Raw genomic sequence first — 142346 nt, forward strand, 5'->3', positions numbered from 1 at the left:
TCACTAGAGATCAGGGGGATTGGGTGAATTTGTCAAAAGCAGTCCTTTTTGGGGAGGACTCTTGTGGGGACAGGACAAAGGGGAATGGCTTTAAGTTGAGAGAGGAGAGATTTAGGTTAGATGTTAGGAAGAAATTCTTCCCTGTGAGGGTGCTGAGGTGCTGGCACAGGTTGCCCAGAGAAGCTGTGGCTGCCCCATCCCTGGCAGTGTTCAAGGCCAGGTTGGACGGGGCTTGGAGCAACCTGCTCTAGTGGAAGGTGTCTCTGCCCGTGGCAGGGGGTTGGAACTGGATGAGCTTTAAGGTCCCTTCCGACCCAAACCATCCTATGATTCTTGGTCCCCTGTCATCCGTCAGCCTCCACATCTGCTTTTGAGCAGACTCAGAATGTGGATGGTGCAGAGGTCTGTTCGGGCAGAGCTCTGTTCACCCTTTGTTTAATTTCCTACCTTATTTGGTTCTTGTTGGTGTTACTCAGTGACGGGCTTACTGGTTGGGGAGTGAGGAGGAGGATGTTCTGATGGTCTTCAGCCGTGTATGCTGGATCTTAGCACGTGGGTGCAGCACTCATGTCTTTGCTCCCGTTCTGTAGTGCTGTGGCTCTTTGTAGCTCTAGTTAAAATCTGTCTGGAAAAGGAAGTTAACTAAATAAAGATCTAAATGTTCATTATTCAAAGCAAAACACATGAGATTTGTTGCCTGAATCTTAGTGACTGCTTCATGTAATGGTGTCTTTACCAGAGTAGCACTCACCTGTGCAAATGGGATTTGCTAGTGTTTTGCACCCCTAGGCAGAGCATCTGCTGGCCTTGGGTGCTTTGGTATGTGTGACTGTGTGATTTTTATGTTCCTTTTTTTGGGGGCAGGGGCAAGGGACAGCCTTTCTGTGAGGTAACGGCTCTTCAGCTCTGGCAGCAAAAGATTTTGGCATAAATATTCTTTTAAAGATTCCAAGTCCCGGCACACTCCTCATGCTGGAAAACGGTTTGGTGTTTTTTTGTTTTGTTTTTTAAATAATACTAAAAGCCTGGCAGAACTGATTGGACAGGGACACGAGTGCCACAGCAGCCCTGCGTGAAGGATCAGGAGCACGACATGCTCGGAAGAAGGAACCGCGTTCACTCTTGCGTGTCTCCATCTCTCTTGCTGCTCCGGCCGCAGACGCCGGGACTCCCGCGCCCTCAGCCCGCTTCCCTCCTCCCGTGCCAACGCTCCCTGTGGTCCCGGCGGCGGGAGGAGCCGCTCTGCGCCCGGGGCGGGGGGGGGCCGGGCCGGGCCTCCACCGGGGCCGAGGCCCCGCCCCGCCCGGTCAATGGGCGGGGCCGGTGCGTGCGGGGTGCGCGGGGACAGGGCTGCTGCGGCGGCGCGCGGTTGGACGGCGGCCGGCACCGCCCGGCGCGGCCGCTGGCGCTGAGGTGAGGCGCGGCGCTCCCCGCGGGACGGCCCCCAGCCATTCCTGACAGCGGGCTCCGCGGGCCGGGCGGGGGGAGCGGGCGGCGGGCCGGGAGCTGAGCGCGATCCGCAGCCCCTGGGCGGGCCGTGGAGCGGAGCTGCCGGCTCGGCTCGGCCTGTCCGCGTGTCGGACTCTTCCGCTGCCCGCGGCCGCTGTCGTGCGCTGCGGGCCTGGGTAGAACCTTTCGCGTAAGGGCCGGGCTCGGCTCTGCCCGCGTCGCCGGAGAGTCTGCGGTCCTGGCTCCTGCAGCCCTGAGGGCGGGGGGCTCTGGCTGGCGGGCTCTGGAGCGCCTTCGCCGACGTGCTGCCGGGGGCCTGGCCTGGGCGGCTTCGGCACTTCCTGCTCGGACCGGGAGTGCTGGAGCACCTGCGCCCCGGCCAATGCCCTGGTCTCTGCATCTGCCTCCCTGCGAGGGACCCCCTGGAGCTCGCCGGACGCAGTGCCACGGGGTCGTGCTGCGCCGCCCTGCTGATTCCCTGTGATCAAGTTAAAGAAGTGTTCCTGAAGCCCCATTCGTCTGGCAGGAACCAGCCGCAGACCTTCTCCACCCTACCTGTGTATCCAGCTCCTTCCATGCAAGCAGTGCTGCAGGATGCAGCAGTGCAGGAAAAAGCCATGACACCCGTTTTGTGGTCATGGTGAGGGATGGTGTTTGTTAGTGGAATTAGGGGACTGGGTTTCAAGGAGAGGTTTCTCTCCTGGTGTGGCTGGGCACTCAGTTTTCACCACTCCACTGCAGTTGTTGGATTCCTGATGCATCAGTTGGCGCCAGCTTGGTGTAGTGACATTAATAGTTTGCTGTTGCCTGGTAAGAAAGGTAAAAGATGAAACTTTGGTTCTGGAGGACCAAAGGGACCTGATTTGAGAGCTTCTTTCAAATTTTCAGGAAGCACTTCTCTCTGAGAGTGCTCCCTTGCTGCTCCATATGCACTCCCGCTGTGTGCAGGTGGAGGGGATCCCTTATGGGAGGCAGGAATTGCTCTGCTCAGACCAGGGAGCTGGGAAACTGATGTTACTTCAGTCCAGCCTTCTGCATAGGTGAGGGATGGAGCGTCATAGTGACCCTGTCACTGACCAAAAGGCACTGTACTTGGAGGAGTTTCTTTGAAAGCACTTGGTATCTTGCATGAGCATATGCGCAGGTGTAAGCTGCCTTTCCAGATTTGCTGCTGGCTCAAAAACACTGTCTTGCTTCTGACAAATAAGGTTATTCCATCCAAGTAGAAGATAAAATTCATTGTGACTTCAAAGCTATTTCAAAAAGGCAACAAAAAAGCTACCTAAATGTTCTAAGCTTTGTTCCATCTGTTCCTTCACTGGAGGCTGAAAGTGGCAGTCATTCTGTCACTGTGCTTCAGGGGGCTGATTTAGCTTTGATGCCTGGCCCAGGTTTATAGGAAATTATCAGGATAAGCACATGGTGCAAAGAAGTTCAGGGTGGGTGAATGCAAGGAAGATTATTTTCTTTTTTTTCATAGAACTGCTAACTGCATTTTAGTTTTGCATTGGTGAGAAGGTAAATGAGACCTTGTTCTGGCTGGCCTGGGGTCGATAGGAGGCTCTCAATGCTCTTGGACACTTTCTGTGCTCTGCCCATTGTCCATAGAGCCTCTCGTTCTTCCCAGTGCTTGCAGCCTACCTCAGGCTTCGCTCTTTAATTTTCCTCTGCCTTTCATTTAGTCAGCTCCTTTAACTGAAACACTTCCTATATCATGGCATCATGGTTTTTGTTGAGAAATGTCCTATGCAGTCAGCTTGCAGAAAACATGGTATGTAACTAAAATTGATTATGAAACTGGAAATAGTGCTCGAGTTCATTAATATTCCTCCCAGTTTTGGTTTTTGAGGTAGCTGGAGCAGGCCAGGCTATTTGGGGATTTGTAATGATTATAACTGCATTGGTAGTGTGCACTGTGAGGGAACAGGATGTGTAGAGATCCTCTCAGCTGCCCCGCAGCAGGCAGGGCACTGCTTTTCAGGGGAAACGTGGCTTGCTTCTGCTGCATGTTGTGTTTTTTGCCTAGGTGCTTGTCAGACCTTTAAAATCTGGATATATGCTGGCTGGGGACTAGTCCAGTGGTAAATATTTTTAGAAATGTGTCATTAGCAAGATGTGAGGCCAAGCCCTGCTGAATTCACTTTTCCTGTGGGGAAGGACTTTTGACATCTGCAGTTTCCATTTGACATGACTTTGGTCCCTCCTGGCTGGTAACCAAAGCTAGTAAAAGTACCCAGGAGCTCCTCATTTAGTGTGGAGTTGGGGGTCTGCCTGCCTTGCCTTCAGGAGCCAGCCGCCTTCAGCTGGAGGGGAGGCTGCAGAAGCCTCTCTACAATGGAGCTGCTCTGTGCACTGCCTCTGTCTGTCACCACTCACATCTTTTTCCTTTTGAGTAACTGCAGTGTCCATCCCTTCTAGTAGATGTTTATTCAGAACGGGATGAATGTGGTCACAGAGTGCTAATTTTAAGAGTGGTTGTCCAATAACCTGCTGAGGAGCACAGCTGATTCTGGGCAACTTCAGTTGCTTGTAAGTTTCTGAATGGCAGTAGCAAAATCTTACTGTACAGTTAAGTTATAAGGGACGCAGTATCAAGGGGAAATAGATGACACTGATGGATGGGGCCCTGCGCAACCTGGTCTGATGGAAGGTGTCCCTGCCTGTGGCAGGGGATTGGAACTGGGTGATCTTTAAAGTCCCTTCCCGCCCAAACCATTCTACGATTCTATGGTTTCTCTACAGGTTAACAGTTAGAGGTGTAACCTGGCCAATTGTCTCTGCTGGTTCTTGTGGTGGTGGTTTTAAAATTTGTGACCGAAAAGTTGTTCCCCTTGGCTCTGTGGCCACACAGCCTGGGAAGTTCAGTGGAATGATATGTACAAGGTGGTCTGTGAAAGGTGACAAATGAGCAGAAATTGTCTACAACTGGTAGATTGAGCACTGAGCAGTGTACACACGCTTTTAAGGTTGAGATTGTCCTTTTCATTCTTTCTTGTTGTGTGTGTCATCAGCTGGGAGACTGGAGGCACCTCTCTAGTGGTCTTGGGCTGTGCTGCTTGGGAGGGCTCTGCAGCACTCACGCTAAGCCAATCAAGCCTGTGGTAGGCATAATTAAGTAGGAGGCATCTGTACCCTCTCCTGTGGGGGTCTGCAGGTGTAAAAAGAAACCTTGAAACCCACTGGTCTGCAAGCCAGGAAGATGTTTGACCAATCCCAATGTGTGCAAGGGTAAAAACCTAACACACAGCGCCCAGTTTTTAACGATACGTAATCCTGGCTCCATTTAAATCCCCACAGCGGGCTGCCTACCTACTCAAAGCCTAGAGGGACAAAGGAATGTTTTCATGATCTGCCTCTCTCCTTTTTAGACAAAACACATTTATTAGGAAACAATCTAACACTTCACTGAATTTTTTGTAGTGTGGTGGCCATGTGAAGGCTGTCCCAGTGTCAGTATCCACATATTTTTGATTGTTTAGACGTAGTGTGGTATTTGGGAAATGCACTGAAGAGCCGAGCTGTTCCTATGTGTGTTTCTGCTGAACGCCTTACACATGGTTGCCAAATCCTTCATGGCAGTGGCTGCTTTGGACACATTGCATCCTGAGCACATGTGCCTCTTGTTCATGTAGACCCCACTGCAATCCCAGTGCAAATACTGCCTCTGCTCCCGTGGTGCGGGAGAGCCAGGGAGAGACATGCAGGTTGTTTTTCCCCATGTCAAATTAAACATTTGCTCTGCAACAACTGCCACCAAACCATGGAAGTAAGGATGATGATGTAGGAGTTGGCCTGCTTGAACTAGCGTAGATTTCTGTAGTTGAGATTTTTGGCTACTGACTTAATCTGGGTACAGCAAAGGTTTGCTAAGAAGGAACAGAACTGTTATCTGCAGCAGAAATCTGCATGATGAAGGCTCTGAGCTGCCAGCATTGGTTGAAGTAGTTACAGTTTTGCATGACTCATCATTTGGGGGGATGAAGAAAGTTTATTGTTCCTGTTATCTTGGGGTGTGGCCCAACCTTGTTGTCACAAAGTCAATGGGACAGCCAGGTACCAGTGAAAAGCAGAGTCCTGCCTTACCCCTTACTGCCTGCAGCTTTCATTGTGCTCTCTACAGTGCTCGTGCTGCTTGTGGTGATCTGGGTTAGGGACCTAAATTGGCAGAAAAATGAATTGGAAATTCAAATGTTAATGCGTAAGGAGGGTAGAGGGCACAGGTTTGAGTGTCCTGTTTCCTAACCATGTTTTGTAATAGGTATTTTTTTGCCACTTGTTTTTCTTCCCTGCAGCTGGATTTCTGACCAGAGTTACATCAAGTTTAGTACTGGTTTTGATAGTGGGATAGTGTTAAATAAGGACTTCGTGTGCGATTGTGCTTTCAGTGAGTAGTATTTTCATATGGGATATTGGTGGATAACTGTCTTTCAGGCTATAATCCTCCATTTTCTTCCAGGTTTCTTTAGAACTCTGCTCAATGTTGAAAGATGGGAGAGATAGAAGGAACATATAGGGTTCTGCAGACTCCCGGCTCTCGTTTGGGTGTCCAGAAGACTATGGGAGTGAGTACCTTGGAGCCAGGACAGAACCTCTCCACTGCAATGGCATCGTTGCCTGCCAAAACACAGGAGCGGGACCTGCCGATCAAAATAAAAATGCTGGACAACACAGTGGAAGTACTTGACATTGAGGTAAGAGAGGTTTAAGCCTGATTTCAAGTACACTTAGCCTCTAATAATGTAAAGTTCATATATGTGCTGCTATACAGAGCTGGGATGTTTTGAGGTAATGTCTCAATGAAGATTCCTGTAGGGATTTTGCCTAATTACCAGTAGTTAAATGAGTAGCACATCTTGTTTGTTTTGTATTTTTTTAATCTAACAGGTGTTTTGTGTGTTTAACAGATTTTAAACATAAGCACATATTGTCATAAAAAGCTTTAACTGTTATTTGCTTTGGGGGAACACCACCTGTCTTCTGCTGAACTTCTTGCTTCCTGAGACATATGCAGCTTTGTCTATTTGGCAGCTGCAACAGCAGAAGAGGGGTTTTTATTAGTTACTACTTTTTATTAATTACATTACTTGAAGAGGTTTGTATCCTTTTCAAGTAAACTTGCTCCTATTTGAGAGTTTTTGTTGCCACACTTTGGGAGGGAGGCAGAGGGATGTTTCTGAAGACTTATGTTTAAAAATATGCTTGCTTAGCAGTTGGGGAAATCTGCCTTAAGAAATACAAACCGTGCTCAAATTGGGTGGTTCTGGTTTTAAACAATGAAAAATTTTTGTTCCACAAATTCTTGTTTCATTCTCAGCAGTAATTATAGCTTGAGTAAAGATGTATTGTTAGAAAACAGCTCTGTTCTAGTAAAGTTAATCAGTTATCGGATGCTCTACATTAGTATCAAATTGATTTTATAAATAGCACTCATATCCTTGGTTTGTGGCATAGACTTTAAGAGGTTTTTCTGTGAAGTCAGAGTGAAAAAGATGTCTGTGGAGCTCTGAAGAATGAGTGGCTTTTGGGGATGTCTTCTGCAGATTGCTGTCCAGCTGTTCAAATCTCAAACATGAAATCTGATTAGTTGCTGGTTAAGTGTGAGGCTGTGCCGGTATCCTCCCGCCTGAGGACACAGAGGGTGCAGCAGACTCTTCCATCCCTCATTTACTGCATAGAACACAAAAAGCCTTTTTTTGTGTGTGTTTTGTTACTGTTTTGCTTTAATTATGTTAGAATATTTAAAAAACCTGCTGACAGGTTCTTTTGGAGTGTGGGTTAGGGATTTTTTTTCCCCAAGTTGGTGTAGATGTTGGTGCTTTTGTGTTTTGATTTTAAAAAAGAAGAAAAAACTCAAGCAACTTGCCTCCCCAACCCTGTAATTTTGAAAATTGGTGCAAGTCCACTGGAAGCTGTTAAAATCAAGAAAGAATTTCTAACTCCTACTTCCTGCTTTTTTAGATGAAGTCGGTGACTGGAAATCTCCTGTATATTACCATAGATGCTTTCCTTCTCTTCCTTGCCACATTTATAGCAACTTTGCTCTTTTCATGCAAATCTTCCACTTTCCTTTCCATCACCATCTTTAACTCTCACCTGGCTCTTTCTGACAGTCAAAGCCTGCTTTACTGGCTTTGATCTACAGCTGAAGGGAATCCTTTGACTACCCTCACATCTCAAACAACCTCAAAATCCTTTTTCATGCTGATGATGATTGCTGGTGCTCAGGTGGCCCTGGGGTCCCATCCTGGAGCTCTGTGCTATCTTCTCTGCTGTTTTCTAACCTCTGAGCACCTCCTTGGTTCCCCTTAGTTCTTCTCTGTGCTTGGTGTGTTCACTACTTTCACAATACCGTGTTTTTTTCAAACTGTCTTGACCTGATTCTCCTTTGCCTGCTGGAACAGCCTTGACTGTGTATGCTTCCAGCTATTTTCATTGCTCTCTGGCTTCCATTGCAGGTCCAGTTTAGCTCCATCCTTAACTCCTTGTTTTATCCTACAGCACTTTGTTGTTAGTCTTGCCACCAAATGTAGATTCAGCTGTTGCTCAGCTGATTTTTTTAAGTCTTGACTGTCTTTTGGAATCGGCCTTTGCCTGATGAAACTTAGGTTTGATACTTATTATCAAATTATTATCAATTACTATATGTCAACGTTGATCTGCACTTGTAGAAAAGATAAATTCCTCACACTATTTTTTTTTATCTCTATGAGTCATACTCCAGTCTTACCTGTCTGACCAATAATGTAGTTTCTATTCACCTCCAATTCCTTCATTTCCTTTAGTGTGCATGCTGCAAAGTCTCCCAGGTGGTACTGTTTAACTAAACAGCTAAAATTCATACCGTCCAGGAACAACTCATTTCACGCCTTTGTTGCTGTGGTCACCCTGGTGGCTTAAATCCTCTCCAGTCTTAATCATCATCACAGAATCACAGAACGGTTTCGGTTGGAAGGGACCTTAAAGCTCATCTAGTTCCAACCCCCTGCCACGGGCAGGGACACCTTCCACTAGAGCAGGTTGCTCCAAGCCCCGTCCAACCTGGCCTTGAACACTGCCAGGGATGGGGCAGCCACAGCTTCTCTGGGCAACCTGTGCCAGTGTCTCACCACCCTCACAGGGAAGAACTTTGTAATATCTAATCTAAATCTCCCCTCTGTCAGCTCAAAGCCATTCCCCCTTGTCCTGTCACTACAGGCCCTTGTCAAAAAGTCCCTCTCCAGATTTCTTGTCACCCCCTTTAGGCACTGGAAGCTGCTCTAAGGTCTCCCCGGAGACTTTTCTTCTCCAGGCTGAACAAGCCCAGCTCTCTCAGCCTGTCTCCAGAGCAGAGCTGCTCCAGCCCTCGGAGCATCTTCGTGGCCTCCTCTGGACTCAGTTGAGCAGCTCCACGTCCCTCTTGTGTTGGGACCCCAGAGCTGGATGCAGGGCTGCAGTGGGGGAGTCTCCTCCAAGTCCTTCTCGTCAGGGCTGCTCTCAGTCCAATCTCTGCCCAGCCTGTATTTGTGCTTGGGGTTGCCCTGACCGTGTTGCAGGACCTTGCACCATCTTGCTGCATGTGTACCTGTTTTGCATGTTGCAGTATGAGTCAACCCGCCAGATTGTTCCCAGCAGTTCCTCCCACTGCCTGGTGAGTTTTTGCATTGCTTCCCTGACTCCCAATCTTTGTAGCTTCAAACATAGGTTGCTCATCTCAGCTTTCAATGTCCTCCAGGGCCCTACCTGTAGTCTCTTGCATGTACTTGGCTCCATCCCTAATGGGGCCACAATGCAGTACCTTTGTTGTTTTCTCCCATCATGACAAGAGGATTCCTGTAATTAGGAAGTATGTTAGTTTTCTCTGTTAGTTTTCTCTTTTAACCTGGAAGTCTCTCTCTGCATCTCTACAACATCCACAGAAACAACTGAATTTCGGCAACTAGTGTACTGAGGCCATAGTTAATATCATACTACTTTACGAGGAACTGAACAACTTAAAAACTTTTGCCTGATGTAAGCGGTGAGGGTAGAAGGGGTCATCCTTTGTTCATCTGTAGAGCATCGAGCATGAAAAGGTCTATAGTCAGCAACTGTAGCATTAGTCATAGTACTACGCTGCCTAGATTACCTTCCATTTTTGTCCAATTGAGGTAGCAAATGATGGCAAACAAGGATGAGGTATTAAATTGTAACCCTCTGCCTCCTAATTTGCCCGGTCGACTGGTGGGATAGCAGTAACTGCTGACTGCTGTTTGTGACAGATAGTTGATTTTTTTCACATGAGGATTGAGGGCAAGAATTAGGAAAAGTTGGCCACATTGCTGAATAGGTGGTGTGGGCTAGCAGAGAGATGTTTTTAAAAAAGCAAGGAGAGAAATTAATGATTAAGCATCTGTCCCAGCAGGATTGAAGCTCTGATTGCAGTGCTGCTTGCCCACTCCTCTTTGCTTTTGCAATTTTTTTCCCTGAGTGTGGAAACAAGAAGTGCTGTCGTCTTCATTACCTGCGTCATGGGGTTTCTGGTTATTGATTCAGGTCAGCAATGATTTTTCAGTGTAATGGGACACTGAGGCCTTTGTCATAGATGTTGTTGGCGCTGCTTTCTAATGGAGATGTAGCTTATGGCAAAAAGGCATTCCCTTCCCCCGCACTTCAAATCGTTTTCCATCTGTCTTAAAGAACCATGGCAAATAACTTTTTACTGAGAAAAGGGGTGTGTCCATGGAAAAGACGTGGCAAAGTGGTCAGCTTCTGGAGAGGGACCTTCTCTGTGCAATGCTGTAGGGAAGCTGACGCAGGAGCCCTGTTTACTGCCTTGCTTGTGAAGCTAAAATGAGCCACATCAGCAATTTTAACACTACAGGATAAAGAGTAGCCACAATAAGGATTTAATCCATGCAGCTTTTCCTTGTTATCCCCTCCTTTCTCCAAGATGCATTTAAAACGCTTGCTTATCTCCTGGCAGGTGTTGGTGCATACTCTCATTTGGTAGCTCTTCCCTATCACTTGAGTTTTTTAACTTGCCAAAGAGCAAGAAGACAGAGTAAGTGGCATAACGGATGGGACAAGAACAAAATAGGAAAGGACTGTCTTTCCTTCATGTTGTTCTTGTATCTAGAGCAGTGTTCAATCTAGCCTACATTTCATTACCTTTTGTCTAAAATCCACTGTCTGCTTTCACCATCTGTGTTTTAAAGGGTTTTGTCTAGCTATGGATTTTGTTAGTCAGTAAGAGGCAGCTATTCTGTAAAGTGTGCTGGGGCAGAGGTCTTCTGCAGAGAATCTGTTTTCAATGTTCACGGATGGAGAAATGCTCAAATATTTTCTAGAGCATAAAAAAACTGAAAAGTGAGTATGTATGTTTTCTCCTTTCAGTCCCAAAACAGAAAACTGAATGAAACATTAATCCAAAGCTAGGCTGGAATAGTGATTATTTTAATGAGTTGTGGGTTTTTTTCCCCTTTTTACAGCCAGATTGTTTAGTTGGTTCAAATCTTGCATGTGCCATATCATGGGGTACCCATCCTCCTCCCTCCAAGCGAAGTCTGTTCAAATGGGTGGTTTTGCAGACCATTAGATGAGTGATTGGAAAATTCAATTTAATTCAGACAGTGGCACACTTCAAAGTAATCAGGGGTTTACAATAGGAATTCCGCCAGCTTTCCTGATTTTCTTAAGAGATTACACTCGGAGGCCTTTGATCAGCACAGAAATATGACAGAGTCTTAAGTAGAAGGGCCTGGGCTGGGTTTAATTCACCAAAATGACCACTTGATGAAATTATACTTGTCAGGTGCTGGCTACAGAAGACAATAAAATGTGCTGTAACAAGGGACAACTTAGGCTATAGGAATTTAGGGTGTAGGAAGTTGTGACTTATACCTGCTGAAAGTTTTTGCGTTGATTTGTGGTAGAGTTGGAAGAGGAATGTATCACAGTGACATACGGGCTGTCAAAGGCATGGAGTACTGCTTGTGCCGCTGGGTTAGAGGAAACAAGGGGTCTTTTTGCACTGCATAGCTGGAATAAGAGTGGCGCTGATGGTAGGTGAGAGTCTCGTGCTGTATTAAAATCCTGGTAAGTGAAAGAGCAGGTTTAGTCAACAAGAAGGGGGTCAGACATGCTGCATCCTCCAGCTGCTTTCTCAGATGCAATACCTTTTTGGGGTCTGTAGCCAGGCAGACTCTAACATCTGCCTCTCTGACCTCTCTTTGCATTAGCTTATAAGACATTTAATGGAATTGGTGCTATAATGTGATGTTTAATATTTGGTCTATGTGTTGTTCCTTGTACAGGAAATGTGTGCTTACTTTCTTTCATGAATTGTGCTCTGTGCTATAAGGAAGTGCCCCAGAAAAAGAAGTTTAGATTATTATGCTTTAAGTTTACCAAACTATGGGGAGAACTCGGCACCTCTTCAGTTGCATGTGCTTCCCCTTCTCCTTCTGTTTGAACATAAAATAAAATTTGAGAGTGATAAATACTTATGAGTCATAATATATTATAGTTGAATTCCCCTCTCTTTTCACCTACTGGAGAATGAATTCTGTGGAACTGTAATAGCCATCATAAAATCATAGCATAGTTCTTAGCACACAGCAAGACGAGGAGGGTCTGCCTGCCTGCTGTACTCAGTGGGAAAACTTCAACTAGATTCTTTTTCCTTACATGCTATTCTTTGCCAGGTTGCTTTGAGCACGCAAGTACATTCGTTCTTTTTTATATATATAATGAAGTAACTTGCTTCTCAATAAAACATGAGGCTTGCTGTTATGCACATGTTAATAATACAAGTTAGCTTTATGTTGGTTTGAATTTGCCTTAGATTTCAACTCATGAGTGTTTCTTGTGCTGGGAATTTGGTTTTGTCCTGCAGCCTCACCATGCCCTGAAGTTAAGTATGTTGAAGGCTTTCTCTGTAGGTCAGGCTAGTGCAAGCCTTCTGGTGCCTCAGAGCGTGAAGCTTGGCCTTAGGAAAATGCTTTTGGTTTTGTTGGGATTTTTCCTATTTTCTGTATTTCTGCCAGGCCTGTTGTTTCCTTTTGCATGACTGTTTCTTGAAGGTGGTTGTATCTTTTCTCCTTTTCTTACCAAGTCCATGAAAGACAGAGCATGTTCTGTGTGCCTGCAGTGTTGTGCAATGTGTACCTCTCCATCTCACACTGGTGGGCTGCCTGGGAGGGAAACGCTCAGTTCCACTGCTGTTCATGAGAACAGGCTAGTCAAATAAGATCACACCCTTCCCCTCCCCAGTATTTTCTTATTAGGTATCGTCATTTCACTGCTCATGTTTATTTTGGAGTTTAGTGATCCACCCTGTTAAACTCACTGTTATATTGCTACAAAATTTAAAAGTGACCTGCTCGATACTAAGTTGGAAACAACTACTCTATGATTACTCTGATAGCAGTGCTGTCTTTGCTGGCCACCTATATGACTCTTCCTTGCTTTCTTTAAATTTACAATTGCATTATTGAAAGTGCAAAATTGCTTTCTATCCGTGTGTTTAGAATAGAATAACTGTGTTTAGTTATTCTGGTTTCTGTGCAGTTTGCAAGCATCCATAATTGAGAAAGTGGCATGACAGTGGCACCTCTTCAGATGCCTGTTGTTGTGACCAGCCACTGGAGCCTGTGCCCACGACCCACTGCAGTTGGGGGCCCTGAAATGAGTTGCTGGGCTGGGAGTGTGGGAGGTTTTTGGGACAGCAGAGAAAGCAGTCTAACAGCTTGTACGTGCCTTGTGACTTCCTGTGGTTTGGAGAGAGTGTTTTCAGCTCAAGGCATATTGGAAAATGCTGCTTATCAGTAGCTTCTTAGAGCAGCGTTAGTATCCCTAAGAACTCTTCTGGGGCTGAAGCAGAAATTCTGCAGCTTAAAATGCTGTTATTGAGCAGTTTTAAGTAAGAAAGATGCATCCGCTAAAAATGGAGAGCATGTCATGGGCACTGAAAAACGTTTACTCTGAAACGCTGTTTCAGAGAGGCCATGCTTCTGGCGGGCCATGGCAAGCCCTGAGCATGTCACCAGTGTTACGGCACTGCACCTCCCAGCAGGATGGGTCAGCCTGCTGCTGGCTCTCTGGCAGAGCCAGGCACGAGCTGCCCTCCTGCCTCTCCCTTCGCCTGCTTAGACCTTCCTTTCATAAAGGCTTTTTTTTCCCCCTCTGTGCTGTAAAAGTATTAACAGCTTAAATATGTGGGAAGTGAGGGGACAGGCTGCTTCTGAATCCTATTAAGCGCTATGCTGAAGGAATCGAGATGCCGTGTTAGTCAGCTCAGTGTTTTTTCTTCCCTGGCCAGGGAGAAATAGTCAAAATTCCAGAAAGAATCATAGCCAGATGTTTGTCATTGCTCCGGTTTGACTCTCCTAAATATGGCAAATAAGCTGCCTTAGGACTTATTTTTGTCTGACCTCAGAGGAGAAAGTAAGTAATTCACTATGTAAAATTTGAAGTTATTATAGGCTTTTAAAATAAAGTAACCGAAGCTTTGCAATTTGTGTACTGTTTGATTCTACTATATCTTTTTTTAAGACCTGTTATTTTGTGATTGGGGGCTTGACTTTTTTGATGCTATGCAGAATGTGGTATTGGGTGGGGAAAGGTGAAACTGAGCCATTTTACTGACAGACATTTGGGTTTGGGTTTTTTTTATTGTTTTAAGGGAAGATGTGAACTTAAATTGCAATAAAAAAACAATTTACTACTTCACAGTTCTCTTTACATTAGATGTCCCATTATGTGAAAAGAAAATTGAATTGTACTGCAGCAAAGGAGTAACACTCTGAATGTTCCTGTACGAAAAGTCTATTATGTGCACATACTGTAACTGAAAACACAGAAACCATTTAGTAAGATGGTGATCAAGTTTTATCACAGCCCTTGAAATACGAATGAATGGATTGAGTTCATAACTGTTTCTATGGCTGTTCTATGCTATAGCAAGTCTGCTTCACCGCATGAAGTTCATAGATGAAAAGCTGCGCTTGTACAGGCTCCTGAGGAACAGTATGAGAGCCACATTTAGTTAGCTTAGCACTGAGCTCGTGTAGAGCTGAACTCTTTTTAAGCTCACTTGAATTTATTATATGCATACTGAGAAGTTTCTGGCTGCAATTGTTCTGTCTGGATGAGATCTGATGAAGTAAACCAATGCATAACATAATGCTGTTGGCATATGTGCAGTAGTACAATTCTTGTACTTAATTCCTTTGAGATGCTTCTGAAGTAACTGATACACAACCCTGTAAAGAAAAAAGATGTCACCTTCCTTACCAATTCCAATAATATGTCATTGTCACTAATAAAGAAAGGAAATTGTGCTTATTTCTTAAGCACTTCTGCAGAGTGCAGGTGTTCATTGATCTTTTCTTAACTAAAGGGCAGTGAAAATCAGCCATTTGTCCCTGGAGACATTCAGGGCCAGGCTGGATGTGATTCCGAGCAACGCGACAGAGTTGAAGATGTCCCTGCTCATTGCAGGGGCATTGGACTGGATGACCTTTGAAGGTGCCTTCCAACCCAAACTATTCTGTGATTCTGTGATTTTAGCAAAATAACTGTAAGAAATGCCATATCCAGGGGAAAAAAAAAAAAGGAGAAGTTCTCTGGGAGCCTCCTCTGGGTGTGGGTGACATTCAAAATTGGGTATGCAGATGGATAATTCTGTAGAATATATAGAGCCTGAAAGGGAAAAAAAAGAACCCAACCCAAACACATGAAACCCACAGTCAGCTAAAGACAGCCACAGAAATGCAGTGTGCTGAGGGCAGTTCAGAGAAATTTTAAGTTAGTGCCTGCAGAAAAAAAGGACTTGTTGAGAAGCAGAGCCTTGTGAACGTGCATTTAAATAGATAGGGTTGCAAAAGCATACCCATGTGTCATCTGTTTCTCCTTGCCACAAAATACATTTCTGGCAAGGGCAGTGTTGCCTACTTGTGTAAGAGACAGACCATATAAATTGAATATTTAAAAACCCCTGTGCTGTGGTGATGATACCTAGTGTAAAAGATGTACTTTTCAAGACTGTGATGTTGGTATGGAGGGGGAAGACCCATTTATCTGACAGAGCAGTAATTCATTAATAAAGTTAAGAAATTTAAAAAAAAACGACAAGGAAAAAAAATAGTATTGAGCTGCCAAGTGGTCTGTATTGTGAGTCCATAGGAGCTCCTGGAAGTCTTTGAACAGCTTCTGCATACGCTGCTGCCCTCACCTGAGCTGCATGGTCAAAACCCACATGTACAAAATGTGGAGGGGAAACAGAAATCAGGCTCCCTAAATTGGAGTATATCGCTCCTTAGTAATCTCTTTTCAGGTGTAGTAGAACTTGTGATGCCTTTTTGCCTTCTTAATACGTTTGTAGCACTGTGCTTGGGTTTTGCAGGCATGCTTCTGTATTTTGCAATGCTCTCATGATGGTGAAAACTGGTTTGAAAACATCACTTAAGAAGTTGTTTCTTCCCAGCCTCAGGCAGAGGAAGGAGAAATGAAGTATTTTAACTGTTAATGCCTCCTCACTGCTCAGGCCAGCCTCCAGAGGTGATGTTTCCGCAAGTGGTAGAACCAATGCAAACTCAGTTGCCACTCCACTTTCCCAGCACTGATATGTGGACTGACGTGTTTGACGTATCTGCTACCCAAGCTGCTGCTTTTTCCTCTGGCCGCCCTTGGCAGAAGGCTTGGCCGCAGCACTTGTTGGAGCCTGAGCACAAAAGGGCAGTGGTAAAATGCCCGTATTAGTTTAAAAAAGAGGAAAGCGGGCTTTGGAGAAACTCCGGGTTGCAGCTGTGTGATAATGCCTTCACCATGAAGGGGTGAGCATCGCTGCACCTCTTGGCCTGCTTCTCGGCTGGCTAGCCCGAAGCCAGAGATATAGGAAGGACCCTTTCTGGTAAGGGGGCAGTTAACAAAGCTTTGGCCTTATCTAATCTGGCCTGTAGGTATTTATTAACCCATCGCCATGGTATTGAACTTCTGCTCAAAGTACAGTGGGGAGTGATGTTAGGACGGTGGGTACAGTTTTGATTTTGCACAAACACCTAACTTGTGTAAAGAATTTTTCATTACTGTCTGATTTCCTTGATTTTTATAAACTATTTCCTTCAGGAAAGCTTCCTCAAAGTGGTGTGCCATCCTGGAGTACCGTAACACCTCACAGGGAAAGCCCAGATCAAATCCGGTTGATGTTGGCATGGATGATGGTTTTGAGGCACAAGCATAAATCATGGAGAAAGACTTGCAGTTTTAGTGATCTTTTTTTATGAACAAAGGGAAGCAAAGTATTGTCTGTGTTTAAAATTACTTAAAACTCAGTGGTTTTATTTATATACATATAGATATATATGAAATTATGCAATGTAAGTTTCTAGACTACTTACAGTCTAAATATGTGAAGTGGCCAGGCATGTTAGAGGGAATGAGTGTAGGAAGGTGCAGTGGTTTGCACAAGTATGTAGCAAAGTTCAGGGAATGGTGGGGGAAGTGAATTCATAGTCTTCTAACTTCTAGTTTCTTAGCTTTATTATACTGATTTACAGCTTGCATGAACAAAGGAGGTGCTTAGACATTCTGTTATGAGCCTTAAACTCTTGAAGTGGAGAAAGGCTTCGTTTTGAGAATGGCTAATAATGGCAGACTGCCCGTTTTGACAGCAGGCAAATTTTGTAACTAGGCACTTGTATCTGTCCTTGGTTATTTCAGCCACCAAGTTGCTTAGAGGCTTGAAATAGTGCAGGTATTTAATGTAGCATGCTGATGAGGCTGAGCCCTTTCAAGTGTGCGCGCGATGTTTGGGGGAGGACTCTGAGTGTTGCAATGCTCTGGCCCTTTGCAGATTTTTTTGATCATACAATCATAGCATCATAGAATAGTTTGGGTTGGAAGGGACCTTCAAAGGTCACCTGGTCCAACCCCCTACAATGAGCAGGGACATCTTGAACTAGATCAGGCTGCCCAGAAATAGTACATGTTGTAAAAAAAGACCCAGCATCAGGGCTAGTGCAGTTTTCTGGCATTGCCACTGCTGTGATCCTCGCTGCAGCATGGGATCAGCCACTCCAAAGCAGCTGCTTTCCATGATACTGTTGCCACTGTCGTCTGAATGTTTAATTATTAGCAAGCATCAACTCTGGTGCCAAATTGTCAAGCAGTAGCATCCTATGCTTGACAATTGGAAATGCTTTCCAATGATGTGGTCTGGGGTTTTCATTTGGATGACTTACCTTTTCCCCAGGTGAAACAGTGTATGAACCAGAGGTATTGGGGGTTTATGTTTTTCTCTCCAAGTAATGAAAGTGACTGAGAATTTCTGCTTGACATGTGGCTCTTTTGTGTGCTGAGTATAGCCCACTTGGGGACCACATGTTGGTTGACTGCTGTGTTAACAGTGGTGCCATTTTGTTTGTCTCTGAGCGCAAGTGTTTTATTTCTAGTGCTCCAGTTATTTCGGCACAAGAGCACTTTTGAAACTTGAGAACGTTTTCTGTCTCTGCTTGCTGTCCACTTGAGTATACATTTCCTGATCTTGGTCACATAATTCGTTCTGTCTTGGAGATCTTTTCCCTTGTCAAGAAAATATTGTTTTCCTGTTTTCAGGCATCCACCAAGTCTGGCCACTCTGGAAAAGCATGTTTGTTGGGTAGAGCCAGTTCATTTGGCATTGAAGTGCTTTAACACTGCTTGAGCCTTTAAATGATCACTGGTTTTAAAGCTAACCATATTTAAATGAGACAGAGGTTTACATTTCTAGAATAATTTGTCTGGCAAATATGAGGGGAGAGTCTTGGAATTATTTTTCTTAAAACAAAAAATTATGCCCAATGTAATAATGTAACTTAAAATAGGTCAGAAATTTATATTTGGCTTTACAGCTTCCATAGTTGAGTAAACTGGATTTCAATGCCATGTAGAAATACTATGACACACAATAATTAAAAAAAAAAAAAAAAAAAGAAGTATATTTTCAAGATAAAAATCACGGAATCACAGACTGGTTTGGGTTGGAAGGGACTTTAAAGCTCATCCAGTTCCAACCCCCTGCCACAGGCAGGGACACCTTCCACTAGAGCAGGTTGCTCCAAGCCCCGTCCAACCTGGCCTTGAACACTGCCAGGGATGGGGCAGCCACAGCTTCTCTGGGCACCCTGTGCCAGTGCCTCACCACCCTCACAGGGAAGAACTTCTGCCTAATGTCTAATCTCAATCTCCCCTCTGTCAACTCAAAGCCATTCCCCCTTGTCCTGTCACTACAGGCCCTTGTCAAAAGTCCCTCTCCAGATTTCCTGTCGGCCCCCTTTATGCACTAGAAGCTGCTCTAAGGTTTCCCCTGAGTCATCTCTTTTCCAGGCTGAATAAGCCATCTGAATTTGTGAAGAAGTTACAAAATAATTTTCAAGATGGCAGTGTATTCCTAAAGTTCAGTCTTGTGACCATGAAGTAAGAAATGCCACGAGACTGTGGCTTGGGGTGGATGTGGATGTTCGTGTTGCTCCAACAGCAGTGCTTTCTGGTGGCTGCCCTGCTGGCACAGTGACGGTACAGACTGCGGGCGTGGGAAATGAGGTCTGGTGATGGGCTTGGGAGGAGCCAGGGCTCATAGAATCACAGACTGGTTTGGGTTGGAAGGGACCTTAAAGCTCATCTAATTCCAACCCCCTGCCATGCGCAGGGACGCCTTCTACTGGATCAGATTGCTCACAGCTCAGTCTGACCTGGCACAGTGTGGGAAGGCTGCTGCAGCAAATGGGAAAGCTCTGATGTGCTGGCAGCTGGACCATGCTCCCTCAGGTGCAGAAAAAAGTTTGTCCCTGTGACGAGGGTAGAAAACTGGAAGAAATTTCACAAACTTACATGTGTGCTGGATTGACTCCTGTAGCTCTTGACCCAATTCTGGAAGAAGTTAAGATTGTCATCTTCAGTAAGTGGCAGGTAGGGACTGTAGGGGTGCGAAGCAGTGTGGAGCGCCTTGAATGAGACTGTCAAATACTTCTACATCACAGGATGTACGTGCAATGCTCTCTGTTAAATGCACTGCAAACTCTTCTTGGTGGTGTGTACAGTAAAATGACCTGTAGTTGGGACCTGTCAGTATATGAGTGAATAAAACGAATACATGTATTTAAAATACAGTTTTCTTCACAAAGTATTAGAAGAAAATTTGAAATAATTGAAGCTGAAAGTTATTATTAAATGTTTCAGATAAACAAAATGAAATCATATTTAAGCAGTATTTGGCTGAGCACATGAAACCAGAGTTTGATACGCCTGTTGTTACCAGCACTCGTTTTTGTGAGGCGGTAGGAGCCATTTTCATCTGAGTTACTTGTTCCAATCAAAATTGAAGGAACAAAGAAAGTACTGAAAAAGAAGACAATTCTTACTTTTCCAGTCTGTGGATTAAAAACTAGATATGGAGCCCTAAGGTCATGAAAACAAAAAGTTAATGAATGGGCTTCCTTTCCCATCTTACATTATTTCCTTCTTTCTAATGTGGTTTAAACGTACACCCTGTATTCATAAATGCAGTTTTTGTTTATATGTGGCATTCATGATAGTTATTAATAGGGAGTTTTGAAGGCATTTTTTATGTATCACACTGCATTTGGACAGAGATCTAACAGATTACAAAAGGGCTCTAGATAAACAGAGCTATAAACTCACTGAGATGTTTGTATATTTTTGGTTAAGAAAGGAAATAACAAGTCTGGTGCAACACTGTGTTTAGTTGATGATTATATTTATTTTTTTTTTTAATTTGCCAAAAGATGAGAAATCACTTTTTCATTAGGAAGACCACTAAAGTGCACCAAAAGAAGGAAAAATGAAAATACCTGTGAATGGTGAAGGAGTCTTCGTTGAAATCAGTTCGGTTTCTTTCCTTGCTGGCGCTTCTCTTTGGCTGCTCATGGAGCACTCAGTGTTGGCCGCTTGTCAGTGCCGATGTCAAATATAAACTTCTAACTCTCATGTAGACACACTGTTTACTGGAGGATTTAGTCTCTTAACAACTGCAGTTTTCTGTAACACAAAATCCAAGGTCAGCTGGTGTTTGCTGAAGTGCCTCTTCTGGCTGCATAAGAGTTTTTCTGTTTTAATCCTCTGCTTTACAATTCTTTTGTTCCCAAACTATTGGTTTTGGATTGACATACATTTCCCACCTCCCCAGCTTAACTGCTGCCAAAAGTGGATTTTGGTTTTCAAAAGTCTAAGCAAGAGCAGTTTGTCCATTTTGGAATATGAGATTACTACTCGTTATGAAAATATTGGGGTTTTAGGTTTTTAAGTTAAAATATGTGGACATGTTTGGGAATTACAGAGGAAGAATTGGTTTTGATAATAGCGAACTATGGTCTACTGAAAATCATAGGCTATGCATTCCTGCTTTGTTTTTCTGTCTTCCTAAGATAAAATGTTATGGCAGATAGAGAATCTGCCATGTAGGTAGTGATATTTGGGAAAATAGGAAATAACTGGGATGATAAAACAAAAATAACTGTCATTCAACTGTTCTGTCCTACAGATTGTTAACAATGAATGTGTTTACTTTGCTGAGTAAAAACAGCAGATACCTCCTTCAGTCCAGAAACTTAAGCTTGAAATGTTTGTTCCTGTTAGTTTCCTCCTGATGCTGGCTTAGCACTGAGCGTGGTCTGAAGGCATTACTCCTCCTGTTTGCGGGTAGGGAATTGCCATTGAGCTGGGTCACTAGGGAAGGCTTTTGGTAGCTGCCTGTTAAATTTTTCCCCTGTTTCTTTCTTTTTTATCTGGAATAAATGAGTAATTCAGTAATATCAGCTGTTGCTGTCTTGGCAGAATATAAAGAGTAATTGAGAAGTTTGGAATGGAAAGTATGCAATGTTGGGAATTTGTATTGAAAACAGGACCTTTCTGAAACACATTCATGCAGCTTCTTGCCCTGACGTCAAAATTACAGTAATTAAGTACTTAGTTGAAAGATTTTGCTTTGTGCTGCTTTCATGCAGATTAAACAGTGACATGGAGCTGCCCACTATATAACTTTCATTTTTGTCCACTTCAAAACATGAAGCTTTTTGGAAAGGATGGTTGTAAATGTAAGAAGCAATTTGAGGAACTAAACAGCTCTAAGAAGAGTTTTTCCCACAGCATTTGAGACATGATAATGAAAGTTTGCGTTCTGTCTCAAGCTTTTGTAGCCCATTTTAATTTTAAAATAAATTATTGTTGATAGCCCATTCAAAATAATATTTCACTTTCAACATTTGGATGACACCTTTGTAATTTAATCAGTTGCAAAGTGCTCCCAGCTCAAACCGCCTTATTTCTTCATCTCCAGTGGAAGGAGAGAGGTGCCAGGGGTAGGTATGCCATGCAGCTTCCCTTCTTGGGAGAAATGAAGACAGCTGGATTGTCATCAGGCATGGAACTTGTTGGAGCCACTGAGATGTAACTCTGATTAAATGCTGCACATGGGAGAAACCCATGTAGTATTATCTGATACTAATGCCTGTGTATAACTAGCCATGGACATGACACAGTTTGCTTAATCAGCAGAGCCCACAGTTGACTGTAAAACTTGTCTGTTACCAGATGAATTTCACAAATTAACTGAAGTTTATTAGTGCTAACAGAAGATGGTTGGAACCAGAATTACTGCTTATTTCACAAATGAGAAGTCAGAGACTTGAGGTCACAGGCCGTCTGTTCAATAGCTTCTAGGGATTAATAGCTCCGTCTGTGAAAAGCCAGGCTGGCATGTCCCATCTTCTGCAGGTGAAAGTATGTGAGGTGGGTCACAGCATCACTGCATCACCACAAATATCGTTGGCTAAAAAGTATTCCTTTTGCAAATCTCGTGTGCCAGTGAACAGTAGGCATACAATAATAATAACTGTATAAGTGTCAGTACCTTTAAAAAAAAAAAGTCCTACTAAAGGATTTTTTTTTTTGTTAGTATTTTAAGATTTATTCACAAGTGCAAAGCAAGAAATGTATTTCATTTGAAAGTGAAGAATTTAATTTTCAAAGTGCCTTTCTCCAGGAGCATGTGTGTCCTGTCCAAGGAGTCTCTAACATGCTTGAGGAATATGCCTATAGACAGAAGAGCAAGAATGTTATTTACTGAAGATGCACCTCACCATTACCTGTATCATTCCTTATTTCATTGTTGTCATTTAAAAACCAAAGCCTATATCCACAGACTTTTCTGCAAGCACAGATTTTGGCTAAAAAAATTCAACTGTCTTCTTACAAAAAAAAAAAAAAAGCCATTTTAGACATCACAAAACTTGCCCAGAAAGAGGAGAGCGCTCCTCATCACATTGTGTCATCTCCCAACCAGACATCTTTGTATCCACTGAAGTGATGAACAACTGGATAATTTCTCCTGACTTGCAGTTTTGTTTGGGGTTTTCAGCATCAGTGGCCTGATACAGAATGATACCAAGAAGCTTTATGAACGAATGGTGTTTATGCCAGGTGAATTCGCCTGATCTATGCTTCACACCCATGGTTGCCTTTACGGATAATCATGACTTGCAAAAGCATGAATGAGAAGGAAGTGCCAATCTTGTATCGTTCTTTGTCCTGTTTCTGTGCTTTCCTCCTTGGTTATAGCATCGGATTCAGATAGCTCCATTCACATCAGTGTGACTACCAAAGCTATGTCAGATTTGCAGTGCTGCACAGCTGTCATGCTTTTTCCTCACTGAAGTTTTTAAGTGGTACAGAGGTATTTAGCTGAATTGCACAGTTCTAAAAACATCAACAGTTAATCTCTTTCCTGTAAGAAGCAATTACTCTTGAATTTTTATGCATCTCAGTAATGTGAAACAATTTCCCCGCTTTCACCATATTTTTTACTTTTTGAAACCCTCTTTGTTTTAACCTGAAGTGGCCCATTCTTTCTGTTAGATTGTTTCATTTGCATTTTATTAGTTTATTCTAATTCTATTGCTAATTTATTATACTGCCTAATACTTTTAAAAGACTGTTCTGAGTTTAAAGAGTCAACTACAGAGCTGTGCGCCGGCTTTGGTGGGAAAGTTGTAGAGTCTTCCGTCACTCTGACTTTTCAAGTAAACAAGACTTCAGTGGCATGAATGCCTGAGGCATGTTCTGCTGGATAACCCTGGCAGAGCTATGCTAGACCCTTTTGCCACAGTTGTAGGATTACTTGCATGGTCCAAGGTAGAATGCAGGTATCGGTGACCCTGCTACCTCCCACTGTACCCTGCTAGCTTTTGTGGCTTTGCCCATAACTTGACTGTGAAAAGGGCTAGTGAGTAGATTCATAGTTCTTCAGGGATTCATAGCAAATGACTGCATGGAAGTCACGGCGTGAGAGGGGGGTGTTTGGATTCCCACTGGTTTCTTTGCAGGGAACTGTAGCCTTCCTGTTTATTAACAGAATAAATACTATCACCTTGGCTTTTCTTGAACACTGTTGTAAGAAAAAAAGTTAGGGTTTTTCAAATATGTTCACAGAATCACAGACTGGTTTGGGTTGGAAGGGACCTTAAAGCCCATTTAGTTCCAACCCCCTGCCATGAGCAGGGACACCTTCCACTAGAGCAGGTTGCTCCAAGCCCCGTCCAACCTGGCCTTGAACACTGCCAGGGATGGGGCAGCCACAGCTTCTCTGGGCAACCTGTGCCAGTGTCTCACCACTTCATAGGGAAGAATTTCTTCCTAATATCTAATCTAAATTTCCCCTCTGTTATCTTAAAGCCATTCCCCCTTCTCCTGTCACTACATGCCCTTGTAAAAAGTCTCCTGAGAGTGGAGTATAGGGGGAGAATCCCCTTCCTCAACCTGCTGGTCACGCTCCATTTGATGCAAACCAGCTACACATGGTTGGTTTCTGGGCTGCAAGAGCACACGGCCACTTCCTTTTGCAGAAGCTGAGTTCTAGTTCTATCAGCAAGGGCCTTGAATGTGCTGTGATGAGCAGCCTCCACTCAGTCCTCATGATCCCTGGCAGTGGTCAGCCTGGTCCTATGAAGGCTGCTTGTGCAGCTCTTATTTTCCTCTGAAGTTGGCTGGGCCTTTCTAGGTCAGCAGTAAATTCTGGTTGGATGCGAACTGCCCTGTGCCAGCCTTCCTTGGCTGTCTTGGCCTCACTCAGAGCATCTGCACGGGTTTCAAGTCTTGCTGGTGTAAAAGTTGCAGGGGTCCATGTGGTCCCTGGTGTTGGTATGAATGAGGGCGTGCTGGCAGGGTTTTGGCAGCCCCTGCTTTAGCCCACTGCAACTGGGGGAGAGCCATGCTGTCCAGCTACACAAAAAAATGATGCTGGTTTATGGAAGGAGCTGCAAATAGTGTGCAGCTGGTCTAGTCTGGTCTCATAGCTGACCCAGCTTTGAGCAGGAGGTTGGATGTAGACTTCCAGTGACCCCTTCCAGATTGAGTCCTTCTGTGGAAGTGGTTAGCGTAGGGCCATGCCTGTGTATTGGATGTTTGCATGTACAGAGACAAGCATAATGTGAAAAACCTTTGAGATATTTTTCTGCAGTTTCTAAAGATGCTATGATTTTTTTGTATTATTATTTTGCTGTAAACTTACTCGTATTAATATAATTGTGTTGTTTGGTTTTTTTACTTTTTTAGTCAAAATGTTATGGCCAGGCTTTATTGACTGAAGTTTACAAGCATCTGAATTTGATTGAATCAGACTACTTTGGGATTGAGTTCCAGAACATCCAGTCGTATTGGGTATGTACAGTTCCCTGATGCACTTGGTATAATAAAAAGATTGGGTGAATGTGGTTGTTTGAGTGTCAAAAGTTTCAAAGTCTGCTGGCATGTCCTGTAGGATTATCTCTTTGATTCTTGTAAATCCGCTTCGCTCACCAGAACAATGACAACTAATGAAGCAGAGGGGAGGAATCAGATTCTACTGCTTGTTAAATCTCAAGAAAATGTATAAACCAGTTAAATAGTTGCTGGTGTTCCCACTTTCAGGGGCATGAATAAAATCCTCCTTCCCTCTGAAAGGGGAAACATCAACTCAAAGCGTAGTCACTTGTGGAGCACTTACAAAATGGCATTACAATGTGTGATTTTGGTAGTGTTCATATTTATCTTCAGTTAATTGAGTCTTCAGTTAATATCCCTAAAGGGACATTGTGAAACACTTTCTAATAAATACAAACCTCAGCAAACATTACCTGCAAGCTTTTAAAATCATTGATCCAGATAAATACTGACGCTCTGTAAGCCTCCTAGTTGCTTATCCTGTACCATGTAAAGAGGACAATGTGGCTTCTAAACTAGAGCATGTTCCCAAAACTGTCTTTATTATTTTTTTTCTGTTACTTTTTCTAGTTTTAGGACTTACACACAGAAAATATTATTGAGAACATAAAGAATGCTAATAGCATTAATACACGCTGGTCTTGAGCCAAGGCAATACAGTAAAGGTTGTTTAGTTTCCATTTCTTCTGCAGAGCATCCAAAGGGTTCTGCATTTAATAAGGTTCTTCAGATCCTCAGCTCTCTCTCAGACAGAGAAGTAACTAGTAAGGACCAAACATAATTGTCTTGTTACAGTTTATTGTTTAGAGGGATGGGGAAAAAGAAAAGTTGAGCGTCCGGAATACTTTAGTATTAGTTTTTTGGATGCATCTTTTACAAGAGCAGCAATAGACTTTCTTTAAAAATGTGCTTGTCAAAAGAGAAAAAAATATGGGAAATTAATATTGAATAAAAATATTTAAGTGGGTAGGTAAGAGAGATGGACAAAGCGTAGAAAGGAAAAAAAAAGTTGGACCTTGTCATGTTCTCCAGACCTTCTGTAATTCTGTAGCCTGGCTCCTGTGTACAGTGTGTGTTTTGGCATGATTTCTGTCTTCTTGGCAGGGCTGGTGTGCTTTTGCTGACTTGGCTCTTCTTCCGTCCAGATGAGCTTTAAGCACAGATCAGTGGTTTTTCTATTGATGCATGATAAATGTCAAATCAAATAGATAAGTACACTTTTTTAAAAGCAAAGGAATTGCTGCCATACTGCAGTGAGGAAGAAATGCCTACTCATAAATTACTGCCTGATTTGAATTTCCTTTTGATGTTTTCATATTGTATTCAAATACCAATGTCAGTTTGTAATTTTTTCTCTTTAATTTCAGATTTGGCTGGAGCCTATGAAACCTGTTATTAAACAAGTACGACGTAAGTACTTTTTAAAAAGGAAGTTTTCCTTAATTTGCATCTGCTTTACGTGGGTTGCTTTCACAATTACTACTTGATTTACTGGTTATGCTTCCCTGAAAATTGTTCTTGGTAGGGGTGATAGTGGTTCCTGTTCGGGCATGCAAACCTGATGTTTTTAATATGTAGTATGTGGTGGGTGGAATGGAAACTTACAGGATGCTTTCTGTGTGATAAATATCTAGACAGATTGGGTCAGCTGGTGCTACGTTAAAGTGAAACTTAACACTTGCTGTTTGTGAGCTTTTGTAAGTTGTGTTGTCTTACCGTGGAAAGAAAAAGGAATATTCTGGCTTACTGCACCCGTTGCATAGGAGGAGGCAGCATCTGCAGTAGTGAAATCCTGTCTGAGAGCTGATACACCTTTCAGAAGGGCTGCAACAAAACTGTACTCAGAGCTTGCTGACACGCAGGGAATTTCAGTGGAGTGGATATTCCCATGTCATTCTCAAACATTCTCTCAGCATAATTGGGAGTAGTTTTGCTAAGAGATCAGAGGTAGGGATCTGCAGCTTCAGAGTCCTCTTTGCTTTGGTTGTGAAATTTGTTTCTGCTCTTTGGCCAGGAAGATATTGCAATAGCAATGCTATCTTTGCCTTATGCTACTCTAAAAAGTAAGTAAAGGCTTACTTTTAAAGTAAAAAGTAAGGCTAAAAATAATTGAAGAATACAGTATGCTAGTTCTTCAGATGTTGAAAGAATAGATCAAACTTTCTTTTTTCCCTTTTGAACAGGGTTAAGCTGTTTGCTCGTTTCTGTAGGGCTTTGTGGAAGAACAAGACCAGGAGGGGTGTGATGGATTCCTACACCTTTCAAAATCTCAATTGAAAAATGTTGAAAATTAGTACTGGGAGGTAGAGCTGAGTTACTCTTCCGCCTCAAACTGATTGCCAGAAAATAAAATATCACCAATTCTAGCTAGATTTTTTTTTAACCTTAGGGTCATGGTTTTAACTTCTACCAACATTGTTTTTAAGCAGAAGAGCCATACCACCTATAAAAGAAGGCTTTCTCAGTAGGATATATAATACTTCCACTCTATTTTAACCCAATTGTTGAAATGCCATCTGCTTATATACTCCATGCAGTTAGGCTTGTTTTGTTTTTCCAGTGCTCCTGGCTGAAAGGAATTATGTCTTAGTCAAAAGATCTGATGGACCGCAGGTCTGCAATGTCGCTTGGTTACTCTTTCCATATCCTCTTCTATACCATATCAATGGTATATATAAATACATAAATGGTATATATAAATCTATACCATATAAATGATATAGAATGGTACTGGGGAAACTTGGCTTTAGACCATAGGCTGATGCCCGTGTGTTCCCTATCGTACATATATCGCTCTAAAATGGTCTAAAACCATGGAGATGTGCTAAAATTTATGACTGCTCTTCTGCATAGTTGTAGTGGGGTTTTCTTGTTATAAAATGTTACATTACTGTAACATTCCAAATAGTTACTAAGGATTCTGTTTAGATTAAAATGATAAATTAGTTTTTTCTCTGTAGTCAAGGTTGACAAGGGCAGTGTTAAAAACGGGAGGAGATGGGTATTAACGGGCACGCTGGGAGCCATGTGGAGCCAGCTGGGTCTAGCCGGACTTGTGGATTCAGTTCATCAACCACTCTAGTGGTTGTGGTTGGTGCTGGGAGTCTGTGGGATGCGTCTCCACCTTCCTCCCCTTCTGGGAACCTCTCACTGTGATGCTTTTGTGTGGAGTCAGGTAGTTGCTTTGCGGTATTATAGCTTTCATGGTATACAAAACTATTTTTACGGCCTTGAGACTGCAGACTTGCCTTGGAAGTAGTATAGGTAGTTTTCAGAGGAACTACCTGCTGCATCTCTGTTGGTGTGGACAATCTATAGCCCATAGGCCTGCTATAGTTAGCTGGCAAGCTGAAAGCTGGCTAGGCTTCACATGTGTTTTATCTCTCTGCATGTTGGAAAACATATTATACATGTGCTTATGACGAATGATTGTTTTTTGTGAAATTACAACTTTTTCTTACAGGACCAAAGACTACAATGCTTCGTCTAGCTGTAAAGTTTTTCCCTCCAGACCCGGGTCAGTTGCAAGAGGAATATACTAGGTAAAGTATTTTTTAAAGAAGTTGATTTGCATTACTTACCGAAATAAGAGGAAGGTAAGGGCAGAAGGATATTGTATCTGTTTCTAAACAAAACTTACATTGAAGATGAGCAAAAGAGCACTTTTCATTAGTTAGTGTCACAGTTTTATCAGATACATGTTGGCAGATGACTGTTACCAGAAAAAATATTGTTCAAAACAGAAAACAGTCCAGGATAGGGTTTGCCAAACACTGTGGTGTCAAAAGAGACAGGATATAGAGGAAATGCTAAAACTTATAAACAGGATCTATATAAAATAATCAGTACCTATTTTAATAAATGATTTATCATTTAAACCTCTGAAGTCCATATTTTAAGTATTCAATGACTAGAAACACCCTTTACTGTTCACCTTTTTTCACTAGTACTCATCATGAGTAACTTCTGCTGATTGCTAATTAATCTTTTGTAAATTAAGCAGGCCTTAATCTACTTGCTAGCATCTGGGAACATGGGTTGAAGTCTGTGCCTCTAACAAGGACATTACTCAGGATTTTAGTGTTTAAAGAGCTCATTTAGCGCTTCTCGCAGTTGTACTACTTTTAATTGGAATTCCTTTTTGGGATCCGCAGAGGTTTCTTATTATCCTTCAGACTTACTTTAGAGGAAAGAAGCACGATAACTGCTGTGATACGATTGTCTCTTGTAATCATAAATAATACCTAAATATTTCATTTACTCCCAATTTTGTTATGTTAATTGCTGTTTCTTGTAGGAATTTCATTAGGAACACAGCTTTTGGAAACAGGAACTGTATTTTTGCCCATTAATGAAGCATTTTTTGTGGAATTCTGGTCTGTGCTTAGAGCATGTAGGTGTTTCATAATGCTGTTAATGTTATGTACACTTTATAGTAAGTGTATTGAAGAATTCATTCATACATTCATAAAAATATATTTAAATCAGTTAAAGTTACAAAATTGGTCCTTACCAGCATACTTTCAAGGCTGCTATGCTTTTCTTCTATCCTTGTATGTTTTGCAGGCAGCTTATTACTTACACAAAACTGTTGGACAGAGATCTGTTCCTCTAACAACTGATTGGAAAATACTTTAGTTAAATGAGTATAGGAGTATAAGAAAAGGAAATTTCATTTCTTACTGTCTTCATAGGCTGCTAATGTTATAGTCCTGGAAAATACAACCAGTGAGTAAATTAATTGAGTGCTAGCAGAAAATGCACATTATTTTTCCTAACAAAATAATAGAATCAGTGATGTTCTTCCATCTTTTTTTCTAATAGATAAAATCACATGAAGTGTTCATTAAGTTTCTTTCCAGCTAAAAATGACAGCTATTGTTACTTCAAAAATCAAACTTGTTAAAAGCACAGTGCTCCTTCTGCTTCTGTGTTCCTGTGTGTTCATTTATGCTGATAAATTGCACTGGATTAGTCACGGGTTATTTGGTTTGATCTGACTGTTCTTGCAAGCAAGACTTCTGTGTTATCTTGTTTTTGGAGAGAGGAAGAATTAGGAGGTTCTGGTTTAATAAAACCTCACTCAGTTGTTCTATCATTCTGTCATGCGTCAGGGTGGTACTTATAACTCCAGTATTTGTAACACTCTCTCAGGTACCTGTTTGCGTTGCAAATCAAGAGAGACTTGGCAGAGGAACGACTGACCTGCAGTGACAATACGGCTGCTCTTCTGATCTCTCACCTTCTCCAATGTGAGTATCTCTACTGTGTTTGACATCAGGTGATGTTGCCATTGCTAATCTGAGTTAAATAGCATACAGAATCTTTTGGTAACTAGAAGCATTTTCTGTCTCAAGGATAATTCCTTCTCTACATGTAGTAAACCTGTTGATTTTGAACACTGGGATTATCATCAGGGTTGCTGTGGTGAGGAACAGCTGGTGCTTATGTATGAGATCACTTTGGCTTTGTGGAGACTGTACGAAACCAAACACCTTGCATGTTGTCTGTTTTCCCTGGCTCTGGAAACTGGGTCACTAGCATGCTTTATCTTCCAGACAGCTGCTCCCATCTGCCTCTGTGGTTCCTTGGCTTAATTTCTCACTTTCCCTGTGGCTGGGGGAGATAAGCGTATAGAGACTGGGCTGAAGTAAAACTAGACATGTGCCACGACAAGTTCAACAGTAGGATTGTCAGCAGCTTTCCTCCTTGCTGGGAGTGAAAATGGAAATGGGAAGCAATTGATTTGGAAGCTCTCCATGTTGCTGCTCGCTCAGTCTGTACATGCCTAAACACCCAAAACGTCTTAAAATGAACAGGTTGAAAAACTTGAATGGGTTCAGACACCAAATCAGCCAGAGCAGCTGCCAAATGATAGTGTTTTCAAATCTGTAACCTGAGCTGCAGAAATGGAGTTTTATGCCTCCTTGCTGGCTTGAAACTAAAGCTGCACTGTTAAATGGTTATTAGTTATCTAATTCTGCGTTGTAATATAGGAATACAATTATAATAATATTAGTTAGGGTGATTTTATTGGAAGAGCAAATCTAAGTTGTTTGTGTGCTGTCAGTGAGTGACATGATTAAACTTTGCTCATGATTTTCCAGCAGTGCAGTGTGGAGTTGGTGAGCAAATCTCAGTGTCTGGCCTTGCTTAGGTTGCTTCTACTCTACTAGAAAATTGGAAGTGAGAAAGAATATGATTCTTTTTAACATAAACTATTTTACAGAAGTGCCTTTCAATTTTTTTTTTTTCTCGTTTCCGATGCTGGCTTGATTTTAAGCAGGATGTTGCTGTGTTCTCTTAAAGAACAGCTGCTTTGGCAGGGATTAGTTCACATAGTCCCAGTCTCCTTTCTGTGACAGTAGTTGACAGCAAATGTTATGGGGAAGCCCTCCAAAACAGAGCAAGCATATGGCAATACTTCCTTTGCTGCATCCATCCTGTAATGTTTGCATGTGGCCTTAGTAAGTTGAAGATTGACTCTGCATCTCTTCGTTTAGTTGCCCTTGATGAATTTTGCTTCCATGTATTTGTCTAACTTTTGAATTTGCTTATGTTTCTGGCATCCTTCCATGCTAATGAGCTTCACAGCTTAGTTTTTTGGGAGGTTTGTAGGATAACATATATCCTTTTGTCTTTTTAAAACTTCTGCATTTTAATTTAATATTGTAACTTTCTATTTCATTATCAGAAAAGTCTAAATAGCTTTTTAAAATTCATTTATTCAACTTGTAGTTTTTATATACATGTGCCATACATTCTGCCTGCCTCATGATTTTCTTTCCCAAGCCAATGACTTCTGGTTATTTCATACCTTATCAGGTGGAAGCTGTTCCACACTTTTGATTTGTGCTTTTTTCTTCTGTAAACCTCTTCCTAAATCCACAGCATAATTTCTGAAAGGCATGGATATGTGAAGGGGAGACCAAAATTCAAGATGTAGGTACAGATACGTAACACTGCTTTCTCTTTTGCCATGTATTTATTTTTGTACAATTTCTGACACGTAATTTGCCCTCCTGCCAAGTAGGCTTGTTCGTAACTATTTTACATGTATTTAGTAAACTGAAATTGAAATATGCTGGTTTGGTATGAGATATCTGTAAGGAAGAAATGTTTAGACCAGCTCGCAGGTCTTCTACAAGTCTCACATCTTTGACTGTACAGAAGTCAAAGTCTGAATTTTCCAAACAATGTTCAAATGCTGCTGTAACCCCCAGGAAGTCTGCCTGGGATAAATGTGTTTTGTAAAATGAAGCTGGATACAAAGTGTGATGCACAGATTTGTAGCACTTAAAGGAAAGCACATTCCATTTTTTTGGGTCTCTGTAATTCCTTACCAAGTATTTTCTGTCATTGTTCCTTTTCCATTATTTCTTCTTATTCTAACATGATTTTGTTTTCTGTAATAGCTGAAATAGGCGATTTTGATGAATCGGAGGATCGAGAACACCTTAAAACAAATCAGTATTTTCCAAACCAGGAGAGAATTGAAGGAAAGATTCTGGAGTTCCACAGGAAACATGTGTAAGTCAGAAGTAATGTATACCCTTACCATATACTCCTGGCAAGCAGGTGGACTGGCTTGGTTGGAGGTCGAGTATGCTGCACAATAGGATGATGTTAAGGTTGTGTAAGTTAAACACCAGTTACGTCTAGCAAGTAAAGTTGGATGTAATGATAGTTACATAGTTAGGACCAAGTTGTTGGGCAGTAATTTTTCTCAAGTGATTTTTTCAGTGTACCTTTACTAACATACCACAGAGCTATTATGAGCTTGTAAGAATGGTTTTAGGCAAAATCATTCTTCAGAATATCTAGTCTACAAAATTTAGGTTCAGCTTGCCATCAAATGCATAGGCCTTGCTTTTTTCTAAGTTATTAAAAAACAATTGCATTGTACTCATTCCGTGAGCATAACGAAGATGGAGAAGGATGGAGGGAGTGGGGGAGAAATAGCTTTTATCAGAGTTTATGCAATACCTTATCTTACAGCTGGAATATTTTTTAAGTAAGTAAAGTTTCTTGGGGACAAAGAAACTATTTGCCACAAATATAAAATTAATTCCAACACATGGTCAGGAACTGCATAAATGAATGCTTTATTATTTGAAATGCCCACTTCTTCCACTGTGCACATTCAATGTATAGTAAGGTCGTGTGTTCACAGTCTAATCTGGCTGGCCTTAAAATGTGAAGATCTACTCAGTTTGTGCAGTGTAAAATATCTTCATGAGTAAGAAGATTTGGAATAGACAATCATAGAATGATTTTGGTTGGAAGGGACCTTAAAGCTCACCTAATTCCGCTCCCCTGCCATGGGCCGCGACACCTTCCACTAGAGCAGGTTGCTCCAAGCCCCGTCCAACCTGGCCTTGAACACTGCCAGGGATGGGGCAGCCACAGCTTCTCTGGGCAACCTGTGCCAGTGTCTCACCACCCTCACAGGGAAGAATTTTTTCCTAATATCTAACCTAAATCTCCCCTCTGTCAGCTCGAAGCCATTCCCCCTTCTCCTGTCATTACAGGCCCTTGTCAGAAGTCCCTCTTCAGATTTCTTGTCAGCCCCTTTAGGCACTGGAAGCTGCTCTAAGGAGCCTTCTCTTCTCCAGGCTGAACAAGCCCAGCTCTCTCAGCCTGTCTCCAGAGCAGAGCTGCTCCAGCCCTTGGAGCATCTTTGTGGCCTCCTCTGAGCTCACTTGAGCAGCTCCACGTCCCTCTAGTGTTGAGGCCCCAGAGCTGGATGCAGGACTGCAGGGGGAGTCTCACCACAGCAGAGAAGCGCAGCAGAATCCCCTCCTTCGACCTGCTGGTCACACACCTTTTGATGCAGCCCAGGACACGGTTGGTTTCTGGGCTGCAAGCGCACACTGACATGTCATGTTGAGCTTCTCAACGACCAACACCCCCAAGTCCTTCTCCTCAGGGCTGCTCTCAATCCATTCTCTGCCCATCCTGTATTTGTACTTGGGATTGCCCTGACCCAGGTGCATGACCTTGCACTTGGCCTTGTTGAACTTCATGAGGTTCAAATGGGCCCATTTCTGTAGCCTGTCCAGGTCCCTCTGGATGGTATCCCTGCCCTGCAGTATGTCAACCACACCACACAGCTTGATATTGTTGGCAAACTTGCTGAGGGTGCACTTAATCCCAGTGTCCCTGTCACCAGCAAAGATGTTCAACAGCATCCATCCTACTACCAACCCCTGAGAAACACCACTTCTCACTGATCTCTACTTGGACATGGAGCCATTGACCACAACTATTCAAGTGTGGCCATTCAGCCAATTCCTTATCCACCATGTGGCCCATCTGTCAAGTTCATGCCTCTCCAGTTTAGAGACAAGGATGTCATGCAGGACAGTGTCAAATGCCTTGCACAAGTCCAGGTAGATGATGTCAGTCATATTCCCTTATCCACCAGTGCCATGGCCCCATCATAAAAGGCCACCGGATTTGTCAGCATGATTTGCCTTTAGTGAAGCTCTGTTGGCTGTCACCAACCAGTCCCTTGTTGTCCATGTGCCTTACCATAGTTTCCAGGAGGATCTGCTCTGTAATCTTGCCAAGCCCCAAGGTGAGACTGACAGGTCGACATGTGGAAGGGTAGTCAACCTACAGGGAGGCTCACAAAAGTATCTGTTGTGACCAAAATACTACTTGGAAGATCAGGGTTTGCATTCTATATTTGCCACAGCTTTTAAGCACACAATGTTAATATTGCTGAGAAATTTCAGACTGTTCCCAACCATAATGGCCCTAATGTTGCCTGTGCAGTTCTTGGAGGCAACAGGTTAAATCAAGATAAAGTGCTAGATAAAATGGTGACAGAGGTTTGATTTCACCCAATAGATCTTATTCTGTAGTTTTTGAGACCTTCCATATTAGAATTTAGCAATTTAAAGTGCTTTTATTAGTTGAGAATATCCACCTGCGCAGTTTCTTATGCATGGTTGTGTATTTTAATCCAAATACTATATCAGATGTCTAAATTTTCCTTTTGCTCTGGGATTGTTGCTGACTTTCTTTCAAGACAGAAGGAGGAGGTTATTCAGGGCAGCATCTGTGTTCAAGGCTAAGAAACATACTGTATTATTAGAAAATCAGTTCCTAAGAATTTCAATAATTAACTTCTTTTTATGATCACTCATTTTCAGTTGTACCGAATTACCAGTACTGATGGAATTTCTGTTTCAATTCTCAATGAAATCAGGTGTTTGTTACTTTTTTTTCTGCTTTTGAACCTTTGAGGTGCATGTGGAAACAGTGAAGGAACAAACAAATTGTTGTTTTGAAGTGATTTGAAGGAAAATAAAATGTATGCTGGGATTCTTCACCTTAGGAGACAGTAGCTTGAGGAAAGAAACCATTAATTTCATAGAAATATTTCATAATTTTTCTCATGTCAAAAGTGCTGAAACAATTAGGCAATAACTTCAAATGGTTAAAGGAGGAACATCCTTTTCATACAACTCGTAAGGACATTGTGAAACTTACTGCGGTGAAGTCTAAAGCTACAAATGGCTTAATGAAAAGTTTAGACAATATCATGCAGTACAGGCTGATTGCCTTAAAATTTGAGAAGAAATGTGATTTTTGTAGTTCTGGGACAAGTTACATCCAAACCATCCACAGAATAACCCTTTGTTAATCACGTGCCTGGATCTGATTGAGTTGCTTCTGCTTGCAGGGAATTTTGTTGGATTCCTTTTCTTGATAGAAGGGTCGTGACTGTCTCCTGAAGAAGTCAGGGACTGGTAATTCTACTAATTAGGGTCAAGCTTTTTTTTTTTGTTTCAAACAAGTTATTTCTAATCATTCTTTACAGTAAGGAAAGGTTGTATTTTTGCCTGTCAGGAAGAAGTCAGTGGAAGGTTCATACAAAAAGATTCTGTGTTTTATAAGTGTACTTTTCATTAGTTTAATGAGAATTGCATCTAATACAGCCATGTTATTAAAATGATTGCAAATCATATTTTAAAGCAATATTTTCAAAGTGTACATTCAAACCATATTAAGATTAAAAGCTGAGGCATGCGGTTAGAAATGGTTACAACAGAACATTAGCGATACCTGAGTACCCTGAACTCATGTTTCAAATCGTCCTGCGCCTTTGGAAAAATTTTTGTTAGAGAGACGTAATTTTGGAAGCACTGCAGTCCTAAAAATAGCTGTAACTTCCTTACACGTCTCCTCTTGCTTCCCTTGCCCAGGGAGTATTGGCCACCCTTTTCCATTTTTAGTAGTTGTGAAGGTCCTGTGTTTTCTCAGAGCATAGGCACATTTTTTTCCTTGTTTCTGTTACAAGGAGCAAGCGGGAGCATGGACCTTGGGCATTTGTCTCCTTGGTGATGGGCAGTGCAGTTAAACGGACACAACGCTTCTCTTATTATCCCCGTGCATCATATTTCTACTTTTTTGTTTTATTTTCATTTTTATTTCCTTCAGTTGACGTTATTTCCCCACATAGCTTTAGAAGACTGGTATTTCTTCCATTGATGGTTGCTTTTGACTGAGACTTCTCACATAAACAGAGCCTCCAGGAATAAAAAACCATTTCTGGTAGGATGGCTCATCTCCACATCGCGACTGCATCATCTTATTTCTGCTTCAGTTTTCCTCCTCAGCAGCCCTTGCTTTGCTTTGAACACGCTTACTCATACACTGGTGTACAGGGGGCTTCTGTGTCATATCAAGCTGGGAACTTCAATTTGACTTTCTTGGGCTAGAGTTGCAGCAGGAGCCTTCCAGTGCCGTACGTGAGTTGGGGGAGCAGGAGGATGTGTATGGCTTTGCAGAGGGTGTTCAGTCCCTTTGGGTGACACTATGGAGTGTCTCTTCACATTAGAAAGTTGTGGTTTGATTTTAATCTTTATTGTTTTTATTGCTTCACTGTAGCTACCATCAGAAATGGTAGAAGAACATAAACCTGAATAAAACAGAATGTGTGTATCCAATCCAGTCTGTATCAAAATAAGATAAAATACATCAGGAATGTTTATTCATAAAGATGGGAATTGAAACCTTATTTTCTGTTAAATATACTTTTTATTTCTTTCACGTTTACAAATACTTTCTTTTACTTCCATGAGTATCAAAATATGAGGTTTATATTTAAATTTGCAAATGTAGTAACAGTAAACAGGATTAGTCATAGTTTTGGTATAGCACATTACCTGGTTGCTTCAGCAAAAGCCTGAATTAACTTTACTTATTTTATTTCTGTAGTTTATAAAAGGAAAAAAAGAAAAAGTAGTTTATATTTTGAAGATGGTGTATTGGTGGCAGTACAGTTAAATCCTGGCACCCTGGACGCTCAAAATGCAATGTTTACTGCCTTCCTACAAGTAGTGCGAGTAGAAAACTTGCTTTGGGGGGAGTATATTCTAGAATTAAACATAAAATGATTTGCTTGCATTCAGATGGCTGTGGGGGTTTTGTTTGTGTGTACACAGATAAATCAGGAAAGAAATTGAAGGCTTGATAGATTTATATTTACCTTTACTGTTATCCCTCATGTCCTGTCACAGCTTGTTAGCCTAGTTGTCCATGATTTAAATTCTTTAAATTGTTTGTAAATTAGAAAAACGATAACTTCAGGTTGCTGTGTAGTCTGAACAATTTCTACACATGCAGTGCTTGACACTTTATCTTTAAACTTCTCTATAAATCACTGGTTTTAAATGTGGTATAAATCACTTAACATTTAACAGCATTTGTTTTGAATCCATTGCCACATGGGTATTGTAGCCCACAGCCAGTATTTGTCTAAATGGATGTACGTAAGGAACCTTTAAACTAAAACCTATTGCATTGACAGCAGTTTTTGCTGGAAGACACTTGTAATCGATAGTTTGTCGTCCATTGACCTGGGGAAGATTAAGTAGATTTATCTGCTTAATGGATGAACAAAATTAGACCAGATTGTTTTCAGGCTGGTCTGTGCAGCTTAGTCTGCAGCAAACATCTGAGGGTAATTACTCTGAAACTGTTTCTCCTTTGTAACTGTTTGTGGTGCAGGGTGAGTGCCCAGCATTGCTCCCAGCTTTCCCTACTAAAGGCTCTGCCTTCTTTGGTAGGTATAGGCAGGTCGAGTGTGTAAAAACACTCTTAAAATCTGGGTTGTTTTTTTAATTCTTTCTGAGATGTGCTGTGCTTTGGCTTCTATCTAATGGAACATAGAATAACCGTCAGTGTTTCTGCATCACTTATACTTGGCTGTTTATGAAGAACTTTTAGTACTATATGGCTCCAATTTTCTAGTTGCCATTTTATCCTAATTTTTGTTTCCTTTCCTTTCCCAGCCTCCAGCAACCTTAGCATCAGCAGCACCCTATTTAAAAGACAAAGCGCCACTTTCATTCTTAATGTCACTCTTTTCAGAAGAATTACAGCAGGAATTAGTGTGGGTGGAAGTTACACACAGTGCTCTTAGAGTGTAACTCTAAGAATCTGTGGCCAAAATTAATATCTATCATCTACCTTTTTTGTCTAATAAGTGTTTAATAAACAGGAACCATGGTATTTGAGCTATTTTGATGCAGGTAAGGAATCTGTGGAAGAAATGTTATTAACATTTAAAGCCAGTGTGAAAACACTTATTCCAGCATCACCCATTTCAGTAAAAGGAGGTGAAATCTGCTTTGCCAGTTTAAGCTCTTCAACATAACCAGTACATGTGGTAGAAATGCAGCTACAAGACTCTCTATGTAGTTTGGGAGTTCTTTTTCCATTTAAAATCAGATTTTTGGTCCTCTGTGTTTGTTCTTTGCAATCCCTTTGTGCATACATGGTCATATAATACTGACGTTTGGATAGGTTGGCATATGGGCTGAACTTGTAAAGGTAGGAACTTCACTGTATCCCTGCTTTCTGCAGTTGGCAAAATAAATTTTGGATTTCCTGTTGTAGTATTTTAGATTATTATTTTCCCCTCCAGAATGAATAAGGCAATAGAAAACTGTTGAAATCCTGTCGTGAAGTGTATGTCCATTCAGGCGTACTTTCTCAGTCAATTTTTGTGTATATATGAGTTTTAGTCTGAAGAGCGTTCTACTGAGAATCAAAGAAGCATTGTTTCTGCTAACAGCTCCCATTTTTAAAGTGTTAGCATACTAAATAAGTTTCGTAATTGCATTCCTACATGCAGTTGATATGTATTGTCATCATCTCTGCTTCTGATAAATTCAAATGTAATAATCATTCACTTTAATATTCTCAATTTATATTTAAAAGAAATCTATATGGAGCAAAAAGGTTGTTTAGTCTGAAATACAACTATAGGTAAGTAGAAGGGAGGTATTTTTAAGGAGCATGCCTAGGAAAGCAAATCAGGGTAGCAGGAAAATGTGTTTAGTACTGATGTTATGCTTGGCACTACATAAGGCATGAAAATAGATCATACTACAAATAGTTTTTCATCTGTCCTAATGAAATGACACACAGATTTATGGAAGAAAGGACATTTCTTGGAAAGCAGGATTTTTAAACTTTGTCTTTCTGCAGGATCTAATCTGGTTTCAGTACTAATTGGTTATAAATAGAGTAATAATTTTTATTCCCTATATCTTCCTTGTACCTTACATGCTAGTGCACTTGCATATTGCAGGAACAATTCAATCAGTGCACTAGCGTAGATGGCTCATGGAAGAAACGTGATATTTATTATTTCTAATAATTTTCAGTGGGGATGCAGGGATCACTTTATACAACCGTGGCTGAAGCAGTGTCACCAGTCCTAGTGTCCTGGCAGGTCCTGTGCTGCCAGTGTTTCCATGGAGCTAGCAAAGGAGAAGGGTCTCCTGCTGTAGCTAGTTCAACTGGACTGTATTTACGTGGGCTCTTTCTCTTCTATGTACAGGCTCTGCTGACTAGCTCCAATTCGTTGTCCATGGCCACCCCTCCTGTTCCTGAGTGCCAGCTGAAAAATGCACTATAATTCAGTAAACTCCCCCTCGTGGAAAAAAAAAGTGGGTGTGGAGGGGTGGGGGAAGAAGCTATTTTGTCATGCAGGAGAACAAAATGTCAGTTATTTGATTTCAGCAGACTTGTGGAGAAGTAAATGAAAGCTGAATCTGTGACTGGTGTGAGCCACAGTCTGTAACAGTTACTGTATTGATTTGCTTGGACTTTGTGCATGCTCAGAAAGGAGGTGCTCTGTGTGTACGTCTTCCTCCTGTTTTCAAAATCATTTTAACAACAGATGATTTCATTTTTTAAATCATTTGCTGGATTCCTTGGCAAAGAGGAAGTTACACAGCCAGAGACTGGGGGAATGCATTGCACCCAGTAGTGCTAGCATAATAATTCTGATGCAGTCCCGAAACCCTGCCTGAAAACGGTCTTTCTGTTGCAGTATTTGCTTTGTTTCTATTGTGCTGGCTGTGCAGCTCTTTCATCTCTCACTTTTATCTGGTTAATATTAATGTGTATACAAGCAAGCAGAAGAAAGAGCATTGTGGAATGAATTCAGGTTTGTTCAACTTTATTGCTTCTAAACTGAAAAAGCTCTGAACTAGTTAGTTGTTTCAGTGCTTCTGTCTGTGGGATTCATTTTAGGTTGGTCATCTACTGTTGCATATTGTTCCTATTACAAAAGTTTCGGTGTACTGCTTAACTTGGAGTGAAACTGCCCAACTAGGTGAGAGAGAGAATTCTCATTTGGTGCGAGAGTGAAGACTTTAATTGTATTAGCAATGTTGGCAATATTGTAGAATCAAATTGTTCTTAAAACTTTATTTATTCTTCTTCCTCATTATAGGGGTCAAACTCCTGCTGAATCAGACTTTCAAGTGCTTGAAATTGCTCGGAAACTGGAGATGTATGGTATCAGATTCCACCCTGCATCTGACCGTGAGGGGACCAAAATTAACCTAGCTGTCTCACATATGGGTGTACTGGTATTCCAGGTAAGGTGGGGAGGGCAGGCTGGGTACGTGTGTCAGCCTTTCTGTTAGCACCTCTTGGGAGTAAGTTTCTCATTATTACTTCAGGTGTGTCTAATTATTTAAAATTTAGCACATTTTTATGGTCAAGGGAGTGTCAATTAAGCCCCTCAAATATTGTTTAGTGCAGTTTGTCCTTGTTGATGCAGAGAGAGCAATATCAAACCCAACAGTGACAGCAAAGTAGAAGGGGTTTTGTTGCCTGTTTGAAAGTTACATGTGTGTTCAATAACAATCATCAATTTGTTTGGTACAGCCCTTGAACAGGTCTGTAATTCTGGAATTTTGGTACAATTTTCCTTGTTTTAATGTTACAGTGTGTTTTTGCTGGGATAGCCTTGCTCTTAGTATATAGCAGTGCAGTTTCATTGAAGTGATCGGACCAATTACAGTTACTACTTTTGTTGTATTAAAGAAGCGACTCAATGATCAGCATTCTGTTTATGAATGCGATCATATTATTTTCCTCCACCAGAACACACAGACAGCTTACCTACTAAAATATTTCCATTTGGACACTCATTCTGCATTTATTTTGTGTCTTACGTGTTCTGTTGTTACTGTGGGTCAGCTTCTCTTTGGAGATGCATCAGCCACTGCAGTCCTGCAGTTCTCTCAGTCCTGCTTAGTGGCCTCTCAGCCCCTGAGTTTTCCATCATTTCAGCTCATTTGGGTCTTTCTCTTGAACTCCCTTTTTTCCTCTCCCTTTCCTTATAGAGGATGACAGGAGAATTGCTGCGATAATGAGTGCTGACAGGGTCCTTCTCCGAGGTTTTGGGAGTCAGTGGTACCGAGTAGGGACATCTGATGTAGGGCAGCAGTGCGAAGGTAGAGTCTGGTTTTAGCCAAATAAGCAGGCTTGTGAGCAAGAGAGCTTGGCAGGATTCCTTGTGCATCTGGCAAGTACTCGTCTGTGTACTGTACTGCTGAATTATGAAAATAAGCTTGGAGGAGTGTGTCTAGAGTTCTGTCCAGAGGAAAAGGAAAGCATGTGAAATAAAATGAAACCATCTTGCTTGTACCATAAAATACCCTGAATGTTGATGGGGTTGAAACGTTCCTTTCCCATCCAGTTTTCTAGGTTTTCATTTGGTTTTCTGAGTGTCTGCACAGAGATCACAGACATCACAGACTTGTAGCTATCATTGTACTGAAAGATAAAACTGTTCAAGGGAATATTGTCACTACAAATAAAAATCCACCAGAATAGGTTGGGGGTGGTGGTGTGTGTCCACATGCACATGTCTATATACCCTCAGAACAGAAACCCAGAAATTTTGTTTGCTGCTCTTAGAAACTTTTGCCAACTTTTAACTATTACCATTTTAATTCAGGGGAATACGAAAATCAATACCTTCAACTGGTCAAAGGTCCGTAAACTAAGCTTCAAGAGGAAAAGATTCCTTGTTAAACTCCACCCAGAGGTCTGTGTAAGTTTTATTGGAATAGTAGGCTGGTCAGTGTTGAAAAAAATTACATATATTTAATTTTATTATGAAAAATTCTAGAGTTTATAATTCTATAAAACAATTTCAGTGGGGTAGGCTTGGCTTCAGTTTTCAAGTAAAAATCTTTCCTTTCTCACCCCATGTCTCTCGTCTTAGGTTTTTTTTTGTGTATCAGCCTGAGCTTATCCTTGACATAGGCATAAACGTGTAAATGTAAGATAGAAAAAAAAAATTAAAACCAAGTATGTGGTGCATCCTGTCTCAGTACTTTTACTCTGAAAAAGTGACATTTAGTATTTTCCTTGGATGTAAATGGAGGTTGACATTGAACTCTCTGATCCGTTACTGTCAAAACAAACTAAGGTAACTTAAGCATTGAAATAGTAAATCTCTGTTGTTAGGTAATAGTGTGTTAGGAAGTGCTTTTGCTATAGCTCCTTGAAAGAATACTACGCTACACTGACGATACAAACAATGATTGCTTTATATGACTATTTCCTCCAGGAACTTGTTGCAAATGTGCTGCTCAAATGAAAAATCTGATAAAGATTGATTCAAAAAAATAGCCTGCTACACCTCAGGAAAGAATTGGTGGCTGAGAGTATATTTTTGGAGCTAAATTTTAAGGACTGGTGATTACTTTTGCTACAGCCTTATCTTTTCTGTATGTCTGTATAGCAGAAGTGTTATTTTTCATGCTTGGCTGATTTACAGTAGGTTGTTATGTTGAACATAGGGTTGTATTAAAATGGGGGGGTGGATTGGACATAATATAGTTATGTGTATATCAAGGCAACCTGAAGCAGGACACACTCTCTGCATGTGTAATGTGTCTCACAAAGATACCCTCAGAAATTTCACTTGATAACTGTACTCTGACATACACAGTATTTTCTGGTCTCATCTAAATCCCAGGAAGTTAGGCAAGCATCAGAACTTCTAAGGAAGAAGTATTTTTAAATAGCTACTATTTCATTTAAATATTGTAATTCGTTTCAAATTTTTAACCTTATGATCCATATTTCTTAAGGTGGATTATATTGAGCATGTTTTTAAAGTCGAGTGCATTTTAAAGTCAAGTTTCAAGGTAAACAGATATTTCTGAAAGCTGCTAAATGATTTAAACTGCATTCAGCTTCACTTCCATTGCTTTAAGGCATATGAGAAATGACTTGGCAAAATGCTGCATCTCACTGGCGTTGAGCTTTTTTGTTTGTACCTATTTTTACTTTTCCATTTCTCATCCATTACTATTTTGTGTGCTACTTAACTTTTGTGGTTTGTTCCCAGGGCCCATATCAAGATACGCTGGAGTTTCTTTTGGGAAGTAGGGATGAGTGTAAAAACTTCTGGAAAATCTGTGTTGAATATCACACGTTCTTTAGGCTCTTTGATCAGCCAAAGCCAAAGGCTAAAGCAGTGTTATTCACCAGAGGGTCATCATTCAGATACAGGTAGGGAGAAACCTAACAGATTTATTAAAGCTGAATTCCTTATATCTTAGAAAATGAGATAAAAAAGAAAAAGTATTCTAAAGTAATTCCGTCTGTCATTCTCATCCACTGCGTTTCATAATGTTTGTACTTTTGTGGGTTCACAGTGGACGAACACAGAAGCAACTAGTGGATTATATTAAGGACAGTGGGATGAAGAAAACCCCATACGAAAGGTAAGTACAAATACTTCTTTAAGGTGAAATGTATTTGAAACTTTCATAGTGCCCTAATTTCCTAAATTTTGGTGTTTTTAAATGATGCTTGGAGGCATGTTCCCTGGTTGACTTCTCAGTTACTAAGGTCTACCTCAGATTTAAGGTAGCTGAACTAAATTTAAAAAAAAAAATTCTACTGTTGTGATGATTTATGAAGCTTAGGAAAGTGTCAGTATCACGTTTTAATGTCCATGGACAATGTGTGAATTAGCCATCTTAAATTCAGTATGCTTTGAAGATTCACTGAATCTTCAAAGTGAATTCAGTGAATTCACTTTGTGAGGACTTTGAATTCCTCACTTTGTGAGGAATTCAAGTGAGGACTTGTCTGTATGTCACTGTAGCGCTATGTGAGTAGCCAGTGGCAGAGTGCATAATTGAACTTGGGAGCTGCAAGTCTCAAACTGTGACCTTAAATCCTCATGAATTTCTAAACATATAACTAAATAAGAATGTGCATTTTAATTATAAAATTGTCATTTACTTACTTGATGATTAAACCATCCTGTCTACAGGTGGGAAATTCCTCATACTCTTTAATCTGAAATATTATAGGAACTTAATGGGAATTTGTAAAACTTTGCATTTATCTACTATTAATAAATACTTTTAATGTCTTGGACTCCAACTGAGCTCCTCTTTTACATGAAAGATTGATTTTTCTTGTAAATTATTGACATAGAATTAATCTAACCATAAGCATGACGCAGGATACCACTTTTTGGGGTGTAACATATAGAATTTTATATGCCATGAATTATATGGTTAACTATATTGTAACAAATTTGTAAAGTTGTGGCAGATTAACTCATCCTGTTCTTGAAGCCATTCATTTGTAGATGTTATACTGATGACAAAGGAAGAAGTTAAACTAAGAGTGCTATTTAGTCTAGTCTTCTGCCTCAAGTTGCTTTTGAGTTCTCCTTCAGTGGTATGAGTGATCTGGATCTTGCTTTATTCCATTTTCTGTATGTTTCTTACTCTTGCTTTGTTTAATTTACAGCTCTTGTGGCTGGTTAATAACTAGTTCAAGATTTTAAAAACCATGCTAAAATACAGCTTGAGACATTTCTGTTGGCTACTAGAATGGAAGTAGCTGAGTGGGGAAGGGAGAAGGCTGGTTCCTGTCTTGGATACTCACAGAATGCTCTATGTTTTGCAGGAGGCACAGCAAAGCCAGGGCGTCCACTCGTGCTTCAAACACAGACGTGCCAAAACAGGTCAGTTCTGCAGCACTCTCGATATTGCAGTCATGGAAGCTGGCAAACAGCTTTCTGAGATGACAGTGAAGGAGAGGTGATCTGAGTCAGCTGTTTGTCTGGAATTACTTTCACTCTTTGATCTTTGTCCCTGATGCACAGCTTATCTTCTTTTGTGAGTGGCATCAGTTTTGATAGTTATAATCAGTTTTGATAGTTGTAGCCAGTGGAGTGTAAAGAGAGTAATATTTTCCTTTTCAGAGTTCAGAGTTCAGCTAACTGAAAAGAAAATGTTATACTTTCTAGGTACTATCTAACTGCTTCCTGTGGAAGTCTCAAGTTCATTGTATAGATGCCTTCCACAATCAGTGGCAAGAAAACAAGTGTTTCACTGAACGCACTTGCTTTATATGCAGGAGGTTAAGGAAGCATCACAGGGTTATGTTGTTGTTTTGTGCCACTTCCCCTTGTGGATGCCTTTTGAGCAGAGGCTATAAAATACATGGATTTAATCTTCCATCCAGTTATCTGAATTCTGGAAAAAAGATCTTGCTTCTTACTGGGGCTGCTGGATCTGTTTCTGTATGCAATGTAAAATGAGCTTTTTTGAAGCACATATTCCTTCTGCATGAAGAACTGGATGCTGCATTTAGTTTTATGTATTGTAAAAATATTTTTCTGTTGTGTTTCTAATTTTCTTCTTAGAGTGTCCCATTCATTGAAGGCTTGAGAACTCCAGGGTCTCCTGCCTCAGCAGCTGCCCCCTTCCACTCAGTTCACTCATCGGCCACTCCTACTCCTGTCCTGCCCATCTTTGCAGAAACCAGCCCTTCCTCTTCAGACCCCCGAGCGCCATACACAAGGATTCCAGAAAAGAACATTGCAGCGCCAGCAGAAGAAGTTGGGAGGAAACTGATGCAGCAGCCTGGATCTCCCATGCTCCAAGGTGTTGGGTTTGGTAGTGTTGCAGGAAACTGTAACCCTGCTTGTCCTGTTGTTGAGAATGGTTGCTGTTTAGATCTAGATATAGAGAGGAGTAGTAAGGAGAGCAGGGTTGCTGTTTGTAAAAATGACAATGATGAGGATGACTTTACCACAGGTGTTTTTGTTGCTGAACAAGAGCATCAGCATGGCAGTCGGGGTGCCCCTCTTTTCACATTGACAAATTCACAGTTACAGGTGTCAGAGGAATTTATTGATGATGACCCAGCAGAAATTTCCTTTTTTGCTGGTGGCTCTGAGGCATTTTCATATGTGTACAGTGGTTTAGAGTTAAAGGGCTCTGATTTCTCTAAACATGTGTCAGAGTCGCCTGGCTTAACTACAGATGCCCTTCAGCAAAATACAGTCTCTCCTCAGTCAAGCCCTGACAGGTACTCAACCGAAGCGGTAGATATGAATATGGAAGATGAGTTTGAATTTGAAGAAGGGAGTGATTTCAACGGCAATGAGAGACCATCAGATACCTCAGAGCTGTTCAAGGTGAAGGCCCAGGCAAGCAGAATGCAAAGCCTCCTGAGCCCGTCTGAAACGAGTTCGCTCATCAACAACCGCTCCGAGAGCAGCTCCCTCAATAACTTGGCACTGAACGGCGCATCCTCCGTTCATGCGTACAGCTCTGCGAACCATTCGGAGGCCAGCTCCATGGTGAACTTCCCTGCCTACTCGGTGCGCTCTGAGTCCAGCTCAGCCTTTCAGTTCACAGACATTATTGACCAGCTGGAACAGCTGAGCTGTCCACCTACCACCACGGAAGACTCCAGCAGCACAGACACGGATTCCTGGGACTCTGAAACTGCTGCGCCGCTGGATGTGAACCTTTTCTTTAGTAACCCTTTTGCTCAAGCCACCAGCGATAACTTTGCTTTTGACTTTCAGAACAATTTAAAAAATCTCACGCAAGAAGACTGGACAGAGAAGGCACATGTTGATTGATGCTTGATTTTTGTGATGGATCCCTTTATGCTGTTCAGGCTTAGAAGTTAAAAGGGTGTGATGTCAGTCACTTTAAGCAAGAAAACCCTAATCCAGTGACTGGATTTTAAATCACATAATATAGTTGATTTTTAATTACTTTTTTTCCTGTACCTCTTCAGTTTCCCTCAAAGCATCCTAGCTTTGGTGCTGCCTTATAAGCCTCACACTGCAATCAGAATGTGTTACAATAGGCTACAATGTTTGTAAAATACCGCATTTATGAAAACCCTCTGATTCCAGAGAAGTGTCATCAGCTGGCACATGTAGCCATCACAGATTGCAGTATATTGAAGGACTTCTTTGACTACAAATGTTCTGTAAGAGTCTGGAATAATATGCTCTTCCTCCAACACTCGAATACAACAGTAACTTTTGCACATGCTTGTTAACAGGCAGACACATCCCGTAAGTCAGCTGTTTTCCTGCTCTGCAGTGAAAGTCCTCATTTGGGTTTTTTTTTTATTTGTTTGCTTGTTTCCACGATCAAAAAAAAAGGACACTCTTCAAGTCAACTATGAAGGAAAGTTTTAAAATATCAACCTATGCAACATGTCTATGGTATGCTTCGAAGAATAAATAACCTACGTGGTAGTTTAGAAGAGAGAATGTATATGCAATCAAATGAAAATAGCAGTTGCCAAAACATCTTGTGAAGACAATCATCGTATTTTCTGACTTCAAAGTGCCTTCAGCAGTCGAGCAACAAACAAGTACCCTTCTGCTTTGCAGCAGTTTGGAGATATATGCATAGACTATAAAAGCACTTAATCCCCATTGCATTTTGTCTCACCTTTTTCTTTATTTAATCACTCTGCATGAAAATGCTTACGAATTAATTCATGAAAGTGTCCTTTATCTGTGGAAGACAGGTGTGGTGGCAAACCCACTGATAGCTTTAATTTTTTCTTTAAAATTTGGGCTACAATCAGAAAAATACCATGATCTTTCTGAGCAATTGAGATGTGAAGAGGAGCCAATACTGTAGAAAACAGTTAGAGCTTCGCTGCTTTCATAATTTTTTTTTAGTCAGGTGACTTGGTGTGAGACTAGATCTGTAAGTTCGAGAGCATAATTGAAAAGACAGTTACTGAACTGGTCACATCTAATTTAGCAACGTTTATTGGGGTGAAACAGTAGAAGTTGTGAAATGTCCTTCATGCCTGCCAACCTGATGGATTGGAGGGGTGAAATTCTGAGCTTCAGCTCATAATAGCAATTTTTTACAGTGCTTTGCTTTTGAATGATCAAGAACATGAAATACAGAACACCTGGCCGAAACCTTCTGATGGAAAGCCTCATCTCCTTCAACCATTTGGTTCTGGGGTTCCCTGTTGCCCCGTTTTCAGTCCTTTGCAGAGAGAGTACAGTACTAGTACAATGAATGCCTCCAAAATAAGCAGTTTATAGTTACAAGCATAACTCTATACTCCATATTATTCATATCTGTTTTCTTAAATGTGGTCTTGATATATCGTTAAAAGACCTCACTTCTTCTCAAACCTTGAAAAAGTCCTATTCTTTCTTGATAACTGCAAGAGAATTCCTCTCAGTGAATGGTAGAACATGAGGGGGTAAGACCTCCTTTAGTCACCCATTTTTTCCAGTTTAGCTTTTACCAAGGAATGATTATTCTTCACAGCATTTACTTTTAAGTTGTGGTTACCGTGTTTGAGTGATTCCACTGTTGTTCCACAGGGAAACCTGTCCCCTTTGCCAGTGGCACAGAAAATCAAAGCACATTTAGCACAAAGTGTTAGTTTGGACCTACAGGAATGTACAGCAGTTTGATTGCTCTTTTTTGTTTAAATGCTATACTTTATTTTTGTTTGTTTTTTTTTTTTTTTCTTCTGTTGAATATGTGTTCTGGCTCTTCATGTGGCCTTATTCATACCTGTGGAGGTGATGTGGATGTGTAATGTGACATTTCTAAATAGGCACTTGGAGGAGGTCTTCAGTTGTATCCAAAGCTGGTACCTTTAAGTATGTTTTAGGTGGTTTGTCTGATTTCCTTCCCACAACTAACTACATTGTGTAACTTAAAAAAGAAAAACAAAACAGAAAAAAAGACAGAAATCTGTCTGCAAACTCTTTTACAGGTGGTAGAGTCAGGGACAAATATGTAGATAAAGATTTAGAGAGAGACTGTTAATGTATTTGATCTTTTAGAAAAAGAATCAGGATTCAGCTATTTGTGTATAACCATGTCTGCCTCCATTTCATGTTCTGTGTCTCAGTCACAAGCATCCCCTCTAAATGTGTTAGAGTTGTTTAGTATGGGAATAAATCCAACTGAATTGTCTAGGTTTTCAAAAGATCTTAGGAAGAAGCTGCCTATATTTTCAAAATACATGCTTGGCAATCCTGAGAGAAGGCAATACATTCTCTTGCACGACAGTTAGTTTGAAAAGGCATATTTAGTATTTTCTTATTGTATTTTGCGACTATGCAGATCTTTTATTGGCAATTTTAAATCTCAGGGATTTTTTAAAGAAATACAAGGTAATAAGAGTCTTAATGCCCCTTTTATTTTCTAAAGGAATGGGAGTGACTAGGATCTTGATCTTAAAGCAAGGTGTGTGGATTCACAGGTGAGGATGTACATGTACAGAGCTGCTCAGATGAAGGTTTTGGTTACGGTGTCACCAGAAACACTGATCCTTCACATCATCTGACTCCTCCGTATACCTGGATTTAAGGTGCTTGTGCAAAGGCGATGCTGGTCAGCACCTACAAGCTGATACCTTTGCGGGGATTGCACACCATGGTGTACTTCCAGGCTGTGTGAGAGTTCAGTGCTGCTGCCTGTTAGTTATATCTTTGCTGTTGCTAATTGATAGCATGTAGTTGTCATGGTTTCTTTCTGGGCTTTTCTGATTTTTAAAAGCTATATGGTTTCTGAGGATATAGTCACATGTTTAGCTTTTTTGTTTTATTCATGGTTTCCCAGACAGGCACAAAAGGGGAGAAAATATAGTTTGTAAGCAGTTTTTATTGTAGTAAGAAAGCTGTGAGAAAAGGTTCTTTATCATTTCCTGAAAAGGGGTAAGTTCAGATTCGCTTTCCAATTGAGATGGAGAGAAAACCAGCCTGCCTTTAAGGGAATGGGATGGCTTGGTGCTTTGCAGTGAACTTGAACACCAATTGTGAGTTATTTTAGTGCAGCAGAGGCATGCCAGGCATCCTCTTATTCCCCAGCTGTCTCCTGTGGTGGCAGAGAAGGTGAGAGAAGGAAAAGCTTTCCGTTCTCTGCCTGTATCATTTGCCTTTGGTAGCCTAAGGGAATTAGAGAACTTTGGGGCAATGTGGTTATGTCCTGAGTACCAGCATGCTATTAAGCTTTCAGTGTTACTCCTTGTGGTTTGTTTTGTTTTCTTTTCATGGTGTTGATACTAGTAAAACCTAGTTCCTGGTACTGATTTCTGTGGTAGGAGCAGATGAAAACCTACGTGCAAACCTTCACTTGTCCATGGCAAGTGAGTGGTCATCCTGCCCTCCCCCGAACACTCTCATTTCTGCAGGTACGTTCTTTCCTGTTTGCTTTCTGTCCCCATCTGTGGGAGGCTGAAGGGGGACATATATAGGTACCTATATTTCTCGTCAAGGTACAGGTTTTAGAGCTGGGGTTCTCCAGTACAGGCAGCCACTAGGGTTTCCAGGCTTGTTCTCCTGCTTTAGACTGTGCATCCACCAGCTCTCGCAGCAGTGGCTCAGTGAAGGGAGCGTGCTGGAGCCATTGCTGTTTGCCATCCTTCTACTTCTCTGTTTTCCTATTTTAGCAAATACATGTAGCCATAGGAAAGCATGGCAATATTAGTGGCTTTTCAAAATGAGTTAGGGTTTAGCTCTCTTGCAGTCCTCCACTTGGCATGTTGCAGTGTGACTAAAAGACACTGAGAAATGTGTGTCTTGAGTGGGTAATATAATCTGCATCTGTAATCCTGTATGTGTATGCTTACAACCATTCTACACCTAACACATTTATTAAATGTAAAGCATTACATCAGAACATTTTTGATCTTCATGTACTCAGTTAGTGGAACTCTTAATTTGCACAAGGCACGGGTTGTAGAATATTCTCTGAACTACCTACCACCCGGTTAAACTTGGGTAAACTTTACTAGCCTGTGTTACCTATGGCATGTAGACTTTGTAATTTTAAAGTACTCATTCATTATTAAAGTAATACATGCTGTATATTTTCCAGGACTTAACCATATTTTATCTTAGGATGGAATAGGGCAATGTATTGAACTGCTCTCAACTTTCATGTTAATTTCCAGTGAATTTCAGAGTTGCTGGGTAATACCAAGTATTGATCTCTTTTTTTCCTGTGTGTATTTGTATTGTGGTCATAGGTGATTTTGTTCAAGGTTTTTTTTGTTTGTTTTGGGGGTTTGTTTTTTTTTGTTGGTGGCTTGGTTTTGGTTTAGTGTTGGGTTTTTTTGTTTGTGGGGTTTTTTTTGGTGGTGGTAGTTTTTGTTTAGTTGCAAGTCTTGATAAGGGTAAGATTTTGTGGAGACACTAATAAAAGTCATTCTAATTTTACGCTTTTTGGTGCAAACCTGTCGGTAAGTCATTCCCATTATTGTCATTTTGCAAAAAGTTCTAAGCCATAATTATCCAGTATTAATGGAATGAATGAGTATAAAGTACAATTTTCATTGTAGTCCTCTAGCTGTCACTGCCTGTAGTTTTTAGTAGATCTTACGTTGCACTTATCCCAAATGCTGTGTGTATATGTATGGATATACATATGCATTCTCTGTATGAATATGGGGAGACTTAATGTTCCAAACCTACCATAAAGTCCACTTATTGGTCATCTACTCTTGGGCTTTCGTAGGATTAGTCCACCAGTTGAGCTGTAGCTTTGCAGGTTTCAAATCTGGAGCATGTTTAGTTGAACCTGGTTTGTGGGAAGGTGTTTCTCTCAATTTTCCAAGGTCACAATACCATGCCATTGCTCAATGGCAGCTGAGAGCACAGCTTGTGACAGCCCTGCGGGTCGGTAAGAAACCAAATGCCCATTTATCACCATGTACATACAGGTGCCTTGGTTAGAGTGACTCCCCAGTTAAGTAGGTGCTACTCTTTTCAGGAAAGGGTTACGTTAAGAAAACGGAAGGCTGGAATTTTTTAATTGATCTCTTGATCTCCTGAACTTTATCTCTTATACCATAAATGTTTTATTGAATTACTTGTTGGGATTTTTACTCTCTTTGTGTCTGTTCAGATTGCTGGTTATGAACCTACAGATTTGTACTAATTCATAATTTTAATTGTTTATGCAATAAAATAAGGACAACTTTGATATAAATGACAATATGGGCTTTTTAGCTTTATTTTTTTATTACCCTTGTGTTTGAAATAGAATAAATATTTGTTCTTCTAGCCAAGGCATCTTAGAGTTTTATTACCAGATTTCTCCAGACAGTTTTCCTCCTGTACCCCTTTGTTGAAAGTAGAGCACAGCTGGGGCAAATATTGGTGTATGGTTTTCAAATTACTGGTTTGTGCAGACCTTTTGGTTGGGATTCAAATGGGACTAGGAGTTCAGAATTCATTATCAGAATTATGTTTATTGTGGAGACATCTCTTAAACTGGGTATGTCCCTCAGACTCTCTCCCATACATTTGGTTTGATTGGAAGCCTGTCCTTTGTTGCAAGCATAGGGTATGGAGGCAATTGCATGTTATCTAGGTTGAAAGTTCTCCTTCAGGAGTCTGTGACCAATGTACGGGTAAATCCTCTTTTCCTGAATCATGTAAACATTTGCTTAAAAAAGGTCAGTAGTACTTGCTTAAGTAAACAGAGCAGGTTTCTGGACTACTTTGAATTGACAATTTTTATTACACTTTTTAAATTATCTTGAGTTATAAAACAATGAAAACACTGACTCCTAAAAACTTTGGTTTTCAGCAAGGAGGAATTATTGGTCAGAATTATCTCTGACTTGATTTTGGACGTAAGGACATTTTAGAACATAGCAAGTTTGATCAAATTCAAACCCTGTAATAGAGTGATAAACTTCAATGGTTTTGGTTGCAAAATTGAACCAATTTTATATAGACTCAAGGAAAATCTGTAGCTAACATAAATAAGTGATTTATCACAGAATCCCAGACTGTTTTGTGTTGGAAGAGGCCTTAAAGCTCATCCAGTTCCAACCCCCTGCCATGGGCAGGGACACCTTCCACTAGAGCAGGTTGCTCCAAGCCCCTGTGTCCAACCTGGCCTTGAACACTGCCAGGGATGGGGCAGCCACAGCTTCTTTGGGCAACCTGTGCCAGCCCCTTACCGCCCTCACAGTGGAGAATTAATTTAGGTTGAAACCCTCACCATTCATTTCAGTGATGCTGCAAACAAAGAAGTTTGTGCGGTTGTAGTTTGAGCCCAGGCAGATCAAAGCTGTCAGTGCGGCATCAAGAGATTTCTGTTTAATGCTGTATTGGGTCTGCCTGAGATAGAGTTAATTTTCCCCATTGCAGCCAGACTGAATACACACCGTGACAGTATAAAAGTTTACAATCTGCAGTTTATAACAACAGATACATATTCTTTCTTGCCTGCATGGGGAGGGGAAGGTGACAAAAGAAGGGTGGTCATTTCAGATCCTGACACAACTGTAAAACTGAATTCTCCTACAGTATCACATGTAGGTATGACTTCACGGGTACATGCAGTTTCACTGGGGCACATGCCAAGTGCTGTACACATGCTTTAACGTTTAATGTGATCATTGGAGGATAACGAAAAAAGGAGATCTTTGAATTGAAAGTCTGTTAGATATTTTTTTAGGCTCTTAGGTTGTTTTTGATAGTTTGTTTAAGATTCTCTAACTCCCAGCTAGCCCTCATTATTTTAAAGAGAAGATTTGCAGGGGAAAAATGTATCAGTTGTGATATTTTGAGATAAGGAAGACCAGGGATATTCCACAATTTCAGTTGTAGTTGACTCTGATTCTGTGACATCGGCTTGCAGAATGCTTGCACTGTAGAGATAATAATTTGGTCTGTGTGTGCGATGGGTTCAGCAGGGCACTAGGCATGGGGGGACTCTGGGCAGGCTCCCATTGTCTTATGATCAGCCACTGCTTTAGTGTAAAAAAAGTGTAATCTGTGTGAAGCAGTAGTAGTAATATAATAATAAAGTTACACCTTTAAAAAGAATCAACCAGAGGCACACCTTTCTGATAAGGAGGAAATTGCTAACATTTGAACTTCACATAGCTTCTAGGACATCTAGTAATGCTCTGTTATTGGGATACTGTTTTTGTTTTCTGTCTTTGAATTGTTTTAAGCATTCAAGCATAAAGCTTACAGAACCAGTACTTGCATTTGATTTTTGTCAAGGTTTGCGCTCAAATCTGGGTTTCTGTATAGAGATTGAATTTAGATTGAAGAATGCAGTATGTTGAAACGTGGAAACATCCCTCTCAAGAATAGCCCATTTTAATATACTGGAGGATGCTGGTGCCTGCGGGGTGGGGAAGAACTCGGTGCACCAGGATTTGATGTCAGAGGAAATAATTCTTGCATTTTCATCTTTGCACCAATATTTCTACAAGTTTTCTACATTGAACAGCTATGAAAATGGCTATGGTTGCTCTGACTGTTGCATGGATTCTTCCTTCTCCTTTCCCAGGAGAATAGAGGATCGCTGTACATCTTACCTGCTTGCCTGGGAGCTCCCCCCTTATTGCTCTAGTGGAGAAATACTGTTGGATTATGAGGATGAAAATTTCAGTACATGGTTGTAACGTCATCTGCCAGGATATGCCTTCACCTTGAGTTTATATCAAGCACTTAAACAAATGTTAGCAGAAACCTAACCTAAGCTGCTCCTGACATTTTATAGTCCTTTTTAGAAAAGACAGATTTCAGAAGTCACATTAACCTTGGAAACGTCCTTTGCAGAATTTGCTTTTTTAAGTTGACAGCTTTAAGTTGCAGCTGTAACAGCTCCTTCCTGAGTTCTTTATTGCTTTTGTCTTAGGGAAATACACATCAAGCTACAGGGTGCCCTCCTCTAGCTCTTGGTGTGCAGGGGAAGGGCACTCTTGTCTCTGAAGAAGTGAGAGGTGTTTGCATCTGTAGGTTTGCGGGGAGGAGAAGCCCTGCATCTCTCAGGCTTACGGGGAGGAGAAGCCCTGTGCTTTGGCATCTTGGGTGCTGGTTGTTGTTTCAGGCTTCTTGAGGAGCTTCATATGCCTCTCATTTTCATAAATCACTCTGGCTTTGGGCAACAGGGTTCTTGCTGTCAGATACAAATGAGCAAGTGTTTGAAATGAGTTTAATGGCCAGTTTCTCCTGTTGGAGGTGATAAATACTAGAACAATTGATTGAACTAGTCAGGCAGCAAAGTCTGGAGCAACTTATATCACTTTTGCTCCCCTGGTATCTGAACATTCTGTTTGTCCAGAAGCAATTCAAGTTACAAATTCTGGAACATGTCGCAACATCGTGTTGAACTCCCAAGAATTTAAAGAAGCTCCTCACTCCTGTAAGCTTGTAGCTTTATTTGTTTTTAAGCTGTTGTTTCAGAAACCCTGGCATGTAAAAGCAAACTTCCAATAAACTCCTGTCCCCACAGATGTGAAACAAATGCCAGACATTGTTGCTTTCCAGTGGTAATATTAAAAGCATTGGGAACAAAGAAAAGGCTCAGGCAGAAACAAAAATCTGGTCCAGAATGGCTGTGCTCAGCTAGTATGTTAATAGTTAACTCCTCCGCCTCAATGATCTGAATCTCTTCCAGGTGACTGAGTGCAGCACTGTTTAGCTTCCTGCATTTGTCAATGTGAAAATACGCACTCGGGCTCCCTCGCCATTGTCAAGCTGCCGGCGCCTTGCGGTGGTTTTGCTTCCTGAGCCAGAGAGCAGCAGCCACTCCTGCCAGGAAGGAATCAAACAGCTCCTAACTCCTTCTCCAGCACGCATGCCCTGTCTCTGTGTCAGGAGATACTGGAGAGCCATAGGGGCTGATTGTTAATTATTTTTTATTTAAAGCCTTTTGGGACGATTTTTAGCTAGTCTGGGAAATGATGAGTTGGCGTTTTTTGAGTCACTTGATTTTTCTGGGTTTTGTTCAGGCGGGTAACACACACCAGGCATGTAACAAAATCATCCTGGGGAGGGTTGTGAGCATGGCTGAGTGTTTGAGCAGTGTAGTGAAAGCTGTAGGTGCTGAAGTGCTTGGTATCCATTCAGTTGCCTGATCTGACAAAGTTTGTCTATTTATTGTAGGGAAGGTCAGGAAAAAAAACATAGATAGGTGAGGTTAGGTAGGAATTCTGAGGGCATTGTGGGAGTAACTGGAGTGTCTGTGGCCTTCGTTTGGTCCCAGAAAGCAGCAGATCTTCCTGAAAAGTTATTTTCACTGTGAACACCCAAGGGAAGTCTGCAGAAGAGAGGAAAGCAGCTACTGTTCAGAGGCTTAAATTCTGTAATGTAATGATACCTTAGGTATCAGAAATCTCTAAAGGGTCCACAAATGAAATAATGATTAAAAAGTATTGACAATTAATAAAAGCAAAGCAGGACATGTTACTCCTGCTTGAGACAGGTTTTGCCGTGCAAGAGGATTGTGTCCATCCAATTAATACTCCGTGCTGCAAAACTGTTTTCCTTTTGCAATTAGTAGTTTATTCAAATACTTAGAACAGCCAAGAATGAAATCTCTTGTATGCTCCCTTTTGGTGTAGCTATATGTTTTCCTCTCCCATTAGTACATTTTTGGAGATTTCTGAATATATTTTTAATGAGCTTTTATCTTCTGGAGTGGAGAGTAGCAGAATAATTTGTCCTAAGTTTCTGAAAAGTAATTCTGATTTTTAAAAAGAAAAATTAAAAGCTGTGTTCTTGTTATTGCAGTATAATCCTATGTTGCAAACCCTGGTGCTACTCAACAAAATCCAGTGGGATTTAATCATTTTGTCAAGACACTAAACAATTTATCCTTTACCTTAAATGCACTTGTAAAGGTGTCTGTCCTTACTGTGCTGCCAGATAACAGCGGGGTTGCAGGGAATGCTTGGTTTGCTTTGAGGTACATGCTTAAGCTTTTGGCTGTATATGTCTTCTTTCTATTTTTTAATTTTGCCTTTTAATAATGTGAGATTGCAATTACGCTTTACAGTAACTATCTTCAAAACCATTTTCTCTCCTTTTCCACTCCATCTTCCTGTTCTCTTCCCACCAGGCCTCCCAGTGGACCATTCTCAGCTTTCTTCCCTCATGCTGAAGAATCCCCTGGGCTTGAACCCAACATTTCAGGTGAACTTGAACGCAGCTGTCCAGGGTTCATCTCCTCTTCTGAGTCCTGTCCTTAGTGATGCTGGGGGTGCCAGGGTAGAAGAGGATGATGAGATGAAACGTAAGGTAAGATAATAACACAACAAGAAAACGGATGGTTTCCAGTGAGGAGCTGTGCTTGCTGGTCACTTATTGCTGATTGCATAACATGTTGTGGTAGAACAGATGTGTTTGGTGGTTAGTGTTAAAAACTCCAGTGCTAAAAACTCCAGTGCTAAAGGTTTGGTCAGGTCTGTGTTTCTCTCTGTTGTGATGGGAATCTCCACTGGCATCTTGGCATAGGTCTTGGCTTGGCTTCTGCTGCTGGGACCAGTGTGCTTAAGTGCTTGTAGGAGAGAGGAAGGTTTAACCAGCAACTGGGAGTTAAGATGGAAACAATCCAACTCTGTGGGTGTTTCCACCCACCTACTCCCAATTTTCAGCCTGCCTATCTCATTTAGACTTTTTGAGATAGAGTTTATAGCTTTGACAGATCACTCTGCTGTTAGTTGTCAATGTTTTTTCTTTTTTAAATACTTCTTCTTATTTATCCTTATAGCAGGGATAGTATAACCTGGAAATACAAGCAGTGACTGCATTATCTGTCCTAAATGCTGAAGCCCAATCTGATATTTCAGCAGCTTGAGTTCTCATTCAGGCTGAAATGAATTTATAAAAGAATCTTGAAAGAGAACTTTTTTATTTTAATTGGTCTTAAGGTTGGTCATTGCAGAGACTTCTAAGGCTTCGATGCCCATTTGAATACAGTATTTTAAGTTAAACAAGCCCAGGCAGAAATCAATGTTAAATGGGTTAAATTTAACCAAGTTGAACCTCACAGCAGTTTGACAGCTTTATTGTACAAGAAAAACATAATCTTAACAATATCTCTATTAATAGAGGACTGATTTTAAAGGTAGTGATGCCACTGTATTTCCACCTCGTTATTCATGGTATTTGTATGTAAACTCTTCAATTCTTACGGTGTGGGCTTTCCACTCCATGCTGCCTTGTGAAAGCTGAGGTTTTTTGTTACTTTTTAAGTCACATTTTACTGGTAAATGTCTCAGTGTTCCTTTTCTAATGGAGGTTGGTTGTAGCAACCTACTTGGAAAGTACATAAAAGCTGTGCTTTTGTGGTGTGGGGCTTTTTGTTTTGCGTTTTTGGGGTTTTTTTGTTTTGTCTTTTTTTGTGAGTTTCCCCCATCCAGAGTTATTTTTATCACTGCTGAAGCCTAGACTTTGAAGTCAAAAGTTGAGCAGTTTCTGTGTGCATGGACTTACTCTTTATTTGTTTGTTTATTTCCAGACTTGATAGTTTTGTGACGTTGTGACCTAGGTACAAGGCAGGCAGGATGGTCTATCTTAGTCTCATAGTCCTTTGTTTTTGGCCTTTATGAGTTCAGAATAGAACTTTTCACTCAACACAAGCTGTTCACTTGTTATGAGCTGCATATAGAGAGTGTTTGAAGGTTTCCAGGTGGGATTTTGTGTACGTAGTATGTTGAAACACTAGTTTTTCCAAGTGCGGGTATTTGCCTAGATGCCTGCTATGGTTGTAGGAATGTTTTCTTTGGACTTTGGAAGCAGACTGCCTCCTTAGAGAGTTCTTGTGTTTATTTTTTTTTTCAGTCATGAATTGATTTTCTTTCCTCTTGCAGTGCCTGACCAGTAATGAGTGTGTTTGGTAGGGCCTCTGTTATACTGTGACAGCCTTCCTTCCACTTTTTGGTGCTTCTGGTACAGGGTCTGCCTCATAGCTGCTGCCAGAACTCAGCACAGGGGGTTCAGTTAGGACCCAAAAGACTGAAAAAAAGAAAATGTAAGGGCATTAGCTGGGTCATCTATGCTTGACTACAGAGATGAGGCTCCCTGTGATCTTTTGTCGCAGCCTGTGGTTGATTCCATAGTCCAGCCTTGCCTTGGAAAACTCTTATTTTTTCCATAGAAGTTAGTCCCTTAAGGGCATTGTGCGCTACAGTATCTTCTGCAGAGCCCAGGAGGCGGCGTACACTAAGCCGTGTAACACAAAAAACATACCCTTTAGCAGTAATTCCCATATAATGGGAGAGACTCCTGAAGTTCTAGCCAAGCAATTGTGTCTTGTTCTGTTGATTTATTAGCAGGATGTTCCATGACAGGTAAGTGGTGCAGGAGGAAGGTGGTGAGATAAAAGACCTGTGTCACCTCAGTCACCAGGGAGGTCAGGAAGATGATGGTCCTGCCCTTTGGGAAGAGGCTGCTTGAGAAGGACGCCCACTGAGGTTAAACAGCATTTGAGGGTTTATGACGCTACAGTCAGGTAGATAGCCCAAGAAAATATAAAAAATACCTGAAGCCAAAATTAGTTAGGACTTTCCATTCCACCATGTACCTGAGACAGGTATATTAAAGTTAAGAGGATGGCTATGGTGTGAATAGAAGTAAAAATGTCTGAGTATGTCTTCTGGTTTCTTTAGGGAGGGTGCTGATGTTGGCATTATGAAAACTACCATAAAATAACCTGAAATTGGCTAAACAGTTTCTCAAAATTAGTTATTTGGAGATACACACCTCCAGAGATTCTATGTGGCTAGGATGGACTCAATAGATATATTACTGAGCAACCAGGAAAACATCTCCTCCATGAGCAATATTGAAAATGGAGGATTTGGAACCACTGAGTAGCTGTACTGATGGTGCTGGGGGGCAACTCAAAGCGTCTCTCAAAAGGGAATTCTTTATTAACTTGGTACATACAAGGAAAGGGAGAAAAAAAAGTCAAAGCTTTGTTAACCCTCAAGAGGGGCTAAGATAGAAGCCAAATTTTGATGTAACTCAAATGGGTTTGCTGTTATTTTCGCCAAGCAAGGATTTGGCACAAACCTGCCGCATAGCATAGTAAGCTAAAGAGACTAAGCAGCATCTTAGCTTGAAATGTGATTAGTTCCTTAATATTAGTTGTGTGATTTTTTTGTTTCTTTCTTTGTTTTAATAATGTATGTTTTCAGGATAGCTCTGCTTTTGGTTCATTGCAGCTGCAGAACGTCCCTTTTCACTGTTTCATTCCTTTGTGCTCCCATGTCCATTCTGTCTTCTCTTTTCTTTAAATAGCAGCCCTGGAGCAACCATGCAGCCTACAATTGATACAGTTTGATTTTTATGTTTTCTTAACTGATTAATATGATATTCAAAAGGTTTGAGTGAAAGCTGTAAGTGGAAATAGAATACTTTTGGAAAAGGATTGTATTTCAAGTCTGCTGTACTTTGCTTGATTAGGGAAGTGTTTAAAACCTAGGAAAATTGGAATAACTGTTTCCATATTTTGTAAAGTGCTCCCTTGATTTTTGAAATTAAAGTTCATATAACTGACATATAATTTACTATTTTTTTCATAATTTTGAAATATAAATAGTATTTTATAGTAGAGTCAGTATTTGAGAATATGGTACTGAATACAGAGGTGCCCTGTTAGTAGTCAACTGCTGCATTTGCACACTGCAAGGGGAAATACATGTAAGGTTCGAGTTTATGCTTAGTAATAAATAGAGCATTTGTATTTTAATACTTGGTTGATTACTGTGTATTCTATCCAGCGCTATCCAGCTGACAAGGCATACTTCATAGCAAAGGAGATTCTTGCTACAGAACGGACATATTTAAAGGATCTGGAAGTTATTACAGTGGTAAGGGGTTTTAACATTCTTTAACGATTTTCCTTTTCTTAACAGATTTGTAATTGTTAATTTGGGAAAACTTGGAATTCCTTCCAGATACCAGAAGAGGGAAGTCCTATGATAAAGCTTAATCCATGAGCCATGTAGTTGTTACCTTGCTTGTTACATAGGCCCTCATGTGGGGGAGCAGTTACCTTCTTTGGACTTCCGTGGTTAGCTCCAGCAGCTACATCACATGTCATTTTGATGTCTTAGGCAAACTTTCACTTGGAAAATTGTGAACAAGGACACAAATATGCAAATACGTTTTGCATTTAGCTTCAATTGTAGTCGCTGCTGTCAGCTCTGCTAGTAATCTAGCTATCAGCTCTGCAGAATTCCTGGGGAAGCTGTTATTTTTGTCCCTTCAGATTTTGAGAGCAGATGACAATTGCAGAGGGTGTTAAGGATCCTTAGGGGTTTGAGGAGTTTCGTCTCTTTTTGTTCCTTCTTTTTCTTTCTCTTCCTTTTCCCTTCCTTTCACCCAGAATGGACAAGTGCGTCCTTGTTTGGAGGACAGCTTGAGCTTCCAACTTTTCTTCTTTAAGAGCCTTTATTCATGTAGTCCAGGTTTGAACACTTTTACTGTTGCATTTCTATAAGCTCTTGGTTTGATTTCATCAGAGAAGCTTGAGTCCCTTAACTCTGTATGTCTTCAGCTGAGGTATTCTCTGCAAGCTCAGTGAGCATCGTCTCACTCAGATTCCTCTTACAGGCTTCCCAGCACTTCTCCTAAAAGATGGGAGAACATCTGGTACCTCAGAGGTTTGGGGTTTTTTTTTTTTAATATTTTCATTCCTCCCAGAAAGGGAACTGAAAGCAATAAAAAAGTGCAGTATGTGACATGCAACAAGATGTCTCCAGCTACTGAATAATTTCCACAGGACTTTTAAGCTTTCCCGAATTAGGTCTTCCCTAAATATTTCTCCTTCCTTCCTGCTGTTTCCCTGTGCACACACTTTCTCCTCCCCCACTGCTGCAGGAGCAGGAACTTTTATGCCAGCAATTAATTTCGTAAATGGAGAAATGTGTCTCGTGTGATTTTTCTGGCAGTGGTTTCGCAGCGCAGTCATCAAGGAGAACGCTATGCCAGAGGGCCTGATGACATTGCTCTTCTCTAACATAGACCCGATTTATGAGTTTCATCGAGGCTTTCTGAAAGAGATTGAGCAAAGACTATCACTCTGGTAAGCATTAATAGCGCGGTGCATGAGCAATGAGCAGGGCGACCTTTTCCTATGGCCTTGCTTCAAAACTGTACTTGATCTCTTTTCTAACTGGTATTTCTGTGTAACTAGAATCAAGGAAAAAGTCTTTTAATACATTGTAGTTTTTTTAAAAGTACTAAATAAATTTTGCAAAGGCCATTTTTCAATTGCTGCCTTGTACGTAATATCATAGAATCATATGAATTGTACACCAGACCAAGGTTTTTATCATCACTTAGACTGGAAAAGACCCTTAGGATCCTTGAGTCTAACCATCAATATAACCAGGTGTTGTCTCTGTAGCCTTAGAAAAGAGAAGAAACACAAGGCCAATAAGATAATGTGTGTGTTTTTCAACACCTGATTAATGAATCTGCAGGTGAAAATCTAGGAAACACTTTTTTGTAATTAAGACTAGAGTTCAGTTCTTGCAGCACAATTTATTTTGAAGAGCATGTTTTCAGTCTTGTATGACTTTCTCCTGACCTGAGATGTAATATATTAGAATACAATTACCATTCAAAAGATAATTATCAAAAATAAGTGCAGGTGGGATCATGTTACGATATTTATTCACAAGTCTGAGAGGTTTAACTCCCAAACAGACTTTCACACAAGTTCATATCTATTCCTTTTGTAGTTTTCTATGCATGGCTTTGTTTGTTATTTCATGTAGCTTCCATATTTACTGTACCAAGTTTTCAACCGGAACAGTGAAATGGGAATGTCAAGTGGCTAAAAACGGATAAAGGAGGCATTAATGTTAGTACTGCTTCCCTTAATTTTTCTAAAGCAGTCCTTCAAATACGCAGATAACCAGGAAACATTTCTTAAAGATTATGTTTTGAAGTACAAGGGAAGGTAGAGGAAGGAAATTGAAATTTCTTGATATCCTATGTACTGCACTGCCTTATTTTATCCCTTTATGTGTACTTCAGGGAAGGAAGAACCAGTGCTTACGTGAAAGGAGATTATCAACGCATTGGAGATGTCATGCTCAGGAATATGCGTACTCTGAAGGTACATAAGAGATTAAAATAATGGAATCTTAGTTTTTCCTTTTGTCAAAGATGAGGGTTCAAGGCTTAGTATTTCCACTAAACCTGAAGTGACTTGCAAACAGTTATTGTTGGTAAAACAAATAAACCATAAATATTTACAGTACGGTGTTATACCAGTGTTGCTTATCTAACCACCTACATTTACCCTGAGAAAAGGTTGTTTATTGGTTATTCAGCAGAAGACAAAGAACAATTATTTAGTTAGCTTCACTGTCTCTCCTCTATTTGCACAGCTTGAACTCTCCCCTATAGAGACACTGTTTCATAAGATTGTTTAATGCAAAATGCAAATACTTTTTTAACTGCAGAGCAGCAGCTTCTGAAGTGAAGTCACCTTCGTTTGGAGTAGAGTGACTTTATGGAACAGTTAACACTTGTGCTGTAGCAGTGGAGTAATCATTCCATTAAAATCACGGAGTGGTTGGTTTTTCTTATACTCTGTGAAATCTATTAAAGACTGCTTTTCTTTGATCCACGTAACTTTTTGTACGATTCAACAGGAGTTTACCAGTTATCTGCAGAAGCATGATGAGGTCCTGACAGAACTGGAGAAAGCAACAAAACGCCTAAAGAAGCTGGAAATGGTTTATAAGGAGTTTGAGCTGCAGAAGGTTTGCTACCTGCCCCTCAACACATTTCTGCTCAAACCAATTCAGAGACTGATGCACTACAGGTTGATCCTGGGAAGGCTTTGCAAGCACTACACAGCAGAGCACCGGGACTTTGCTGATTGCCGGAGTGAGTGAGCTCTCAGCTGTATACGTGCTAGGCAGAAATCCATTCCCATGTCCACACAAAGTTTTGCCTGTGTCCTGGGAGAGACAAGCATTACATCTACAAATTCAATGTAAATGCTCTTTCTCCATTCAGGACCTCTCTAATTCTCACATGCAGCTTCATGGAATACACAGGAACTTTTTAATTTAGATTGTTGAAAACACAGCTGCTTAGTGAATACTATAATCTAAGCATCCTAAAAAGAACCCCAACCAGAATACACCAAGTAAAATAGCAGAAAACTGGCAGGAGGCAGCTTAATTAAAAACAAAAAAAGTGTTTAGCTTATGTTTTAAAATTAGCTTTGTTTTTCTTGAAGGATTTTGATACCGGGTTTCCCTACTCTCCTACCATGCTCTGGTGCAGGGCTCCTAAGCTTTTTGCAATAGATAGAAATTTGCCTTAATTGCTGGTTTGGAAAATGCAAAAGATACCTTAGCTATGGACTGTTCTCTTTGTATGGAATGAATGTTTTTTCTGGCATTCATAGAATCACAGAATAGTTTGGGTTGGAAGGGACCTTAAAGCTCATCCAGTTCCAACCACCCTGCCACAGGCAGGGGCACCTTCCTCTAGACCAGGTTGCTCAGAGCCCCAGACAACTCAGCCTTGAACATTCCAGGAAGTGTTTTTCTCGTGGCTAATCTTGATGGATCTTAGTGTTTCCACCAAAGCTGGAAAAGAAGTCCTTTTCTTGTCCCCTCTTTTAGCAGGGGGTGTGTGTGCAGGTTTTTTGGGAGCTCTTCGTTGTTTATAAGTGAAAATGTGACAAAAAATAATTGGTTTTTAGTGTTAAAGCTTCCATAGTAAATTTCATTCATTTATAAAGTAATCTTTGGCAGAAATAGTTGGCTTGATTTTTTTAATTTACTTTGGGTATGTGGTAAATACTTTTTATATGTGCAACATCTGAGATATGCAGTAATCTCCAGAAGCATAGGAAGCCCTATGAAGTTGATTGCTAGTCTCCATTTTTCCCCTACGTAGCTATAAAATATGCTTTAAGAAGTTGGCAGTAGGTCCCTTCCAAACTATTCTGTCCTATTCTAAACCTGGCTGTAAATTTCAGATTCAGTTTTCCAGGGATAAAATTGGTGGTCTGGGTTTGTCTGCTCTGTTCTGATCGCCTCGGTGCCATTTTCCGTATAGATGCACTGAAGGAAGTCACAGAAATGACGTCTCAGCTGCAGCACAGTCTCATCCGCCTGGAGAATTTCCAGAAGCTCACAGAGCTGCAGCATGACTTGATTGGTATAGATAATCTCACAGCACCTGGTAGAGTAAGTGCCTTTGGATAGTCTTTAGAGCCTTTATTATTTTTATTTCCAAGGAAGTGCCTTTGAACAATGTTCTTGCCATCACTGCCTTTCTGTATTATAGAACTACTGTAAAGGCTTTGTATAATTGTCTTCATAGTAGGTTCCATGGAGTTTTGATGTCCTAGGGAATAGATCAAAAATGCTTCTGCTTAGACTCTGGCCACAGTTTTGTGTTTCCAGTGCAGCAGGTACTGGGTACACTGGGGTACAGTGCTCTGTGTTTGGGTGGGAAACAGTATGTCATGTACTCAATAGGAAAATCCACTGCCAGGTCGGCTTATGTCTGTCTGGTGCAATCTCTGTCTGTGGACTGAGACTGCATGGAGAACATAGTGATGGAGAGAGCCATGTCACTGGGCAAAACTGGTATCAGTGACTCTCGTTTTCTAGTACTTTGTCTAGTTCCTGCTTGGTTTTTTTGTTTCTTTGTTTTTGATAGATATACTGAGCATAAGTACAGGAGCATCGCGTATGTTTTTGGGATGCTATGGCAATCACTGCAGTGGGATGTAAGTGTAATAGGTGAACTGCTGATGTCTAACAGGAACTGTGCTCCTTTTCCTTCTCTTGCTTCATTGATTTAAATGCTGGCTGCAGCAAGGAGCTGATTCATGTTACAAAACAGAAGGAAAGGTGTCATCTGGTGTTTAACAAATCTGTTTAGCGATCATTGCTGGGCACCAATCAACATCTGTATGCTCTGGGATGAAAAAAGAACTATTAAAATTCTCTGTGTTTGGAAAAGATGAAGCTTTATCTCATTTCTTATTTTCCACTGCAGGAGTTTATCCGGGAAGGTTGCTTGTACAAGCTCACTAAGAAAGGTTTACAGCAGCGGATGTTCTTTCTGGTGGGTGTTGCTTTCATAAACTCAAACTCTTCAAGATAAAGTTGTTGTGAAGGGGTGCTTTCCTGTGCTTGTGATGAAAATCAGCAATCATAACTGACAACTCACTCTGAGGAATTTTTAGAGAGGGCGTGATTGTGACAATGCTGTCTGTTCAACTTGTTTCCTTAATGGCAGGAAATTTTAATGGAATTTAACAAATTAATTGCCTCTCTTGTAAGTGAAGAGCGGTTTTAAAGAAATTGGGCCAAACTGATTGAGAAATGGTGGTTGTTGGGGTTTTTTTTCCATGTGTCTACAGTGGTCTTTAAGTAACAAATTTTTAAAAAAGATATCAAAAAAATACTTGGCCCTGCCTGTGTTCTCCACGATATTGATTGTATTCTTGCCTTTTTCAGTTCTCAGATATGTTACTGTACACAAGCAAAGGGGTTACAGGAACAAATCAGTTCAAAATTCATGGACATCTTCCTCTGCATGGCATGTTGGTAAGTGGTTTCAAGTTGCATCACAACATGGGGGAAATTTGCCTTGAACCAGGCCGAGGCATTCTTCAGGGCATGAGATCCAAAGCCACGAACTGCTCCCAGGCCATTGACAACAGCCTGTGTGTCAAACACTTTTCTGTGGGCAATAAACTTGTTCCTTCCATCCTTAGCAAAACAGCTGGAGCACACCCTTTTGACCGTTCATTTTCAGGCTGCTGAAAGAGGCTGATCTGGAAATAGGGATTTGTCCTGGCATTTTCTCCCTGTACGCACACCTAGGCATCTAATCAGTCCTCCTGTCTGCCCACCCCCCTATTCTAATGGGACTGTTCTTTCTGTGTTTGATATGCAGCTGATAGTGCTCGACCCACCGGTAAGTAATAATCGGAATCCTGCTCAGAACCCTCTTTTTCTTGCCTTGTTGGATGTGGTGGTGTGCTGCTAGACATGTGGCAGTAGAAATGCACAATATAGATGTTCATAGAGAGCCAAATTAGACTTGAAATAGGTAGTATTAATTAAAAAAGTAGTTTTGCACTTACTGCAACCGGGTTGTAATTGTATTTGACTCAAATTCCTAGCTAGCCAAGGAGGACAGGGTTAGTGTTTATCCGTCACTGACCAGTGATGAGAAAAACCTTTTCTTTTTCTGTAGGTGGAGGAGAGTGAGAATGAATGGGCTGTCCCACACTGCTTCACCATCTATTCAGCACAAAAAACCATAGTGGTGGCAGCAAGGTAACATACATTTTCCTCAGTTGCCTGTAGGTTTGATAGATACCTTCTCCAAAGAGTTACTTTTCCAATTGTTTGGTGCAGAGCCAGGGGGTGTTTTGTGCATCCTCTGGAAAGCATGGCTTCAAAACAAACACAGGATGCTCCTTTATCAGTATTGTGTCTTGGGAACAAGTAATTTACCTCACTGAATGGTGTGTTACTAAACACACAGCAGCAGCAAATAACATTTGTATTGCTATTATTGCCGTTGTATAGTTTTCTAGTTAGCTGAGTTAACAGTGCCATCCTTTAAACAACTGCTATAAAGCAGGAGACAAAATGAAATCTAAACATACAAATATTCAAAGAATCAAAAAAGAATCAAAATCAAGAACATGCTAATGGGTGTAAGGAGGGGAAAGTTCCTGCATGGATCTCATGAAGGAAGCTGTAATCATGGCTTGGGCCATGGATCTTGTAATGGAAAGTATGTGGGGTGAAAGAAGCCCTCAACCTCCTGCACTCTGTGTTTTACTTGCCTGAGATGTCAGGTAATAAATCCTATATCCCCTTTAAAAGATGTGCTGTCTGTCAGGTTGCCTTTTGTCCTTTGAAAAAGAAATCCTTTCCAGGATGGTCATACCACCCATCTTCAAAATGTTTTTTGGAGTGAAAACATGATTTCATGTTTGAAATAAGCCATCATCTATGAGGCTGTTTGTATGAAGAACAGTGATGCCTTAGGCCACGTAATTCCTCTACTGAGTCCAATAGCTCCAGAGGGGAATATTATGTGGCCCTCTGGCTTTCTATTCTCTTTGCTGTAAAGTCCAAGTTTTAAAAGGTTATTTTAGTCTTGTTTCAAGGCCTGAAAGTAGAGGTGAAAGTTGCATGAGGACAGCTTCCTGTATGGAAAGCTCATACTTTGGAGGAATTTTTTTCTATTTGTTTAATGGAAAGGGACTGCTCCTTGTCGTGGGCAGTGACTGGTGCCTTCCGTCAGCACACTAGCACTCTGTCACAGCTCCAGGCTGAGGTGATCTCCATTTGCACTGTTTGGCTTGCAGTACCCGCCTGGAGATGGGGAAGTGGATGGAAGACCTAAACATGGCAATAGAAATGGCCAAGAAATCTACTGAGAAATCTGACACGCTTCTGGAGAACTCAGTATGCAATCGCTCCAACAGTAAGTGCTGTTCCCTGCCTTCTTGAAAAGCATCAGTTGTCGTGTACTTTTCATCTTTTCTAATGTGAATTTGATTACATGAATGGTGTAGTTTTATAATTTATATGGTAATTGGGAGTTAATCGTGCTTTTGTTTTAATCAAAAGAAATACGCTTGTCTTCCTAGACTAACGTTCATGGTAATTTGAAGTGCAGCAGAGATGCTCCTGTTGCAGAATTGTTGATTTTATAATATCCTTATTCATCTCTTACATATATTTTTCTCAATTTAACCATGTAGTATATTTTCTTGTCCAGAAATGGGGTGGGTTTGGAGATCAGCTTTTTATAATCCAGCATTCTTGTGCCTGTCTCTGGTAGTGTTATGGATGTGCTGAAACATGTTGTATGCCTTCTTGGAGCACTTCTTCCTATTCCTCACTAAGGTTTGACTGAAGATGACGTCTGGGGGTTTTTTCTTTGTTTTACACAATATTGAGTCAGCTGCCCCAAGCAGAGCTGAGTAATGAAAGCCAGAAAAGTCTGCTCAGAGTGATCTTTTGGAGCTGTGTAACCAATTCAAGTTGATGTATTTTAAAACTGGACCATTGGAACTAAGATAGGGTTTTTCTCAGGAATCCCTGCTTCTCTTGCTCTTTATATTGCATAGTTTTCTTAAACCACTGCTGAATTCTCCTCCCCCAGGATCCTCTGATGAGGTCTCTCTAGAACAGGAGTCCGAAGATGACATACACTCTTCTCGTAGCTCCTTGGACAGGCAGAGCCACCACCGTGCCAACACAACCATGCACGTGTGCTGGTACCGCAACACGAGCGTCTCCATGACTGACCACAGTGTGGCTGTTGAGGTACCTGCAGGGCGCAGCTCTCACGTCTCACTATCCATCCTGGCTCTCTCAGCCACTGCTCATCCTCCACTCCATCTCCCATTTTGCCTTGGCAGCATCTCTGCATCCATGGGAGAGCATGGACTATTAAAAGGCCGCTGCATGCTTGCCCTCCTCCGTGCATGTCTGTGCCTGCATAAACATGCTCCTGTCTCCTTGCAGCAGGGTTTTGCTTCAGTAGAGGCACTGAAGGAGGCAAATTTTAAAGGAAACACGGGATATCCTAGGAATTAATTGTTTCTCTGGGTTTGATCAGCCTTGCTGGAGGATAAGTTACATACCGGTGACATTTTCCTGTAGAGATTGACTCTGCTATACTGAGGTCTGGTTAGCTACTCTAATGCACCTAGAATTAAGAAGAGAATCTGGCTTCTCTGACCTTCCCTCACTGGCAAGGGTGAGCAGCAAGCATTAGAAAGTGCCATTTTACAGCAGTGTTGTGTTATGCTGATCAGAGACTTAATATGTGCCTGCTAATCTGCTGTTACCATGGGTCTTACCACTCAGCATGGCTTGATGCAGCTCTGGTGCCATGTTTTGGTACTGAATCCTGCAGATTTCAAGACAGATGTCTGTTCAGCACTCCTTATGCAGAGTGCTATTTGCACCAGAACTACGGTTTCACTTCAGGTGGCAGTTTGGCAAGGTCACTTGGGTAGGACACCTTCCTGGAGGCTGGCATGCTTGGAAGACTTCCAGAAGTGGAATGGACCCTAAATACCATGGAGAGAAAAATGTGGTCACTAACTAGAAACAGTAATGGGGCAGGGGCTGCATCCTTGTATTTGTACCTTTCTACCTTCTCTGCCCTGTTGTTAAGGCACTTGTTATTTAATGGAAGGAGTTAAAAGTTGGATGCTGAAGCTCCTGGGTTTTCATGATGTAGAGAGTGTATCAATCAATCAATCAATTACCTCAGTTAAGGAGGTCTTAGAGATGTTACCTTGCTTAGGATACAGAAGTTGGGCACTTTAGCTGGCAAAGAAAGTGGTTTCTGTTGGAGGGAACAGGCCTTTTTTTCCTGCTGATACCCTTGTGAAAGGCACCAGCTTCCTGTTCTGTACCCGGATAAAGAGACCACTCTGCTAAAGACGCTGGGATTAAACGTGTGAGTTCTTGCAGCTCCCTCTCGCTTTGATCTGTTCCATGTTCTAATCCATCTTTTATTTTTCACAATCCATTTTCCTTTAACAGATGCCTTTCTTGCATCACTTCTCTTATCCTAACATTCTGTTTTTCTTTCTCTCCCCCTTTTCTGTGCTCAGTTTTCTGCTCCTTTGCTGTTTCTCCAGAGCTTCCTCCTCGCTATTTGCTGGGTCAGGCCCAATGGCCCAACACAATCACCCATGTTTGTTGGTACCGGAACCAGAGCCTATCCCTGTCTGATTACCTGTGCATGATCCAGGTAAAATGCCTCTCAAGTTCTGTGCTGGTCGGGAGGAGCCATGAGATGCCAAGGAGAATGTACTGCTGCTCAGTTTGTAATTGCTCAGTGAGCCCACAAATGGTGGTGTGAGGATGCCACAGCAGCAGAGTTGTAACGTTGATATAGTATATTTCCTCTTGTTTATGCTTCCCCAAATTGTTCTCTGTGCATAAATTTGCTGTGTATCCTGTCTTTTCCTCTAATTAGAAAATCCATTTGCTTTCATTCCATGCCATAGGTTTCCTTATCCCACTGCACAAGCACTGGGTGACTGACTCCAAGCCAGCAGTGTTCAACTTCCCTGCAACCTGCTTACCACACTGGTCTTGGCTTTGCATAGCTGCCACATGGCACCCTCTGTTTCCTCTTCTGCTTTATTTTCCTTCTCATGCGGTGTGCTCTATGTGGCTTTTCTGCACATAAAAAAGGGTGGCTAAAGGGATGGACACTCTCGTGGCTGTCACCGTTCCCCTGACCATAGGCCACAAAGAAGAGCGGTTGCTGGAGGGATGAGTCGGTGCAGCACCCTCCTGACATTGCACTGAGATACAGCGAGAGCTTAAACATACAGGGGAACTTGCTGTTAATGGAGAGAAATCACTAATTTGTTTATAAGAAGTTAGTTGTGAATTAGTGAACTGAGGATACAGTCACTCAGTCACTGTGTGAAATATCTGGGAGGCCTTTCACAACAGGGGAGCGAGTGCAGGAGCAGTTATAGCAGCATCAAACTTTTTATCTATGGCAGCTGCTGTCTTTTTCTGAAGGACAAGTGACCTGTGGTTTCACAGTGAGTTTTCATTCTGTGCTAGAACCAGCTCTCTGGATACTTGCTGAGGAAGTTCAAGAACAGCAACGGCTGGCAGAAACTGTGGGTCGTCTTCACCAACTTCTGCTTGTTCTTCTACAAAACACACCAGGTGAGCAAATGGGTGGATGTCCCATCCCTGGCAGTGTTCAAGGCCGGGTTGGACGGGGCTTGGAGCAACCTGCTCTAGTGGAAGGTGTCCCTGCCCGTGGCAGGGGGTTGGAACTGGATGAGCTTTAACATCCCTTCCAACCAAAACCATTCTGTGATTCTATGATTTCCAATTCTGTTGATGGTACTGTCCTTCTGTGGGTGAGGGGGAAAATGTCACCTCATGCGGTGACTAATGGAGGTGAGGGAATCCACAATGTTTCGTCCATTTCTGTCCCTGCTGGGCTTAGCACAGTTAAACAGGCATCAGGGATTTTTCTTCCCGGAGTGCAGTCAGTGCCTACTTGGTAACAAACTGTGCTGCAGTGCAACTGGTGCCTCTTCACCTTATTAACCCAATAAACTGCGTTTATTTTCTTAAGGCTTCTTGCCTTGAGGGCACATTTCTTTTGGGAGAGATATTTTAACTTTAGTGTCAGATCTGTGCTTGGAGTTCCAGAGAGCGGGAGTGGAGGAGGAAGGGGGAGCCTGGGAGGCAGCAGCGGATGGGAGAATAGAAGCAAATAACCATAAAACCAGTGAAAGGAATGGGGGAAAAGTTTCATTATAAGCCATCAGAGGCCTCACAAAAGAGAAAGGCTGCTCCTCCTCCTGTTCTCTCCTAAACAATACAAAGGTGTTTGCTGTACGATACACACGAGTGAGTGCAGGTTGGGATGAGCCGGGTGGCAGGGGATGCCTTGTGCTAAGGGCTGGGCTGTTGGGCTGTTCCAGGACGATTATCCCTTGGCCAGTCTCCCACTGCTCGGCTATGGAGTCAGCGCTCCTGTAGAGGCAGACGGTATTCAGAAGGATTATGTCTTCAAGCTGCAGTTCAAGTCCCATGTGTATTTCTTCAGGGCTGAGAGCAAATACACCTTTGAGAGGTAATTTTCTGCTTTCTCTGTCTGTCTAGGTATATGATATGCTGTTAACTCACTGGTTAATCATCTGACTCTTTCCTCCTGAAAACAGGAGTTATAACAGAAGGTCGAGAGCAACAAGTGCAGTGCTGCTTTTCACTTTACTTTCCCTATAATTATGTTTAGTAGTGCTGTGAGGGCTTCCACACATGGTCCAAAGTAAATCATGTTTAAAGTACAACATGTACAAAGCTTTTCTGTTACATTAGCTGTTGAAAACCCTTGCATTGTGTCCTGCTGTGCAGGGTAATATTTGGTGGTTTGGTGTGTGGTTTTATTGAGAAGGTGGCACCTTCTTCCTTGGGAGAGCATCACACCCTTGTAAAGAATGTACATGTCAGCTACCTGGGACAGCAGGGTTGTGCTTTTTAATCCACTGGTTTCAGGTAGTGGTTTCAAGGAAAAAATGCCTAATTCACAATGGATGTACTCTTACAAGAGAATGCAGTGTGCTCTTATAAGAGCTCTCTGGAGCTCAAAGCACTGTAGAGCTGTTACTTGGACAGGCAACCATGTTCTGTGGTGTATTTACTACATCTCAAGCTATTAATTTGAAGAATTAATTTCCTAAAAGGTGGAAAAGCAGCTGTTTTGTGAGGTTTGGTGAAAGGGGCACAGCGCATAATGGAAGAGATGATGCATCTGTGAGTGAGGGGTTGAGCATTTCTCATGTCCTTTCTTGCCAGGTGGATGGAGGTGATCAAGAGAGCCACCAGCTCTCCAGCCAGGTCAAGCCTGCTGCTTCCAAAGGATGAGAAGGACAGTCACACAGACTGAAGTGGGGCAGAGCTGGATCTCTGGTGTAAACATCAACAAAAGAGGCAGATGGAAACAGGAGTCTCTGGAGCTGATAAAGCAAGGAACCAGGAGGCTCATTTCTAGCTGGTATGGAAAGTGGGAGTTGAAGGAGTTGCAGATGGTGATCACATCCACTACCAATGGTATGGAAGAGGGTCAGGTCTGTTCCAGTTGAACCTACTTAAGAGAGAACCTAACAACTGCAGAGCTCCAGTGTGCACACATCGTGGAAGGTTTATTGTTCCAGTTGTACCTGTACAGTAACACCCTTGCCTGCCTTGAGGGCAAATGCCTCCTTGGTTTTACTTTTTGGCTGGATGGTCAGCATATATGGGAGAAAAATAGCAGCTGTCAGTGGTGCAGTGGCTGGCAGCTGCTGGTGCCAGTGCTTGCTGCCTCCCAGAAGTTCCCTTTCCCCTGATGCTCAGCGTGGTTGGCTGTACTGCTGCTGTTAATGTCAACCTGCTGGCACAGTTGTCTCAGACTAACAGGGGACCCACAGATGTATTAGCTTAAACACAGTTCGTTTTGATCAGGAACTGCAGCTCTCACGGAACAACTCTGCTCTTTGGCAACTGCCATGGCAGCAGTTTTCCAGGGGAAGCAGGAGGACTGAACCTCTGCTGAGCTGTTGAGGTTTTGCTATATTGCGGGTCGGTACAGGTAGGGTGATGGTTTTTCCTCTGAACTCTGCTATGATTCTATGCTGAGAGGGTCAATCACTATTCTCATTTCACATCTCCAGAGTTTCTTTATCCTGTAGTAGGCATTACTTACGGCAAGGGATAACAAACACACTCTCTACCCTGATGCAGGTGATGTTTTCAAGGCATTTAAGCAATACAGGAGAACAAGCTGCTCTGAAAGTCACTGTTGCTTGTGCTTGTGTCACACAAAGACTCCTGAAAATCCCTATTCTTACCTTAAAATTTGGGGTGGGATTCATCTGTTTCTCATGAAGGTGTGAAAGTCACTGGATTCCAGATGGAGCATTAGTGTCTGTGGACTCTATTAAATCTTTGTATTAAATCTGAAATGTTTGCAGTTTGTTCTGTTTTTGTAAAGCTGTCACATTTGGTTGCCTCCACAGAAGGACTGAAATAAGTGCCACAAAATGCTGTTGGATGTGGCTTCGATGGGCTCTAGGGAACTCTGCTTTTATATTAGACAGAAAAGTATTTGCGTACTAGAAGGACCAATGCAATGGTGCAGTGAAAGAAAAGGAAAAGTGTCGCATGCTGTGAGGATGGAGGAATGTGGAGATTCCTGTGAGAACAGGAAGTACAGAGGCCAGCATGTGCATTCTCCAAGGCTGTTTCAGGTTATGGTCTAACATGTGTGGGATGAGGACTGTGGATTCCAGAGGGATTTTCCAGACTGCTCACTTAGCATTTGCATCCTAGAGAAGATCCTAGACTGCAGATCCAGCCTTGTCCACCACTGTCACAATGACCATTGTACCATGTAAGTTAAATGTACTTAATTTATTAGTGTCTTTTTTAAAATGTTATTAACTGTTGTAGGTGTATACATGTGGATTGCCTAGATCTGTTATAATGCAGCTGAATATGACTGTTGGAAGTAAATAGCATCTTGGTATAAAACTCTCTCAGCCTCTTATTCCTGAGCCCATCATCCCCATCCGTGGCCACGCTCATGGGAGGATGGACGGTGTCTGCACAGAAGCGTTGCTTTTCCTCAGGACTGAGAGAAAAGGTTTCACACTTGATGAATGGGTCTTTGCATTCAGTGGTTTTCCTGGATAATACTGACAGTTGTATGTGTTGTATTGTCAGTCAAATCTGGAGTCTGTGAGCAGGCGTGTTTTCCTCTTTCATGAGAGCTCACCTACTGTAGCAGAGCTTTCTAGCACCAGGATTTGAAATACTATTTTTTAGAGTGTTCAAGTTACTCAGTAGTTTTCCAAGACTGGTTTGCAGTTCACCCAGCATCAAGCAGCAGAGAGAGAGCACGGAGGCAGAATGATATGGAAGAGATGAGTGAGCCTATGAGTGCCACCAGACTGGGGAGCAGCTCCAGGGCTGGGCTGTTAAAGCTTATCTAGTTACCAGCAAAGGAGTAATCTAATCTGCTTTTTGCTGTATTCCCTCTTTGCACAAGAAGTACTTCAACAGGTCTGTCTCACAAGTCACTGTTAGATGTACATGAGGCACAAAGAATGCAAAGAAAAGCAGCTCGAACAAATACTTTTTCCTTAATAATACAATGTTACAGCAGCATTTGTTTTATTACTTTATTGAAAGTGGCAGATCCCTTTCAACGTTTTTAAAAACTAAAACCACTGTTGCTTTGAATACTGGACGAAGTTCGTGGGGATTGTTTCCTTTAAAAAGTTTACTCATTACACTGCAGTGCATGTGAGTAATACTACAAGGTACCTTATTGACATGATTTGCTACCGTCATGAAACAGCAACTTCAAAAGCAGCAGGAGCCCTTCAGCTGCCTTTCTGCTGGGCTGCAGCCTCTGCCTTCCACCTCAGTAACTCTTGTTTTACATGTTAACTCCTTCTCCTGAGGAAAAAATGGGTTTGGTCTGTTCTTCATAAATGCAGGCTCCGAGATGGCTCTCACCCCAGAGAAACACCACCCTGATCAACCAGCAGCACCTCTTCTCTACTGGACCTGTTCATAGTGTTTGCTGAGCCTGTATTTATCCATCAGAGATGAAGAGTAAAGGATAGCCATAAGCTAAAGAGAACACCACGCACTGGGGTTAGGGAACGTAGGGTCTTTTTGAGCTACTTTTAGCCCAGCACTTACAATCTGCAGGTCTGAATCAAAGTACCAAAACTCACGCCTTGTTCCTAACAAAGTGGCCTATCTTTAAAAAAAATGCTGAATAGCTACAGCTTTTATTCTCAGTGGCTCTGGGTGAGCCACATCATTCGCACCCAGACACCCAAACAAAGATCTGGATAGCTAAGGTCCTGCTGACCTAATGGGAATATCTTGACAATTAGAGAGCAGATCTCTAGGCAAACAGCTATCAAAGTTATGTTCCTAAGTCTGTTTTCCTAGACCTTTACCATAGCTTTAAGATCTGTGCATTTACCTAGATTAAAGATCTGTGTTTGTTATAAACTAGTATTATACAGAATGCAAAGCTAGTTAGGGATGGCTCCACCGGAACACCTTAAGCAGCCAATACAGCTGTTGATGCTTTGATTTCTCTGCTAGCAACCACCACCACAGCCCTGGCTTCAGCAAGTTCAGATCCCAGGCTGAAGAAGAGCCAGAAAGGGAAAGTTGAGAAGGGGATGGAAGCTTTTGTGAACCCCCAGCCACACGGATAGCATTGCTGCTCAGCCATCCAACTGATACCTTCTGTAGAGGACAGGTTTCTTGCCTCAAGAACAGCGACACAACAGCAAGCTGCCTTTTAAACTGAAGCCCTGTCAGCATCTTTGGCTGTTGTGTCCCCCCCGCCCTCTCTTCTAACCCTAAATCTGCAATATTTGGGCATGCACAGTAGGTGTCTGCTCAGCTTGGAGACTTAGGACTGCATATCTAGTTGCTTCAGTTGCAGAAAGCACCAAGAAAAGGAACTCCACAAGCTCCCAAAACAAATGTAACCACTTTGCCTTCCAGCCCCTGCAGACTCAAGGCTAGTTCTGCTGTTGCCTGAATGAGGTGAACCAAAGCCTAATACAAAATGATGTCCCAGAGCCAAAAAGAGTACAGTCAGCAAACCCATCCTCCTGTGAAACGACATGCTTGGAAAGAGCAGCAGCATGTTAGCTCAGCTGCTGCTGTACTTGACAATGTTTCATTACTAGTGTGTGAAGGAACTGGGGCAAACCTCCAGAACAATTGGAGAGCTGCTCAAACTTCCAAAGGCATGGAAATTTTCTATGCATGGAGAGCTTCCAAACATACCTGCACATACACATTACTGCTCACAAACACTTCTTTAGGAAGGGCAGGAGGCTAAAACCATCGCACTCACCTTTGAAATACACCTCAATGGAAGAGAATCTCCCTGTTTTTCCAGCAGCCGGGCATTTACCAGTAACAAGCTGTGAATCAAACCAAGCCAAAATGGATACATCCATAGGGAAACAATTAAAAACTGCATTGATTACATTGTAAAAACAATTAGACCACCCATCTCGGGTTCTGCAAAAGGTCTAAATTGTACTTGCATTGCAAACCCCACCCTGGGTTATCATGAAAACGTGTAATATGGAGGCTCTGAAATGTCCTGGAGTCCATAACACAATGTTGCATCCAACAGCAGATGGTGGTCTGGATTAGAGATGTAGTTCTTATGAAGCTGGAAAAAATCCTTCCCCCCTCAAACCAGCAGCAGGGAATGTCGGTGTCAGCGGGCAGAGGTCAGGTGGTTCCGACTGTGTGAAAACCTGCAAGAAGGAATAACGCATGGAACGGGGCACTGCTGTCCACTGCAAGCCCCCACGTACTGCACCAACCCCTGTGTCTGCGGGTGAAGGGGTAGGCCGGGGTGTGTTTTTCCCCACTGCCAGTTTTCTAGATAAAGAAGTCTTGAAAGGAAAACCAAGCTGTTTAACAGAAGCCAAGGTGGTGCTTGTTTCCGGCTTTTAAGACCCAATTTTAGGCTAATGAATTTTGAGCACTAGTGTTTTACAAGAAGAAATTAACCAAGGCTTCTAAGTTCTTGCAGACCTCCAAAACAAAACGCCAGTGTCTTGTCCTTTGCACCATCCAGTAGTGCCATTTCTAGGCTGGTAGAAGTGAATGATACTGCAACAGCTGCCCTGCAGTCACCCAGAACACAGCTACAAGTACCTCCTGCTCAATTAGAAGCTAAAGTTTTTGCAGGTATCAGCAGGACACTTTCTGTGACCTCTGTGGGTCAGCCAGAAGAGACTAGAGTGGTTTTTTTCCACCTTTAAGTGATTATTAGATGAGAGATATGAACATACCCATAGCATATTTGCTTGGGAGGTTGAATGACTTAGTAACAGGAGCCCTAAAGAATGGCCAGTATTTTCAGCCCCTGGTATCTAAGGCTGCTCTTTGCTTGACAGCATCCAAAAGATACGTGAGCTACAACCAAACTACACTAGCTTAAAGCTGTCAGAAATAAATGCTTAGAAAGCCCAAGCTCAAGGGTGCAAAGACTGTAAAGCTTGGCTTGTATTTACATTAGCAACCAGAGCAGAGAATGGCTCCTTTGGTCATATGTATAGCAAAATACTTCCAGCCTTCTAACCAGAGAGGCAGCAAAGGTTAAGTTTCTCAGCTGGTGAAAAAAGGGTAAGATTTAGGACAGCCTGCTGTGAAAGGGAGGTAAGGCACATTAATGTTAAATAAAGCCTGAGAAACCTGTGATCAGGATCTGACATTGTTGCCTGAAGCACATGGATGTGACTGAACTTGGTGCCAGTAGTAGAAGCAATTTTGATGCAGCACCTGCTGAGCAGCAAAGAATTAATTCTACCTTCACTGGGTTAGGAAGTAATTCACTCCAGGAAAATTACCCTTTCTTGCTACCTGAAGCTGAACAAGCAGAGTGATTGGCTGCACATAGTGCTGAGCAGCACATTCCTTGCAATGAAACAGATACTCACTATTCCAGAAACAATCTGATGACATTTTGCATAGACCTTGCTGCCCGGGTAATGGGGCCAGCAGGACATCATATGTGCGTACATACACACACACATACATATACTTGTCATAGAGCGGAAGGGACCTTAAAGCTCATCCAATTCCAACCCCCTGCCACGGGCAGGGACACCTTCCACTAGACCAGGTTGCTCCAAGCCCCGTCCAACCTGGCCTTGAACACTGCCAGGAATGGGGCAGCCACAGCTTCTCTGGGCAACCTGTGCCAGCGCCTCACCAGCCTCACAGGGAAGAACTTCTTCCTAATGTCTGATCTCAATCTCCCCTCTGTCAGCTCAAAGACATTCCCCCTTCTCCTGTCACTACCTGGCCTTGTAAAAAGTCCCTCTCCAGATTCCTTGTCAGCCCCTTTAGGCACTCAAGCTTTTCTAAGGTCTCCCCGGAGCCTTCTCTTCTCCAGGCTGAACAAGCCCAGCTCTCTCTGCCTGTCTGCAAGATAAAGGTGAACAGCAGCACCTTGCTGTGCTCTGCAACATTCATCTACATTACAGAAACCTGTTCAGTGTGCAAAAGGACTTCTGAGGCAGGAAGAACTGCTTCATTAAATGTAAAGCAGTTAAAAGAAGTGACGTGGCTGACCTAATAGTCCCTTGTCATCAATATTCACTTTTTGTTTGTCTTGACTGCCCAGTTCCAGATTTTGACAACGGATTGGTTCACTGCCCCCTTCAGCCCAGCTCACACCCCAGAGGACACTCACCTTTGTACCCGTTCCACCATCTGTGCTATCAGTTTGTCAGAGATGCCTGGGCAGGACTCCTCAGCCAAGCTAAAGGCGTTCTCCAGCTCCTCCATAGCTCCCACATTGCCTCCAGTCTGCTTGTGCTTATCTTTAAGCTGCAACCCAGAAATGGTGCGTTAGTTCCTTATCTCATTGCAGAAAGCACTGATCAAGCGCTGCAGGACAGACATTAAGTCCTTTTCCCTTCTAGTATGACTCCACAAGGGCGCAAAAGGGCACAAACATTCTTCTGAAAACAATCAAAAAGAGGTCTTTTTGTAGGTCAGGAAGATGAAGTCCAGTGTCTGGAGTTCAGACTTTCCTCCAGGTACTAATAGCAATTAAAGTCCTTAACAAACAGGCCTTAATGTATTCTTAAACAAACTAAATGATACTAGAAGTAGATCAACAGCCCTGAAAACCTGTAAGTAGTAACAGAACAAAGAACTCAACTGTATTTGAACCAGTACAGTCACCTTTGCTGCTAATGACAGCTTAGCACCCAGGCTAAAGGCTTGCAGAGAGGTAGGGCAGAAAATACCCTAACACCAGGAGTCAGTCACCACCACTTTCAACAACAAAGTTTGAGTTGCTTCTACTGACAGGGAGGCTGAGGCACGCTATGGATCTTGAGCCACTCCTTCCCATGACAGACCTTTCCCAGGGGGATAAGGGAATGAAGCCCAGACAGCAAGACCTCCACATGCAGCATCTGACCTAGGTGAACAGCCTCATCTATCATGGTCAGTGCATGCCAACTAGGCTTCACCAGCCACAGGTCTACTTGCACGTAGTTCTGGTTGTTAATTTGAAATAGGTAAACCTCTGTCATGAAGGAACTCCTGATGGGTCACTGATGCTGAGCATGAAGGAGTCTGTCATTGGAAAACCCACAGTCACATCCTCTGCAGCATTTCCCCAACTTCTCACACAAGCAGCTCATGTGGCAGCCCCTTCCCTAGTGTGCATCATTACACAGTGAGCTGAACAGAGATGAAAACCTTTCATGGAACAAGCACTATCTGCCAGCTAATCACTGTCAGGTTCGATTAAGCTCCTGTTAGGCTACGCTGATTAATGGGCTTTACATAAGCCTCGCAGTTCTTTGCCTGCAATTCTAGGATCAGCCTTTCCTGTTGTTGGAGCTCACCTTTTCCCCATGGTGCAGAAAGCAGGACAATGTGAATGCTAATCCCCAGCTGCACTGTCCCCCTGCTCCAAGTTCCCCGCTGGAAGCAAACGGTTCCTAGTCAGAAAGAGCTGCTGCCTCTTCAGTGGGGCGATTGCTCACCAACACAAAGCCTCAGCTTGGGGAGCAACTCACTCATGCCTCTGCTCCTTCAGCAGTGGTGGGGGCATGGAGGGCAACTCAACCACACATCAAGGATGCAGATTTCTTAGGCCAAAAATAGTTGTGATGCCAAAGCCAAGGATTTGATTTGATGTTTACCTTATCAAAGACTGCCTGCCCCAGAGCAATATGAGTCACAGGGTCTGTCCTGCAGGTAAGGTGCCAGTCTGTTATTGGCCTTTCTGCCAGGTCACTGACATATAGTTTGCCCAGCAACCTGTGATGTGAGCAGCCTGATCCTGTCACTTCCCCCTGCAGAAGAGCTCCTTGGAGGTTAGCAGGGGTCCTGCACAAAGCCTTACCAGTTGGTTTTTATTCACTGCTTGGCCCTCCAGGCCCAAATACCTTACCTTTCCTCCCTGCCTCAGGAGGGGCAGACGGGCTTCTAGATTTGCAGTTGCTCACATCTGTGTTAATGAACCGCTGTGGGTCATTTTCAATATTAGCATCCATTAATATGCACGCAGGGAAGGCATAGAAAAGATTATAAACAGCATCTCAGTAAGATTTCAATTCATAAAGCCCAGCTTCAGGCCTGTTATAGAAAGAGGTGAAAAGGTGCCAGCTTTATTGAAACCTAGCAGGTCTAAGATGCAGCAGCGAGAAGGAGAAAGTCTGCTGTTGGTAGGAAACTAGAACTGAAACAACACGTGCAACCAGCAATGAGGCAGATTCCCTACTTGGACTTGGAGAAAAGTTTTCTTCCAACCCCATGCTATGCAGAAGCCAGGTTATTCCAGAGACTGTCCAGAACCTTCCCTGCACTTGATTGCACTGCGCGGGACCAGCAGAGCCAGCAGGGAAGTCTAATGAAAGGAAAGGAGGATCAGCAAATCTGGGGCAAGGGAGTCAAACCAGCAGAGATGAAAGGTCTGAGCGGGCACTTCCCGCCTGGAACCGGCACAGCAAGCTTGGTAAGGAGAAGCACGAAGATGCACTCTTTGGTTTCGAGAACTCACAGCTCTGAGCACTCCCTCCCCCAGAAGGCTCCTAAACCGAAAGGACTGAGAACCAGGTATCAGTGGTTATGCTGCACAAACAAACTGCCTGCATCAGAAACCAACGTTATTTATATATTCTCCCTTAAAACATCACCCCGCTGGAAAGACAATTCAGCTCTCTGCTGATACAGGCACTATCCCATCATTAATGGTAGCTTTTAATTCCACATCTCCACCCAGAACATGAGGAAACAGGGTGGATTTTCCAAACACAATTTCTCAGCCTACCTGCCACAGGCCATATGGTGGGTAACTCCTTGGCTTTGCCATGCCAGTAATAGCAGGCATGTATAAATCAAGAAGATGGCCTAGTAACTGGCAAAGCCAACTCCTGCTCTAATGCACCCACATTCCCCTCAGTGACTCTGCTGTGGACAATTGCATATAGCACAAGGGCAGGGAACATGCACAGTGACAGGCAAGCTCAATACCTGCCTGCCCTAATGGGAGCTGGACTTCAGCCACAGAGGCCAGGGACATCAGTGTCCAGAGTTGTCTAGGCATTAGCAAACCTAAGACACACGTAAGAAAGAGGTACTCCTCTACCTTATCCTCACCAGAAGAGAACACAGTAATGCTGTACTTCTAGGAACATAAGTGTATTGGAGAGGACACTCCAGGGGCATATTCACTTTCCTAACATACAGTATAAACCTCTGAACAGAGGCACAAATGCTTCATAGTCCCTTAATCCTACTAGGTACCTCACTGCACCTCCTTTTCCTAAATCTCTGCAATTTACTGGTCCATGTCAGTAAATTCACCTCCAACCATCACAGACACCAAGAAGGTTTTACTCACCTCCCCAAAAACTGGGTGAACAAGCGTGGAGAGACACTGTGACCGTGGTTGCCTCTTGATGGGCTCAGTAGGCTAGAAAGCAAGATGAGAAAAGTTACAAGCACAAGGAAAGGCCCCTAAAGCACACAAACTACAAAGTCTTCAGTAAATTCACAGCATCTCATGGCAGTCCCCTCACCAGATCTCAGAAAAGCCACAGACTGCAGCACCCTGATGATGTGGAGGAGACAACTCTGGGTCACCAGCCCTTGATACCCACACTAAAGTCAATTTTAGACAGAACACAAGTGACTGGTAGCCCCCCCAAGGCCCTCCAAAGCTTGTGTTAGTTCAGTCCACTTCTGAAAGAACAGACAGCAAACAGACCTTCTGGGAACCATGAAGAGCCATTCCTTTGTGCAGCTTGCTCAAGGAGTTGGGGCGAATAGTTGGTGGGAATGTCCAGATTGGACCCTGGTCTCCATCCTCTGTGTCTGCATCACTGCAAATGAAAAGGGGAAAGTCAAGACAAAGCCTTGCTCCACACACTGGGTGTTTTACCCATGCCTTTCCATAGTCACAAGCTCTCCCCCACCTGACTGTCCTATCACCACAGGGCTCCAGGCATTTCCCTATTCCAGAAAAAAACCCTAAACAGAAACCATTTCTGTCTCTACAGCCCATACAGAGCACCACAGAAACCTGAGCAAACTACTACACCATGTTTCTAAATGACCACAACCACCTTTCTGCTCTAGCCAGCTTGAAGACAGTTTAAAGTGTGAGTTAAGTTTAGGAGAATTTAGGACAAACCAACTCACAATTTGAGGGGCCAGGCTTACATATTTCAAGCCAACCTCCCAGAGTCATTGGTCCTTGAGTTGCTGCCACTGCAGGTGAAGAAAAACTCTGCGACACCAGCCTGGCAACAAAGTGCCCTTTCCTCAGCCAAAGCTCACAGCCTCATCCCTCCACATCAACAGCAGAACACTCTACCCATGAACACACTAACACACAATCACAGCTATTGCTGCAGTTACTAAAGCCTGGAGCTCTTGTATTTAACTGAATGTGCATAAAACACAGGCAACAAGAGCCTTGGTTACTAGCTATGCACAGACTAGATACTTCTTGTTAGTACTTCTGATTCCTTACTCTCAGCAAAGAGGCTCCACAGGTTAATACTAGTACCAGGTCCCACTGAACAGGGGGTAACAGCCTGTTTCTTCAGGCAGCAGTCACCTGCTGCCGCAAACAGATGCTCTCAGGTCTCGCCCTGAGCTACCATAAGAGCTCCAACCCAGGTGGGGAAAAAGACCCGAGCTGTTTGCTGTAGGCTACCCTGGGGCACACAGGGTATAGCAGGGGCACCCCTCCATGCAGAGCATGTACGTACGTATCAGAATCACCAGAACTGGAATCTTCTCCATGGCCTTCTGACTTCCAGCGCTTGAATCGATCTATCAGCTCCATTAGGAATGAGGTTTTCTTGGTGTAGCGTGTGATGAACTTGTGCTTTAGCAATTCTTTAGCTGTTGGCCTCTGGAGCAAATAAGGAAAGCATGCTACATGTAACCATCTCTGCACACTAACCATGCAAGTGCACTGATTTCAATTCTTGCCAGGCTTGCCTGTCCATTCTGTAAGCTCAGGACTTCTTTCTCTCCAGAAACCTTGCACCAAAAGGTCTTCTGCTAAATAACTCTTTGACCTCTGCAATACTTTATGCAAATGCCCAGGTGGATAAGCAATACTCACAAATCTAGGATCCTTGTTGAGGCAGGCTTCCACAAACTCCTTGAAGGGCTTGCTGTGGTGACCCTCAAGCGTTGGAGGGTTGTTTTTGGGAATCAGGAAGAGAACCCTCATAGGATGCAAGTCAGAATTTGGAGGCTCTCCCTTTGCTAGTTCAATGGCTGTAATTCCAAGGGACCAGATGTCTGCCTGAAAGAAGAGCAAGAATAGGGATAGCACAGATCAGCAGGGAGCAACTCTGCAACACAGAAGCATGCGATTCTAGCACAGCTGAAGGGCTGATCACATAAAATCAGATAAGGTGTTTCATGCCTAATAGACAAACTTCTCCAACAGACCCTGAACCATAACAGGAGAGTATCATTCTTGCAATAAGCAGCACTTCCAATCTCTGTATTAAGCCTAGCATCATCTTATATATAGTAGCACCAAGTAGCAATCCTCCTGCTCCCAGCTCACCTTGAAGTCATAAGCAGACTGTTTGATGACCTCTGGTGCCATCCAGAATGGAGTCCCAACAAAGGTGTTTCTCTTGATTTGTGTGTCTGTCAGCTGCCCAGCCACCCCAAAGTCAGCCAGTTTCACATCTCCTTGTTCCGAAAGTAGCACATTGGCAGCTGTTCACACAAATAAGCATTAAGACTGAATCATGCCCAGCCCACACAGGACTGAATACTGAGAATGGACCTCCTGTGACACCCTCCTCTGCCCCAGTGAAAACCCTCAGCTCAGAATTTACCTCTGCTAGGTAACATGGACCAAGTTCACACACTTAGCTGGATCAGAAGGGAAGTATTTCTAGAGCAGTAGCAAGAACTAGATGTGAAGGGCCACACAATCAGCTAGATTGATCCCTGGCCACACAAAGACCAGAGGGCAGCAAGATACTTCAAATGGTCATCCTTTTTTTTTTTCTCACAGGAGCATCAGCACAGGTTAAACAGCAGATCCTTCTAAAGAGCTCACTAGTCCTGGTCTTGTACTGCTTCCCACTCACTTGGCTTAAGACAGTGACATTGTGCAGGTTTTGGGATGAGGGTTTTTGGTAGGACTTCTTGTTCTGGGAGAGACCCTACCTACAAGCTTTCAGCATTTCCCACTCTGCTGGCAGCCAGCAGCCCTGCACAGCTTGAAATGTGCTAGAAACGTGCAGTCTCACACACGTAATGGAATCTTTTCAACAGATCCCCTTGCATGAGGTTTCTCTGCTCTGCTTGTTCACATCCCCTCCTGCAGAGGGTCAGAGCAGCCAGCATCCAACACTGGCCACATCTTCACAGGGTTGTCCTCTGATGCTCTGTGCTTGGTGTGAGACTGCTCTTTGGGAGGCAGATGCCAGGTCTCTCTCCACTGCATACAGGCAATGACTATAAAAATCAGGAACAGGATAAGCTGACACAAGCTGCCCTGATTTTCTAGTGCTGTGAACCCTGCATGAGGACAGCTCACCTTCACAGTAAGTTATAATCAGCATACACATGCCTGAGGTCCTGCAGTAAAGCAGCTGTCCAGACATAAGTCAGCTAGTATTTGAGCATGCCTTTCACTGACTCCTTTCCTTTAGCCCCCTGCCTGTCCAAACTGCAAATCCCAGATAAGAGCTACAGATCCTTACTGTTACTCTAAACCCTAAAGATATGAAAACCATGAATTGCAATAAAAGGAAAAGCATCAGATTCAGAAACAAGCCACCCAACAGGGTAAGTAGCACAGAGAAACTGTCTTTGAAACCTCTCAGATTACTGCTGTACAATCCTGCTGAATCTGATGTTAGTAACATCCCCAAGGTAACATCTTACCTTTGATGTCTCTGTGGATCTTCCTCTCAGAATGTAGATAATCCAAACCCTTTAGGATTTCTCTGAGGATAGTAGCTATGTAAGTCTCCTCCAGGGGTCCCGGCTTCAGCTGATAAAGGGCAGAAAGATTACTTAAAAGAGGGTGACTTATGCCTTGGATTTTCCAGCTTCTCAGCTTGTGTCTTGGAAACTTTGGCCAAGCAGGTCACACTCAGCAGGAAGCACCTACTGTAGGCCTGGTGCTCATTCTGCAAGCAGAATGCTGGACTTTGCACCCGGCAACATTAAATGGAAATCTTTGGGGGGGTTTCTATTAGTCTATTAAAGGCTTCCCAGACAAACAGCAGAATGCTCATCTCCCACTTTGGCCTGGAACAGAACATCTGTTTGGTGAACAGAACATCTTAACAGTTTCTCCTGTTCAAGCCTTTCTGCCAGCATGCAAGAACTGAATTTCAGCCACTGCAACAGCCCAGAGACACCTTGTACCCTCTGGCTGTGAAGTCTTGTATCAGAGTTCTCCTTTCTATCAGTTCTCCTCTAAACAAGTCTTGCCTTCTCAGTGCAATAATTGAGGTTCTCACACTAAGATGACTTCTGCTGATGACAGGCCCCCCCCCAGCTACACCCGTCCTCAAGTCAGTGCAGTTTTCACTATATGACCTTAGTTACTGCTCTGGAAAAACTGGCTTGCTTGTCCTAAGGAGAAAGCCAAGATCCTGTAACAGAATATAGCACAGCAGAACTTCACTCCTGTGTTTATTCTGCATCTGTATTCCCTTAAAATCTGAGGTAACTTGTTAGACATCATTTGTATTATCAAACACCTGGGAACCCTGATTATAGACCAGGTCCCTGCTGAGCTTGATGTCATGCAAGCACTGAGCAACACCACGAGTTCTTATTAGGTGAAGTATGGATTTGTACTGCTCCAAAACAACTGGCTGCTGTCACATTTCAGTTCACTGGCTCTTCCCATTGTAAAGCAGCAGAGCACACTGGAGAACAGCGCTTTGATAGCTGAGCTCCATGCAAACCTTTCTGCTGTTCAGGAATACGCATAACCAGTGGGTCTGTCCTGCACTACCTAGCTGGTATGGTAGGCACACAGCTGTCAAAGAGATGGTATGTGGCAAGTGAGTGTCTGGCTTATGGGCATTTCACAAACCAAGGCTCCAGCCAATGTTTTTCATGGTCCAGAGCTTACCACATACTTACCAAATCCAGAGCTGAACCTCCTCCTAGGTACTCCATGATTATCCACAGCTTAGTGCCCTGCAAGCAAGAGCACAAATCAAGAGCAAACCCAATAATAGATAGAAAAGTGAAAGACCCCAGAGGCAGCAAGGCACATGAATAGTCCTGTACACGATCCAAGAGATGCTGCACACCTCAGCTCTCAGAGGCTTAAGGAGGGAGCTCACAGCTCCATCTTTTCTGATGACCCAGCATTACAGTGGTTGACCTGCCAGCTTGAAGGGTACAATCAGCAAGACACTCTCTTACTCCTCAGAGAAGAGATTTCCAGACTGAGGTTCACATGATCCTAGTAGAAGATATGCAGCAGATCCATGAAGCTACAGCTTGTTTGGTGTTTTCAGCTGAAGGCTGAGAACATGCATTATGGCCTTTGAAAAATATGCAAGGAATAATCAAGATCCATAGAGCTCAGGAACTGTTTGCTACAGACCCAGTTTTACATACACCTCCAGCAGCCGCATGCAGACGCCTCTCTGGTCCTCACTACTACCAGCTTCTGTTAGAGATTCCTAAACCTGTTCTCAATGGAAGTGGTACCAGCACTCCTCCAAAGGCTCAATTCCCATTCTTTTCAAAATTTTTGATGAAATGATGATCACAAGATCATAGAATCACAGAATGGTTTAGGTTGGAAAGGACCTTAAAGATCATCCAGTTCCAGCCCCTGGAACTAGGGCTGCCACGAGCAGGGACACCTTGGAGTAGGTGGCTCCAAGCCCCGTCCAACCTGGCCTTGAACACTGCCAGGGATGGGGCAGCCACAGCTTCTCTGGGCACCCTGTGCCAGTGCCTCAGCACGCTCACAAGGAAGAATTTCTTCCTTATATCCAACCTAAATCTCCCCTGTTTAAGTTTGAACCCATTACCCTTCTCCTATCACTATAGTCCCTGATGAAGAGTTCCTCTCCAGCAGCCTTGAAGACCCCCTTCAGACATTGGAAGAGTATTTTAAGATCTTCCCTGAGACTTCTCTTGTCCAGGCTGAACAACCTGTCTTCATATGGGAGGTGCTCCAACCCCCTTATCATTCTTGTGGCCCTCCTCTGGGGTCACAAAGTACAGCTTCAAACTCCATTTCTTTCCAGAGGCAGAAAGCCCTCAGTGTTACTACCTTAAAACTGTGGTATTTTGGAAAAGTATTCCACAAATTTCCTTTCAAAAATGGTCAAACCAGGGAGAGGTCAGCCTCTTCAACAAACAGTCTTCTCCCCAGTGAAGTACCCTGCTCTTGGGACCACATTGTATGAGGCGCCTGCAAGTGTCTTAAAGCCCAGTCTCCTATTAAGACCCATAAACACAGTGAGCAGAGCCACTGCTGTTCCTGCTGCCCCACTGACACTCACAGTGTGGACACTCTGCAGTGCTGCACGCTACCATAAGCTGTGGCACCCACAGAGAAGCCCACGCCATTCCCAAACTGCTGGCAAGAGAATTGCCATGGCTTTGCCTTACCTTCAGGTAGGAGCCATAGTACCGGGTGATGTAGGGACTATCACACTGGCTGAGCACTGTAATCTCCTGCTGAATGTCCTCAATTTCATCCTCAGCTTCCTCCAGATCAATGATCTTGATAGCAACCACCTCCTTGGTGCGATTGTCGATCCCTTTATACACTTCACCGAACGATCCTTTGCCGATCCGCTCCAGCTTGGTGAACAATTCCTCGGGATCCACCCTGGAGTGCTACACCAGAAAGCAGAGATGGGAGAAGCCCGTTAAGCCCCACAGCAGCCTGCAGAGTGCCATGCACACACATACAGCTCATCTCCCTAGCTGTGCATCCACTGTGTTTTTTAATTCATCCAAACCTCACATATCCTAAAAGGGCTTCATGTGCTGAGAAACTTAACGCAAAATGCATCCAAGATTAGAACTGAAGAAACCTCTTAGATGGACTTTCTGCCCCTACGGAGCATAGTGGGAGAAGAGGAGAGAAGCGCAGAAGAAGAATGTCAGTAAGTATCTTTATGCAAAATGTCAGCTCCTTTGGGACAAGACTGCTCAATTGCAGGCACTAAACTGGTACCCAAGCAGCTCCATGAGCAAGCACTTGTTCACACTTGAATAAAAAAACAGGCAAAGGTGTACCAGAACCAGCCTTCTTCTGAAGAGCCAGATGAGAAAACGGGCACAAGCAAGAGGCCATAGGAAGTTCACAAAAATGCTTCCCTAGTCTGCCTTCCTGCGCTCAAAGATTGGAATGATTTGAAAGATTTGAACCCTTTCCTACTTCTTTGGAGGGTGAAATACTGCAGTAATATAACGACCAGTTCGTATTAGCTGCCTTCTCTGCTGCAGCCTGATTTCCAGGCAGCATCCTGCCCAGCTCTCTTCAGATGTGTGCAGAGGGAGCCTCATGTCTTTTGGAAGGTCAGCAGCAAGGAGGACAGACACCTGCCTGTCCCAGAGGAGACAAGAGAGCTCAATGGACACTCCGATCTGCAGACGTGCTTTTCTGGAACAGCCTCTCCTCTGGCTAGCACACCCAGATGCAAAAGCAAACAGCATTTCCCTCATTAGATAAGCACACCAACTGGGAAGCTACTGACAGGATCATCAGAGACATGCTGACTCTTTAACAGCAGCTTCAAAGTTAACTGTTTATTAAGATGAGTATGGACAAGAAAGGGAAGAAATCAGAATAATTTTCTGAAGCTATTTCATTCTCTCCAGCTGCAGACCAGGAGGTCCTGCTCTGCTTTAGGCTCTTCATCACTAAAAGGCTCTTTGTGATTAGTCTTTCTGTCTTCTTTAAAAACAAGTCTATTAAAAAACCAAGCTGGAAAACACGGCCTGGCCCAGGAGGCGGCCAAGCTGTTACAGTGAGTTTTCCACACCCAGAACTTCTCAGTCTCACCTCCAACACGTCACCCAGAGCACCGCTCCCTTGCAAGGGCACTGAGGTGAGATTTTATCTGAGAACAGGGCAGCTGCATTCTTCCATCTAACACCAGGTTCCAGCAGTAGAGCCATCACTGAGCAGCCCGAGGTGCTGCTTAATGATTAAGCCAGCCAGTCATTACAGGTTGTTTGCTTTCTGCACCCCATGCATTGCTATATGGAATAAGCCAGGCCCAGAATGAGCTTTACAGTCAGCTCACTCAACAGGATTTCCCCATGCATTCCAGTCCAAGATACAGAAGGATAACCAAATATCCTTGCGCATCCATGGCAACACTGAAACAGGCTGTACTTTGAACAAATGCACTGGAACAGACTGGAGGGGATATGCAGAGATGAAAGGAACTGGAGATACATGAGAGGGACTGGAAAGAGGGAGGCGGCCAAAGGAAGAGGGTTTAAGCTTGAGAAATAGCAGGAGACAACACAAGAATGATGACTGCAGCACAGGGAGAACAGTCTGGCTAGCCTAGGCTCACAAGAGGCCAGAAGCAGTTCCATCTCTTGACCAACTTACAGGAAAGGGCAACAAGGTATCCTAGACGTTTCCTTGCACAGTCACCTGCTGCACCATAAAAATGCCACTCACCATAGCAGCCACCATCACACATCAGGAAGAAGGGAGATAAAGAGGATCATCTCCTAGAAGCACCTGGCTCACCTGGTAAAGGAAACTATCCACATGAATCCTGCAGGGAAGCAATCCTGCAAGGTTCTTCCTCTCCCATGTAAGTAATCTTGCCATGAGAAAAGAAATGGCAAGGTGCAAGTTACTGCGCCCCTCCTCACCCTGGCATGGCACATCAAAGAATCAGGACTGATTCGTCAAGAACACAACATCAAACAGAAGAACACCAGCTACTGCAGGCAGGTTTTGGGACAACCGCTATTTTATGCACGGGGCTCTGTAATCACAGACAGCGTCGTAATCAAGCTTCCATTCTTTGATGTCAGTTGATCCCATTTCCTATGGAACGAAGTGAAGGAATTAAACCTTCCTGACAAGCACACGGAAACTTTGCTCAGGGGACTCAGGAAAATGATACAGTTCTGACACGCAGCAGAGACAGACCCACCACATTAGGCTGGAACAGGAACCTTTGTGTGTAAGTACTGGATTTACCTTCCCAGTACCAGAACAGGGCAAGAGTATGACTCTATGGAAGGCCTGAGGATGTGCAATCCTTGACAGAGTTGCCAAAAATCACACAAGTCATACCCAGCAACAGCCAGAACCTAGTAGTGAGTATGCGCAAAGCGGTAGAGTCATTCCAGCCATGGTCACAGGCTCCTGGATGCCTGCTGCAGGACCGGAGTCTGCTAAGGAATTTTTTTCACTTTCTGTAAACAGGGGAGGAGGAAACAGCCCATCCCTGGTTCAAGCAGGTAAGTGTCTGCCCAGCAGAGACATTGCCAGTTGGCATTTTTGTGGAAGCAACCCTGAATTCCCATAAGAAACTAAGATAAAATTATACTCCTCTGCAGGACATCTGCTCAGAAGGTCTCATCCATTCAAAAGGCTTCTGTTTGAGCTGCCACAGGGTAACTTGCTGCTGCTGAGCACACGTTCAGATCAATGGGCACACAAGCCTCAGCACTCAGCAGACAGCAGGACAAGTGCAGTGCCAGGAATGGAGAGCTATGCAAGCGCACTGCTCCATCAGAAGAGAAGCACACTGCTACACTCAGGGGGGTCAAACAGTGGGGGCAAAGAGGAAAGGAAGATGTTCTGTGTAGCCGGACTGTCCCTTAGCCCAAAAAATTTGGAGCACTGTCATGAGGGGTGTAACAAGCACAATTTGTCCCTTTTCTAAATATAAATTGATCTCAGTGCCAGTCTTGTTAAGAGAATCATCCTGGCTGCAAATCCATGTGCTGTGACTGCACAGGTACAAACACACCTGAAAATCTTCATCAGCAGAAAGTAACAGAATCCAGATGAAATGCTTTACACCTGCAGAAATGAGCATAGCTAACCCAAAGCAGATTATTAGCACCTGTCAACTGTGCAACTGTTGGAATCTTTCCACTTTCTTCCACATTCACAGAACCCACCAGGGCTGCAAAATGGAGCTGCAGGCCAGAGCCTGAAGAGCTAGCTGATCAGCTACTGCTCCTTCTTCTGTTACAATGTATAAAGCCTCTAAAAGATGGTCACCTTATCATACCTTTTTGGTTGACTGTCAACTACACAGCAGTTCTGGAGCAAAAAGCCTCATGCTCTTTCTCCCCATTGAGAGCAGTCAGACACTAGAGATGGCTCAGCTGGGCACGAACAGGCTTTGGAGGGAGAGCACACAAAGCATCATCTCAATTGTACATGCAGGAAGGGGAAGGAATGAGAGGGATGAGGACAATCTACTGGTAATGTGCTCCACTTCTGCCCTCCAGGGTCTAATCTCACTGCTCAGGAAAGAAGGATGCTCTGTCATGACAGGTGTGGGGGTGTTTGCCATCACGACTGATGATGCCATGTTTTAAAACAGAGTGACTCACTGCAGACATCAGGAATTAAGAGTTGCAGCGTGTTCTGAGGCAAGCCTGGCAGTAACACCAGCTGCTTCATGGGGAAAGTATGGGTTTGGCAGCTCTGCCAACTCCAGCTGCAGAGGCATGATATCCATAGCCTTTGAGAGGAGACTAGAGAAGAAGGGTGAATAACTACCCTCATTTACCCACACTGCACGCTACACACTGACCTCCGGGCCACCAACAGCGATATCCACAGCAGGTACTACGTTCTCTTTGGGGACATCAGCTTTGTATCTGGAAACATTTGAAAGCTTCCCTGTCTCTATTAAATTTGTGCACAGCTCTTTTCAACTGCCAAACCTAAGACAGTTTTGAACTTCTGGAGTATAGACAAGAGAGAAGTTTGTGTTCAATACTTTGAAACACACAGATTTGTCTGAGTCCCAACTTACTTCACAGATAGCATTCGTTTGCTTCAAGGGAGTGAAACATTACTTAGCTAGAGAACTTGAACTGCTTCTCCAAGGTCACATAAGGAACAACAAAACTAGAAGCAGAGCTCAGATCAGAGCTTTACACATAATAACACAAACACATCATCGACCAGAAAGACCGAAGGCCCACTGTGCTGTATTTACACAGCAAAGGGGAGTCAAGAAAAGAGCGCGCCAACCAGCTGAGGCAGGGAAATGGAGGCACAGACGTAAAGGAACCTGGGGATTTGCCTCAGGTAACCCTGCAGATCAGCAACAGAACTGGGAATCAAAGACAACTCAAGCCTCTGACATTCCAATCCGAGTCTTAGTCTCTGGATTTTCACAGCACCTCCCTAAACTCTGAAGAGAACATCAGGCCAATTCCCTCTGCCCTTCCACCAAGACCTCAGTTACACGAATTCCGAGGTCCCATCAAGGATTCCTAAAGAGATCTGAGGAAGGGACAGGAGAGATTGCTTTCCTGTTCCAGGACCAGATAGAGAGTCCTGGGATGACAGAATCTGAGAATGCCTTACATTTACATAATCAATTCAGAGATGAGACCACTGGAACTCTGATAAGCTTCATTAGTGAATGTTGCATACAAAAAAGCTTTAGAGCAACCTCCTCTGTAGCTACAGAACTCGGTTCTCAGCCCTAACCAGACAGTAGCCTTTCCTATTCCTTTCATTTCTTTCCCTGTACAATGACTCAGGTACTATATCTGCATTTAATTCCATACACGCTTTGGGGGAACAGTTTATGTGAAAGCCAGCATGCAAAATAAGATGCATTGCAAATCAATTTTAAATCAGAAACAGCTTGGAGAAAGCATTATCTTAAACCACTGAAGTTTTTAGTATTATAATGCTACACCAGGAGCAGAACAGGAAAATGCCAAGAATTCGCAGAAACCATGGTTTAACAAGACCTACATTCAGTATTGACATCTGCCAATAATCAAACACAGCCCACAAGCAAATCAGAAGAAAGAAGATTCAAGCCAATATTATTAATGTGGTTTAGCTTTTAGTCATGACATCATCCTTCCACATTCCTTTTGTGCAAATGTCATCACAACAAACAGGATTTAACCACATTCACGAGGCTGGTATCTCTCTCAGAAGAATTAAACATTCAGCATCAAATATCACTGCCTCTTACGCATGAAGCTTACAAGCACTGTTTTCTCAGTTCTGCTGTTATGAACACTTCAGTAAGGTGTGTCTGGCACAGCCTGCACACACGGCTCTTCTGTCCCCATTTCTAGGCTTCCCCTCCAAAAAATACTGAGAGTGCCAATGACTCCTGTCTTCCTAAGACCAAAGTTAACCTCAGACAAAGGCATGATACTGGGCAAAGAATTCCCTTTCTATATGGCTGGCAACCTAACACTATCAGTCCCGCACCGTCATGGAATAAGACACAAATCAATTGCCTAACAGGAGTAAGCTGAGACGTGTGCAAGAAGAGATAAAGAGTGGCAAAAAATGATTTCCTGGTTATTTGTTTTTAACTTATTTCAAGAACAAGCGTAAGAATGTTTGCTCGTGAAACAGGAGTTTGAAACTAATTTTTAATTGCCGCTTACCTGGCTGGCAAATTCCCTCAAGTGAGCCATGCCTATAGGATGGTCAGACATCCGCTTTTCCAGAATCAGGGAGGGTTGGGATGTCGTAGCACAGAGGAAAAGTGATGCTTTCTCATCCACTGGTCAGCTGTGACAAGCAAGAACACAACAGCTCTAACTTGAGGTCCTCAGAGCCCAGCTCATTCACCTGAAGAGCTACCTGCATCTTTTTGTCCTCAATTTGCAGTTCTCCTTGAACCCACCAGCCCATTCCAAGCATGCCAGCCCCTCCTTGCAAACCCCACTTCCCAGTTCCTTCCAGACATGCCTTCCAGTTCAGGGAACCTCACTTTAATGATATACACTGACAAAGCCTCAGGCACCATTTTCCCCACCATCACCTCAGCGTGCTGCCCAGTATTACAGCTGCCCCTATAGCACTATCCCCTCATCACCGCTCCCAGCATCTTCCCTAGCACAACCCACATCATCCTCAAACACCTCTTTCCTCCTACTGCTCCCCAGTAATGCTCTCACTGAGGGCACCCCTCTGCTCCCATATTCCCCAGCAGACCCACTTGCAAAGCTCCGCTCCCCCGTGCACCTCTTCTTCCTCAGGAACCCCAACCCTACCTCATCCCTGGGCACTGCCCCACCAGTGCTCCCCAGACCCCATGTTCCTCAGCAACCCCCCCCGCAGGGCTCTCCTCCCTCAGCAGCACCAGATCCCCAACCCAGCGCGACCCCTCAGCCCAGCCCAGTCCCCTCAGCTCCCCACAGCCCGCCTCAGCGTTCCCGGCCATGGCGGCCCCACGACCTCCCCTCAGCCCCGCTCATGGACCCCCACCTTCCCTCAGCTCCCACCCCCGTCCCCTCAGGGACCCTCAGACCCTCCCGCCCCATCACCGCCTCAGAACGCACCATACCAGCCCCTCCACAGCCCCCCCCGCCCCGCAAGGCCCTCTCAGGGCTCCTGCGGCGGATCCTCGGCCCGCGGAGCCCCCGGGGCCCTCCCGGCTGCGGGCACCGCCGCACCTACCCGTGCAGCCCGCTGCACCTAGGGCCAGCAGTCCCCGCGAGAGGGGCGGCGCGGTGCCATGCCGGGCCCCGGCACACGGAGCCGCCGCCGCTCCGGGCTGCCCTGGGACACCGAGCTCGGCCGCCGCGGGGGGGGGGGCGGGGGTACCGGGGCAGGGGTGGGGAAAGGCGGGCCGGGCCGGGCGCAACAACACGGCGCGGCGGAGGCCGCGGGGAGGGGGCACGCCTCGGGGCGGGGGCAGGCTGTGCCGCGCTGCCTGCCGGGAGGCGTAGTTCTGGCGAGGTGCAGGGCGGCCGCGGGAGTGCCGCCGTGGACTACAAAGCCCGGCAGGCGGCGGGCGGGGGCGGGGAGAAAGGGGAGGGCGGGGCGCCAGCAGGGGGGCTTCTGGGGAGGAGGGTCCTCCCGTGCGAGAGGCGCGGGCAGCGCGGGGCTGCGGGGACTACACATCCCAGAGGACCCCGCGGCGCGGGCGGGGCTGCACCGGGATGGGTCTTCCCGGCGGGGCGGGGCCGGGTCCCGTTTGCCCTGCAGGGTCCGGGTGTCACCGTGCCGCTCCGACCTCGTCCTGTGGCGGGGGCAGCTCCTTTCCTGCCCCTGCCCCCGCCCCCGTGAGAGTGAGCGGCCGCGGCTCCCCGTGGGGCCGGTGCCCCTCACCCCTTTGCGGGGAGCCCGGCGGAGCAAACTGGGCGGGTTCCCGGGAGCACCAGGGGTGAGGCGCGGGGCGAGGGCTTTTCACCGCCCTTTTGCCAGGGTTCGCGTTGAGGGGTACATCAGAAGCGTCAGTGAGGACTGGTATCGGGCACCCCTGCGATGAGATAATACCTGTGTATTTAAATGAGCGATTGTCGGTTGGAGGGTTTTCAATAAAGGTCTTACCTGTTGGATCCCTGACTGCTTGAGTTGGTACCTGCAGGACCAGCCTTCTAGCCCCACAAAGTGCTTTGACTTAGATCTAGGAGCAGACAGAGGAATCAAAGCTTCCTTGTGAAGCAGGAAAAGGAGAACGGAGTTCTATTCCAGTTCTGCTGCCACAAGGACCAATGGTGATCCATTCCCTGTCTGCACATGCACAAATCACCGCACAGGGGGCTAAGCTGTGAGTTCCTGTGTGTGTTACTTAGGAGCCATTTCACCCCAATGGCTTGGCTCTGCAGCTCCAGTCATGGAGACTCATTAATTTAAGCCGGGTAGTTTCAGTCCTGGCATCAGGCAAGAGGGCAAAAGTCTCACCAACGTTTATGTCAATTGATATACCAAGTCTGAGCACACATCAGAAAGCTGCTGCACTAACCTCACCCATAGACCTTAGTACAGTGTCGAGATAATAGTGCTATGGAGCAGCTAATGGATGCAGGGAGGAGCAGCAATCCGTAGAATCCCAGACTGGTTTGGGTTGGAAGGGGCCTCAAAGCTCGTCCAGTTCCAACCCCCTGCCACAGGCAGGGACACCTTCCACTAGACCAGGTTGATCCAAGCCCCATCCAACCTGGCCTTGAACACTGCCAGGGATGGGGCAGTCACTTGTTTTGTCAGCTGAATTTAGGTTAAGTCTTTAATAGAGGTGATCAGCATGTGGGATTTAGCCTGGCATACCCACCTTAAATAGCAAAAGCTGGCCAGCTGTTTTAGAGCTGGCCCAGAGATACAGGAGTTGGAGGGCATTCAGATGTAGGCTGGTGTTCCTCCTCATCTGGGACCCATGGGCAGCCTGCCTCGTAGCAATAGGATCCATGGGCGGGCAGGAAAGGTTGCATGGGAAGTGTGGTCTGGTCACCACCTAGAAGAAACCACATACTGGTCAGTAGCTGGTTGCTGTGGTTTGGACAAGTTGCGTGCAGAGGGCTGGAGATGATTGCTGTGTTGTAAGGCAGTTATTTCTGTAACTTTTTTGTGTGGGAGAGGATTATTAATGTGCTCCAAAAGAATGCAGAAACAAATTGCTGCCCCTGGGGAGCAGGCTGCCCCACCTTCTCCATGACTGTCAATGGCATATTTGTGCCCATCACCACCTCTATTTAATTCTCAGAATATATCAACTGGAGCCAAAGGAAAATAGAAGTGTTTTCTTACTCTCCTTGCTCCCCTGTTTTTCAGTCAGTGCTGTATTCCTAGCAATCTAGTTCTCTCTCTTTTGTTGGGTTGTTTTTTATCTCAGCGTTAGCAATTGTGACTGCAGAAAAATCATACTGCACGATGTGCATATATATACATATAATTGTAGCTTCAGTACCCAGAAGCTACCTGCACATTGTGCAAAGAGCAACACCTCCACAGAAAGAAAACTCAGTCACTGCCTCCAAGAGATCTATGTTTAAAAAAAAGTCAGTTAAGCAAGTGCAAAAAAGGAAATATTTCTGCTAAAGGAAAGCAGCAGAGAGTTAATTACATGCTGTGGGGAAACAAGGCTAAAAACCAAAAATGACTGTGTATGCTGTTGGGGTTTCTTCTCACTTTTTAAAAGTTATTTCTTCTCTGTTGCATTATTTTCACGGGCATAAGCTGCTTTAGGGTTGTTGTTTGTTTGTTTGTTTGTTTTTTCTTCTTCTCCCTTTTCTACTTATTCTCGTAAAGCAGAGGCATAAACATCCAGAATAAAGATAAATTACTCAAACCAGATTACTCAAATTACTCAAATTACCCAGATTACTCAAAACACTCTCCCTGCAGTCCTGCGTCCAGCTGTGGGGCCCCCAGCACAAGAGAGACGTGGATCTGCTCGAGCAAGTCCACAGGAGGCCACGAAGATGCTGAGAGGGCTGGAGCAGCTCTGCTCTGGAGACAGGCTGAGAGAGCTGGGCTTGTTCAGCCTGGAGAAGAGAAGGCTCCGGGGAGACCTTAGAGCAGCTTCCAGTGCCTAAAGGGGCTGACAAGAAATCTGAAGAGGGGCTTCTTTTTACAAGGGCCTGTAGGGACAGGACAAGGGGGAATGGCTTTGAGCTGACAGAGGGGAGATTTAGATTCGACATGAGGAAAAAATTCTTCCCTGTGAGGGTGGTGAGACACTGGCACAGGGTGCCCAGAGAAGCTGTGGCTGCCCCATCCCTGGCAGTGTTCAAGGCCAGGTTGGACACAGGGGCTTGGAGCAACCTGCTCTAGTGGAAGATGTCCCTGCCCGTGGCAGGGGGTTGGAATTGGATGACCTTTAAGGTCCCTTCCAACCCAAACCATTCTGTGATTCACGTTCTGTACCTCTTCAGAAACCTGTAGCAGCACTGCTGTCAGAGAAGCCATGCAAGCACCCCTCAGAGGTCTGAGCAGAGCACTAGGGTATGGCCTGCTGTGAGATGTCCACTGTCCCTGGCGTGTGTGGCAGCTGGTCTGTGTTTGAGATGAGTACACGAGCCTCGTGCTGTTGTCTGACTCCTGGGGCTGGCCCAGCCTGTAGCAGCTCAGGGCTTTCCTCCCCGTTCTCTCCCTGCCGCGCACGCGAACCAGGTTTTCCAGCGCCGCCGCCAGGCAGACCGTGCTGTCTGTGGGTTTTATGGCTCTCAGGGCTCCTAAGCAGCTTTAGAAGCAAACCTGATTTGCTTTTTGTTGGTGCCACCAGGTGGCAACAGCGCATTTCAGCCCCAGGCTCCTCGCAGAAAGGAGCGCCCAGTAGCACCCACTCCTGCCAAATCCCCGTTACTCTGTTTCTGCTTATTCCTTTCCTACGTGGGTCTCTCCGTCTGCCTCCTGCAGCCCTTCGTGTGGTGCATGGATCATAGAATCACAGAAAGGTTTGGGCTGGAAGGGACCTTACAGCTCATCTACTTCCAACTCCCTGCAACGGGCAGGGACACCTTCCACTAGACCAGGTTGCTCAAAGCCCCATCCATCCAGCCTGGCCTTGGAGTGGTACTCCAAGCCAGTAACTCAATCCTATTCACTCAGCTTTAAAGTATGCAGATCTTGCTTGCAAAGGAGAAGGTTGGCTGGGGAGCAGGGAAGTTGGTGGCTGGTGGCTACTAGATCTCTACTCTGGGATTCTGCAGTTTCCTGCCACATGGCCGAGGCCAAATCTGGTTCAGTTTCTCATGTCTGCCCTGGGTATGATACTAGTGCTTCAGGCACAGTGAAGGTAAACCAGCAAAAAGTGTGTGGCACGCAGGGTGACAATGACTGTGCATAGAGATGGAAACAGCTGCAAAGCGACTGTGCTACATGGTGGCTGGGTGACACCACGTCTGGCGCCTCAGCTTCTTCTGTACTGCTCCGTGGAGTCGTTATGGGACACTATTTGCAGCAGCGGCTTAGGCACCTTGAGCCTGGAGAGCCCTTAGAAGTGGTAGTACTTTCCTAGCATAAACAGAGCTGTGGAGCACGGCAGTTAGCCTTAGGCAGTGTGCTAGGTGTTAAGTGCTGCCCCTGAAGGTAGAGTTCCTTAGTAGGATAAAGGGGTTAAAGCTTGACTCTAAAAAGAGCAATAGAAGAACTCTCTCAATGCTGCAGTGCTTGTTCGAAGAGGAGCTATTTCTAGCCCCATTAATATGCCAAGAGGTTGAAGTGGTTTTCTGTATTGTACTTCTGGAGATCAGTGATGTGGGAGAGCACTATTGCTGCATTATGCAGTTAGACAGTAACATTGCAAGAATAGAAGGAAAGTTATCTTTCCATCAAGAAGATCCTTTTCAATTTGTCACTTCCCAAGGTGACAAATATGCTTTTGTGTATGCCCAATGCAATGTGGAGCTTTCAAGCCCTAGAATGCACTTGTACAGAGAGAAGCAAGAGTTGGACTTCACCAGCAGTTTTCCTCTTTGCCGTGGTTTATAGTTTGCATCTGGTCTTGGCCACTTCTGTACACTAGCTTCTGTATACCAGATGCTACTCGACCTCATGCCAAAACAGCCTCTGCTTGAACTTGCATGCTACATTGACAATTGCAAATATGTAAATGGTGATGTTCTCCCCACTCACCTTTCTTTTTGGTGAAGGTCTTGGATTGCATCAGTAAGTACCTTATTTGAATTTAGCAAAGGAGTAGCAGAGAGTGTTCTAAATCTAAATTTCTCCTCTCTTCAGTGTGAGGCATAGGGCCAATTAGTTCTGCTCTACCTTCATGCATAATGGCTACTGGTAAGCATAAAATGATTGCTTTATTTTGATAGTAATGTACTGCTCCAGGCCTTAAACCTTGCTCCTTGTAGGAATGCAAAGGAGGATTCAAAGAGGAACCCATACCCTTACAAGATAAATCAGACTGAGCTGGTACTGTTGAAATCCACTTGCTTTGATGATAGCTCTTCATGAGATCCCTGCTTGTATGGAGACTGCAGCAGAATGTTACAGCTACAGTAATCTCATTCCTGCTCTCAGACTGTATCAGTACAAATCTTGCAATATTGGCTGCATGGGGCTTTCTTTCTACTGATATTATGGCTCTTAAGGCTGTCTTGAGTGTTCAGCAAAGAAAAGAGCCTTTATCTCCCAATTCTGCTGGCAAAGTGGAATAAGTGAGAGTGACGCTTGCAGCTGTAAGGCTCAGAGTGCAGCTGACTCCCCTGTTGGCTCAGCATCCTTTTGCTTCTCACAGTGACTAATCCCTAAATTAAACTAGGGTTCTCCCAGGCCAAGAGCATGAAGTACTTGTTCTTCCAAGCCATGTTCCTGTCTAGTGGCAGAAGACAGTTTAAGGTGATGAAGCTGAATCCTGGGCTCTTGCAGCCCTCTCTACTGGGCTGAGGAATACGTGGCTAATGTCATTCCTGGAGAGATTTCTGCTTTCCTGCTAGTTTCTTCTGACTATCCATGGAGTACCTATGGAAATTAATGTAAATGCTCCTTGAAATAGAACAAAATGTTCTGCTAGAACTGATAGCGTGACATTGTGCTTCAGTTCCCTACCTGCATTTAAACTGGAGCTGCTAAATGTGGTTGAATCTACTCAGTTACCCACCCAGGAAAATGAGGAGAAAGTGATGGCACTATCCAGAACTGCTGGAGAATATTGGATTAATTGCCTGCCTATTGCCACCGCAGATTAGCCGAACACCTGCTTTCTCACCCATGTCCAAACTGGGAACAGGAGTACTCAGTTATAACTCTGATAAAACCACAGTGTGGTCACACTTGTGTTTACAAAGATCTCTGCAATTCAAAGTGATGGCTTAACTTATACCTCTGAGATGCGTCTGAGCCCTTCTGCATTCAAGCTTTCCTCTGTGAAACTTCCACTGCATCTTTCTGAAGCTTTTACTGTCTGTGCCGACCAGCTTTGTGAGGACAGCTGCAACATGTGGGAGCCATTTGGAGACTCCTTGGAAAAGAAACTCATGGTTTCATTTGTGTGTTGAGAGCAACAGTGGAGTAAATCCATTGTAGTGCTGATCCCTGGGTCTGAGTTCAATGTTCAAGGTCTTACGGAGAAACCCCCCTTTTTTCTCTCCCCAGGTGACTTGACGGCTGTTATTCCCCTTGCTAATGGAATTTTTTCTTATGAGTACATGTTTTTCATACCATCAAACTAAAATATAACACTAAATTAATGCTAAACAAAACCAATTACTTGGATGCATGTACTTCAGAGAAAGAAACTCCCATGCTTGTGCATCCAAGATGCTTTGTGGAAGGGAAAAATATCAATCCATGTTTTGTTAAGGAAAAATTCCTCTCTGCCCATATTTGTCCAGAGACATTTTTAAACAGGAAGATGCAGTTGATTGAGTGCATAGTTGCTTGAATTAGGATTCTGAAAAGCTTCTTCTGCCCTCTTGTAAAACAGAAGATGCAAAGCTACCTGCTCTTTTATGCCTCTTTCTGATGAGGGGCTTAGTGCTAGCATCAAACTTCTGTTTATTAATGAACACTTCCTTGACCTCTGCTCTCTGGACCAAACCTACTGTTAACAGCTCTATCACATGCATTTCTTCAACGTTCTGAGGATCAATCAGTCTCACACTGCAGTGGCCTGATCTCATGGCTGCTTCTAGAACTGAAGTTCTCCTTAGATCACTAAGATTATATTTCTCCTAAGAAAATGCTATATGTATGTTAGTGCCAGCAAGACATTTTGTGCTGCTTTGGCTTCTACCCAGAGAAGCTGCTCTGTGGTTACCAGGAAATGAAAATATGCTTTTTTGGTGCAGGTCTGTGTGAAGTTGATTTTGCTCTGATAATTCATGATGAACACCATCTACTTCTTTTAAATCAAGAAGCTATGTCTGTTAAATGGCTCATACTGTACATCTACCTTACTTTGCCACTTCTACTAGAAGGACACCTCTGTCCCTTTAACAACCAACATTTGGCAGGAAGCATAAAAGAGGGTTCAGTGTTGGCCTGTCTTCCTCTCAGAGGGCTGTGAGAGATGTGCTTAACTGCTCACTTAGCTGGAGTGGAAAGCTCACTATCTGAGAGGATTTCTCACTGTCTGCCACACAGAGTGATGCTAAACAACACTGACTCCCTCCCTTACAATCACTAATCCTTCACGTGCAAGTACTGAAGTAACTACACTTCGGCTGAAACTAGCCACTTGAATGATATACCTCTCTTCCCCAGAACTGCAGTTTTAGGTATTTCTACTTTGTTCTTTGAAAACACTTCCCCTAATTCTAGTTTCACTGATCAACCTCTTCCTTGCTGTTGAGACTTCAGATTTAAGCTGGCTGGAGTATTCTCCCCTGTATGACCTGTGGGATACTGCATTTTTCTTGCCAGTTCATGTGCACCATCCTCAGGTGAAATTTCTGGAATGTTAAAGGAAGCTTTTAGTGCAAGTTTTCTCTTAGTTTATTCATGTAGTTAAGTAAATATTTCATGGAATCATTTAGGCTGGAAAAGACCCTTAAGTTCATCAAGTCCTATTTAAGCCCTTTGCTGTAAAACAAAAATATTAGAGCTGAGAGCATATGTTGAAATTCTGAAGTCATGTAAAGCACAGTAAAGTGTGAGTGTCTTGCAAAATACAAGCAACTAGAATTGCTTATGTTGAGGTTGTTCTTCAGGCTTTTGTGAAAATTAATTTGCCTTGCCCAATGTGTGGTAGATTTATTTCTTCCCTTCCCTTGCCTCTCTGGCTCCTCATAATCAAATTACAAACTGAACCAGCTCCATAAGAAAGAATTCTCTGAGATGTCAAAACTTCAGAGAAGTTGCATTCATCCCTAGAATGGGCTATTGGTCTCAAGCTGTTTATCCCTTTCAACAGTTGACTCAGTTCAGCAGCTGAATAAGAAGTGTTCTGTGTTGTTGTGTTTTTTGTTTTTTGTCTTGGGTGCTTTTCTGCATTCTGAAAACCTTTTCAACTTTATGTTTGGTAGTTTAATTTAGCACATAAAGACATAATTTTATTTCTATTTTTTTAAACTGCAGTGTGAAGTAAAAGTAGCCTACATAATTGAAAACACCCCGGGCACATGAGATTTCTGATTTGTATCAACTGTAGTATTGTTTAAATACACATCACTGTCTTTACAGCTGAGGAAAAAACCCTGTAGCATAGAACTGTGTTCAGATGCAAACAGGTATTAATTCCTGCAAGTCTGAGACTCACCCTCTCTTAGAAACAAATATAAACCCAGATTAAAATCAGTGACCTCAAATAAGATTTCCTGCTTGCTGATTCTTAAGTAAGATTAAAATTGACTTAAATCGCTTTGACTGAAGTGGGTCCACCCTGACCATCTTTGGCAACATTTTTTAACATCCAGCAGATGTTTGCTGTTGTCATGCCAATGCACAGTGCTGGAGTCTGATGCACTGGAGGAGATGTGCAGGCCAGGCAAGAAGCAAAGTGCTATGAGCTTCCTGGCTCTTGCTGAACTGATGGTCCAAGACCTGTAGCAGATCTTTCCTGAAAGCCCAGAAAAATGACTAGGATGTTCCGTGGAGCTTAGGAAGGAACCACTAATGATGATGATGGTGTTTCCCTCCTTCCCTGAGCAGGAATAGGCATATTCATCACCTCATCCCAAACACTTAAAGCAGCTACTGCACCCAACTGTCTTTCAGAGACATATAAACACTTTGGCCCAAAGGTTTCCAGTTGAAGGAAGGGAGATGATGGATTTCGAAGTCAATAAATGTAAGACAACCCTGCTTTGGATACCTACTTGGTCAAGCTCATGTTTCAGCTAGAAGGAAGGAATTGCTATTATATGTGCCTAATGCAGGCATCTCAATATCAGGTAACAAAATGTTGCCATATCCCTCTCCTCTTTTTCCTTCCTTCTTCCTCCTTCCCCTCTGCACTTCTTAGTTAAAATTGCTTTCATCGGAAGTCATGAAAGTTGTCATTTTAAAAGCGCTGGGAAACCCACCCATCCTGAGCAATCACTGCTCTTGAGAAGGATCTGTCGATAACTTTCTGTCAGCATTTCTCTGTCTTCTACAGTGGATCGGATCACCACACCTGCATTTTCATATGCAGAAACTATACTAGTGCTATAGTTTCATGGATGTTTGTCTCTCTTGATAGCAAAGCTGAAATTGTTTCCTTTTGCTTGTAGCTACCTTGGTTGTATTAATACAACTCTGTCTGCAGATGTATTTTGGATGGAAGGTTTATTGCATCTGGATGAAAAATAACAAGCCAGCAAACACAAAATTATAGTATTAGGAAGGACAATTTGGGAATGGGTACAGGCAGCTGGATGTGAAGGTTGATTTAGCTGACTCTGATGCTGAAAAAAAAAAGCCCTATACTGCCCCACTGAGTAAGTGGGGTAAATCTTGTTAACCAAAGCAGCCTTGAAGAAAGTTTTTGTCAACATGGAGTTCCACAAAGTCTTGAGGTGTATCGAGCATGTAGAAACACCTTGCTGGCAATCAGGGTGGAACTGCATCCTAATGGCCTAAATGCTGTATGGTATAATCAACTGCGTATGAAGCAATCACAGCCCAAATTTTATCTGTGCAGACTGGAGACATCAGCCTACCCTCTTTGTCTGACAACTTGAAGAGACAGGGTTTTTTAAAAGCATAGTTGCTACCCTGCCCAGCACTAGAGGCCAAGAATGAAGAGCCTGCAGAGCCCTTCTGAAATCAGTAAGGGTTTAATTAAAAGTAGCATTATATTCTGGATATGCAAAATTTGAAGCTAAATCCCTTGGAGAATGCTTAGGGCATGAAGATGTGTGCAGGGTAAAGAGTCCTGCCTTGTGGTTATCAGATCCAGCAATCCATATTCCTGTGTAGGACATGTCTGTGCATCAGCACGTGTCTCAAAGCAGCAGATAAATGCGTCAGAGCTCATAAATGCTGCTGAGCTAGGGCAGAAGTGCCTGCACCCACTTCAGGCTCTTGAGATTTTAGGATCATTGCAGGCAGAGGCACCTGCCTACCTTCGCCTATCCACGTGTGCCTATCCTGTGTGTGTGAAATGATCCCCAAACGTTGTGGGTGATAAATTGCTAGAATGAGACAAAAAATCAAATTCATTCTATGGTTTCCCCTTCACTGTGTTTGTACATCAGTTCTGGAGTACATCGTATCTTTGTTCTGCCTTTGTCAAAACATACGTATGACAAGGAAGTTGTGTCTACAGTGGCAGTGAGCACTGTAGTGGGTTAAGAGAAGAAAACACTGGGTATCAGTGCTAATCTTTGTCAGAAATCTAAGTAGTGGACTGATCACTAAACTTGATGCGTTTAAGGCACTACACCCATATCCTCATGAAGGAGAACCGTCTAAAGGCCATGGAAGATATGCTCACAGTGGCACAGCCTCTTTAGTCTGATGTGTGACACCTGGCATTGCAAAATCCTGCTCCAGGAAAGGTGCTCCAGGGTGTTCCTATCACCTGTAATACAAATAGCTGCTTGGCTTTTAAGAGGTTTTGAATAAAGCCCTTCAGAAACAAGAGAGAGGTTCAAAAAGCCTCAGTGTTTTGCTTGGGTCCCATTAAGCTGCTACTTCCATGTATTGTTTTCCTGTTGCAGCTGGCAAAATATTTCTTTACACAAAGAAGTGTTTCTTCCAGCCTCCCTATTTCTCCTGCATGGTTTTGCAACCTAAAGCCTGATATCGTAGGTGTTTTCGCCGTGGTAAGTGATAACTTCACAAACACAGAATTGAAGTATTGCTGCAAAAATCAGACAGGAAGAGGCAGCGGAGAGAAGACAGTATGTTATAACTGGGTGAGATAATGCAGAAGAAGGTTCAGGGATGGTTTGGTAGAAGGCTTTGGATACAACGCCAGTGTTTTGCCAGAGCATCTGCTCTTGGAAGGGAAACATTCTGTAGCAGGCAGGGGCTAGCGGGCTTGGTTCCCAGGCTCTCTGGCATCCCTCTGCCTCTCTAAGCCCTTACTCTGCAGGTGTTTTAGAACACTGGATCTGTGCGTTAGTGTGTAGTTGCTGCTGGAGTTGTAGGCTGTGTGAAGTAGCTGGGGTTGGCACTGTGAGGTGAAACAAAACAATACCTCTGATAGAAACCAGGCTGTGTGAACAAGGCTGCAAATTCCCTCTTAGGGTACTCAGGGTTATTCTTGTGCTTTTGCAGGAAACTATATCATGCAGATCCTTTCATAAGCTGGGTGTGCTCACAGCTCGCTCTAACAGTTAAATTATTTAATATTGCGCATAAGCTGTCTGCATTTAGACTATTGCTGTGTTCCTGCTGATGTGGTTTCTCCTCGGTTTGTTTCCACTTGACATACTTATAGAATGTAGTTATATCGCTGTGATGAATGCTAAACGAATGCTCCAAGCTGGTTTGGTCGCCCCATATGAGATGTGGGTGACCAAATGTGGCAGGAACTGTGGTGTGGATCCTGTTCTTCAAGCCAGTAATGCCAGCAATAGCTACCCTGGGAACAGTGGTTTGGGGTGATACAAGTTGTTTCTGCACTGTTTCCTGATACTTCTTTGCCACAAGGGTTTTCCAGTATAGATCTAGCCTCTTAAGTGTTGTAGCCTAAACATACTATGGAAAAGGGGGCTCAGATGACACGGACAGCTCAATCCACTGACAGGATTGTAACACCCTGTTCTTTTGCGCTTAGCTGAGCACTGCATGATATGGTTCCACCTATTTTTACTTATAGAGCTACCTTTCAGTGTGAAGCAGTATTTTTAGTGTGTAAATAATATAGGCAGAATACCATACACTGTTGTATGGGGCTTTTTTATATCCAAAATTTAGTTTATAATACGCAGCCTTCATGTTTCCAGTTTTCGTGTGTTTGCTGCAGGGTGGAAGTTAAGGGGGTGCTGCATGCTGCAGGGAACAACGTGGGATGGGGTTGGCACCCGCAGAGAGCTGGGAGGCACCGTGGCTCTTGCATATTTGCCAGAATTCTGGGAAACATAATTAGTTAAACAAAACTGATATTTAAGCATTCATCTTTGTTTCAGAGCCCTACTGAATAGGGACAGTTTAAATAGGACTACTGTTTCAAGCTGTCAGCTGCTGCAGGAAGCTAAGGCATAATTTTTAATGATTTTTCAGCCATCAGAGTTGCAAAGGCAAAAGTATGATTTTTCCAAAAGACCATCAGGCACACTCTGCAGAGGAGGTGTGGGTTAGGGATGGGCACTAGCACAGGATCTCTGGAGTCTTGATTTCAGCTTCTATGGGACAGGCGTCTGTCTATAGTGACTGCATTTGAATTTGAGGAAGGCTGGTGGATAAAAACAAATTTCTGAGAGAAGCTTTGAGCAAATAGAACCATAGAATAGTTTGGCTTGGAAGACACTTAAAGCTCATCCAGTTCCAACCCCCTGCCATGGGCAGGGACACCTTCCACTAGAGCAGGTTGCTCCAAGCCCTGTCCAACCTGGCCTTGAACACTGCCAGGGATGGGGCAGCCACAGCTTCTCTGGGCACCCTGTACCAGCGCCTCAGCACCCTCACAGGGAAGAACTTCTTCCTAATGTCTGATCTCAACCTCTCCTCTGTCAGCTCAAAGCCATTCCCCCTTGTCCTGTCCCTACAGGCCCTTGTAAAAAGCCCCTCTTCAGATTTCTTGTCAGCACTTTTAGGCATTGGAAGCTGCTCTAAGGTCTCCCCAGAGCCTTCTCTTCTCCAGGCTGAACAAGCCCAGCTCTCTCAGATACAGTCACTGTTGCCAATTGATATGATCATATCATGTATGTCAGCAGCCCCAGCTGACTGCATTGCGTACCTCTCATTAACCCTGCTCCTTTCTCAGAAGAAGCCTGGTCAGAAAGCAGATCTGTTGCTGAACGGAAAAGTGTCTTCCTTGCAGCCCCTTTCCCAATCCAGGAAAGCAGTCTTCAGCAATCCAGTTAATGGAAGACCAAAACATGCTCTGCGTCAAGCCTGTGCGTGAGTTGTGTGTTGGATGCTGGCCAAAGTATTTGATGCATCATATAATATGGCCTTTTTACATAGTTCACCTTTTATCCCTCAATTTTGAGACTGGCAGTGGTGAAGGTTGTACTCGGGTATTTTTTGTGATCAACACCTTTGAGGGGTGTGCTTGCCTCTTTCTTTTCTCAAAGGTGACAAGCAAGAGATGACAACTGTTGCTTCTTGTGTCTGACCTCCTTTTGGAAAGGCTGTAATTTGAACATGCTAGGTACCCAGTTGTTAATATACACATTGTTATTTGTTGGGGAGAATTTGTGGCTGGTCTGGTAGCATTTCTTGTCTTCAGAAAACTTCTATTTCTAAATTGTAACACAAAAAGCCAACACTTGTATGTGGTCTATTGAGTTGAAATGGTATCTCATGCACACAAAAGAAAGTTGTGTGTTGTGGCATCAATATGATAATGTTACAACAAGAAGTTGATTTTGAAATTAGTATCTAAATATGTTGGAACTAACTGAACTGTTTTTCTTAAACTTTATATGTTAGTTTTCTTAAAACACTGAGATGATATGGACATGTTCCTGCAAAGCACTTCATTCTGGGCCAGTTATTCCCACTTCATTTTTTTTAACCAGACCATTTGTAGTTTGGGGCAACACAAGCACCCCTTGCTTCAGCTCCAAGCTGTGGCTGTCTGTTAATCACCTCTATCATTTCAGTTGAACTGGTGTGACTAGCCCAGTGCTGAAGTATGACAACCTGCAGTTCCCCGATGTTGCTACTGTATGAAAAGGACCAGCCAGCATCAATTCTGGAAAAGCCACTGCGGGAATTCACCAGGAGCTATTCCTGTTCAGCAGGGCATGCCTCGCTGTCTGTTAACACGGGACAGGACAACCTGGCCCGGAAATTATTCCCCTGCCTTGACCCCAAAGACGAGTCCTTGAACAAAGCCTCTGTGTGCTCACAGTAGAACCTCCTTAAGAGAGAAGAAAGGGGAGGAGAAAGCGTGGCTCCCTGGCTATAGCTACTCCACCTCCCGGTTATTTCATCTTCCTTACAAGGCCAAAGCTAGCAGCTTTCCTCTGCGCCTGGGTGCCTCAAAAGCAGCAGAGCAAGCCCGGAGGATCCCGGTGGAGTGCAGTGGGATGTGAGGCTGACAGGGATGGGGAAGGAAGCACTGCTGTGAGCCCTGCAGAGCATAATACAGAGAAGGCTGGGGCTCTCCAGAGGAGAAATGTGACAGTATCCTATGAATGCTAAACCAGGTATTCATTGATGTAGATCTTCCGAAGAAACACGAAAGCCAACCCAAAAAGAAATCACTGAGGGGGGAAGAGTGCAACGTGAGAGGTAAATATATTTTTCATTGGCAGAAACAAAAAAAAAATTGTTTTATTTTGTTTGAAAATCACTATTGTAAATAGATGTCTAAAACGGGGGACTGAAAAATACATTTACTAACAACTGAATAAAAACTGGTCTGACTCTGACTTCAGAGGCAGAGCTGGGTAAAAAAGTCTAATCAACAAATGAGTTCAGGTGCCTCTGAAAATTCTGCATTTTCTTTTTAGGCATTTGCACATTAAAACTTCTTTAAAATCTGCTTTTCTGTTTTCTTTCTCTGCTATTGCTAAAGGTTTTTGAGAAATAGTGTGCATGTTGCAAATGCTCCTATAGCCTTGTTCTTGCAATAATGCATTTCTTCAGAAAGATCCCTGACCTACTGAGCTGGAATTTTGACATCTGGTTGAGGTTACCAGAGCTGGTATTTGGGATTCAGGGTTGGCGTTTTTTTTGGGGTTTTTTTTTTCAGTTTAATTGAAACAAGCTGAGATTGTCTACATGTTCTATGAATTGTTTCCACGCTCTGACCATCCAGTCTCTCTGAACAGTAATTCTAGGACTGCTGAATCTGAACTGGAAAAGAGGAAACACCTTTACAGTTTGAAACTGCAGCCCTTCTGTGGGTCATGCTGTCAGTGAGAGTGGCTGAAAGATGGAAGACTTTGCCCCTTGTCTGTAAGATGTTCTGAGACAGATGTTTAGCAAATATGATACTAAGTTTAGCATAACTGTAAGGTGCAATACTTGGGGTTTTGATTTACATCTTTGCAGCACTAGAGGACTCACAGATTCTTTTATTCACCAGGTGAAATGAGACCAAGAGACCAGACGATCACTACACACCTCCTGCAGATTCTCATCTAAGGCATCGGCTCAGCCTTCCAGCCAGTGTATGCAGAAGTGTAGGTTCAGCAGCCAAGGATGGAAGTGCTACGCCGTTCCTCAGTCTTTGCTGCAGAGGTGATGGAGGTTTTTGACAGGTCTCCCACTGACAAGGAGCTTGTGTCCCAGGCCAAGGCTCTCTGCAGAGACTACATCAATTCCAGGCTAATTCGAGCAGGTGTCAGCTGGAGCAAACCTGAGTACAATGCACCGGTGCCTGGCGGTAAGCTGGCCGAGGTGTCCACCATACTGCTGCGACTGGGTAAGTCACTGCACATATGGGTTGGAACTGAAGCTATATGGAACAATTCAGACCAGGCTAAGGTTTCTGGAACTCATGAGTGCCAAGAGACTTTTCATGTGGTGATACATAGGTTTTTCTTCTCTGCTTTGGGCATTTAGATTTGGTTTTGGTGATATTCCCTAAACAGCTCGTTTACTTACATTTCATCAGTCCCTTGGAGCACAGCTCAGCGCAGTGCTTCTGCAGAGCTACTTTTTTCTGAGGATTTGGAACAGCTTAAAAGTATGATGTAGTCCAATAAAGCCCAACAGCAAACTAATTTTATCTGCACAAGACTCCAGCTGTGAAACAGTTCTCACAGTAGTTTCAGTAGTCTTTCTCAGCTTGGCATTTTAACAGGTCTTGCGGTGTTTTCTCCAGATGGACTTGTCTGCCGTGATGCAACCCAAACTTGCATCTAGTAGGGTACTGCTACCTCTGGGGGCTTCATTAGTTGCTTGCCCAGCTGCAAGGACATTTAATTTGGGGGTAGCTGCTTAGACCATGTGTGTTGGAGATCTTACAAAAGCCGCTTCTCAATGACAGCAGGATGACAGTGTGCTTAATTTTGCTTTGCCTGCCTTAATCATGTAGCAAGACATGAGTTTTCTTGCTGCTTCTTGGAGCTGGCTGATGTTGCCTGTCAAACACTGCCATTCAGTGCCCAAACTAGCCAGCCCCTGTCATGGACAGGTGACCACCAGGGTGCAGGAGGAGCAATTTGAAGGTTATGCCTGTAGGCTGCTACCTGAAGACATGCTCTGGAGTTGTGCTTGCAACAGCAGCACCTACTAAATGCTGACAGTTGCCTGGCCTTTTGCTTTAGGTGTTAGCCTCCTGCGTGCTCAAGTCTAGCTGTTTGTCTTTTGGGATGCTGACACCTTCATTCTTGTAAGTTGCTTCCAACATCCCTTTTTGCCTGCAGGCTAGTACATTAGTTGACATCTGGCTTGGAAACTACCACTAGCATTTGCATCTGATTTAATCACACTAAAGTTCAAATAAGTCTGGTGAAGTAACCTTTAGCTGGGCTTAACAAACTCAGGATTAGGCTGGTCTCCCCACTTTCTCCCCTTTCTTACTACTTCTGTTTGTTATTAGCCCAATTTTTTCTTTTTTCAAGGTAACTTCTTTTTCATTTATTCTTTTTCACTTTTTCTCTCCTATGCTGACTTTATTTTTGTTTCCAGTGGTTGTTTGGGGTTTTTTTTTGCTCTTCTGTCAATCCTAATGCCTCTTTGAACTCCATTTCTTCTCTGCCTGGGCTGGGGGTTGAGATTTGTTTGCACAGATCTTTTGTGGGTGGCCAGGAACATGTTAAAGGGCAAGCAGGAGGCAGACTGGATCTGAAGGCGTCTTCTGGATGCCTCTTCTGTTACTTACTTGTGTCCAGATGGAAAGATTTGGCTGACAGTCCCAGGAACTTGGCGCCTTCTCTGAGCAAATCTGTTTGTGGTACCCATGCAACAAGGGTGAACAGTCCTTCTTACTGGGATGAAGAGTTGTTTTCATCCTGTTTGTTCAGAAGCTCTGCCTGCCACATGGCCTGTGTCTTTCTTTTCCCCTTTGCTGCTATAACCACTACAAGTCCAAGTGGCACCCAGCCACCTGCCAGGAATGGTAGTCCTTAGCTGCTTACTAAGCAGTGCGACAAGCCAGGCTAGTTTTTGCTCAGTGATAGTGCTGAGAGGCCCATGGCGATGAGAAGTTGGAGTATTTCCTAGCCCTCTTTAACACAGAGAGTCTGATGAACTGGCTGGAGGGTGAGCAGAGGTGCTGGGCACAGGCGATGCAGTTGCAGTCTTAGGGAACGAGAGCCCATCAGCTCAGTGAGGCTTAGCAGCTAACTTAGCGCAGTTGAGTCAGAGGTGGTAAAACCTAAAGGCATGGCCAAATGAGACACCCCAGACCAACCTGCCATAGGTGTCAGAGATCTGGTTTATTTGAACTTCTCTCTCCTCTGGCCAAGGCCCAGACAAGTGCCCTTTTACCGCTGAAGTGAGCTTCTGCATGTGATAATTGTCACTGCTGTCCTGCCTGTTCCTCCATAGTTCCTGGAGGAAGGAGAAGCACAGAAATTGCTCTGGATGTTGCAAAGTGTACAGTCGGGCATTGAAACATGGACACCAAGGACTGCCACCAATGTAAGGTGCTGCTGGAGAGGACCTGGGGCCACCAGGGCAGGCAGTCTCCCTGAGCCTGGGACTGCTTTCCAGTGCTTTTCTTCAGTCAAAGCTCTTGCCTGCCCTGTGCACTGCTGCAGGGCAGGGCCCACTTTAACAACATGTGTGCCTCCAACAAAAACCTGATCTCATCTGTGGCCTCCAGGCACTGCTTGTTAAAATCTGTAACGGTGGCAGGCTACCAAGTACTGATCCCACCCTCCTGTGCCTCCATCTCTGCTAACCACAGGCAGTGCTATCCCTATTTCCTTGCATTTACCAGGAAGCCTGTGTGCTCCCTGCAAGAGAAAACAGCTGTTGAATAATGCAGCTAAGGTTTTCCTGTTTCAGGGCTGACCATATGTCGGCAGGGTTTCCTCTTGCCATCAGATTGTGTGAGACAATCCCACATGCACAATGGGCCTGGAGAGCTTGTCTGTGATATTCAGATGGTCTTTGCCTATGCTGCGCTGGTGCCAGTTAAATGACTTAAGGATCAGTAGCAAATGACTCTGTAACAAGTTCCTGACTGGGGCAGCATTTTCTTTTTTAGTTCCCATAAAAATGATATTTTCAGGAGGATCAGTCTGCCATCTGACTGGGGCAAGTCATCTGGGTCTTGCAGAAGATGTAAAGCTGTTGTGTCAGCTCTCCTCTTTCCCAGGTGCTCTACAGCACCCTTGTGCAGAAGGACATAGAGTGTCCTTCTAAATCAATACCAGATAGGGCTCTCCACGCACAAAGGGCCTTGGTCCCATGCAATGTATGCATTGTGTTGTGTTCCTATGGCAGCTGTGCAACCCTCATTAAATATCTGCAAAACGCTATAGACAGATAATAAATCCATTGGAAAATGGGCTCTATTGATTCTACTGCTCAAAAATGGTTTGTTTTGCCACAGAGGAAAAGTTTTACTGCTGTTGCCCAAGCTCCATAGCTCAAACCTGTGGGAGGAGGTTCTCTGCTTGTCCTTGGTATTTCCATCTTGGTCTTCAAGCCAGCCTAACACCTCCAACCATTTCCCAGCTGGAGAGAAACAACCTGGAGGTGAAAGCATGTGTCTCTGTGTCAGAAGCCTTGTTGCTGAGGAGTGAGCCAGGGAAAAGAACATCTCTTTAACCATTTGGAGGAGTGAAAGACCTCCACATCGTCGCTCAGTGACTATATGAGAGTAAAACAGCTGAGCTGATAGTCTCTGCACAATTATTGTCATGCAGCTCTGGGTGGATCTTTGACTTTCATCAGCCTCCAGCATTTTTGAGTCACTCTCATCTTGAGGCTTTTTTGTACAAGTCTGATGGTGTGTTGAGAAAGGGTGTATCTCTCAAAAGCTAACATAGATGTATATGCCTCCTTTCCACTTCTGAAGAAAAATGAGATGGCTTTGCTTATCTGAGGCCTGTCTCCTGCATTGGAGGAAAGTCAAGCAGCCTGGGAACATGCAGTTACACCACTGGTATAGGGCTACTGCCTGGCCTCACTCCTTTTAGAACTCCCAAGCACAGGGGATATTAGGAGAGCAGGCTACAGGTAGCAGAGGTTGCATTTAAATGACCCTAAGCTCTCTGCTGCCTGCTTAAACTAAGGTGGAGCTGGGGTTAAGTCTCTTTGGCTGAAGGGATATGTGAGGTGGCCCCAGCTGTAATTCCTACGTGGTGAGAGCAGGACTTGGTGTTCCGCATGCTGACTCCTGACCATTTGTTTCCAGGGGATGAGCTGGAATACATTCGCCCCAACGTCTACCGGAATATTGCCCGCCAACTGAACATCTCCCTGCACTCGGAGACGGTGGTGACAGATGCCTTCCTCGCAGTGGCAGCACAGATTTTCACTGCAGGTACTGTGCCCTGACAGATATGCAGACAGGGCTGGGTGGAAGGGAACAGGATTGATACACCTCTCTCAGAGAAGGCATATTTCTGGGATAGCCTGCAAGGTGGGGCCTGGGTTCTGAAAGGGCAGTTTGGCAGTGTGCCCTGCGTTAATGATTTCATGAGAGCTCCACTATGCTCTGTTGTTCTGGCAGGGAAATGCCCTGGTTTATTATATCCTCCTGGCAGGTTCTCGCTCATTCTAGAAGACAACTCCTGCCCTTCCTTGTTAGGGGGTGGTGTTACCTTATTGCACAGGGAGGCCACTCATTCCAACGTCCTTTGCTCATCATTGGCAACAGAAGATTCATTACATGGGAGTCTCCCTTGTTCCAGCTCACACTGCTGATGCTAGGAGCCAGAACCAACTCATCACAAGGGAGTTCCTCTCTTTCTGGCTTCCTTTCCCACAGCAATAGCCAGAACTGCAGTGAGCCTGCTGCTTCCAGTTGCTGCTTCTCCTTTCTGACACTCAGAGGGTCCTGGCCCTCAAGGCTAGCTGTTCCAGATGAGCATGTGCTTTGCCTTTCTCACTGTTTAGATGTGAATGTTCCTCTGCTTCTGTTTGACTCGTGTCAGAGATGGTTGTCAAAAGCAAGGATACACTCTGTGCCGTGTTCCTGCAAGGGAGCCTCAGCCTCCCCTGAAAGCAGTCCCTGCCTGCAACTGGGAATGCAGTCAGTGGGAATCAAGGGAAGAGAAACGTTTTACATAGAGATTCATGTCATGCAAGTCCTGACATGGTTTGTAGGCTTTCTGCAATGTCTTGTTGTGTTGTCTGTGGAAGGGACAATAGATGTTACAGACTGGAAACTAAACAAAACAAAACAAAGCAAAAAGGGATAAAACCAAAGACAGCTGCTTGCTAGCAGGATAGTAGTGTGAAAGCACTGGATCCAGCGGCATTGACATGGGAAGTATCACAGGAGGCAATGATTATTGTTAGTTTGGGAATAGTTGCTACAGGATAGAAGGCCAGGTTTTTATTGTCCTTTCAGATAGACTTCCTCACTCAAACACTTTTTATCTTCACAATCAACTATGATTCTCTATGAGGATGAACTGCATGGGAACCACTGACACCATGGAGAAATCCTGTGCTGACACCCTGGCCTTCAGATCTAAAGTGTCTTGTGGTGGAGAGCACAGATCCTCTCCTGAATCATAACAGATGACAAAATAGATCTCTGAGAGGGACTGCTCAAAGCAGGGCTCCTGACAGGTTGAGCAGGGCAGATTTTCTCCCTGGATCTAGGAAATTGATGCTGTGTCATAGGAAATGTACAGAATTGGATTCCGTGGCTAGTACTGCAGCCCTCGGCATTCTTTCAGAGCATGCCTGGAATGCAGATTGCCTTTGCACTGGGCTGGCTTGGGAGGCTCTATTGGCCTGGAAAGCAAGAGCTGGGCAAGTATGTCAAGAATGTCTGAGTGTGGCTGTGTTCAAAGTGCAGGTGCCCTGCCCTGTCTTGTCACTTAGTGCTGAGCTCTACTTGCGTCAAGGCTTGCAGAAAAATGAAGGTTAAGTTTGCAGGCTCAGGTATTTGCATTGCAGGTAAGTAGGTTATCTTCTTAGATGACTATAGCTGACTACATCAGAACTGTCCCGCCTCCAAAGCTGAAGTGACAAGGGAATTGAGCCAGAAAGGTGGACGGCTGTGGGTGGAGCAGACTGCATGCTGCTATGCTGCAAAAACATGATGCTGGGGAGAGGCCCTGCTGGCTCCTGGGTGTCCTGCTCTCACCAATATATACTGACACATTCATTGAGAGCTGCATTTTTTTGTATGTCTTCTTAGAATCATAGAATCATTTAGATTAAAAAAAGACCTTTGAGATCATCGAGTCCAACCCAGCACTGCCAAGTCCACCACTAAACCATGTCCCTAAGTACCACATCTACAAGTCTTTTAAATACTTCTAGGGATGATGACTCCACCACTTCCCTGGGCAGCATGTTCCGGTGGTTGACAACACTTCCAGTGAAGAAATCTTGCCTAATATCCAATCCAGACCTCCCCTGACACAACTTGTCTTCTTGTCCTATTGCTTGTTACGTGGGAAAAGAGATTGACACCCACCTCGCTGCAACCTCCTTTCACATAGTTGTAGACAGCAATAAGGTCTGCTCTGAGCCTCCTTTTGTCCAGGCTAAACAACCCCATTTCCCTCAGCCATTCCTCATGAGAGCTGTTCTCTAGAACAAGTTGTTCTTCAACATCTCAGCTCAGGAGTCAAGTGAAAGGTATGAATGGTTTAAAAAGGTTTTGTTGAATGTAAAGCTAGAAATTGTAAACTAAACTTGATTCTAAACTTGGGTGTTCCGGGATAGTAAGAACAGGATCTGGACTCAGCCCTGTGAGGCTGGCAATGGTAGAGACTTTGGGAACACAGTAGAAGCCCAGGCTCAAGCTCTGTTGCTAGTGCTGCCCCTAGTCTGAGGACACCATGCTGCACAAATGGCTGGCAGTTGGCTGGCTGCACAGAGGGTGGATTCAAACCTTCCTGGTGCTTTTTCTTCTTTCCCATCTCTGCCTCAGAGCAGCTAACAGGATAACCTGTGAGCGTGAAGCTGGAGTTGTGTACTCAACTGGTTTTATCAATTCCCTATTGTAATTTTTCTTGCTAGAAAGCTGCTGAGCAGCAGAGGGGGAGGAGTTTGCTGATTTTTAACATTCCTGGATCCCAACTGTGTTCTCAAGACTCAGCATTTAATGCTAAATCCAGCAAATCAGAGCTGGCTGTGGCAGCCAGACATTCATTCCTACTTTTTTTCATAGTTCAGAGCAAAGAGGCTCTTATTGAGCAAAGGAAACGAGAGGCTCAAGTGCAGTCTGACTTTTCATGCCAATTACCAACGGCTAAAGCATCTTTAGCCCTGGTTTTCTCTGTCCAGTTTATTAAGAAAACAGCGTCAGTCTGACACTGCAGTGCCCAGACAGTCTGGGGAGCCTCATTAGTCACTCACATTACCTTTCCCGCAAGGGAGGGGGGATTTTGACTCTATCTTGCTGAAGAGCTTTTCTCCTTAATCTTTTACATGGCTGCCTTCCACACTCTGGTCTGGTTTTGAGTCTTCACAATGTAGCACTGGCTGTGCTCGCTTCCTTTCCATAGCTTACAACTCTTGATTAAGCACAAGCTGTAGATGGACTGAGGACATCTGGCATCCGTTCTGGTCCTACTGCATGGGTACATTGTGCCATATTCGGCTTTAGAGCAGTGTCTATTCCAGTTATCTCAGGTTTGGCTTTTCTCTGGTGTAACTTGAATCCCAATTACATTAAGATGAACAGCTGACAATACAGCCAGAAAGTGTGCATTTCACAGAGCATGGTAAGGCTCAAGCTGTATTTTGCTTCCCTGTTTCCATACCACCTGTAGTTATTCAGGGTGATGAGAGCCCATCTGTGTGGAGACTGGCAGTGCAGGGCCCTGACCTGCTTTGGATGTTGAAGATCTGCAGCAGCATCATCTCTGTGACACCACCGCTGGTTCTGGTGTGTGGTCCAGAGCTGCTCTGCAGCCAGCAGGAGACTTTCCACTGACTTTAACAGGCTTTGGATTGTGGCCTGGCTGAGCTGGCATTTACCTTAGCTGTTTAACTAAATCCCAGAAGGAAGGGGTCGCTTGGTGGAAAAATAGAAGTAGAAAAGAGAGATGCATTTTCCTTTCCTAAAGGAAAGAGTTTCCTCCAGTTGGTAGGAGCTGCTAGGTACATGGGCTCTCTCAAAGCTTTCAGCCTGGTTTTCTATTGGTTTGGGTGCTCGTCACTTTTTGATCATGAGTGCTTGGGCTCAAGTGAACCCTGTACAACAGGGATGCATGGGAAGTGAGTTCTCAGGAGAAAATACTTTCCCCTGCAGGAGCAAATGCTATTAGAAATGCATCCCACTGCTTCCTCATCGCTTAGGCCTTCTGACCTGAGTTTCCCACCTGGTGCACATCCCTCTGGGCTGCTTTCTGTCCCCCAAAGGAGAGTATATTGTGTCTGGCTGTGTTCTCCCAGCTGTTGAAACGTAGCCCTTGATCATGTTTCTCTTAGGTCTCATTTGCAAGCTAGGCTTTGATGCTGAGTGGAGCAGGGGGAAGTTTATTTGAGTAACCTTGGATAGTGCGGTGCTCTGGACACTTGTGTCTCATGGCTTCTTGAGCTCTCCCCTGGGGCAGACAAGCTCATATGCAGCAGGAACACTTTCAAGAGCGGTCTTCTGCTAATTCATTTTTCCCCTGGGCTTGCCAGTGTTTACATACCTCCAGCTCCATGACTGGCCTTGAGTCTGCAACTTGTATTTCTTATTTTTAAAATTACTTCTAAGCAACTTTTCACTTTTTCCATATCCTTTTGTTCCATCTTTGTGAGCAGAAGTTTCAGAACTTTCTATGTTTTCATTGTTCCTTTCTGGGCCAGTTTTCCATTCCCTCTTTTTGTTAGCTCCTGCATGCTAGTCCAAACAATGGGAAGCTGTGAGTAGATTGTCTTGCTTGGTGATGAGTGCTCGTTTCACCCAACGTGGATGGCAGCCAGACCTTTGAGGAATTCTGAGCAAAACAATGTGTCTTCTCTGCTCATGTGCACTGGGCAGATGCAATTCCAGCTTCGGCCAAGGTATGCATGAAGCTAGTGTCACCCTGACCCTGGCCTGGACATCACATTGGGCAGAGGCACTGCCCTCTCAGTAGATGTGCTCCTCTGCCCTGCCAAGGGTGTCCTTGAGAAAGAAAAGTTAATGATGCTGGAATGTGCAGATGGGGGCTGCTGTTTCCCTTCCCTGCCTGGGGCTGAATGGCTGCTGGAGTCCTCCTGGGGCAGAGGGACAAGCCACAGACATAACCCAGCTTTGGTCTAGAGCAGCTGTTAGAGGTGTCTGCTCTTCCCTTGCTTGTAGACTTGTTGTGTGAACAAGAGCGTAATCTGTGCCTCTCTGTCTCAGGTGAGGAGCCCAGCCAGCTGTCTCCATCTGCTGCCTCCAGCAGTGGCAATAGGGGTTTCCATGCAGAGAAATCAGGAGATTTCCTCCTCTCCCACCCCTGTGGTCCAACTCTGCCAGTAACAAGAGAAGCAGACTGACAGATTGGTTTGGCTCTTACAGGCATGCTCTGTAAAGAGGAGGATCATGAAAAGTGACCACTGAGCCCTTCACATCTATCACTATGATAAACACTGGCCAACAGCTTACCCTCTTTCTGCTGTCTGTGTGAAAGGGAGAGGGTCTCTGTCAGTGTGCTGAGGAAGCATTCACCTTGCACAAGTCTTACAGCAAGCACTAAGTGGCAACCTTGTCAGGGAAGCCAGAGCCGAAGGGCTTTCTCTCTGCTTCCTCAGAGGAGACCCCTGGACTGACAGGTCTGTAGAGCAAACTGCTTTCCTGTGTGTTAAGGATATCATAGGTCTATTGAGCCTTTATCTTTCATAGGTTGTGGATACACTTTTCTTCTGTTGGAAAGAGAAACTTGGGTTTAGAACAAAGTTGATCAAGACTGCAGCTGTCTTTCTCTACCAGGGTGTCCTCAGCCTCCTGGCAGTCTCAGTGACTGCCATGTAAATACCTCAAAGCTAACAGACTTGCTTCAGATACTTACGAAAGAGCGCTTGTCAGTAAAAGCTTGGGAATAAGCCAGTGAACTCTTCCCTGGAATTTTGGGTAACTTTGGTTCATGTAACCCAAGATGCAAGGAGCCACATTTCTGCAGGGATGGAGAGCTGTAAAAACTGACTTACACTAAGGCTGAGTGTAAGCCAGCTGAGGCTCTGGTCCAGGAGATTATGTTCAGCAAGAGGTAACCCCTTAAAGCCTCTTTAACTGGGTGGAGATGTATTGACCTGCCATAGGACAGCCTGTTTCTTGCCAGGAGAACCCTTCTGTCTAGTATTTTCTCATGTGGTTTCATAGCCTCTTCCTGGCTTGTTCTGCTGGCTGTCATGGTGACACACAATGTGAGAAAGACAGATAAATAGTGTGAATACCACATAGGCAGTGAACTTCCTGAGTGACAGCCCTGGGAAGGGACACTGCAGGACCTACTAAAACCAGAACAACAGCCAATTTAGCTATATTAGTAACTTCCTCTGATCTTGGAGATAATGCTGGGGAAGGACAGAGTATTACCAGAGATTCCGAGCTACTGCTGTTACTGTTGCTACAAAGCCATAAAAGAATAATCTGTCAATTTTGATCCTGCATCAGTGCAAAATGGTTTTTTTTGGAACACTGGATGGATTTTCTTCAGTCTAACAAACCATTGCTGTGGCTGACATTTCAGTAGTTTCTCTTAAGTGTTAGTGAGTGTCCCTTTTGAGGCACTAAGTAGAAGGATTATGGAAATGCTCATGAAATCTGCAAGTATTTTAAAGGAATGTGGGGAGCCCTGCTGTGGTGTGAACAGGTGTGAGGAGTCTGGAGTTCCATCCCAAAGAGGTGGATCAGGGTACTTGGGGATCTGAGAGTGCAATGAAGGAAATAGAGAGACTCTTCATTTAAATTATATTTAAGGGTTTGCTTTCTCAGCTGAGCACACCCAGTTTTCTGATTGTGTGTTTAATCCCTTCTGGTCCTTAGATCTAGTGACTGAACTAACTTTTTCTTCCTCTTACCTCTTTCCTTTCTTGTTGCAACCCAGCAAGAAGGGGTTTGGGTGATTTTTAAATACTGAACTTCACCTGGCTTCTGGCTACATTTGAGAGAAACCTCAGACAGGTTCCATTAAGAGCTAACACAGTAAAATACTTCACAGTATGCATCTCAAATACTGCTATTCCAGATAATAAATTAAGGGGGGGAATTCAACTTTCTAGCAGATCCAAAAGAAATCCATGTGCCATTGGGCTGTGGTAGTTCTGCATGGGTGCAGAAGGGTTACATTTCCAGGTCACTGACAAAAGCCTAGTGAGGGACTGCTGGTTCAATGTTTAAGCATGGACAGTTTATGCCCAGTGGTGGTGGCAAACTGTGAGGGAGACCCAGGGAGGTTGGCTACTGTACGGAACTGAGCTCAAGCACTTATCACTAGCCCTAACAGGAAGATGACTGCTGCTGGGACAGCTTCCATGGAGCATTTGCTGCTGGCAGGTCAGCCTAGCAGGAAGGCTGTTTTCTAGGAGATTAGATAACTGACACTCCGTCCCTGCGCTGTCTTCAGTGGGACAGGGTATGCAATGTTAAGGATTATAGGCAGAGTGGCCAAATTCTTGAAGCCACCTTGTTTTCACGTGGAGATTGAGGCATATTTCTTGTGTTAAGGAGAATGCCAACCCTCTTGGCCCTGTACCTTTGCCTCCCTTTTCTGCTCTTGTGTTATAGAAGAACAGACTGGAGATGCTTATGTCATGTGCTTTGCATGTCATATTGGAACAGTCTGATCTAAAAAAACCAGGAACACTTTGTCTAAAGGGTGTTTGAGAGTTGTGCTGGTGACAAAACTCCCAAGTTGCTCAAACTCTTTGAATTCAGTCGCCTCCTGTGCACCATGTGTATGGCTGAGAGTTAATGACAATATAAACCATGGTGGTGCACATATTTTCCCTGTTCTGATGATGCCTTTGGGCTGCATTCTACAAAGCTGTGTAGCCAGTGCTGAGAGGGGGACAAACCATGTCCAGGTCAGATCATTTAACTCTGCTTCTCCAGGTGGAGAGTTTTCCCTAGTCCTGGTACCCTAGTATTTCTTCTCCCACATGGTGGAGAACACACAGAACTGTGGCTGCACCTGAACTTGGAGCTGCACACATGCAGTGTAGGCACATGTAATGAAGGAGAGCTGTTTCCTTTGATTATTCAAGCCTGAGTTATGTGTGCGTGTGTAAATCTGAATGATCTTTCTTCTTCTCACAGGCATAACGTGGGGCAAAGTGGTGTCTCTCTATGCCGTGGCAGCTGGGTTGGCAGTGGACTGTGTGCGGCATGCACAGCCAGCCATGGTTCACACTATCGTAGACTGCCTGGGAGAGTTTGTCCGCAAGACCTTGGTGACATGGCTGAAAAGGAGAGGAGGCTGGGTAAGAGATGCTGTCTGATCGAGCTTGCTCCCACACATGCACACCAGAAAATATCCCAGATAGTGAAAGTGAGAGCACCCCCACTGCAGCTTCATGCAGAAAGACAGTGAATGAGATTCTCTTCCGCAGCCACCACTGTCCTACTTACACCTGTGTTGGGCTCTGTATCGCTCTTACTGCCTTGTGGTCCTATCTTCGACATCAGCTACTCTGGTCTCAGCTTCCTGTGTAGCTGTGCCAGACTAATTCAATCCTGACTCACCAGGGCCTATTCTGTTCCTGACCTGCACATCTCTGGAGCTGCCAGCCAGTCATAGTGAGAGACCGTAAACACAGGTCATTCTCTTGGGCAGCTGTTTTCTAGAAACTGAAAAAAAATGAGGCCTGCCAACTTAATACCCCTTTCACCTGCTCCATGGAGCCCCAGGTCAAAGCTTAGTATATTAACGTGATTTACCACGTTAATTTCAGAGGCATATTACAACCCAGCAGTTTGTGCCGTTCCCTGACCTTTAGAGTGCTCCATGAATAACTTCTTTTGAAGTAGCTCAAACTATAATGCACTTATGCTTTGAAGGGCACTCATAACACCCATCCACACTGGGAGGGCTCCTGGCTCTGTTACAGGCGTGCTCTGAGACTGTGGGTCAAGCATGGTGCTGCTCTTCATTGGCGTGGACTCCATATCATACAGTTTTAAGCATCTGATTTTTTTGGTTCTCTCTATACCCAATGGAAAATACAATGCTTCTGTGGAGGATGGTTCAGAGTAAGAGCTTTACTTTGGTGCTGTGGAATAGCCAGACACCTTTCTAGTCACCTCCCCCCTGAGACTGAGCTGATTGGTTGGCTATGTTAGTGGTTAACAGTTGGGTAATGTACAGATGTACCAGGGTCTCTGTGCCTTTCTCGCAGGGATATAGACACTCCTTGGAGCAATATAACTAAAAGCACTTTGTACTGCCTGGCAGATGCTGCCTGGAGCTAAGTATTGCCATATGCCTCCACTGAGATCAGGGGGCATCTTGTTCCCAAGGTATGCGCTCTTTCCAGGCTGAGCCACAGTTGCAAATTCCCTTCTTTCCAAGAGGTGATATTTATTCCCGAGCCATCAGGAAACAGTCAAGCTCCCCACCCCACACAGACCCAGAGAGAGGGGGATGTCTTTTTCCAAACTGAACATTGCTCCTCTGGGCTGAGACCTCCCAAGTGTGCCTGTAGGTAACTCAGTCACCTAGTTTCTCCAGGAGTGAAGGCACCTTTGTGATAAAGGGCAACTGGAAAAGTAGCGTTGTCTGAATTTGGATCCTTTGCATTTACTAAGTGGGATTGCCACCTTAAATCATCCTTGCCCTGTCTAAAGTCATGTAACCTTGAGGCCAACTGAGTGGGGGAACTGCTTGATTGGGCTGAAAAGTGACCTCTAATTTGAATGTCGTGATGTGTTTTATTTTGCATCTGCACAAATAATTGTGCCGAGGCAGGTGAAGAGGAAATCCTGGGAAAGCAACTGATTAAGTAGCACTGTTCCTGCCTTTGAAATCCCTGCCTCAGTATCATTTGAGGCTTACTTTAACTGGTTACCTGTAGAGATGGTTGAAATGCATTTTCTGAAACAATTCTTCCTTTGGAAAAAATCCAGTTTCATGAAAATTGAAATGTTGCATAGGAACGTGGCTCCTCCTAGTTTCCAACTGATTTTTTTCTTTGTTTTGGTAAGACATGCATGCTCTGATAAGTTAGCATCTTGTTTTAATTTTTGTATTACATTATTAGAATTCAAAACTGGGTGTTTTGATAGTTCCAAATGGATATCTCTCAAAAGTTTGTTGCATAGCGAACAAGCCACAAAACCCATCCTCAGACCAGAAGCAGTTCTTTGCAGGTGAGTAGATAAGTCCTGTCCACTACTAGGTCCTTCTGTCCATGGTCCTTCTTTGGATGGCCAGCACATTTCTATTGGAGTTTTTGAACGTATGCTGCTTCCTCTTGGGATCTGGCCCTAGGAAAAGGAAGCCAATCTCACTGCCCCCTATCAAGCTAAGCAACTGTAAAAGCTGCTGGGTTATGCTGATTACAGCCTGCCTCCAGTACCCTTATCAGCAATTTTGGCCTGCAACAAAGAGCTATTTTCTCTCTAGAAATGAGTGGTTCCTTCAGTCTGGGGAAAGGCTGCTCATCCTCTTGCCATCTTGTGCTGTGTTTCCCTGAATATTCTTCCTCTTGATCTAGGCACTGCAGTGTGAAATTTCACAGCCTTGTTTACAAATGTGCCAGGCAAAACAGCTCAGTAGTGGGGACCCTTTCATCTGCTGGTTGTTATTTTGTCTTGGTATGGAATCCTCCTTTCCGCTGTGCACACAGCCCTCATCTCTTACGCATCAGCTCAGGTTGAGCTTGCCAAGAGGAGCCACTGTGCTCCAAGCTGTCTCAGAAAAGCCACTGTGGAGACCTTGGAAAGGCATTTGAACCAGTTAGCAGCAGGTTCCCATACTACCTCCATAGGATGGAGAGTGACCCTACCCCTCAAAGCCCAACCCAAAACAAACCTCTTAGGAGAAACAAGAAGTGTTTCACCTTTTAAGGCATCATCTGTCACGTGGGAGAGTTTGCAGCCTCAGTAGAAAAGAAAGAGGTTTTTTTATTACTTTTTTCAGCATCTGTTACATACATTAGCTGCAGAGAAGAACATGGGACTTGAACTTGTTTGAACAATTAACAGGCGAAGATAAAACTGCCATTGCAACAGTTTATCAGTGCCTCACAAGACTAAAAGACCTGTTCTATTTTCAATTCCAGTGCCCTATCAGGTATGCTTTATTTGGATAACAATAGCTGAGGCAGTTGTTAAACAGCTGAGCAATTTTGTTTATCTATGCAAGCACAATACAAATTTGTAAGTGCTTCTGACTTCAGCTCCTCTTGATTAGCCGCAGTGAGTTCATTGCCTTTAGTAGGGAGTCCACACTTTCTCATCTGGAAGCTAACCTTCTTCAGCAATAATCAACCTAGTGTGCATATCTGGGGCTTGTACTGGTTCACATTAGGCACTTAAACCCTTTAGAGCTTAGGTTTATTATTGTTCGGCTACTCTAACATCTGAATACATGTTCAGGCTGGTACCTGCGCATTATGACTTCTCTTGACTAAAGAGACAGCTTTACACAGCTGTGTTTTAAATATGACATGATGCAGGTCCCTAAAATTGGGTAGACTGAATCAGGTCAGACTTTTTTCAAATGCAAAGAGGGTGACTTTGCTAAGCCATCACTGAAAGCATTTAGGCAGACCCATTTTATTTCCCTCTACAGTACATTTCCTCCTGACATCCAGTTTCTGCTCATCCTTTCGTGCCTCTATTCATTCCTCCTGCAGTCTCTACTTTTCAGTTATTTGTGGGCTCAGCATGTCCTAGTGATCCCTGAAAAACAGCAGTGTGGTGTGATTCAGCATGCCAGCCTTTCTGACTTCCCTGTGAGGGAGGAACTGTGTGGGAGGTTAGCCTCAAAGCTGCTGTCAAGAGACCTTTGGTCTGAAGATCGTGGTGGAGTCAATTAGTGCAGGTATACTCACTACTCAGGCATGAGGATTTGTCCCTTCAGTCCCCTTGTTTTTTTCTGATTACTACCAAGGTTGGTCAGGTGAGGCTCACCCATGTCCTGAACACAGGCAGAAATACTGGTCAAGATTGTTGTATTCAGTAGGTCTTGTGTCCTATTCTACAGGAGGAACATCTCAGGGTTGAGAGTGTGGCTTCCCTCTGCTTGGTCAATGAGACGCTGGTGTCAGAAGGCAAACTTGGAAGACCCCTGAGCTAAGCCTGTAAAGAAAAAGCTATTTGCCCTCCTTCTGACTCGATTCTTGTTCACATTTGCCACCCAAATGATGTTTTTGAGAACTGTCAAGTTGATGTGGTAGCAGTGCACCCTCTCTAACAGAGCTACAGTCCACGTGTCTCCTTGTGCTAGGCTGAAGTTTAACCACAAGCTCAATCATATTGCTGGCAGAACTTTGTTTCCCCCACCAGAAGATGCATTTTTCTATCTGCCTCTGTCCTGTTTGTTTTACCCTCCAGATATTTTCCACCTTCTCTTCCCAATGCCAGCCGAGATCCTGTCTTCATGAATTTGCTGGATTGTTGTAGTTATTTGTTCATTGCAGGCCAGCTTCTATTCTTGTTAATACTTGAAGGCAGCTGCCCAAGCGATCTTTAAATCTGGCCCACGTGTCTGAGAGGCATCTCTGCCAGCATACATATTTCCACAAACAAAGCTTGCATTGCTTTAGATTTAAATTGGGGGTTGGCTTGCTTGAACGAATTCCAAATAAAACATTAAGGGAAGAGAAAAAGTGCAAGCAACTTCAGCTGATATTAAACAGGACAACCTCTGGGAAGCATCTTGCTTTACAGAAAAGGACGAGAATGATGATACTGCCAAGCCTTCCTAGCTCTTTTGAAAAACGAATGAAAGTTTCTCTTATTTAGCTATTCTAAACGGAAAATGCTTGACAATCTTGCTGTAGCATTTCTTTCCCCAGGGGTGAGGAAAGGGAGGTATTTCACCTTGTTGATGCAGAATGAGGAAAGTGTAATTTGCAGAGCTCTTGAGCCCAATTTAATAACTTGCAGTGTGTGAAAGTGTCAGAGCAAGCATTTGTGTTGCTGACAGTGTGGCACAGTGGTGCTGCAGCAGTGATGGTGAGGTGCTGCGGGTTGTGGGGCCAGAAGAGCCTGCAGCGGTGGCTGAGGTGGTTCTAGGCATCTCTCTGATGATCTCTGTTCCCTCCTCAATAGGCAGACATCACAAAATGCGTGGTAAATACCGACCCCAGCCTTCGCTCCCACTGGCTTGTGTCCGCTGTTTGCAGCTTTGGTCACTTCCTCAAGGCTATCTTCTTCGTCCTGCTGCCTGAGAGATGAATCCGAGTCGCCAAGTGCAGCCCCCCTGCCCCATCTCCTCCCCCACTCCAGAAGCAGCGGTAATGCCAGTCTCTGAAGAGGAGGAAGAGAAGAACCGTGTCAAACAAAAGGCTTGTTCTCCTCTCCCTTCAGCTGGAAGCAAGTGATCAACAATGGTCTCCGTGTTGCACCCACAGGAGACTCTCTCACCATTAATCCTTTCAAGAGTCTTGTTTCCTGGGGGCCTTGTGTGTGTCGCCTGGACATTGCCAGTCCCTGCGCACGCTGATTGCAGCTGTGTGCAGTGTGGACTCTGATATCTGTGTCTTACGGCTGTATTCCATGCTTATGCTAGTGCCAGGCAGAGGGGAGGAGGAAGGGGCTATTATTTGAAATGGGTTAGAAAATAGGAGAGGGGGAAAACCCCTCCTTCGCTCCATGTGATTCCCCTTTTGGTCCTCAGACTCGCCTTGCATCAGTTCTTGTTACTTTTGTGCTTAAACTCCGTCTCCTTCTTTATAGCCAACTCTGACTTGCTGGACTCTGCCTCCAGCACAGCATGGTGGAGGACATAATGCAGCAGTGGGGTTTTAATGTGATTAGAAGCAAACATACTGTCATCATATGCTTGTCCCTGACATATCCTGGAAATGGGACTATGTGAGGCACAGTTGCATGTGATGCGGTTTGCAGCGGGTTCCATTGACCCCTCTTGGTGTGCACACGCTGTTTCAAACAGGGGAGCGAGGGGCAATGCCTTCAAGCAACAACTTGGGATTGCATTTCATAATGAAGAAAAATGATTTCTCCACTGAAGTTTTGTCAGAGCTAAGCATGTAAGTGGGAAAGGCTGGGGGGCATGGGCAGGAATTAGGGAAACGATAATTGTTGTTTAAGTTGTGAAGGGGGAAAGCTGTGTCAAAAGTAGCTGGTTTATGTTTCTCCTTTAATGTCTTCAGAAGTACAACTCGCAGATGTCTGTGTGGCAAACAATAAAAGAAAATAGGTGGTGTTTCACTATTGCAAAGGGTATTGTATTTGTTTCCAGAGTTAAAAATTCCAAAAAAGGCCAAAACAGTGCAGAGACAAACACTCAGGCCATGCTAAAAATACTTCAGCTTTTCCCCTGGCAGAACATGTTAACGTGTTAAAACTACAACTTGCCTGGTTCATGACAGAAATTTAACCCATGTTGTTACCATGTCAGAAACGTGTTTTCACTGACAATATCAAGGCCCTGCTTCTGTTGGCAAGGCAAGACAGTGGAGGCTCTTCTCTGCCAAAGCCTCACAGTGAGACATTCAGCTAGGTGCTTTGCTCCCAGGAGCGTGGTGTTGCAGAAAAACACTGCTCTGGGTTAAGCACATTTTGCATTAGAGGAGGTTTGGCTGTTTGGGGTTTTTTAAGTTCCGATTTCCATCCCGCACCCTGTGTTTAGAGGAGCTTTACTCTTTCCGTGCAGAAGTACAAATGGTTTGAGCATAAAGCAAAGCCTTTACTTTTCGGTTATGTCTGCGCAACAGGTTTCTGCTAGCAAGTAGCCATGCTGTGCGCTGACCAACAGAACGCTGGCAGAGGATATATAGGTGGTGATACTCTTGCACAGTCCTGCTTTTGACTGGTCTAGCCTTTTGCACTTCTGATGCTTTGACACATGGGTACCGGGCCCAGTGAAGGGTACTTTACCAGCTCAGTCTATTTATTCAGTAGAAAAGTAAGTCTTGTGGACCAAAACGCTTAAAAGAGAAGCTCTCCCTGTCCCCAGTCTTGCAGTAAAAACCCTTGCTGAGAAGGAGAAAGCTTCCTGTTCTGTATCAAAGCAACATTCTGCCTTTGACAGTGTCTAGGCAGAATTTGGCTACACTATTAAAATGGGGAGTGGAGGGGCTTATACTGACAAAGTTCCCAATGTGGATGCAACTGATGGTGCCCTGAGGTTGGTGCATTTTTGTGTGTAATGCTTCCAGCAGTTGCCAGCTAAAACCAAATTGCCAAAGGAATATCTTTTTTTTTTCCTTCCTGGTGTAATTATATTATGGTTTTTTCTGGCACCTCTCCCACTTGGGATTTTCCTCCTTCTATTCCTGATAGATCTGGCTATGGAAACTTAGAGCAGGTATAGCATATGTAGTGAAGTAAACAAACTGTGTTTTGAGCAGTGTGGAGAGGATCCCCTCTGGGCTGCAATAGATGCAGTAAAAGCAGTATATAGTTCATCACAGGGGGGTGCAGCTTTGTTGTCTTAAAGGAGCTTATGAAAAAGCAGACTTTGGATTTCTGGAAATACCCTGGTGGCGTGTAGACTTTGCCTTGGACAACCTCGCAGCTCATAAAGTCCAGCTTGCCTTATCATGCCTAGTGTTTTTATGAAGTGAGTTAATGGAGCTAGCACAGTTGGACACTGGGACTGTCAAGACCTTTCTCAATTTAGATGCTGTTTCGAAATGTCATACTTAAGACTGTGACTGCTTTTTCAGTAAACAAGTGACATCAGAGGCACTGTTAGGGAACACAAAGAGTTAAACGCACCAATTAAATGAATTTAACGAAAAGATAATGATAAGCCAAATAAAGCAGCATTGCTGGAAAGGCATGTGTGTGGGTGGGAAGGGGGTTATGGAGGCAGCAGACAAAGACTCCGTCTGGAAACTTGATAATGAAGAGGTGGTGGAGCTCCACACAAATGGGTTGCAGACTTCTCTGGATCTTGTCTTTGTTCTTGCATTTGCTAGTGCCTGCAACATGCTGAGCAGTGTGCTGTTCACCTTGCGCTTAGTGTTAAACCGGGATGGCACTTTTCCCCTTCTTGCGCCTTCTGTAATAACCACAGCAGCACCAGTCTTGCTACCAAAATAAACAGCAAAGAAAATTGCACACCCCACTCTGCATTTGGGAAGCAAGCAACAGTCTTGAGCCTGATTCAGCCAAGTGTTTATGTTGCCTTCAGTTTTAGTTGTACTATTTAGGCATTTCAGAGTACTTCCAGAGGTCCTTTACAGTCTCGACAGTTCTGTGGCTTTGTGATTTTTTGTTTCCCTCTGCTCTTTTTGCCAGTCCTACCTGATGGAAAACATCAGGATTGGCTGTTTATCACCCCAATAAACGTTTTCCTTTTATATGATTGGTGAAAGTCCTAGGAGTGTGTCTGATTTATTTAGCTGTTAAAGAAAACTAAGAATGTAAGTACCGAGGTGCTTACATTATGCTGCTTCATAATGAAAGACTGTCTGTTGTTCTTTTTCCAGCATTAAAAACTGAAAACCCCCAAACTAACCATCTCACATTTCCCCCCTCCCCATGTTTCCAATTATCTGCTTGAGAAAATTGCTTGCATTGAAAGTTGCCTTCATTTTTTTTAAGCTGTTTTTCTAACATTGAATGTTCCAAGTGAGACTTACGTGCACACAAACTGTCTTGGGGGGTTGCTCCCAGTCACCTTTCAGTCCACTGCCCAGTTTTACCCCCCTGTGCTGAAGGGCAGCAGCTGCAACAGGGACAGGGGACAGACCTCCTTTTAGCACCTGGAAAGGTGACTGCTGTTCAACCTGTTAGGCAGCAGTTACTTGGTACATCTAAAATCCAGCCAAGGGGGGAGGTTGAGGCTGTTGCAGTGGGGGTCTGGAGGAAGGATGGGAGATGCCTAGGGAGTAGCAGGGGGAGGGAGAAAGGGTTAGAGATGCGGAAATGGCATCTTAAGTATTTTAGTGTATGTGGAGTATTTAGCAGATGAAAATGGCCTGTGTGTTATTACAGCAGGGAATGTCAAGGTCAGCTAAGCCTGGAGGAACCTGAGCTTCAACGCTCCTTTGTTCATGGAAGAACTTGCTCCAGTAAGGATTATTCACACACACATCCCCCACTGCCATCTTCAGTCTCAGTTTCTTTGTAACAGACCTACGTTCAGTCAACAGAAATATTTCTTTTATCAAAAAGGTAGAGACTAGGAAAGCCATCTCAGCTCGGGTATTTCAAAGATGAACATTTGAGCAATGCTTACCATGTCCTAGTCATGACATTGCTTTAACCACAGCCTTACACCTTTCCCTTGTCAAACATTGGCAGTAGGTTCACCTTCTTCAAAGCAACTTAGCAAAACTGAAGTGGTCTCTGTCTCGCAGAAGATGTCACTTGAGTTCCTGCACTGCTTTTTCTCCTGCAAATGGAAAGAAAACAATCTGTGAAGCCCTTAATTTATCAGACTTGCTATTGTTTTGCACTTCAGTATATAATACAGATGTCAGGGAGCAATACCAAACTTCCTCATTTTCAAACTTGTTTAGACCCTGAAAGCTCACCTATTTTAAATTATTACTATTCTCCTTCTAATGTGCAAAGTCTGAAAGTGTTAGGTTGTTTGGTTGGCTTATTTTTGTACAATTAAACTGAATATGAAGCAGGTTTCAAGTCCCTTAAACAGCTTCCTGAAAAGATCAGGCCCTTAAGGTATTCTGCAGGCTTTGCAAAGAGCGTTCTTGATGAGGCTCTCATCAACGCGTGTCTCCTTTAATTCCTTTACTGGTGTTGGTTTTATAAATCTAGTATTTATAGTATTTATAGGTGTAAATTTGCCACAGATTAATTATTCTCTTAGGGCAATGTGAAAACAATGCATGCTACTAAATTAAATACAAGAAAACAGTAATTTGCTGGCAGAGTCTATAAATTTCTTCTATGTAAGTAGTTTGACAGATGGAGTTTAAATACTCCCTCAGAAAAGCCCGTAACCTCTTTAACTCTAAACATTTTGACCCACTGGGATTATGAGCCTGTAGCACAGCTAAACAGAGTGATCCTTAGCTGAACTTTACACCGTCACCCAGGACCTGGAAGTGCATTGCACATTCAAGCAGGGTCTGTGGGAAATAGAGTGCTCCCAGGTCAATCACAGGACATGCAGCCCATGTCCAGGCAAGGTCAGATGAAAAAAAGCTTTCCCTCTCACAGAAGGAGAAGGGGAAAAAAAAGTGTTGGGAAGGGAGTTTCCAGCTTCCTTACAAGCATATTTCAGAGATTTAGCTCAGAAGAAACTTCATTTCTTTTCTCTGCCCATAAACCATCAGACAGCACTAGAGTTTGTCTTCTCCATCACCGCAGGAAGACTTGACATCTCTACTTATGTCAAATACTGAATCGTGAATCTAAGCTCAGAAAAAAATCTCAAATACTGAATCGTGAATCTAAGCTCAGAAAAAAATCTCAAATACTGAATCATGAATCTAAGCTCAGAAAAAAATCACTGAAGAGATCAATCCCATTTAAAATTTCCACTTCTGGCCCTATCATCTCATGAGCTTCACTCATACTTTTGTTAAGCTCTGCTTTTAAGCAAGATAAGTGTGTTTTCTACCTCGAGAACACCCCCATCCCCTGCTGGAATATAGGCTTGGTCTTGAGTCCCTCTCAGTCCACTGAGAGGCAGCTGTTGTGGACTTGGAGGATGATGGACAGTATCGAGGACTTTCACCATCACTACTCTGCTGGAAGCCAAGAGGACTGGCCACTCGGAGGGATCAGGTCCTGCAGCAGCTCTCTCTGTCCCGCTGCACAAGGTGCTCCTGCATAGCCTGACATTCATCAGGCAGGAGCTAGAGTTCCTGCAGCTGGTCTCTGCAATGCAGATCCATTCTCCCAGTGCTCTGTCACACTGCCCAGGTAATATAAAGCCACGCCAAAACTGAGCTTGAAGCCCTACCAGAATCACAGTGTCACTTTTTACTCCTAACATGGAGGTGTGAGTCAGGGCCTGCGCAGTGACTGCCAGAGGGACAGTTTGTTCCCATTTCCCACCAGAATTAAGCCTGGATTTTCTGGTAATCTAAGAAGGGGATTATTCTGATCTCCTTGGCACTTCAAAAGAAAAAAAGTAAATCACTGGTAAGCTGCTAGAACATACTTTGCTCTCAGTTCAAGGCCAGGTTGGATGGGGCTTTGAGTGACCTTCTCTAGCGGAAGGTGTCCCTGCCCGTGGCAGAGGGTTGGAACTGGATGAGCTTTAAAGTACCTTCCAACCCAATCCATTCTATGATTCCTCAGCCAGGAGATGGCCAGACTGTCCTGGCAAGCTTCTGCTGGAAAAAGCCCTTGTCTGTGCTGTCAGGCTTTCTCTCTCAATGCTTGAAGTGTAGGTTTCCGGCAACAGCTCCTGAGAAAAGTTGTCTGAGCCCCATGGCCATCTGAGCCAGCAGGTTATTTTCTCTCCCAAAGAAGGCAACCCTTTCCAAAACGTCAGGTGCTACTCCAGAGTTGGGTGTTATCCTGAACAGCATCATACCCACAGCAATGGCCCCATCGCCTGACACATTTTCCCTTTTATTAGGGCTGACAGCATGCATTTATAAAGGGTGGAAAAGGAGAAAGCATGACTGGCATTTGAAAAGAAGTGACAATCCCACAAGTGTTGAGTTGCATTGTGTTCAAAGCCTCTCGTGCCTGCTGCAATTTTGCTGCCATCGGGATTTGGGGACACACTGTTGGTTCCTATTGGTACTCACTGTGCTGATGCATGCTGTGAGCCTGTAATTTGCGACTAATCATAGATTACTTGTAGCTGAGAAAAGATGCTTTGAATGTCTGTGCCCTTGGTTTTTATGGCTTAACTGGACAAGGAGAACAGCACTCTAAAAATCCTTCCATGTCCAGTCTAACATTTTGTCTGAGGGAAAGCAATGGATTCACAAAGTTGAGCCAAGGCTATATATTATTACAAGCAATAAACCTAGTGGAGTCTGTAGCTAGCTAGATCTCAGTTATGAGACACCCTTCCCAAACCCCGCAGCACATCAGTGGGAAGACTGGAAAAAATGCACAGCAGCTTTGCTTTAATTTCAGCAGTTTAATTAAAAAAAAAAAAAAGTAAGCAGAATGCCCTGTGTTATTTTGATATTGCATTCGCAGCCTTGAGGATTTCTGTAAGAGTGATGAGTAGATGCAGTGAGGAAGCTGTGTGGGGTAGCTGAGTGGGATGTGTCTATGTTAGGCACATTAATTTCTGCCACAATGAGCTGCTGTGAAATAGCTACACGTGTCTGGTGCTGTGAAGTCATGTACGGGGAGGTAAAAGTCATGGAAACATTGCTGCTGCAGATGGCGGATTGGATGGGACTGGCTCAGGGCTGGCTGGAGGCTGTGCACTAGGTGACATTTTCAAGGCAGTCTTCAAAATCAGTCAGGCTCTTTGCAAGCTGCCAGTCTGTGCCAGGGTGAGGTATATTTCCCATTCCCTCAAAGTGTTCAGGGCCAGGTCAGATGGAGCTTTGAGCAACTTGGTCTAGTGGAAGGTGCCCTGCCCATGGCAGGGGGTTGGAACTAGATGAGCTTTAAGGTCACTTCTAATCCAAACCATTCTGTGATTCTATGATTGTAGTAAGAGCATTTGGCAAGAGTGGACTTGAGCCTGACATTTTGCCTGCAGCCAGGCAAGGTTCAGCCCTGGGGCAGGAGGGAGGAGCACTGCCATCCATCGACATTGTCCCCATCCCTCCATGCGGCAGGATGTGAGTCTGTCTATGCTGCACAAGGACTCCGGGTGGTGTGAACTTGCCCTCTTAGGCTGGCAAATGTTGCACCTGTGTGAGTTAATGCTCATGCCTAGTTTTCAACAATACCCACAGCGGAGGAGAGCTGTGCTGAGGTTCATAGTGTTCAGTCCTGAGCTTAGCACATGCTATAAGTGTGCCCTTAGTCTGCCATCAGAGCTGGTAAAAAGATATTCCCATGGGTTTTAGGCTTCAGCTCTAGCTTCAGACCTGGAGCTGGAGGAGAAGGTGCATATAACCATCCAGGGGATGGGGAAGGACACAGCAGCTCCCTGAGCGGCCCTTCAGATCGTTGCTGTGCCTCATGCCAAAGGGCTGTTTGTATTTGTTGCCTCCCAGGGCAAACACAGCTCAAGGCTTGAGCAGAAAAGTCTTGGGGACACCGGGAGTCTGAACTGACAACATGCTAAGATTAATTTGCAGTGGCTTAAATCAGCCCATTTAGGAGTTCATAAAATGTAAAGTACTGAAGGAGAGGAGAAGGAAAAGCTGTAAGAACAGGGTGGTCCAGGAGTGTCCCATGGATTCACAATGTGCTGTTTCCAGAAAACAGTTATCTTGTGAAGACAGCTTCTTACTAGGAAGCATTTGTTGACTGCATGTATTTATGTCTGCAGACATAAAAAATTCAATCAGCCCCTCTTTTGAAGGGAAGAAGAGCAGCTGAGAAAACATTTGCCCTTTTTCAAAGAGCTTTATTTACTTTGAGATCAGAGTGATTCAGCATGAAGGCACCAGCCTGGGCTGGAGGCAACACTGCACTTCCCTTGAAGATGGGCTTGAGGATTATATCAAAAGTGGAATTTAATCCTGTTATCTTTCACTTAGAAGATTTAGCTGAGTGCCTCCAGTTTACTTCAGCAACTTCGCCAAGGACAAGGATGTCCTCAGGCTTTGAAGGAGTGAAATACTGGGGGGCTTGTCTTGAGGAAACATTTGGAGAGGTAGCTGTGACCAGCTGGGGGACAGGAGGAGTCTTCCCGGGGTTGCAATCTTTTTCCCAGTCTCCCCCAGCTGTGGCTGGCCTCTGGCTCATGTCTCAGCTGGGCTCTGAGGCTGCACTGAGCCTGTTGATGTCAGTGCAGCAGCCTGTGCTTGAGCAGCCGAGGCTGCATGGGTGTGCGGGCAGCTGTCGGAGGAGCAGAACTGCGTGAGCGCTCTTTTCTGCTGTATTTGCTGGCTTTTTCAGTGACTAGTAATAAACTATGCCCAGAGAAGCTGCGGCTGCCCCATCCCTGCCAGTGTTCAAGGCCAAGTTGGACGGGGCTTGGAGCAACCTGGTCTAGTGGAAGGTGTCCCTGCCTGTTGCAGGGGTCAGAATAGATGAGCTTTAAGGTCCCTTCCAACCGAAACCATTCCATGATAGAAGACATGTTACAAAGAACACAAAATGCACTTACCTAAAACTCTCATGCTGATTCTGTGATTACCAAAACTATACACAAGCCTGTTCTTCCACCTGCTTTGTTTTCTTGAGCATTGTGTTGGCTCTGAAAGTGGGTGGCTGCCATCTGAAGGGCACAAACCCCAGATTCAATTGTGTTTGTGTAGATAACGTCAGAGTGCAGCTTCAGTTGCATTCACAAATGCCCATAAATGTTTGTATCTGCAGTCTTCCAGGCCTGGAAAGGCAGCCCAAACTCTGCTTCCTTCTGGTCTATGGGGTTTTTTTGCTGGTTTGTTTTGTTTTTCAAGAGCAGCAATGGTGCCTTATTTGTTCAATGGCTTTATTTTTAATACTTTATAGGACACACGCGACCAGGGAACCAGAGCTCTTCATTACAAACACTTCTAAAGAAATGGACCATCTCGCTGTGGGTGAGTCTACTCAGCATCACTGCTGCTGCCTGGGAGGCAAAGGCAGACCATTGCCTTCCCTCTTGCCTGCAAGCTTTAGGACTGGCTCGAAGAGGCTGAAGCTGCACAGATGAGAGTGATGTTTAAGTTCCCAGACTGCTTTTGAAGTCAAATAACACATTTTCAGCAGGTTGAACTGCTACTAAAGGAGGAGAGGAAGGTGTCGAGTTTTTTCCGAACAAACACACTGTTTATGTTCTCCCAGGAGTGCCTGGAGAACAGACACGTTTTCAAATGGTTTTACTCTTTTGAGCTGTTTTTCTCAATCTTCTGTGCACTCTTGATGTTCCTGCTCCTGGAATGTAAGGGCAGGAAGCCAGTGCCTGTAAATAAGACACTAGCAATAGGACACCATGCAGAAGAGCTCCAAAAAGACAAGGCATACACCTCTAGTTCTACTACAAGGTCAACTGTGGCCAGCTCACAGGAGCAGTGGGAAGACACGGTGCTGTCTATTGTGTGTGTCGCTCCTAGGAAAACAGAGTAGGGTACAATGAAGGTGATGTCCATGTTACTAACCATCTGCTGTTTTGAAGACTGGAGCCTCTATTTGATTGCAATTCCTGCTACACATTGAGTTTGGCTTTTTTTTTTGTTTACAAACTATTTCTGGAAATACCAACCTATGATTTCAGGAGAGGAGACACACACATCCCCCTCCCCTTGTGTTTCCTGCAAGTGGAATTATGATTTATTGTGGTGAGAGCTGCTAAGCCAAGTGCTCTGAGCAAAGGCAACCAGCCAGTCCTGGAAACGTGGGGTTTTGGACGTGAGGTTGTTAGCGCCAGAAAGGGCATGCTGAACTCACTGCCAAGACAGAGGGCTGAACCCTTTAGAGCAGTCCAGTAATTTTCCATATCAGCACTAGAGAACAATGATTACAGAATCACAGACTGGTTTGGGTTGGAAGGCACCTTAAAGCTCATCCAGTTCCAACCCCCTGCCACGGGCAGGGACACCTTCCACTAGAGCAGGTTGCTCCAAGCCCCGTCCAACCTGGCCTTGAACACTGCCAGGGATGGGGCAGCCACAGCTTCTCTGGGCACCCTGTGCCAGTGTCTCACCACCCTCATAGTGAAGGATTTTTTCTTAATATCTAATCTAAATCTCCCCTCTGTCAGCTCAAAGCCATTCCCCCTTGTCCTGTCACTACATGCCCCTATAAAAAGTCCCTCTCCAGATATCTTGTAGCCCATTTAAGCACTTGTCGTGGTTTGAGCCCAGCCGGTAACTCAGAACCACACAGCCGCTCGCTCACTCCCCCCCCCCCACTTCTTCCTCCCCCCGCTCCCGGAGGGATGGGGAGGAGAATGGGAAGAATGTAACTCCCACGGGTTGAGATAAGAGCAGTCCCGCAACTAAGGTATAACACAAAACCACTACTGCTACCACCAATGATAATAACGATTAGTGAAATAACAAGGGGAGAGGATACAATTGCTCACCACCCGCCGACCGACACCCAGCCCGACCCGAGCAGTGATCTGGGCCTTCCGGGTAACTCCCCCCGGTTTATATACTGGGCATGACGTGCTGTGGTATGGAATACCCCTTTGGCTAGTTTGGGTCAGGTGTCCTGTCTCTGCTTCCTCCCGGCTTCCCCTCCTCCCTGGCAAAGCATGAGACTGAGAAAGTCCTTGGTTGGAATAAACATTACTTAGCAACAACTAAAAACATCGGTGTTATCAGCGTTGTTCCCAGGCTGAAAGTTAAAAAACACAGCACTGCACCAGCTACTAAGCAGGAGAAAAATGACTGCTATAGCTGAACCCAGGACAGTATCCACCCCTTATTCCATACCATTCACGTCATGCTCAGATCCCACATCTCTCAGCACACCATCACCCCTGTCCCATATATACACATATATATACACCCACACCCACACACAGAGAAAGATATCGTTCCCTAGTCCGTGGACCAATCCCTGTAAAATTGCTGAACTCATCCAGTCCATGATGTCAGGCTCCATCTCTTGTAATAGTCTTTCAGGGCAGGAGGGACGGTACATAGTGTTGGGTTGTTGCCTGCTGATGATACCGCCAAACTCATCTGGTCACTGCTGAGCTCGTCTGGTTTCCTCAAAATTCATTCTTTGTTGAGGTGATGATCGGAGGGAAGTCAGGGTCAATGGCTGGTGACCTGAAGATATCTAGCTGGTGGGCTATAAAAGTGTTATAGAGCAGGCAACAGCGTACAATTGAGTTCATTGGCTGTTTTCCCCCAAAATCAAATCCCCTTGAGGTACACATCGGACTTCCCCATCTTCCCGCATTACCCACCAAGTATATCCAGGTCCCTGAGCAAAAGCAACCCCACGAGTGGGTTTGCCTTTACCTGAAGCAGGAATAACCCAGACTGTCTTCCCCAACAAATTCTTTATGTGCACCACAGGAACTTTATCCCCCTCTACAGTACGTAAAAGTTCTGATTGGGCTGGGCCAGCCCTGTTGGCAGATCCCCTACTGTTGACCAACCAGGTGGCTTTTGGTAAATGTGTATCCCAGTGTTTGAAAGTCCCACCACCCATTGCTCTCAGTGTAGTTTTTAACAGCCCATTGTACCGTTCGATTTTCCCAGAGGCTGGTGCATGGTAGGGGATGTGGTATACCCACTCAATGCCATGCTCTTTGGCCCAAGTGTCTATGAGGTTGTTCCGGAAATGAGTCCCATTGTCTGACTCAATTCTCTCTGGGGTGCCGTGTCGCCACAAGACTTGTTTCTCAAGGCCCAGGATAGTGTTCCGGGCAGTGGCATGGGACACAGCGTATGTTTCCAGCCAGCCGGTGGTTGCTTCCACCATGGTAAGCACATAGCGCTTGCCCTGGCGGGTTGGTGGGAGTGTGATATAGTCAATCTGCCAGGCCTCCCCATATTTGTACTTCAGCCATCGTCCTCCATACCAGAGAGGCTTTAACCGCTTGGCTTGCTTAATTGCAGCACATGTTTCACATTCGTGAATAACCTGGGCAATAGTGTCCATCGTTAAGTCCACCCCTCGATCACGAGCCCATCTATATGTTGCATCTCTGCCTTGATGGCCTGAGGTGTCATGGGCCCACCGGGCTAAAAATAATTCACCCTTATGTTGCCAATCCAAGTCCATCTGAGCCACTTTAATCTTAGCAGCTTTATCCACTTGCTGGTTATTGTGGTGTTCCTCAGTGGCCCGACTCTTGGGTACATGAGCATCTACGTGGCGTACCTTCACCACCAGGTTCTGCACCCGAGCAGCGATATCTTGCCACAATGCAGCAGCCCAGATGGGTTTACTTCTGCGTTGCCAGTTGCTCTGCTTCCATTGCTGCAACCACCCCCACAGGGCATTTGCCACCATCCATGAGTCAGTATAGAGATAAAGTACTGGCCATTTTTCTCGTTCAGCAATGTCCAAGGCCAGCTGGATGGCTCTCACCTCTGCAAATTGACTCGATTCACCCTCTCCCTCAGCAGTTTCTGCAACTTGTCGCAGGGGACTCCACACAGCTGCCTTCCATCTCCGATGCTTTCCCACAATACGGCAGGACCCATC

At 43.9% G+C, this 142346-nt stretch overlaps 3 protein-coding genes across 10 annotated transcripts; 2 read left to right on the forward strand and 1 right to left on the reverse strand.

Moving 5' to 3' along the window:
- The first annotated feature begins 1317 nt into the window (after positions 1-1317).
- On the forward strand, positions 1318-75627 carry FARP2 (FERM, ARH/RhoGEF and pleckstrin domain protein 2). 6 transcript variants are annotated; one of them, XR_003992508.1, is made up of 28 exons: positions 1318-1413; positions 5906-6140; positions 25012-25116; positions 26526-26568; positions 28622-28700; positions 30313-30410; positions 32574-32688; positions 40922-41069; positions 42440-42529; positions 43844-44007; positions 44154-44222; positions 45427-45484; positions 46169-46409; positions 57642-57820; positions 61309-61398; positions 62482-62615; positions 63575-63656; positions 64198-64435; positions 65624-65754; positions 66575-66643; positions 67039-67128; positions 67784-67866; positions 68913-69031; positions 69716-69879; positions 71184-71323; positions 72157-72264; positions 73038-73189; positions 73912-75627. XR_003992508.1 is itself a non-coding variant. In XM_030493809.1 (27 exons), exons 2-27 carry the CDS (start codon positions 5937-5939, stop codon positions 74000-74002), a joined length of 3150 nt encoding a protein of 1049 aa, XP_030349669.1. In that variant the 5' UTR covers positions 1356-1413; positions 5906-5936; the 3' UTR covers positions 74003-75627. The 6 variants fall into 6 exon arrangements, 4 of the variants coding, with proteins under 4 accessions (XP_030349669.1, XP_030349671.1, XP_030349672.1 ...); XR_003992507.1 differs by having other exon boundaries at positions 1356-1413; positions 42440-42535; positions 71211-71323; XM_030493809.1 differs by lacking the exon at positions 71184-71323 and having other exon boundaries at positions 1356-1413; positions 42440-42535.
- Positions 75628-76263: 636 nt separating this feature from the next.
- STK25 (serine/threonine kinase 25) lies at positions 76264-97014 on the reverse strand. 2 transcript variants are annotated; one of them, XM_030493814.1, is made up of 12 exons: positions 96782-97014; positions 95764-95890; positions 89776-90006; positions 88282-88338; positions 87064-87172; positions 85724-85881; positions 85268-85453; positions 84906-85051; positions 83897-84011; positions 83531-83602; positions 80357-80493; positions 76264-78407 (listed from the first exon to the last, which is right to left on the reverse strand). In XM_030493814.1, the coding sequence occupies exons 2-12, from the start codon at positions 95812-95814 to the stop codon at positions 78368-78370; spliced, it is 1302 nt and encodes a 433-aa protein (XP_030349674.1). In that variant the 5' UTR covers positions 95815-95890; positions 96782-97014; the 3' UTR covers positions 76264-78367. The 2 variants fall into 2 exon arrangements, with proteins under 2 accessions (XP_030349674.1, XP_030349675.1); XM_030493815.1 differs by lacking the exon at positions 96782-97014 and adding an exon at positions 96669-96718.
- Positions 97015-110999: 13985 nt separating this feature from the next.
- On the forward strand, positions 111000-130449 carry BOK (BCL2 family apoptosis regulator BOK). Of its 2 annotated transcripts, none has more exons than XM_030493817.1 (5): positions 111000-111334; positions 112134-112472; positions 116364-116492; positions 124359-124522; positions 126299-129311. In XM_030493817.1, exons 2-5 carry the CDS (start codon positions 112250-112252, stop codon positions 126413-126415), a joined length of 633 nt encoding a protein of 210 aa, XP_030349677.1. In that variant the 5' UTR covers positions 111000-111334; positions 112134-112249; the 3' UTR covers positions 126416-129311. The 2 variants fall into 2 exon arrangements, with proteins under 2 accessions (XP_030349677.1, XP_030349676.1); XM_030493816.1 differs by lacking the exon at positions 126299-129311 and adding an exon at positions 129318-130449 and having other exon boundaries at positions 111003-111334.
- The last annotated feature ends 11897 nt before the right edge of the window (positions 130450-142346 follow it).

The sequence above is a fragment of the Strigops habroptila genome, chromosome 8, assembly GCF_004027225.2.
Source record: "Strigops habroptila isolate Jane chromosome 8, bStrHab1.2.pri, whole genome shotgun sequence".
In the NCBI taxonomy this organism is placed as follows: Eukaryota; Metazoa; Chordata; class Aves; order Psittaciformes; family Psittacidae; genus Strigops; species Strigops habroptila.

Bases quoted from the DNA above. Each gene is read 5' to 3' on its own strand.
- BOK (XM_030493816.1), top strand. From the start codon at position 112,250: ATGGAAGTGCTACGCCGTTCCTCAGTCTTTGCTGCAGAGGTGATGGAG. The intron at 112,473-116,363 runs GTAAGTCACTGC...ATTTGTTTCCAG, and splicing joins CACCATACTGCTGCGACTGG to GGGATGAGCTGGAATACATT. The intron at 124,523-129,317 runs GTAAGAGATGCT...CCTCCTCAATAG, and splicing joins TGAAAAGGAGAGGAGGCTGG to GCAGACATCACAAAATGCGT.
- STK25 (XM_030493814.1), bottom strand. From the start codon at position 95,814: ATGTCTGACCATCCTATAGGCATGGCTCACTTGAGGGAATTTGCCAGC. The intron at 85,882-87,063 runs GTAAGATGTTAC...TTGTGTGAACAG, and splicing joins GATCCACAGAGACATCAAAG to CTGCCAATGTGCTACTTTCG. The intron at 84,012-84,905 runs GTACGTACATGC...TTTCATTTGCAG, and splicing joins AGTTCTGGTGATTCTGATAC to TGATGCAGACACAGAGGATG.
- FARP2 (XM_030493809.1), top strand. From the start codon at position 5,937: ATGGGAGAGATAGAAGGAACATATAGGGTTCTGCAGACTCCCGGCTCT. The intron at 67,867-68,912 runs GTAACATACATT...TTTGGCTTGCAG, and splicing joins ACCATAGTGGTGGCAGCAAG to TACCCGCCTGGAGATGGGGA. The intron at 69,880-72,156 runs GTACCTGCAGGG...ATTCTGTGCTAG, and splicing joins ACCACAGTGTGGCTGTTGAG to AACCAGCTCTCTGGATACTT.